The 144,179-nt window shown below is 44.2% G+C and overlaps 1 protein-coding gene across 1 annotated transcript; it reads right to left on the bottom strand.

The window, feature by feature from the left end:
• Positions 1–72,572: 72,572 nt before the first annotated feature.
• Positions 72,573–122,784, bottom strand: LOC130075655 (zinc finger protein basonuclin-2-like). The gene is made up of 3 exons (XM_056240398.1): positions 122,263–122,784; positions 88,159–90,467; positions 72,573–74,661 (listed from the first exon to the last, which is right to left on the bottom strand). Exons 1-3 carry the CDS (start codon positions 122,782–122,784, stop codon positions 73,896–73,898), a joined length of 3,597 nt encoding a protein of 1,198 aa, XP_056096373.1. The 3' UTR covers positions 72,573–73,895.
• Positions 122,785–144,179: the final 21,395 nt, after the last annotated feature.

The raw sequence follows: 144,179 nt of genomic DNA, 5'->3' as shown, positions 1-144,179 counted from the left end.
CTCTCCTCTGTCCACCTCCACCACCACCCACCTCCTCTTTAACTGCTGATGATTTTGCTAACTTCTTCACTAACATAACTACCACTATCAGCAGTCAGTTCTCAGCACAGGAACCCAGACTAACCTCTCCCACAGCCAATAACCTTCTCTCCTCCTTCACTCCACTAACCGAGGAAGAAGTATCTAAACTTCTCCTCTCCAGTCATCCTACCACCTGCCCTCTAGACCCCATCCCCTCACACCTTCTACAAGCCATCTCTCCCACACTTCTACCAGCTCTCACACACATTATCAACTCATCCCTCCACACTGGCATTTTCCCTACAGCATTTAAGCAGGCTCGGGTAACCCCTCTGCTTAAAAAATCAACATTAAACACATCACTTCTAGAGAACTACAGACCTGTCTCTCTCCTACCATTCATTGCGAAAACACTTGAACGAGTTACTTTTAACCAAGTATCATCCTTCCTGTCTCTGAACAACAAGCTGGATGTCAACCAATCTGGCTTCAAGAAAGGACATTCAACTGAGACTGCATTGCTGTCAGTCACGGAAGCCCTGCGGGTCGCAAAAGCTGCTTCCAAATCATCAGTTCTCATTCTACTGGACCTGTCTGCTGCCTTCGACACTGTGAATCATCAGATCCTCTTGTTCGCCCTCTTATCACTGGGCATCACTGGAACCTCCCTCAACTGGTTTAAGTCCTACCTCACAGGTAGGTCCTTCAAGGTCACATGGAGAGGTGAGGTATCAAAAGCACATCAACTGACCACAGGCGTTCCTCAGGGTTCAGTTCTCGGACCGCTCCTCTTCTCCATTTACACCACATCACTGGGACCTATCATACAGGCACATGGTTTCTCTTACCATTGCTATGCTGATGACACCCAGCTCTACCTCTCATTTCAACCAGATGATCCCACAGTAGCTGTACGGATCTCAAGCTGTCTGGCGGACATCTCTGCATGGATGAAGGAACATCACCTGCAGCTCAACCTGGCAAAGACTGAGCTTCTCGTCCTCCCTGCCAATCCGTCTCTACAGCACGACCTCACTATCCAGCTAGATTCATCCTCAATCACCCCATCAAGGTCGGTCAGAAATCTTGGAGTAATCTTTGATGATCAGCTGACCTTCACAGACCACATTACAAAGACAGCTCGATCATGCAGGTTTGCTATGCACAACATCAGGAAGATCAGGCCTTTCCTAACTGAGCATGCAACACAACTTCTCGTCCAGGCCCTGGTCATTTCTAGGCTTGATTACTGCAATGCTCTTCTGGCTGGACTTCCATCATGTGCAACTAAACCTCTACAAATGATCCAGAATGCTGCAGCTCGTCTGGTCTTCAACGAGCCCAAAAGGGCCCACGTCACTCCTCTGTTCATCTCTCTGCACTGGCTACCACTCGCTGCTCGCATCAAGTTCAAGGCTTTGACGCTTGCTTACAGATTGACCACAGGTTCAGCTCCCTCCTACTTCCACTCACTACTACAAGTCTACATCCCTACCAGAAGCCTACGAACGGTCTATGAGCGACGGCTCGTGGTACCATCACAGCGGGGCACAAAATCACTCTCCAGAACATTCTCATTCACAGTTCCATGCTGGTGGAATGATCTCCCCACCCTCATCCAGAATGCAGAATCCCTGACAACATTCAAAAGACAACTGAAAACCCATCTTTTCCGGGAGCACTTAACATAAAAAAAAAAAAAAAAAAAAAAATCCTTTCCTCTAAATCCTCGCTTGCCTGGCTTATGCTACTCCGAGCTATGTCTGAACTTTGTATTTTGAGCACTTCTTGCGTTGCTTTTGCCTCTTCACGATGACTCGCTTGGTTTAGTCCTCAGTTGTAAGTCGCTTTGGATAAAAGCGTCTGCTAAATGACTAAATGTAAATGTAAATGTAAAATAACAGCGATTTGAATCTATTGAGTATTCCTGCCCTAAGAGCAGCGCATACAACACTAAAATAACAGCAATTTGAATCTATTGACTACTCCTGCCCTGAGAGCAGCGCGCAATACACTAAAATAACAGCGATTTGAATCTATAGAGTACTCCTGCCCTGAGAGCAGCGCGTAATACACTAAAAACAACAGTGATTTAAATCTATTGAGCACTCCTGCCCTGAGAGCAGCGCTTAATTCACTAAAATAACAGTGATTTAAATATATTGAGTACTCCTGCCCTGAGAGCAGCGCGTAATACACTAAAATAACAGCGATTTTAATCTATTGAGCGCTCTTGCCCTGAGAGCAGTGCGTAATACACTAAAAACAACAGCGATTTTAATCTATTGAGCACTCCTGCCCTGAGAGCAGCGCTTAGTATACTAAAATAACCAACGCATTCTCATCCTTTGGCGTCATATAGGTGACGCCATATGACATTTCGTCGAAATCTTACGCACATGGCATCCTTTAGCGTCAATATAACACGCACTGTTATGGGTAGGTTTAGGTCTGGGGTAGGGTACGGTTATGACGCCTTGGGATCTGCGTCTCATATTCACGCTAAACGATGCCATGTGCGTTGGATTTAGACGAGCGTCACCTGTATGACGCCTTGGGTTCTGCGTCTCATATTGATGCTAAAGGATGCCATGTGCGTAAGATTTCAATGAAATGTCCAAAGCGTCACATGTATGACGCCAAAGGATGAGAACGGGCTGAAGTAACAGTGATTTAAATATATTGAGTGCTCCTGCCCTGAGAGGAGCGCGTAATCCACTAAAATAACAGCGATTTGAACCTCTTGAGTACTCCTGCCCTGAGAGCAGTGCGTAATACACTAAAATAACAGCGATTTGAATCTATTGAGCAATCCTGCCCTGAAGGCAGCACATGATACACTAAAATAACAGCGATTTGAATCTATTGAGTACTCCTGCCCTGAGAGCAGCGCGTAATACACTAAAATAACAGCGATTTGAATCTATTGAGCAATCCTGCCCTGAGGGCAGCACGTAGTACACTAAAATAACAGTGATTTAAATATATTGAGTGCTCCTTCCCTGAGAGCAGCGCGTAATCCACTAAAATAACAGCGATTTGAACATATTGAGTACTCCTGCCCTGAGAGCAGTGCGTAATACACTAAAATAACAGCGATTTGAATCTATTGAGCAATCCTGCCCTGAGGGCAGCACGTAGTACACTAAAATAACAGCGATTTGAACCTATTGAGTACTCCTGCCCTGAGAGAAGCGAGGAAAACAGTAAAATAACAGCGATTTAAATATATTGAGTGCTCCTACCCTGAGAGCAGCGCGTAATAGGGCTGCACGATTATGACAAAAATCCTAATTGTCGATTATTCCTTTGAAATTGTAATTGCGATTATTAATTACGATTATCATAATTTACATTGACTGATGTTTTAAATAGCTTTATACCATGTTTAAAGCAACTTCATGCCATATTTTTATATAAAAATAAAAAAACAAGCTAAAAATACTCTTCCTGAAAAACTTTTATTGCTTTTCTCATTGCCACAAATGTAAACGATACATTGGTTTGGTTTCTTTAAATAAAAAAAGTACAAATATGCAATAGTATGCATGGTATAATTGTTATACTAAAACTAAAATTAAAACAATGGAAAAACGTCTCAGGTTACGACTGTAACCATAGTTCCCTGAGAAAGGGAACGAGACGATTCGTCAACGAGTCTTTGGGAACGCCCCCAGCGTGAATGCGTCTGAAGCATCTATGTCAACTAGTCCAATGGAAAGAATGAGGGTCACGGGCGGGTGACGTCATGACCAGGAAGGGATAAAAGCACATTCGGTGCAAACCGGCATTAGCTTCGAAAAATTGCCGAAGCAAGCCGATCACAGGGATGCAGGAAGTATGGCAGGGTGACGCATCGTCTCGTTCCCTTTCTCAGGGAACTATGGTTATAGTCGTAACCTGAGACGTTACCTTTCGAGGGAACTCGCGATGCGTCAACGACGCTTTGGGAACGAGAATACCCAAAACGCCAGAATTCCAAGTACCTGAGTGTTAGTCTGTTGTAACTAAGCACTAAGCACCTGAGAACCTGGGGCAGCATCCAGGTCTAAGCTGTAAAACCTAATGAATGTGAGCGGTGAGGACCAGCCTGCCGCATCACAAACGTCTTGAAGAGAAACCCCAAATAGTAAGGCTTTAGAGGCCGCCATACTCCTCGTAGAGTGAGCTCTGACCGCCAAAGGACACGGCAGGTCAGAGTACTCGTATGCAAGTGCAATAGCCTCAACTATTCACTTACTAACCGTCTGTTTATTTTGTTTAGTTGTTTATTTGTTTATTTATTTGGATCCCCATTAGCTTCCACAATGTGGTTGCTAGTCTTCCTGGGGCCCATAAAAGTACTGAAACATATATGTACAATTAAAATGCACAAATATAACATGCATAAATATAACATTCATATAACATTAACACATGTATACATTTATCCACATACACACATTCATACTCATACAACATTTGACAATATCAGTACCCATAAACAGTCACAAATTAACTGATGTAATACTATTAATTGTAATCTGTTTTAAAGTCTTCTTAAAATTACATATGTTGGATATATGCCTTGTTTTTAAATCCAATTTATTCCAAGCAGATGACGATCTAACTAATACTGTTCTTGCCATACAATTGGACCTTGCAGATGGAACCACTAACACACCTGAGCTCACCTGACGCGTAACATGTCTGTGACAATACCCACTAAAAAACAATTTATCTACAAAAAATTTTGGATTGTTTTTAAATAGAGCATTGTGCATATAACAGAGAAGACTTATATTAAGTTTGTCCTCCACCTTTAGCCAGCCCAAACAGGTGTGCATTTTATCCACACTAGAGCGAAAAGAGCAACCAAGTGCTACTCTTGCGGCTCTATTCTGAACGATTTGTAATTTTTTCAGATGTCCCTGTGCAGCACTGGACCAAATTACTGGGCAATACCCCAGATGTGACAGAACTAAAGACTGGACAACTGTTTTCATAACTACTGGTGGACAATATACTGAACATCTCCTGGCAAAAGCAATGCCTTTAGCCATTTTAGACACAATGTGATCAATCTGATCAGCCCAGGAGAGCTGACTATCCAGCTTCACACCCAATAGTTTAGTCTGACTCACCTGCTCTACCACAGATGTGTCAACAATTAGATTTAAGTTGCAAGGCTTGCCAAGCATATTTTTAGTACCAAAGACTATACATTTGGTTTTAGATATATTAAGAGCTAATTTATTAAGTTTCACCCAATTTGTAATGGCATTAAGTTCATTCTGCAAGGTGCAACTTATGTCATTTATTGTAGATGCTGCATAAAACATTGTAGCATCGTCTGCATAAAGTACAACATCTGCTCTTGAAACAGCATGTGACATATCATTCACAAACACTGAAAATAACAATGGACCCAAACAACTGCCCTGAGGAACACCACATAACAACTGCTTACAATCAGAAAAGCTCCCATTGAAAAATACCCGCTGACTTCTACCAGAGAGATAGCTGCGTATCAAGGACACAGACTGATGTGAAAAACCATAGCACTTAAGCTTAGACAGTAAAATGTCATGGTCAATAACATCAAAAGCTGCTGTGAAATCCAGCAGCACAGCACCCACAAGCTTTTTGTCATCCATAAAAGCTAGCCACTGGTCTACCATTTGTACCAATGCAGTGTTAGTGGAGTGTCCTGGCTTATAAGCATGCTGTGAATTAGAGAGCAAATCATTTGATACAAAGTACTGCATCATTTGATTAAAAAGCAACTTTTCAAATATTTTGCTCAATATAGGTAGAATGTTAATTGGTCTACAATTTGATTCAGTGAGACCTAATCTATCATCTTTCACTAACGGTATAATTTTAGATTGCTTCCAGATTTCCGGAAACACCCCACTTATCACAGATCTATTAAAAATGTGACTGATAGGCTTGCTTAAGATATTAGCAACAGTTTTAAAAACTTTTCCATCCAAGTGATCTATACCTGCAGTTTTTTCCTCCGGGAGAGAGAGCAACATCCTTTCAACAACTTCCTCTCTAACTGTACCAAATGTCAATGAACAAGTTTTATTCCTCATAATGTTCTTCACATTACTACAAGGTGAATCTTTAGGGTATGATAACATACTAGATCTTAAATTTGCAGTTTTCTTTATAAAAAAGTTATTCAAATGATTTGCTATATCCAAAGGTTTAGTGATTATTTCTTCTACTGTTTCCAAATACATATTAGAACACTTTGGTTTTTTACACATTATTTCATTTATAACTTTCCACAATTGCTTGCTATTATTTGATGAGTTACTAATCTTTTGGCTAAAATATATTTTCTTTTTTAATCTATTTAACTTTGTCACTTTATTTCTCAACTTACAATAATACCTTTCATCCATATCACTTTTAGATTTTAGAGTTTCGGCTTTGGCATTATCCCTTGCCCTCATTATAGATTTTAGCTCGGCATCTAACCAAGGAGCATTATTGCCTTTTATCGACCTTTTTCTAATTGGTGCATGTTTGTCAACTATTTCCACAAACCTGTCCATAAAAATACGTAAAGAAGCATTAACATCCTCCTCTTCACAAACCGCCGACCAAGTGGACCTTTCAACATCTTCCACAAACGCATTGGGATCAAACGTTTTATAAGATCTTCGATAGACAATCCTTGCACCAAATTTAGGTAATTTAGTTTTCTTTGTTGTGATGATTAAATTATGATCACTGCATCCTACTCCAACTGAGATGACATGTAAACACAACTCATACACATTTGTAAAGATGTGGTCAATACATGTCGATTTAAATTTACCATTCAAAGAAATTCTTGTGGGTTGTGTAACAATCTGCTTAAGGTTAGAAGCCTTAGTTATAGTAATCATCTTTCTACGTAAATAACACTTCTTTGAAAACCAATCAATGTTGAAATCCCCCAAAAGAAAGATATCTTTGGTTTGAGCAGATGCCCTCTCAATGTTATCACACATCTTTTCCAAGTAATCTACATTTGAACTGGGAGGTCGGTAACAGCAGCCCACTAAAATGGGTTTGTTAAACTGAATATTTAACTGTAGCCATATCATTTCAATCTCGCTGCCCATCAAATCCTCCCTTGGAGTGACTGCAATATTCTCTCTAATATAGAATGCAACACCCCCACCATTTTGATTTCTATCTTTTCTAAACAGTCTATACCCCTCAACAGCTAGCTGTGAATTATCAAAACTGCAATCCAAGTGTGTTTCTGATAAGGCCAATACATGAATCCCATTAGAACAGATGTTTATAATTTCATGAACCTTATTTCTGAGACTACAAATGTTCAAATGAGCTAAAACTAAACCTTTCTTAGGCAAGTTTGAAAGTAAATTTGTCATATTAATAAGTTTAAAACATCAAAACAAATACATCAGGATAAAAATACAAATAAAGGTCATGAACAGTTATTCAGATGCTTGCCTTTGTCCATTTGCTGGCCAAATTATAAGCTTATCATACCTTAAGCTGGCTCTTTCACCTTTCTCTCTTGCCTCTTTCAGTTTTGGCAGCAGTTCACGTCTCCTCTGCTGCACCAAATCAGAAAAGTCTTCATTAATATAAATGTGTGTACCCTTTAATTTCTTGGCGGAGGAAAGGATGCGCTGACGATCTTTAAATCTAAGAAGCTTCACAACAATTTTTCTTGGCTTTCTTCCCTCATGGAATTGGCCAATCCGATGGACCTTTTTCATCTCAATTGTAGAACTATCCAGACCCAAATTATTTGACAGCATTTGTTGAATCTTCATTTCTAATCCACTGATTGTTTCGCCTTTTTCCTCTGCGATCCCATCAATCAGTAGATTAGATCTCCTTGACTGATTTTCAATGTGATCCAGCTTCTCAAACAGATCCTCCAATTCCTGCTTTGATTTTGAAATGCTGCTCTCAAATGATCTAATTTTTATGTCAATATCATTCTTCTTAGCTTTCATCTCATCCATGATGCCTTGTGTGAACTGCAAACTAGTTTTTAGTTCTTGTACATCTCTAATCACACCATCCAGCCTTTTCGCATTTCCATCCATAATGATTTGAACAAAGCTCTTGAAGTTGTCCTGTTGTTGTTTTAACATTTCCTTATAAAACTCTCTCTGCTGATCCATCATTTGGGTCAACACACCCATAGTTACAGCTGTATCATCCTCTGATAGTTGTTTACTACCTTTGGGAGGCATAGTTCCACAATCTTACCAAGATGTACTAAGATAGGAGTGGCAGGCCCACCAGGCCCAGAAGCCTCTCAAACAGTTGAAACGATGAAAACAGTCCAATTCACTCGCCGTACAAATCCAATATTCAAAATGTGAAGACTAAGTGCATATATTGAACAAATGTTGACCTTAAAGCAATAGTCCAATATGTGATTACAATGATTTGTATTAGATTGTAGAGAGCTGGAGAACTCAGAGACAGAGCATGGCAGCCATCTTAAAACCACAACAAGTGTTTAGAAGCAGGAAGACCTATCTTAGGTGATCCAAAGCAAATAAGTAACTGGTCGGACTTCCTCCATGAAGATGTCCGATGAACATAAGTGTCCAATGCTCGCACTGGACACAAGAGGTTGAGCCTTTCCTGGTCCGCAGATGTAAAAGGAGGAGGACAGAAAGCCTGCAGCACAATAGGCCTCGGAATCAAGGTCGGCACCTTAGGGACGTATCCCTGTTTTGGATATAAGAATGCCTTGACCATCCCCGGCGCAAACTCAAGGCAAGTGGGGGAAACCGAAAGGGCCTGAAGATCTCCAACTCTCTTAAGGGACGAAATAGCTAGCAGAAAGATAGTCTTTAGGGTAAGGAATTTCTCTGAAACCGAATCTAAGGGCTCGAATGGAGCCCTAGACAGGCCTTCTAGTACTATAGCAAGATCCCAAGCTGGCACCCTAGTGCGAGTTGCAGGCCTCAGCCTCAATGTGCCACGAAGGAAACGTGTAATCAGGGGGTCTCGACCCAACGATGTACCCCCCACCAGGGCGTGGTAAGCCGCAATGGCCGCCACGTAGACCTTGAGCGTGGAAGGACATAGACCTGACGTAAAGCGCTCCTGCAGGAACTCGAGTACTGTGTTCACAGAACAGTTAACCGGATCCTACTGATGTCGGTGACACCATACAGAAAAAACTCTCCATTTAAGCGCATATAATTTCCTAGTAGCTGGAGCTCTGGAGCTTAGAATGGTCTCAACAACCTCAGTTGAGAGACCACTCTCTATGAGTTGGGCCCCCTCAGAGGCCAAACCCACAGGTTCCAAATCTCTGGCCGGGGGTGAAATATTGTGCCCCCGGCCTGAGACAGAAGGTCTCTCCTGATCGGGATCTCCAAGGGAGGACCGTCTAAGAGATGGATCAGGTCCGCAAACCAGATCCGACTCGGCCAGCGTGGTGCTACTAGCAGTAGGCTTATTCCGTACTGGCGGACTCGCTCCAGAACTCCTGGGAGCAGAGCAACAGGGGGAAATGCGTACAGACGTAGCCTCGGCCACGTCTGCACCATAGCATCCAGCCCCAGGGGGGCTGGGTGAGTAAGGGAGAACCAAAGTGGACAGTGCGTCGTATGCTGAGACGCAAACAGATCCACCTCTGCTTGGCCGTAAAACTCCCAAATTTTCTCCACCGCCTCGGGGTGGAGTCTCCAATCCCCTGGCCTCAGCTCCTGCCTCGACAGGATGTCTGCTCCAATATTCTGGTCCCCAGGAATATACATTGCCCTCAGGGAGAGTACCTTCCCCAGAGACCACAGGAGGATCTGGTGCGCCAGCTTGCAAAGTGGAGCACATGATGGCCCCTCAGGTCTGGGAGGAATTGCCTCAACGCATTGAAGACAGCCATCATCTCCAGGCAATTTATGTGCCAAGAAAGATGATGACTCCTCCACAGACCCTGAACCGAGCGGCCTTCCATTACCGCTCCCCAGCCGGTGAGGGAAGCATCTGTCGAGATCGCAACTCGATGGCAAAGAGCTCCCAACACCGGACCCTGGGTTAAGAACCAGTGTTTCCTCCATATAACCAAGGCGCGGAGACACCGCCGCGTGATCTTGATTATACGAAGTGGGTTTCCCCTCGGGGAGAACCCTCTGGTCCTGAGCCACCACTGTAAAGGTCTCATGTACAGCAGGCCAAAAGGTATCACGTTGGACGCTGCTGCCAAAAGACCCAACAGTCTCTCGAACTGTTTTACAGTGCGTGACTGGCCTAGCCTCAGCTCTTTTGTGGCTGTCAGGATAGCAGCTACACGAACGGGCGATAGAGTTGCCCGCATCGTCACTGAATCCCATACCACACCAAGGAAAGTGGTTCTCTGTACTGGAGAAAGCACACTTTTCTTTGCATTGAGCCTCAACCCCAACATCTGCATATGAGCGAGAACGACACCTCGGTGCCGAACCGCCAACTGCTCTGATTCCGCTAGAATCAGCCAGTCGTCGATGTAGTTCAGAATACGTATGCCCTGCAGCCTGAGCGGGGCTAGAGCTGCATCTAAGCATTTCGTGAACGTGCGGGGTGATAAAGCTAGACCGAAAGGAAGTACCCGATACTGGTATTCTTTGCCCCCGAAAGAAAACCTTAGGAACTTCCTGTGCTGAGGGAGGATGGAGACATGGAAGTAAGCGTCCTTCAGATCTATCGTGACAAACCAGTCCTCGGATCTGATTTGAGTCACGATCTGTTTGAGTGTCAGCATCTTGAACTTGAGTTTCTGTACTGAACGATTTAACAGACGAAGATCTAAAATGGGACGCAACCCTCCATCCTTTTTCGGAAAAATAACGGCTGTAAAAACCCGACTCTCGGTCGAGTGAATACACCTGTTCTATAGCTTCCTTTGCTAACAGGGCCTTTACCTCTTGCTCCATTACCAGAGCCTGCTCGGGATGCACTACAGTGAGCAACACCCCGTTGTAGCGAGGAGGACGAGAACCAAACTGGATTCTGTATCCTTTCTCTACAATCCGCAGGACCCAACGAGAAATATTTGGCAGTAGCTTCCACGCTGCCAGAAAATCTACTAAGGGAACCAGCCTCTCTGGTATTAACTGGCTGCTCTAGAACCCCCCTCAGAGGCCGCGAAACCGATGCAGTGCCGCAGCATAGCATCAGCGACTCGCTGGAGACCGCTGCGCACCCGAAGCACCAAGGGTGACGGGGTTGGCAGAACGGTCCTGTGAGGACCCCGAAGTGGAACGGGCACCGTATTCTGAGGTGTACACCGCTCCACTTCGGTCGGGGCTGTCCTCACAGGTCTGACGCCAGTGACGTCAGGACCTCTTTTTTTGAGCCAAAGTCTTCTTCGCCTGAAGAACGGTCCTCAGATCCGGCTTCGACTTAGAAGACTTCGACTGAGAGTGTTGCGCCTGTTTCCAGTGTTTATGTGGAGGTGCACGAGACGAAACACTGTCTTTCTGTTGCGCACGATATGAGGAGCTCGACGGCTGGGGCTGCTCACGCCCAGCAGCCCCAGGGGGCTGGACACGGCGAGGGAGAAACTTTTTAAATGCCTCCGCTTGCTTCTTTGACTCTTGAAATCTCTCGACGACCGCATTGACTGCGTCGCCAAAGAGACCAGAAGGCTCAAGCGGAGCATCTAATAAAAAAGCCCGATCTTTCTCTTTTATTTCGGCCAGAAGGAGAAGCACAAAACAACGATTTCGTGATGGGTGTCTGTGTTGCAGTTCTCGCATCACTTGGTGCTTTTTTTTTACGCTGACACATTCATATTGCACTCTGTGGTTGAATTTTAAATGGTTGAATACATTTGTGGTGTTGCTTGATGGAGCAGAAACAGTTGTTCGACACAACTTACACAGTATAACACGCTGCTCGACGTCATCTCTAGTGAATCCGAAATAATTCCAGACCACTGATGTAGCTTTTCTTTTCGGTTCAAATGGTGGATTCTAAGCAACACTTTGCACGTTATCGGAATCAGATGTTTCTTTATCAGCAGACATTTTCATGAAATAAACATTACACGAGATACAGACGTGACAGTGGACAGTCAGATCGTTGATAAGGACATGCCTACAGACTATTATTAAAAGTGTTGATTTGCCTGTCTGTCACAACGTGACATGATCTAAACACGCCTCTTAAGCACGCAGATTTATTTATTTTATTTATTTTTTGTAATCGCGGCTTTGGACGATTACGTAATCGTGGCATCCATAATCGTGATCGCGATTAGAAATTTGATTAATTGTGCAGCCCTAGCGTGTATTACACTAAAATAACAGCGATTTGAACCTATTGAGTACTCCTGCCCTGAGAGCAGCACGCAATACACTAAAATAACAGCGATTTGAATCTATTGAGCAATCATGCCCTGAGGGCAGCACGTAGTAGTACACTAAAATAACAGCGATTTGAACCTATTGAGTACTCCTGCCCTGAGAGCAGCGAGTAAAACATTAAAATAACAGCGAATTGAATCTATTGAGTACTCCTGCCTGCCCTGAGAGTAGCGCGTAATACACTAAAAACAACAGCGATTTTAATCTATTGAGCAATCCTGCCCTGAGAGCAGTGCGTAATACACTTAAATAACAGCGATTTGAATCAGGGTTTCCGTTGTCCGGTAATTACCGGACATTGGCCGGGAAAAAAATGAAATGTCCGCCAAAATTAAATCTCTCAGGTCAAATTGTCCGATTAAAATTGCGTAATAATCCCGCCCCCCTAACACAATATGAATTTGAGAATAAGCCTAAAATGTATAAAGCAAAAATACACCGACCTTTGGCTATGTTATAGGAACAGGCTCTACCGTTAGAAAGTTATTAAACAACATCGCATGCTGCATTTCAAATAAAGCGCACGCCGCTGTAATATAGACCTAAACAACGAACGATTGAGTGAGACGTTTCAAATATGGCCAGGTCCATTGATATTATTGATAAAGTTGATAAATTGATAAAGTTGACGATGCAGACTCGCCATCTTCGCAGTAGTGAACGCGCCTATAGAGAGAAGAGTGCACGCGCCGACGCCTCCATGTCCTGATTAGCCTATTAGCCTATATTGTCCACTATATTTGCTTCTTATTTATTAATCCAGTCAAATTTGTTGATGAAACATTGATTAAAATTAATATACAATTTATACAAAACGAAATTTTCAAGCAAAAATAATATTCGAAGATCGCTGGGTTGATTATTATTCGAAAATCGTACCCCTCCACCACATGCACGCACACATGCATTAGGCTACACACCAGAGCATGTGAGCAAAGCAGAGCGGTGTGACGCTTATTATAAGTAAAAAAAAATATATATAAGTTTCATATTTATAAAAAATATGATGTTATTATTTTTTTATTTCATCTATGTTGATTAGGCTATATGAAAAGGGAACCGCATGAGATGAGTAAGATAGGATCATAAGATGACCAATAGGCCTATATATCGGAAAACATTTGGAATTGGTCAGACATGATTTTGACCAGTTATTTAGTTTTGTTTTGTAGAAAGCCTTTCTTTAAACTTTATTTCGTTTTGTATAAATTGTATCTTCATTTTAGTCAATGTTTCATCAACAAATTTGCCTGGATTAATAAATAAGAATTTATTCATATGAAGTGTGCATTTCTCTCTCTAGGCGCGTTCACTACTGCGAAGAAGATGGCGAGTCTGCATCGTCAACTTTATCAATTTATCAACAATTTAAATGTTTCATGCATAATCATTACTTTTGCCGGTTCTTTGTGGCAAGCTTTATTTCAGGTGTTGCGTGATATCTCTGCGCCCAAGTAGCAGTGCTTCGCCTGTGTAGAGTCTCCGCAACGGCGATAGATTGAAACGCGCGTCCGAGTGAAGATTGCGCAACTCGAGCAGCGCGTCGTCCATGCAACTGATAGCAGCGGACACGAGCGCTCAGCTTGATTTAAAAAAACAACTGATTTTAGTGCTAGATCTCTTATTTAATAGCGAACTAACTGAATGATCTACTAGCTAGTTAACTGGAGATTTTTTATTTATTTGTATTAGGTACATCCGTGCCTCAATGTTTCAAAAAGTGAATGTGAAACCATAGTAAAAAACAATTGGTGTTGATTGACGCCAATCGGACGTTCATGTTTTTTTCGTCTATTTGACAGTTAGGCTAATAATAACATGTTGCATTCTATAAGGCCTGATTATGTCATTTTTTAAGTTACATAGCCTGCCTCCAGTTTTCCTCAACTTGACTAATTAAGAGGCGATATTAGACCGGCATATCATCAACATGTCCGTTTAACGAAACCTCTGCCGGTCACTTTGACCGGCACCATTTTTTTCTAGCGGAAACTCTGATTTGAATCTATTTAGTACTCCTGCCCTAAGAGTAGCGCGTACAACACTAAAATAACAGCGATTTTAATCTATTGAGTACTCCTGCCCTGAGAGCAGTGCGTAGTACACTTAAAATAACAGCCATTTGAATCTATTGAGCACTCCTGCCCAGAGAGCAGCGCAACACACATAATACACTTAAATAAAAGTGATTTGAATCTATTGAGTACTCCTGCCCTGAGAGCAGCGCTAGGGCGGGAGATGTATCAGTTTGACCGTTGAAATGTCGCGGAGATTTGAACGAGTTCTGTTGTCGCATATCAATTTCACACACATCGAGGTATTGGAAAAGCATGTTTTACACCATTTACACCATAAGCAGCTTTGTTGCGGTTGATTGATGAAACAGTCGAATCAAAATGCATGTATACGATATTTAGACGATGATTATTAGTTCTGTGCATTTTAATGTTCGCTGATTATCTTAATAAATGTTAAAGGATGACGAATTTTAACAAAATATTAAATTCACATACCTGACATGATCTAAACACGCCTCTTAAGCACGCAGATTTTTGTTTTGTTTTTGTAATCGCGGCTTTGGACGATTACGTAATCCTGGCATCCATAATCGTGATGGCGATTAGAAATTCGATTGTGCAGCCCTAGCACGTAATACACTAAAATAACAGCGATTTGAACCTATTGAGTACTCCTGCCCTGAGAGCAGCGCGTAATACACTAAAATAACAGCAATTTGAATCTATTGAGTAATCCTGCCCTGAGGGCAGCACGTAGTAGTACACTAAAATAACAGTGATTTGAACCTATTGAGTACTCCTGCCTGCCCTGATAGAAGCGTGTAATACACTAAAATAACAGCGATTTGAATCTATTGAGTACTCCTGCCCTGAGAGCAGCGCGTAGTACACAAAAATAACAGCGATTTGAATCTTTAGAGCACTCCTGCCCTGAGAGCAGCGCGTAATACACTAAAATAACAGCGATTTGAATCTATTGAGCAATCCTGCCCTGAGGGCAGCACGTAGTAGTACACTAAAATAACAGTGATTTGAACCTATTGAGTACTCCTGCCTGCCCTGATAGAAGCGTGTAATACACTAAAATAACAGCGATTTGAATCTATTGAGTACTCCTGCCCTGAGAGCAGCGCGTAGTACACAAAAATAACAGCGATTTGAATCTTTAGAGCACTCCTGCCCTGAGAGCAGCGCGTAATACACTAAAATAACAGCGATTTGAATCTATTGAGCAATCCTGCCCTGAGAGCAGCGCATAATACACTAAAATAACAGCGATTTGAATCTATTGAGCAATCCTGCCCTAAGGCCAACATGTATGACACTAAAATAACAGCGATTTGAACCTATTGAGTACTCCTGCCCTGAGAGCAGCGCGTAATACACTAAAAACAACAGCGATTTGAATCTATTGAGCATTCCTGCCCTGAGAGCAGCGCGTAGTACACTAAAATAACAGTGATTTAAATATATTGAGTGCTCCTGCCCTGATGGCACCACGTAGTACACTAAAATAACAGCGATTTGAACCTATTGAGTACTCCTGCCCTGAGAGCATTGCGTAATACACTAAAATACTGTAACAACGATTTGAATCTATTGATCAATCCTGCCCTGAGGGCAGCACGTAGTAGTACACTAAAATAACAGCGATTTGAACCTATTGAGTACTCCTGCCCTGAGAGCAGCGAGTAAAACATTAAAATAACAGCGAATTGAATCTATTGAGTACTCCTGCCCTGAGAGTAGCGCGTAATACACTAAAAACAACAGCGATTTTAATCTATTGAACAATCCTGCCCTGAGGGCACCACGTAGTAGGCCTACACTAAAATAACAGCGATTTGAACCTATTGAGTACTCCTGCCCTGAGAGCAGCGAGTAAAACAGTAAAATAACAGCGATTTGAATCTATTGAGTAGTCCTGCCCTGAGAGCAGCGCGTAATACACTAAAAACAACAGCGATTTTAATCTATTGAGCACTCCTGCCCTGAGAGCAGCGCGTAATACACTAAAATAACAGGGTTTTGAATCTATTTGTAGCAGTATGCATCTGCGCTACCTATTAACACCCGGCTGGAGGGTGATCTAACGCTAGTTATGAGGACTTTAAATATGCTTAGTGTACAGAATACAGTACGTAGTACACTAAAATAAGTGATTTAAATATATTGAGTGCTCCTGCCCTGAGAGCAGCGCGTAATACACTAAAATAACAGCGATTTGAACCCATTGAGTACTCCTGCCCTGAGAGCAGCACGTAATACACTAAAATAACAGGGATTTGAATCTATTTGTAGCAGTATGCATCTGCGCTACCTATTAACACCCGGCTGGAGGGTGATCTAACGCTAGTTATGAGGACTTTAAATATGCTTAGTGCACGTCAGCTGTGAGGGCATTACACGTGACGTCATGTCATGGTTGTTGTTCCGGTGTGGTGTGCAAGAGCTAGAGAGTGGACGGGGGGACTAACCGGTATACACTCGGCTGCACTTCTTGCGCAAAACTTCCGGTAAAGTGGATGAGTTCTGTAGTGCGTTAAGACGGTGTTTCAGGTGTTTTCCACATGCCTGTTTAACGTTGTGGTGGGTTGTTTGTCGCTGTGGTCTGCTACGAGACGGTGGAAGATCCAGATCCAACATAAGCTGCCGTTTGACCCCAAATGTATTCTGTGACTGCTATTTCTGACTCGCGTTTATAGATACTGTGAGACTAACGTTACAACGCTGTTGTGCGATGCAAGTTAGCCTTAACGGCTCCCAGACGTCACCCGATCTCGATACCACTAACGGTAACTGGATGGGATATTTTCATCGTCTAGAGGTCGACATTGGTTACCTAGAATGTAACATTGTGCTTAGTGGGACCTTTTGATGCTCATTGCTCTGTCACCACTGTTTATTGTAGCCGTTGATTTAAGCTTTTCATCCTGGGTCGTATTGTTTATGTCCGTGCCATGTGAATGTTACTTTCTTTTTTTGACTCACGTGCGCTCTTTGTGGTCTCTTCGATGTACATAAGCACCTGGTCCGTATGTTTCTGACTTTGTATTTGATGTGCTTGTCCAATTGATTCCCTAGGAGTACCCTGAATATAGGGGGCGCTTGTACCTGTGAGAATGTTTGTCATCGTACTATCCTGAGATGAACACTGTGTATTTGGACCCAACAATTGTGGTTGTGTAACTTCTTTTTGTTTTTTTTCTTTATACATTATTGTGTAAATTGTGTATTGTGGTGCTTGAGTCTTATGTGTTTGTGTGTGTGTTCTTCATTGTAGGTCTGGGCGACAGGGAAGAGAAGGGGCGACAGCCCTCCTCATCTGGGTGGTGGTGTCTTTGGAGTGCTTGCTGTGCCACACGGAGGTGTTTGACTGAGTGCAGTGTGAGTGCACGTGTGTGTGTGTGGTCTTCTTTGTTTCTTTTCTCAGGAGAATAGAGAGGCCCCTATGAGTTGAGTGCTTTCGGCTGTCGACCCCCAATCTTCCGTCGTCCGGGCTGGTTAATGTCGAATATCTTTGTGATGTTGTTTTTTTGTGATTGCTTGAATCATTTTAGCTAATAAAAGTGATTTTACTGTTTGTACACCTCACCCATGTCTCATGCCTGACTCCAACCGAAACGAACCTGTGAGCCTTGTGCGCTCCCAAATATCTAGGGCAATTCCCTGGTAGTGAGCCCCCAGGGTGGCGTAGTTGGTCTATTTATTTAGTGTCCCTATACTCTGAAAGCCGAACGCCACATATTGAGCAATCCTGCCCTGAGGGCAACACGTAGTAGTACACTAAAATAACAGCGATTTGAACCTATTGAGCACTCCTGCCCTGAGAGCAGTGCGTAATACACTAAAATAACAGCGATTTGAATCTATTTAGTACTCCTGCCCTAAGAGCAGCGCGTACAACACTAAAATAACAGCGATTTGAATCTATTGAGTACTCCTGCCCTGAGAGAAGCGTGTAATACACTAAAATAACAGCGATTTGAATCTATTGAGCACTCCTGCCCTGAGAGCAGCGAGTAAAACACTAACAGCGTTTTGAATCTATTGAGTACTCCTGCCCTGAGAGCAGCGCGTAGTACACAAAATAACAGCGATTTGAATCTTTAGAGTACTCCTGCCCTGAGAGCAGTGAGTAAAACACTAAAATAACAGCGATTTGGATCTATTGAGTACTCCTGCCCTGAGAGCAGCGCGTAGTACACTAAAATAACAGCGATTTGAATCTATTAAGTACTCCTGCCCTGGGAGCAGCGGGTAGTAAACTTAAAATAACAGCCATTTGAATCTATTGAGCACTCCTGCCCAGAGAGCAGCGCAACGCGCATAATACACTTAAATAAAAGTGATTTGAATCTATTGAGTACTCCTGCCATGAGAGCAGCGCTAGGGCGGGAGATGTATCAGTTTGACCGTTGAAATGTTGCGGAGATTTTAACGAGTTCTGTTGTCGCATATCTATTTCACACACATCGAGGTATTGGAAAACCATGTTTTACACCATTTACACCATAAGCAGCTTTGTTGCGGTCGATTGATGAAACAGCCCAGATAGCACACGTACGTCTGCAAGATGTCTGTTAAAGATCACTTCATCTGGAAAGCATCTGCTGTTTACTAACATCTGATAGACATCTTTAAGATGTCAGTTTAACATACATTCTAAATCATTACATCTTAAAGACATCTTCTAAACGTCTATTTGACATCTGACAGGAAACGTCCTATAGACGTATTGCAGATGAGCAAACACTCTAAAAAATACGTCTTCCATTGTAAACACACACATCAAATAGACGTCTCTGTGATGTACGTGTGCTATCAGGGAGTCGAATCAAAATGCATGTATACGATATTTAGACGATGATTATTAGTTCTGTGCATTTTAATGTTCGCTGATTATCTTAATAAACGTTAAAGGATGACGAATTTTAACAAAATATTAAATTCACTTACCTTGCAATAGCAATAATGCTTTCTCCCACGAACAGCTGTTTGTCCGAGTCCGACTACTAATCCCTCTGCACGTTCAAACGTATTTACCCCGCCTTTGCTTCAGTTTCATTGGTTGAAGCTGTAAACCAATAATTTTCCTTTCTGCCATCAGAACATGTTTCAGTAAGTAAAATTCCCATCTGCCCAGCGCAACCTGTGGTAGACGTCATCGTCACCAGACTCATTATATGTCCAAGCGGAATGTAAATATCACATGATTCAGGTCAATGGGTGATATTGGTAATAGAAAAGAATGCAGAATTTTTTATTTTGTGGAATATCTATGCAAGTGATTTTACCACACAAAATAAAAGTATTTTTTCATTTTGAAGACCAGCTTGAAAAAATAGTGGAACAATATAGCAATGCAAAATTAATACTTGGAGGGGATTTCCATACAATATGTGATTCTGAATAGGTTTGATTTCCACCTCGTCCAGGTAACAGGTCTGTTCTTCTATAATTTAACCTCTGGGGACGGCAAATGCAAAGGTGCGTTTTGGCAGATTTTTTTCACATAGCAGAAAAATAGACTTAAACTACTCCATCATTTCTGGTCATACAGAGTTAAGACATATTCAAAAATAAACTGTTAAATGTCTACATTTTTATGTGCCCACCTACAATCAAAATAAAACATTGTGCTTTTGTAAAATAAAGAAAATAAACAGGGTGTGCGTTCTGCCTCTCCATGTCCGTGAACTTTTTTTCTGGAGCACGTCTCTAAACTTAAACAAAACTCAGCGAATACAATTCACCCAGACATGAGCAATATGTTTATGATCATTTAAGTTTGTACTTTTAAATTATCTAATTTAAAACTAAAATAAATATTCTCTGTTTATGTAATCTATATAAAAAGAGAGAGGTGTCAGCCGTTCTCATTATCGTTCTCGCATCTCATTATTCCGCTAATGTGACACGCCCACGGAGAGCGCGCGCTATTTAAACGCTGATGATCTGAAGCAACACATTGAGACGTGTAAACGCCCACATAAACTCGGTAAACACACTATATTTAGTCAGATTAATGTACTGTCTTCTTGCGCGGCTGTGAGGAATAATCCTGGGACATTTACCTACCTCAGAACAAGTGCTGGTTTATTTTCACTTCGAGCTGGGCTGTAAGTATTTTTATTCTTGTGCTTTGTTCTAATCGGGATATATAATAACGTTAGTGTCTGTAAACGCAAAAATAGCCTACTGTTTAAATTTGAATCATGTTTCTCTGTGTGTGTGTGTGTGTGTGTGTGACTAGTTTTGGATAGATTATAAAGTTTTAACTCTAAAATAGACATCAAATAAGCTTTTGGTGGCAGTTTCTGCTCATATGTTAAATATATAGTATGTTTTGTCAATAAACCAATCAACTAAGAATAGTGTTTGTTCCAATGCAAGCTATATCAAAATAATGAATCCTTAACTTTGAAATATGTATGATAAAATGTATCGGCCTACTAAGACATTTATGGAAAAAGACAATTTTCTTTTCAAGATGTTTCCAACTCTAACTTTGAACCAATTCTGTAGAATGGCCCATATAACCTATTTGAACAGGATTTGTTTCCAGGTATGACTAAAAATGTGCTTTTGACTTTCATTTATATTTTGATTTTATATATATATATATATATATATATATATATATATATATATATATATATATATATATTTATGTATGTATGTATGTGTGTGTGTGTGTGTGTGTGTGTGTGTGTGTTGTCTTTGCATTCTTTCTTGTGTGACACACCTGAATGAAAGGCTAATTAATATGCGGGTCTTTGTCTTCTCAACCACCTAATTATTCACAATGGGGTTGGGCCATTCACGCCCATTCGCATATTGCCTTGGCTAACAATTTTTTTTTTCTTCACATTTTTAAAAAATCTATTGTGTTATGTGAATGATTAGACAGGATGATTTTCAGATCATTGAAATTTTTCACTTTAATTTTTAGTTTTTTCAATAACCATGCATAAACAATATTCTCTCAAAAATACAAACTTGTACATACATGTTGCTCACATATTATGGTAGCCCTATTTGTGCTAAATAGAGTGTAATTTCACCTGTGCCATTAATATGTTTATAAGCAACTGAAAAAAATTATAATTAATGTTCTACTTTTGACTTGATTGATATATAGAGACATAAGTATCCAGAAAAAAATTCAGTATACATGGTGTAATAAAAATCTTTCCCAACAGTCACGTATAGAATATTGGTTAGTTTCAAGGAATTTAATGAATTATGTTAATGAGGTCTCTATAGAGCCATCTGTTCTGACAGACCACAAAGCTATTTGTCTCTCATTAAATACAAATAAATCCAAAGATGTAAAAACTTTTACGTACTGGAAAATGAACCAGAATATACTGACAGATGTGCAGTTTAAAGATGAAGCAAAAAAGGTTATCACAGTGTCATGAATCAGACCTCTGTGGCTCTCTCTGATGGCCACCGGAGGGCACCCTCACCTGAGTATTAACTTTCCCGGACTCCATTTCCCATGCACCCCGTACAGAGACTAATGACCTGCACAGGTGTTTTTCATTATCTGCTCTACTTAAGCAGCATTCACACTCATACTCATTGCGAAGTCTTGTTTTGCCCCGGCTGACATTTCTAAGCGTTTACCTTGATATTCTGTGACCCTTCTGTGTATGATCTTGGATTGTTAGACTACTGTTGATTCTCTGCTGCCTGCCCTTGTGATCTTGCTCCCTGGAACCTCGTCTGCTTTGCTGCCTGTCCTGACTCTTGCCCGGTATCGTTTCTGGTTCTGCTCTGCCTCTGATATTCCTGCCACTGTTGTTTGACTATTGCCTGTTTGACCCTGATCTTGATTATTAAAGAAAATCTGCAAATGGATCCACATGCTCCCGACGCCTCATTACAGAAGACTTCGCCAACTATGGATCCAGCAGCTATGTATCATCTCACCTCAGAGGTTTCAGCTCAGGCTAATGTGTTAGCATCACACCAATAACAACTCCAACGCCTTACGTCTGTCACGGAGGAGCTGGTTAAGACTCTGCAAGCACTTCAGTTAACCATACCACCGCCAACCACACCACCGCCAAACCCACCAGTACCCGAGTCTCAGCCCGTTAGTCCTAATGTGAACCCTCGACTATCTTTACCGGAAAAATTTGATGGCTCTCCGGACAAATGTAAGGGATTTCTGCTACAATGTTCTCTGTTTATGGATCAACAACCACTGTTATACACCGTTGACAAAAGCCGCGTTCATTTATCTGCTCTCTGTTAACTAACCGAGCTCTAGACTGGGCTACTGCAGTATGGGAGGGAGGAAGCATGGCATTCCCCTCATACGCCAACTTTCTTAAGCAATTTCGAGAAGTGTTCGAACACACTGCTGGTGGCAAGGAGGCAGGTGAACAACTGCTCACACTCCGTCAAGGGAAAGACACGGCAGCTGACTACTCTCTCACTTTCCGCACACTCGCAGCCCAGACTGGTTGGGGTAATGGTCCATTGAAGCTGCTATATCGTAAGGGCTTATCGACTGAGCTTCAAACTGAACTGGCTTGTCGCGATGAAGGAAGGACGCTGGAACAATTCATTGATCTAGCCATCCGCCTCGATAATCTACTGCGCTCACGACGTCCTTCACGACACTTTCCCATTCAAACGTCAGCCTTCACTTTCGCTCCAGAACCTGAACCCATGCAAGTAGGAGTCACTCATTTATCTACGGAGGAGAGGGAACGCAGAATGCGAAACCACCTCTGCCTATACTGCGGGTTATCTGGTCACCTACGAGCCAACTGTCCCACTCGACCACCCACCAAAGATACTACAGTGGTGAGTTGTTCTTCTAATAGTTTAAATGTACCCATCTCTCTAACTAACATGAATGTCACGGTTGAGACGATGGCTTTAATCGACTCTGGGGCAGTGGGAAACTTCATTGATATCAACTTTGCTAATTTTCACAAACTTCCTCTCCTTCCATGCGGACCTCGGTTGGCAGTGGCGGCGCTAGACGGGCGCCCTTTGGGCACAGGACTGGTCAAGTGCACTACCCAAGACCTCATTCTAAAGGTCGGATCCTTCCACACCGAACTCATTCGTCTTTTCGCCATTGATTCACCACAAAACCCGGTAATTCTCGGCTTACCCTGGCTGGAGAGACACAACCCTCGTATTTCTTGGACCACTAAACAGATTCAACAATGGTCAGAACCCTGTCAAAAAGAATGCCTGCAATTCCAACTTCATGTCACAACCCCTGAATCTCCTTGGTCACCAGAAACCTCAGTCATACCAGACCTTCCAGCAGAATATCAAGCTCTCTCTGAGGCGTTCAGCAAATCAAGGGCCTCTCAACTGCCACCACATCGATCCAGTGATTGCGCCATCGATTTGCTTCCTGGAGCTATGCCAACGAGAGGCAGAGTATTTCCCCTATCACAACCTGAGTCTGAGGCAATGAAAGCATACATCGAGGAGGAGCTGGCCAAGGGCTTCATTAGACCCTCCACCTCTCCTGCATCAGCCGGGTTCTTCTTTGTCAAGAAGGACGGTGGTCTACGACCATGCATTGATTACCGAAGTCTCAACGATATCACAGTTAAATTCCGTTACCCACTGCCTCTGGTCCCAGCCGCCCTGGAACAACTGCGTACTGCCAAGTACTTTACCAAACTCGACCTTCGCAGCGCCTATAATCTTATTCGCATCCGGGAGGGAGACGAATGGAAGACGGCTTTCTCAACGACCACTGGGCACTATGAATATCTCGTTATGCCGTTCGGCCTCTCCAATAGTCCATCCGTCTTTCAAGCCTACATCAATGATGTGTTCCGGGACATGCTCAATCGCTGGGTTATAGTCTACATCGATGACATACTAATTTACTCAGACTCTCTGGAAACACACATTCAACACGTCCGGTCAGTTTTAAATCATCTAATTGAACATCAACTGTATGCCAAGAAAGAGAAGTGTGAGTTCCATCAAACAAGAGTGTCATTCCTGGGTTACATCATCAGCGCTGACGGGGTCGCTATGGACAACAAGGTCCAATCAGTACTGAACTGGCCTCAACCTACAACTGTGAAGGAGCTGCAACGATTCCTGGGCTTTGCCAATTTCTACAGGCGGTTCATACGTAACTTCAGCACTATAGCGGCTCCGCTCACTTCGTTGCTCAAGGGAGGGAAACCACGCTTAAACTGGTCCCCGTCAGCTCAGAACGCTTTCGAACAACTCAAGGATCGCTTCACCACTGCTCCTATCCTTCATCACCCAGACCCAGAGCAAGAATTCATAGTCGAAGTTGACGCTTCCAACACTGGCATTGGAGCAATGCTATCTCAACGTCAGGGCAGTCCTCCCAAGCTACTCCCATGTGCTTATTATTCACGCAAATTGAATTCCGCCGAGAGCAACTATGACGTTGGAGACCGGGAGTTGCTGGCGATGAAGGCAGCCTTTGAGGAGTGGCGACATTGGCTAGAGGGTGCCAAAGCTCCCTTCACTGTTCTGACAGATCACCGTAATCTAGAATATATCCGCTCAGCCAGAAGACTCAATCCCCGGCAGGCAAGATGGTCATTGTTCTTCTCACGCTTCGATTTTAAAGTCGCCTATAGACCCGGTTCCAAGAACTGCAAAGCCGATGCACTGTCAAGGCTACATGACTCTTCATCTTCTCTAAGAAACATCGATGAGACCGTCATTCCATCAACACTAATCGTAGTTCCAGTCCAATGGGACATTTTCACTGAGATCACCGAGGCTCAAACTAATGATCCCACTCCACCGAATTGCCCCAATGATCGAACTTACGTTCCTCATGATCTTCGCCAACGGGTCTTACATCTGGTACACGACTCCCCCAGCTCTGGTCACCCCGGGATTACGGCATCACTTCAGCTGGTGTCTGAACGCTTCTGGTGGCCATCGCTACAGGCTGACACCATTGCATTCGTCCAACAATGTCCAACTTGCAATATTTCCAAATCATCTCACCAACGCCCCTCGGCTTCCAACCGCCTCTGTTTCCCTGGTCAGGAGAACCCTCTGAACTCCCTGCTGTCAACGACTGGCTAATCAGGAGTGAGAATACTTGGAATACTGCTCATGTACATCTACAACGAGCTGTACGACGAACTAGGGAACAAGCCGACCGTCGAAGAAGGGAGGGACCTGAATATACACCTGGACAATGGGTCTGGCTCTCCACTAGAGACTTACGACTCCGACTGCCAAGCAAGAAATTAAGTTCCAGGTACGTGGGTCCATTCGAAATACTCAGACAAATCACTCCAGTTTCATATCGTTTAGCTTTACCTGCCAATTATCGTATCTCACCCACCTTTCATGTCTCCCTGCTTAAGCCCGCCGGTGGTCCCAGAGGAGAGAGGGACCAGGAGGTCGCTGACGAGAGAACCCCTCCCATCATTGTGGACGGCGAGGAGGCTTACCAGGTCAGAGAGATTCTGGATTCTCGACGCCATGGACGAGTGTTGCAGTATCTGATCGATTGGGAAGGATATGGCCCAGAGGAAAGATCCTGGGTCAACGCCCATGACATCTTGGATCCCACACTTACCAATGAATTTCACCAATTCACTAATGACCTGCACAGGTGTTTTTCATTATCTGCTCTACTTAAGCAGCATTCACACTCATACTCATTGCGAAGTCTTGTTTTGCCTCGGCTGACATTTCTAAGCGTTTACCTTGATATTCTGTGACCCTTCCGTGTATGATCTTGGATTGTTAGACTACTGTTGATTCTCTGCTGCCTGCCCTTGTGATCTTGCTCCCTGGAACCTCGTCTGCTTTGCTGCCTGCCCTGACTCTTGCCCAGTATCGCTTCTGGTTCTGCTCTGCCTCTGATATTCCTGCCACTGTTGTTTGACTATTGCCTGTTTGACCCTGATCTTGATTATTAAAGATAATCTGCAAATGGATCCACATGCTCCCGACGCCTCATTACACACAGATTGCTGGAATGAGGCAAATTCAACAATTTTTTTGGTGTAAATTGGGAATTAATGAAGTATAAAATCAGAATTTTAGCCATAAGGAGAGGAAAGGAAATAGCAAAACATAGAAGAGAAAATGAAGAATAAATTATATGTGAGATTATAGATGGAACATTTCTGGAAATTGTAAAGATCAAGAAAAGAGAAATAAATTACTACAATTACAATTATATTTAGATAAAATATATGAATATAAAGCAAAGGGTGCCTTCATAAGATCAAGAAAGAAATGGTTAGAGGAAGGAGAATAAAAATATAAAATACTTTTTTAATATGGAAAAAAGGAATGTAGAACTTGCATCTATGGTCAAACTGAATATCATTGGACAGTTAACAGAAAATGCTAAATAAATATCAAGATATGTGGCAGAATTTTACGAGAAATTATATTCTTATGATAACAAATTGAGTAATGCACAGTCATTCTTAGAATCTATTAAAGATGACACTCAGAAGATAAGTGAGTCTTCTATTCAAATGTGTGACCAAGAGATTTCTTTAAATTAAGTATTAAATTGTATTAACAAACTCAAAGACAATAAGTCACTGGGGAATGATGGTTTAATTAGGGAATTTTATAAATATTTTCAAAAAGATGTATCACCTTTTTTGTTAGCTGTATTTAGAAGCTGTACAACATATTTACCTAATTCACTGAGACAAGGTTTGACAACTTTATTACCAAAGCCCAATAAGGATATATTATTTTTAGAAAATTGGCGTCTGATTAATAATTCTGCAAAAAAAATTTGCATGTATATTTGCAGAAAGATTGAAGAACTATCTTGATCCCATAACTGATGAATGTCAATCAGGATTTATGAAAGGTCAACACATTTGTAATAATATTAGACTAATTTTGGATTTAATTGACTACAACACATTTATTACAGATAATAGTTTTGTTTTATTTGTTGATTTTTTTTTTAAAAGCATTTGATACTATTGATCATAACTTTATGTTGGAGACCTTAGATTTTTTTGGTTTTGGAGAATATTTAAAAAAAGCTATTCAAACACTATACAATGAATGCAACAGCTCAATTGGTGAAGTAAACATCTAGATGCTTTGCCACAAGCTGCCACTGTAGGAACTACTAACTATGATGCAGACCTTCTTCCGAGATGGTATTCCCTGGAGCATTCACATTGTTGGAACTCTTCTGCATCATCAGCAGGGATCTCAGGGTCTCAGGTGTTTCGCCCCTTAACCTGAACACCTCACCTGAGTGGGGCCATGAAGACTGACTAGCCTTCACCTGCAGAAGGGTTCCAACTGTGGGCTCTCTTCAGCCATAGCCATCTTGAGCTAGACTCGGCTGCTGCAGCTATGTCCCTGGTGGCTTTCTTCAGCTGTTTAGGCTCCAGGCCCATCCTCTGGAGGAAGTAGCGCACCGATTTTGCTGGGAACCCGCGGCACCCGACTTCAATGGGGTAGCTGGTTGCATGCCACCCCTTTAAAATGGCTTCGTCGACCAGATCTTGGTATTTGGCTTTTTTTAGTTGGTGTGACGTGGCTAGCCTTTCTTCCCAGGGCACCGTGAGCTCAGCAACTATGATGGATTTCGTGCTCCTGGATAGCAGGACCATATCTGGTCGGAGGGATGTCGCTGCCACGTCCTGTGGGAAGACAAGCTTCTTCTTCAGGTCCACTCTCAACTCCCAGTCGGAGGCTCGTTGCAAGGTAGCGGGTGGGTTCTTGGCCACCATGCCGGTCTTATGAGCCTTGTCTCCTTCCCTCACAAAGGTTGTGGCTTGGGGCGGGTAGGCCTGCTTGTTGTTGGCTTTAACTCGCTGCTGTTCCACCCATTTGGCAATTTCCGTGAGGACCTTGTCATGCCTCCATCTGTACCGGCCTTCTGCCAATGCCCTTGGACAACCGGCCAGAATGTGGTTCAGCGTGCTCCACATTGTTTGCAAGATTGGTCTTCCTCTCCGCCCCAGATCTTTATATTTCTTGGTGTTGGCAGCAGGTCAGTCACTGAGCGCAAGAGAAAGCTTAACTTCCCCTGGTCGGTTTGCCACAGTTCCTTCCAAGACAATGGTCGCTCCTGTGCCTAGTCCCACTGCGTCCATCGACCCTGAGAAGCAAGTCCAATCGCCTTCACCTGACACTCCTCCTCTGCTGCCTCACAGACTCTTTGCACCACGAGACCTCTTCTAGCTCTGGTGTCGGCCCTGCTCCACCTCTTCTCACTATAATGTCCAAGGCCCAGGCGTCCCTGGCATACCACGCCTACGATTTCCTGGTGTTTCCAAAAGGATTCTGCTTCCATTACGGCTTGCTGAGGCTTCCACTTTCTGCCGCATTTGATGGTCTTACTCGCGTGTCTTACTTTCCCGTCTTTAGACGAGAGCAGTGTACTGACTGCCCTTGCTTTCGTGGCCTTAAACTCCTCGACCACCGATGAGACTGGCAGGGGAAGCTTACAGGTCTTGCTGTATAGGTTGACTGCGCTAAATGATGGGGGGACTCCCAACCATTTCCGCAAGTACTTGCTGCACAGACTTTCCATTCCTTCCACCTGGGACATGGGAAAGTCGTAGAGTAAGAAGGCCCATTTTAGCCGGGGTATGATGCCATACTGGAAGCACCAGACTTTAAATCTCCCGAGCAGTTGGCTGTGCTCGACTGCCCTGAGCCAGATGTTCAGCTGGGCCTTGGTATAAGTGAGATTGCCACTGTCCTTTAGGGAGCTGTCATACTGCTTTCCAAGGCATCGGATCCTTTGATCTTGGATTGTTGGGATCTCCGAGCCTTGTATGTTAAAAATGTTTCCTGTTAGCTTCCCCTTCAAGATACTGAGGCTCCTTGACTTTTCTGGTTTGAACTGCAGGCGTGACCATGTTGCCATCTTTCCCAATGCACTCAGGATCCATTGTGTCCCCTGAATAGATGGAGTTGTCACCGTCACATCATCCATGAAAGCTCGACAAGCAGGGTGTCTCGTGCCGTCGACTGCTTGAGGGCCTCTGCACTGCATTCCTCCTGCCTTTAACAACAGATTCATAGCCGCTATAAACAGGGCCACGGAAATCGTGCATCCTGCCATGATGCCCTTCTCAAGCCTTTGCCATTTGGTGGTGACGCTTCCTACGGTGAACCTCATCTGCAGCGCATCCATGTGTGCCATTACAAGCTCAACTACCTCTGAAGGAACTCGGTAGTGATCCATTGCCTTTCGGATCAGCTGGTGTGGGATGCTTGGGTAGGCTTTGGCGAGATCCAGCCACACAACGGAGAGGGTGTTGTTGTTACTCCTGGCTTCGTTGATCAGCTGGCAAATCACTGCCGTGTGCTCCAGGCAGCCTGAATATCCCGGTACTCCTCCTTTTTGGATGCTGGGGTCAATGAATTCGTTGGTGAGCAGGTATGTTGTTAGCCTTTTGGCGATGATGGACCAGAATATTTTCCCCTCTACGTCCAGTAGGGAAATCTCGCGGAACTGTTCAAGTCTAGTGGAATTTAGCTCTTTTGGCACAAAGCAGCCTTCAGCGAGAGTCCAGAGCCCGGGTTCCAGCTTCTTCTTCCACAGTGTCCATAGGAGCTTTGAGAGCCTTTTCAGCAGCTGTGGGCAGCATTTGTAGATTTTGTAGGTGGTTCCTGATGGTCCTGGGGCTGATCCCGCCCGTGCTTTTGTCACCACTGCTCTCACTTCATCCATGGTAAAATCTGCCATGTTAAAGGGGGTGTGTGGTGTTAGAATTGGCAGTTGGAAAGGGCATTCACCCAGAGGAATACTTCTGGAGGAGTCTCCATGTGCAGCCGCCACACTGTCTTCTATTTCCTCCTTTGCACATGACAGGGTCCCACCCTTCGGCCTTCCTAGTAGGTCCGCTGTGAATTGGAAAGGGTTGTTGAAAAAGGCTTTCCTCTTTCGGCTCTTCTCCCTCTGCTTCTCCCGTATGGTCTCAGCACTCCGAAGCTGGATTAGCCTTCCGCGTCTCTCTGCTGATCTCATCCAGGGCCACTCTTTCCTCATCACTTGCTTCCCGCCACCTTCTTTTAGTGTCCTTAACTCTTCTCTTAGTTCTTTGATCTGCCGCTGTCTCCTGCTAGGAAATGACATTCCATATGATAACTTAATTGAGCTGTTGCATTCATTGTATAGTGTTTGAATAGCTTTTTTTAAATATTCTAAAATATTCCCTAGGCATACGACAAGGATGCCCCATTTCACCGTTTCTTACTTGTAACAAAAACGTCTCGGGTTACGACTGTAACCCTTGTTCCCCGAGAAGGGAACGAGACACTGCGTCGTCGTCGTGACGACACTAAGGGGAATGCCCCCAGCGTAGCGTATCTGAAGCATGAATGAAATCTGTCCAATCCTGCGTCATGACGTAGTAGATGACGGCATAACCGGAAGATACAAAGGGACGCCGGCACACACACACATTAGCTCTTTTGCGATGAAGCAAGCGCTCTGACCGTGATAGATGTGGCGACGAGACGCAGTGTCTCGTTCCCTTCTCAGGGAACAAGGGTTACAGTCGTAACCCGAGACGTTCCCCTTCGAGGGAACTCGCACTGCGTCGTCGTCATGATGACACTAAGGGGAACGAAATGCCCACTATGCCACACCGTAATCACGCCCGCCCTAGTGTGAATCTGGAAGACCAGGCACACTTAGGACGCGAGCACTCTGGCACCAGGCGCCAAGGGGAGTTGCAGACTGTAGAAACGTATGAAGGTGTGCGGGGTGGCCCACCCGGCCGCCTCGCAGATCTCCTGAAGCGAGACGCCAGAAAGGAGGGCCACCGAGGAGGCCATGCTCCTGGTGGAATGTGCCCTCACGGCCATAGGTGAAGGCAAATTGCGCACCTGATAAGCCGTGGCTATAGCCTGGACAATCCAATTACTGATTGTCTGTTCAGATGCAGGCAGCCCTTTCTTGGGTGAACCAAAGCACACCAACAACTGGTCTGACTTCCTCCACTGAGAAGACTTCTCCAAGTAAACCCTTAGGGCTCTGACTGGGCAGAGCAGGTGAAGTCTCCCCTCTTCCGCTGTCCCATGAGGTGGAGGATGGAAGGCCTGAAGAACCACTGACCGTGCCGCACTAGACGGCACCTTGGGCACATAGCCCGGTCTAGGATGTAAGATGGCCTTAACTCCGCCAGGGGCAAACTCCAGGCAAGTTGGCGATATAGCCAAGGCCTGGAGATCCCCCACTCTCCTCAGAGAAGTGATGGCAAGGAGAAAGGCCACCTTGAAGGTCAGGTTCTTGCCTCAGCCGACTCCAGTGGTTCGAAGGGGGCCTCAGCCAACCCCTCAAGAACCACCGCCAGGTCCCAAGTTGGGACTCTGGAGTGAGCCGCAGGCCTTATCCTCCGAGCCCCACGGAGGAAACGTACAACCAGATGGTGCTTTCCCAAAGGCCCATCACCTAAAGGCGAGTGGAGAGCCGCAATGGCAGCCACATACACCTTAAGTGTGGACGGGATAAGACCGGCGGAGAAACGATCTTGGAGGAACTCCAGCACTGAAGCCACTGGGCAGTTAACTGGGTCCACCTCATGCTCTCTACACCAAGTGGAAAACACATTCCACTTTAGGCTTTACAGTCTCCTGGTGGAAGGAGCCCTGGAGCGGAGTAGGGTCTCGACAACACCTGCTGACAGGCCAGCCTCTAAGTACCGAGCCCCCTCAGGGGCCAGACCCAGAGGTTCCACAGCTCTGGCTGGGGGTGAAATATTGTACCCCCTGCCTGAGACAGCAAATCCCTCCTCAGAGGGACCTGCCACGGGAGGCCGTCTAGCAGTGCTACAATGTCCGAGAACCATATCCGGGTCGGCCAGCGGGGTGCTACTAAAAGTAGGCTGATCCCTTCCCGGCGGACCCGCTCCAAGACTCCCGGGACCAGAGCGATCGGGGGAAATGCGTACAGACGCAGCCTCGGCCACGTCTGCGTCATAGCGTCCAGCCCCAACGGAGCTGGATACCTGAGAGAGAACCACAGTGGACAGTGGGACGTCTCTAGAGACGCGAAAAGATCCACTTCCACTGGGCCGAATCTCACGCACATGGCCTCCACCATCTCGGGGTGGAGTCGCCACTCCCCGGGCCTCAGCCCCTGCCTCGACAGGACGTCTGCTCCCTGATTTTGATCCCCGGGGACATGTATCGCTCTGAGAGACGACAGTTTCCCCTGGGACCACAGAAGGATCTGGTGAGCCAGTCTGCATATAGGGTGCAACCTTAGACCCCCCTGGTGATTTAGATACGCGACCACGGACATGTTGTCCGAGCGTATCAGGACATGGTGGCCGCGGAGGTCCGGGAAAAAACTCCTCAGAGCTTTGTGGACCGCCAGCATTTCCAGGCAATTGATGTGCCAGGAAGAGTACCGGGTCTCCCACAGACCTCTCGCAAAGTGGCCGTCCATGACCGCGCCCCAGCCAGTGAGGGAGGCATCTGTTGAAATGGTTTTCCGGCAACATGATGCTCCCAGCACCGGTCCCTGGGACAGGAACCAAGGTTTCCTCCATATGACGAGAGAACAAAGGCATCTGCACGTTACCCTGATCATACAGAATGGATTTCCCCTCGGGGAAAACCCCTTGGCTCTCAACCACCACTGTAGGGGTCTCATGTGTAGCAGGCCAAAAGGTATGACACTAGACGCTGCTGCCATGAGCCCCAGCAGTCTCTGAAACTGCTTCACACTGAGGTTGTGGCCTAGCTTCGCTCTGGAGACCATCGCCCGTATGGACTCCACGCGTGCGGGAGACATTTGTGCCCTCATCGTCGTGGAGTCCCATTTAACCCCCAGGAACGTAGTCCTCTGGGAGGGCGTCAACACGCTCTTCTTTGTGTTGAGTCTCAGCCCCAAGCACCTGATGTGGGCCAGAACGACATCTCGATGCCGAACTGCCATCTCGCACGAACTGGCCAATATTAGCCAGTCGTCGATGTAATTGAGTACATGGATGCCCTGGAGTCTCAGCGGAACCAGCGCTGCATCCATGCACTTGGTGAAGGTGCGAGGGGAGAGAGCTAGGCCGAAGGGAAGAACCCGATATTGGTACGCTTCGCCTCTGAAAGCGAACCTCAGGAACCTCCTGTGACATCAAAGGATGGAAATATGGAAGTATGCGTCCTTCAGATCTATCGTGACGAACCAGTCCTCGAACTGGATCTGACTCACGATGGCTGGGATTGTGAGCATTTTGAACCTGAATCTCCTCAGAGACTGATTCAAGTGCCTGAGATCTATTATTGGACGCAACCCCCCATCCTTCTTGGGAACTATGAAGTACCGGCTGTAGAACCCGGACTCCCTGTCTGGCAGAGGAACACGTTCTATGGCCTCCTTGACCAACAGGGATTGAACTTCCTGTTCCATAACCCGAACCTGCTCTGGGCCGACCACAGTCCAGACCACCCCGTTGAACCTCGGGGGAGGGGAACTGAACTGCAGCCTGTAACCCAGCTCTACAGTACGCAGGGCCCACGCAGAAATATTCGGAAGGCATGACCATGCGCCGAGATAATCTACTAAGGGAACCAGCCTCTCGAGGCTGGCCTCGGGTGTTATTCGAGACTCGTTCCCGACCCCCTGAAGCGGCTGGCCGGCAGGGAGCGGTCGACAACGGTTTTCGGTGGGCGGACGCGTTCGCTGCCCAGCCGCAGGTCTTAGTAGAGGCGGCTGGAGCGGCCTGCGTACGCGGGAAATCAGTGTGGCCCGAAGCGCACTGGACGGCGGGAACACAGCACTGATTTCCCGAGAGCTCCGGGATGGAGGCGACCTCGATCTCTCCACCCCGGGGGGGACAGCTCTCAGCGGTCCAGCAACTAGGACCGCTTGGAGGAAGCCTTCTTTGCCTGAAGGACAGTCCTCAGATCGACCTTAGGCTCAGAAGGCTTACTCAGAAGGAATAAGCACTTCCTGCTCTGCTACTGTTCGGACGCTCTTGCTTACCGCTCTGCGCTTTGCTCTATCGCTTTTATATTTTTATATTTTATATTTTATCTCCTTGTATCACCTAATTTTAACTTCAGCTAATCAGCACAGTGCTCAAACGCTTGGATTACTGCAAAAAAGCAGAATACTTTTATTCAACCAGCCTCCCACTGCTTACATTCCGGGGAAGAAAACACAACTGCCTACATTCTAAAGGATAAGAGAAAATGCCTCTTCTGGAATCTACTTGCTGCACTAACTGCCAGAGACTTTTACAAAGGATTGTAGTTCTTGAAACAAAGTTACTTGTGGGACCACCAAACCAGACGGAACACACAACAGAGCTTCGTCATGGATGCCCTCAGCATACAGCCGGTGAGTCCCATGAATCTAGTCCTCCTCGACAGGCCATACTGAGTGTAGACAAACAAGCCGATCGACTTACAAATCGATGGCAAAAACAGGGAGCGAGACCCAAAGGCACTCGAGACATCAGATTTTCACGAGCATCAAATATTGCCGCAGTAGCCTCCTCTACCCCAGATACGGCTTTGACAAGGATTGCAAACACTGGTCTCCTACCACCGCCTATACATCTTGAGAACAGATTTGAAGTATTAATGAATGAGGAATCCCTGAATGTGATGAATGTGATCGAACACAGAATGAACCAGCTGCGCTCTGAGCTGAGTGCCGCTGTCTGCTCGACCTTGAGTGCCAGTTAGCAGTGTTAGCTACTGCTAACACTGCTAACTGGCACTCAAGGTCGAGCAGACAGCGGCACTCAGCTCAGAGCGCAGCCGAGCACAGCACTCTGATAGTGGGTGACTCCATAATCAGAAACATTAGTAGCAGGGATACAACTACGTGCTGCCTTCCACAAGCAACGACTTCTGATGTAAACAGGGAACTTGAGAACATTCTGACGAAACATAAGACTGCAAATCGACTCATCATTCATGTGGGGAAAAATGATATTCATAAAGAGCAATCAGAACTCCTTAAGAAGGATTTCAATGAACTTTTTGAAACACTTAAAAGACTGAAAGTACAAACATTCATCAGTGGACCACTCCCAGCAAGAGGAACAAACAGGTTTTCACGGTTGCTTGGGCTCAACACATGGCTGCAAAAAACCTGCAATATAAAAGGAGTAAACTTCATTGACAACTTCAATCTTTTCTGGAGTCAGAGGCAACTGTTTCAACAGGATGGCCACCACCCAAACAAACTTGGTTCAAGAGTGCTAAAGGACAATATCTACTTCTCCCTCAATCATCCTTCTGCAGTGTGTGCCAATCCACTCAACCTGAATGGCACACACACACCTGGACACAGTATGAATGACCACAGGACTTCACTTCAGCACGTGGATGGACATGCGGTTGACACGTCAACACAAGGACAATGATAACACCACTCAGCCAAAATAGCCACTGCTTACGGACACAATCTCAGCTGAGCCCTGCCCACAGAGCTCACCACAGACAGACTGTGACATACTAGAACTGCTCCAAGTTTCAGCTCCCAAGGACGACTTGCTGGAAAACCAGGACAGCATTTTACAGCCTCCAATAACACCAGAGAAACAGCCCCCTCCAGCCTCTACCCTCTCACCAGACACGTTATCCCTATCTCCAGCATCTCCACAGCATCTTCTGTGCTTCTCAGAGAAAATGGAAAAACTGGTGTTTGCTGGAACCAAACTATCTGCAAGCCCCCAGACATCAACCAAAAAACGGCAGGCCCCAAAACCACGAAAGCCTGCGGGCCCAGCTCGCTCTCCGCTTGTGAGAGCTCTTCGGCCTCTGCAAAAACGCCAGGGCTCACACCCTCCTCTATCGGCTCGAGGTGAACCAAAAACAACTGATACCAGCTCTCAGTGATATGTGCCGGGCGCCCGCTATGATAACAGTAACTTTCTCAAATGTTTACAGAACAAGCGGGAACCCAGTGTGCCTGTATCTTTCTCTATTGCTGTTCGATTACATGATAGAAAGTCTAAGGCCTTCAAAAGCCGTACAGCAAACCCATCTAATCTGGTGCCTATTACACGCCAAACTAAGACAAAAGTAACAAAAAGTAAGACTGTTAAGTTAGCACTTTTAAACATCCGCTCACTTAAAAATAAATCACTTCTAGTCAATGACTTAATAACCACATACAACCTGGATTTTATGCTTCTAAACGAAACCTGGCTAGAAGACAGCTGCAGTTCAACAGTCCTCAATGAAACAGCCCCTCCTAACTTTACTTTTATGAGTGTCTGCAGAGCGGGTAAGAGAGGTGGAGGAGTAGCTGCTCTTTTTAAAGATGTCTATCAATGTAAGCAAACATCATTTGGTAACTACCCCTCTTTTGAATATCTGGGTATTGTGTTAAAAGGTGCCCCACGCATTTTACTTATCATTATTTACAGGCCTCCAAAATACTCTCCAGCCTTTGCTGAGAACTTTACAGAACTGTTATCAACAATTTCCTCAGAGTTTGACTGTTTTGCTATTACTGGAGATTTTAACATTCACATAGATAATGATACAAATATGGCAAAAGAAATCAAAACTGTTTTAAAAACTTTTGATCTGACTCAGCATGTACATGGTCCCACACACAATCGTGGACACACTCTAGATTTACTTATCAGTAAGGGTCTAAACATCTCATCGATTGTTATTAAGGATGTAGCACTGTCTGATCATTTCTGTATTTTCTTTGATATATTAATCTCTCCTGCCATTGAAACTAGATCTGTGTCTGTCAAGAAGAGATGCTTAAAGGAGAACACTAGTGTGCTATTTATGAAGGCTATATCTTTAAAACCAAGCATATCTGCTGACTCTGTTGATTTTCTCCCTGATTCTTTTAACTCAAAGGTTAAAGGTGTAATAGATTATATTGCTCCTGTGAAAGTCAGGAAGAGTGGTAGACAAAAAGCACCTTGGAGAAACTCAACAGCAGTGCAAAATATGAAAAGACAATGCAGAAGAGCAGAGCGCATGTGGCGGAAGACAAAACTTGTAGTCCATTATAACATCTACAAAGACAGCATCCATGCTTTTAATATTGAACTAGGCAAAGCTAGACAGACTTTCTTCTCAAATATTATAAACAGCAACTTAAACAACACACGCACTCTTTTTGCTACTGTAGAGAGACTGACAAACCCCCCAAGCCAGATTCCCAGTGAAATGCTCTCAGACGGCAAGTGCAGTGAGTTTGCTTCTTTCTTCTCTGAGAAAATTAAGAATATCAGAAAGGTGATCAGCACATCATTGAGCCGCACTGGGGTCAGACAGATCAGACCACAACCTGAGAAAGTAGTTACTATGTCTGTTTTCGAAGAAATTGATGGCAAAATTTCGGAAGAAACCGTACAGCACCTTAAAACATCAACCTGCGCCCTTGACGCACTTCCCACATCTTTCTTCAAAAGTGTGTTAAACAGTTTAGAAGCAGATCTCCTAAAAGTGGTTAATGCCTCACTTCTCTCTGGTAGTTTTCCAAACTCCCTGAAAACTGCAGTTGTCAAGCCCCTCCTGAAAAAGAGCAATCTGGATAAGACTATATTAAGCAACTATAGACCGATCTCAAATCTTCCTTTCATAGGCAAGATCATTGAAAAAGTTGTCTTCAATCAGCTGAACAAATTCTTAATCTCGAATGGATACTTCGACAATTTTCAATCTGGTTTCCGATCGCATCACAGCACAGAGACAGCTCTCATAAAGATAATAAACGATATTCGCTTAAATACTGATACAGGCAAATTATCAGTGCTGGTACTACTCGACCTCAGTGCTGCATTTGACAATGTCGATCACAACATACTTCTTGACAGGCTGGAAAACTGGGTGGGGCTTTCTGGGATAGTCCTAAAATGGTTCAGGTCATACTTAGAAGGGAGAGGTTATTATGTGAGTATAGGAGACCATAAGTCTGAGTGGACATCCATGACATGCGGAGTCCCTCAAGGCTCAATTCTTGCACCACTCCTATTCAACCTGTATATGCTCCCAATGAGCCAAATAATGAGAGAGAACCGAATCTCTTACCACAGCTATGCAGACGACACACAGCTCTACTTAGCCCTATCGCCTAACGACCACAGCCCCATTGACTCCCTGTGCCAATGCATTGATGAAGTAAACGGTTGGATGTGCCAAAACTTTCTTCAGTTAAACAAAGACAAAACTGAAGTCATTGCGTTTGGAAACAAAGATGAAGTTCTCAAGGTGAATGCATACCTTGATGCTAGGGGTCTAACAACTAAAAATCAAGTCAGGAATCTTGGTGTGTCTCTAGAGTCAGACCTTAGTTTCAGTAGTCATGTCAAAGCAATAACTAAATCAGCATACTATCATCTGAAAAAATATTGCAAGAATTAGATGCTTTGTTTCCAATCAAGACTTAGAGAAACTTGTGCATGCTTTCATCACCAGCAGGGTGGATTATTGTAATGGACACTGGCCTTCCTAAAAAGACCATAAGACAGTTGCAGCTCATACAGAACGCTGCTGCCAGGATTCTGAGCAGTACCAGAAAATATGAACACATCACACCAGTCCTCAGGTCTCTACACTGGCTCCCAGTTACATTTAGGATTGACTTTAAAGTATTATTACTGGTATATAAATCTTTTAATGGGCTAGGACCTCAATATATTGCAGATATGCTCACTGAATATAAACCTAACCGATCACTCAGATCATTAGGATCACATCAGCTAGAAATACCAAGGGTTCACTCTAAGCATGGAGAGTCTGCTTTTAGCTATTATGCCAGCCGCAGCTGGAACCAGCTTCCAGAAGAGATCAGATGTGCTCCTACAGTAGTTACATTCAAATCCAGACTCAAAACACATCTGTTTAGCTATGCATTTACTGAATGAGCACTGTGCCACTGTTCGTCCGACTGTTTTTACTGTACTTTATTTTATTTTTTATTCTAAATATTCTTATTTGTTTTGATTATTTTAATTTCTTCTATGTAAAGCACTTTGAATTACCATTGTGTATGAAATGTGCTATATAAATAAACTTGCCTTGCCTTGCCTTGCTTACCTCGAGAGCGCCGCCTCCGTTGCCAGGCTCCCTCGGGAGGGGCGCAGGAGGCGACACTCTGTCTTTGCACCTGACGGTGAGAGGAGCTGGCAGGCGGCTGAGGCTGCCCTCTTGAGGCAGCCTTCCCCGAGGAGCCAGAGCGGCGAGGAAGATATTGATGGAAAGCCGCCGACTGCTTTTTCACCTCCTGAAACCTTTCGACTACTGAACCAACAGCACCGCCGAAGAGGCCAGAAGGTGCAATCGGGGAGTCGAGAAGAAAATGTTTCTCTTTCTCCCTCATCCCCGACAAATTCAACCAGAGGTGTCTCTCCACACACACCATACCAGGCATGGAGCGGCCGATGGCACGGGCCGTCTCCTTGGTGATGCGGAGAGACAGGTCGGTGGCTTTCCTCAGCTCCAAGATGTCACTAGGAGAGAGGGACCCTCACCCTCATCCAGCTCCTTAAGGAGGTCAGCTTGATAGGCTTGCAAGACCGCCATAGTGTGCAAGCAACTACCAGCCCTCCCAGCCGCCATATAAGCTCTGCCCACCAGCGAGGAAGTATCTCGGCATGGCTTGGTGGGCAGTACCGGGGCCTTAAGGGAAGATGCGGCCTCGGGGGAAAGATAGCTCGCGAGAGCCTCCTCCACCCGAGGTATTTTCCCATAGCCACGCTCAGCCGCCCCCAGCACATTAGAGAAATCGAGGAGAGCCTGGATGAAAATGTTTTTTCCCACGACTTGCACAACTCATTGTGCAAGTCAGGGAAAAACGGAAGGCCCCGGCGTGGAGGTTGAGACCGGCGCCTATAAAACCGTTCATCCAGCTTACTAGGCGGCTGAATTTCTCGTTCTTCTTGTGGCCAGTCTAATTTTAATTTGGCCACAGCGCGGGTCAAAACCTCCACCAGCTCCTCTTGAGCGGGTGCGTGAAGCGGTGAACTAAGCTCCACATCACCCGCCCCGATGCTTAACTCATCTGATTCCTCAGAACCAGATAAATGAAGCATCTGTTCATCCACCTCGCGGGAAGAAACCGCATCGCGGGCTTCCACACGGGGCGGGAGAACATCTGAATCTTCAGACGAGGATCGGGAAGATGCCGAAGCAGTCCTGTGTCCCGCTGAGAGATCCATCTGTGAGCCCCACGATCTGCGGCGTCGCGCTGCCTCAGCAACCGCGGGCCCAGAACCGTGAGGCTTGCGAGCCTGGCCGCTTGACTCATCAGACACGGCCAGCCGCGAGCGCAAAGCTCTGAGCGGCAGCTTCTCACACTCGCTACAAGCGGCTCCCTCGAGAGCCGCTCTAGCGTGCTGCACGCCCAGACAATGCACACACAGCTGGTGTGTGTCCGTGCCCGTAATATAGCGTGGACACGGATGCACACACCGTCTAAACTGCTCGCTAGACATGCTGATAATAATAAGGACAGACAACAGTAAATAGGACAAACAGTTCACACAGAGCGCTTTAGCTGAATCAGGATTGGACAGATTTCATTCATGCTTCAGATACGCTACGCTGGGGGCATTCCCCTTAGTGTCGTCACGACGACGACGCAGTGCGAGTTCCCTCGAAGGGGAACCATGGCCATACATATTAAAAGAGAGGCCATACATATTAAAAGAGATCAATTTTGTGGTATTAGACTTTTGGAGATAGAGTTAAAATGCTCCCAATTAGCGGACGACACTGCCCTTTTAAAAAAAAGAATTATTGAAAAAGCTATTGAGTGCTGAAATATTTTCTCATCTGTATCTGGTTTATGTATAGACATAAAAAAAATTGTGTTATTCCCTTTGAAAACATGTAATCATAATAACATGCTTGGTATTCCAGTAAAGGAGATGGTAGAATATTTAGGTATCTGTAAAAAGGAGAGAAATAATTAGAATTTTACACCTATCATTAGGAAAAGTAAACAAAAATTAAATTCATGGTTAATGAGAGATCTTTCATTAAAAGGAAGAATATTATTATCCAAAACTGAAGGGTTGTCACGCTTAGTGTATACAGCTCTTGCATTAGATGTTCCACAATCGGTCATAAAAGAGGTGGATACTATTTTGTTCAATTTCATTTGGAAGAATAGACCACATTATTTAAAAACAAAAAACAGTTCTATGCAATCCAACAATCCAATTGACAGGTTTTTTTTAATTATTATTATGGATGCTCATTTTCAAGCATAACTTTTCCCCACACAAATCTGTGATTTGGAACAACAAATATATTATGTTTAAAAATAAAACTTTATTTTACAGAAACTGGTACAATAACGGTATAATTTTGGTCAGACAATTATTTAAGAATAATGGACATCTCTTTAATTACTGTGAATTCCTTAATCAGAGCATCTAGACAGTATTTACTGGGTAAACTCCAGACCTATTTCTAATCAATTTTGTTATATATCGAGTTCCAAAAAGGTTTGCATTTAGGCAATAATGTAGTTCTAGCTGTGGGCGCTTGAGAGCGTTGAGACTCTCTGCTGAAAACGCCTAGCTGTAAAAAACGCAGAGCGCTCAGCACTTCAGCGTGAAAAAAACGCTCAGCGCCTTGTTACGGTGCGGATCCAATTGTCCGCGGCGCGACACTTCTGTCGCGCCGCGCTCCGCTTTATTCCTATGGGTGACGTCACGGAACTTTAACGCGCCCACAAAGCGGGAAGGCGGCGCTTCATTTGAAAAAATGCTGCGCGTCAAAAAAGCTGGCCGATGCCCATCTTTATGCAAATTAATCCGTTGAACGCGACGCGACTATCCAATGGAAGTAGAACACATGGAGACGGGGGGAAGTCTCTCGAGGGTCGATTGTCCTAGACTGGCCGCTGGCTCAAAACCACGCCCATAGCGGTAAACTTGAGGAACGCCCATCAATGTACAAATGTGGGGAGGCGTCGCGACACCACGCGACAGTCGTGTCGCAAAAGTGGATCCTTAGGGTTACGCTCATGCCGTTTTAAAAACGCGGCGCTCCCATTTAAAACAATTGAAAAAATACGGCAGCCACGTGAAAAAACGCTTTGGTGGACACACGGCCTTAGGCCCCGATAACACCAAACGCATTTTTTGCAGTGAGAGGCGCCTTTTTAAAATTGTTTTCCTATGGCAGTAAGCGTTCTGCGCCTCGCGTTTTACCGCCTGTTGCGCCTCACGTTTTTGCAGTTGAAAAAAAAGCAACTCCGAGCGGAAAAAGCACCTGACGTCATCGCGTATTTTTCCACTGTCCAATCGAATGAATGGAGAGGCGGGCCTTCCATTTTAGTGATGAAAGCTACAGTTGCTTTGAACGCCCAGAGAGTGGGATGATAGAGGAGAAACTTGTGGTGCTCTCGCGGGTTACCAGGAGCTTAACGACTTCACGAACCGTAACTACCAAAATGTTAACAGAAAGTAAATAAAGTTAATAAAAGGCTGATTTGACGTTTATTTGACTGACAGAACAGCTGTTTCGGTAGTTGCCAAGCAAAATAAAAAATGCAGTGCACTGCTCGTTCTGTGAGAACGGGGCAGTGCTGTGCGCCTCGCATTTTCGAACCTGAAAAACGCGTTTGGTGTGATCGGGGCCTTAAGGCCCTTTGCACACTGAGTCCGAAATTCGCGTCCGAAATTTTCGCAGGTTAAAAAATAAATACGACCTCACGTTATGTCAATCACGCTTGCACACTGCCTCCGAAACTTTCGTCCGTTATAAAAAAACGCATCCGTAGCAAGCAGTTTGAATGGTGTTTGAATGGTGTTTTGACAATTCAGAGCAACCGAATCACGAATACGAAAAACGCATACGAAAATTTCGGACTCAGTGTGCAAGTGCCTTTACTCTTGTCCATATTTGTGTTAATAAAATTCCTTTTATTACACTTGTGTCTTCCTTGTGTTGATAATAAAGCAAGAGGCTCTACAAGTTATCGATATCTCACAAATTCTTTAGATTGGTCAAACTCCTTCCAATGTATTCTTACTTATTAATTCTAGTATTTATTTATTTAGTCAGTTAGTCAGTTAGTCAGTCAGTCAGTCAGTCGCATTCTTGCCTGCTTCCCCGTAACTTCGGGGCACCAGTAAATCATCTGACACTCTCACTCACCTTAAGTAACATGACTAAGCTTAGTCCAGATGTAATTAAATTTGTTATTTGTATTACTTTGCGCATACTCTGATGAAACAGTCAAATGCAGAAATCTATGATACAATAAATCCCAGTAAATGCATTTAAATTAATTTTAATGTCTAGAGTAAATTGACTGATGACGCGAATGTGCCATGCCTTGACACTGTTAGAAATTATTTTTATCGTAGATGTAGGAGTTATAAATGTTGCTTCTAATCTAAATTGTGAATATTTTTTTATTTTTTATTATTGATGTAGAACACCCCCATAAGCATTAATTTAAGGTTATTTGTGGACATGGCCTGACCCTGTATCCAGGTGGCACCACTGTATAAAGAAAAAAAAACCTCCATATTTTTCATATTGGACAAGGACTGTATCTTTTGGCAGCCAATTTTGCCAGCATTTTTTTATGTTACACCCCTGTGTTCTGCGGCGCTTTGAAAGCTTTATGACTTTGGGTGACTTTCTGAGAGCAATTGATTCCAGATGCTCTCTGCGTGGGAATGAGGGGTAGACCGGGAAAAGAAGGGAGAAAAAAAAGAAGTTAGTGAAGAGGCATTATCAGGTGTGACCTATTATGTTGGCTAACAGCTTCTATTCTTAACAATAGTTCTTTAGATATACACATTGTTGTTGCTATGGGGTATATGGCTAGTATATGGATAGACTAGTATTTATTTTTACATCCAGAATCCAGTGCATTCAGCAATGCTCTGTATCAGCAGCTTTTTGCAAGAGTCTCATTGGTGATCTCACTCTAAACACTCACACCCCAAACAAGCTGTAGGCAGAGTTGCCAAGTCCGCTTATAATACGCGACTTTGGGCTTTTATTTTTGTAAGTCGCGTTAAAACAGCACGGGTTGCGTGTTGCGTTTTTTTGGGCTTATTAAAAAAAATATGGTTGCTTATTAGGAAAATCTGACAAGCAACTTTGTTTTCTTTACATCTATGGTAACGGTTGCCGTTTTCTCAATCTCCAATACATTGATTGACACTGTCTGCTCACAGCTATAGCCAATCTGTGCAATCATATAAGTGCTGTGGCGTAATTCGTCAAAACATTCCGCCGAATCCGCCCCCATAGTTCGCTGTTTTTTTTTTTGTTATCTTTTTTTTTTCCTAATCTGTTTATCCTTTTCTAATAAAGGAGTGGTTTCAGTTTAATATGTTGCAGGCTCATTTATTGGTAATAAATAATAAATGATAATGCTGAAACTAAATAATCTAATAATATTGGGCTTGTTTTGGGCTTGTTTTTGAAGCTCCAGTTGCTTATTTGTCTCGCGAGAGTTGGCAACTGTGGCTGTAGGGACACTCAAAATCTTCTATGCCAGATATTCTAGACTGCTACTTTTCCAAGACATGGTAGGTATGGTTCTCTTACGAGAGGTTCTCTCGTATTGCGTAAGTTTAGCTTACGCTACGGGAAAGATTAATCTTCTCGAGATATTGAAGCCAAAAAATTATCCTTAATTTTGTATTCATTGTCAACGCAGTGCAGCAGCTAGCAGACCTAGAGCAGGCCATCTCGCGTGCTCATTGGCTGCCCTGCGGCAACTGCTGCAGCCTACCAGTGAGCCCGGCGTGACGTCACGCCCAATGAAGGGCGCCCGCGCCTTCATAGCGTCACAGCCCGCCAGAATGGGCATGGCTTAGCGTATAAAAGTAGAGGCTGTAGGCTGACTTCCCTGATTTTTCGTCTCTTCAGCGAGCTCTTCGCATCGCTGGATCTGAGAGAAGCCACCGCCGCCGTCGAACAGCGAACAGCCAGCTTAGGACAGCGCTGAGGAAGCCGGCCGTCTTCGCCACCTTCAGCCATCCGTGCGAGCTACGCTATCCGGCGACGTATCCTTTTTACCTTGCAAACTATTCCTAAAAGAGCGCGAGTGTCTTTTTAAAGATGCCTCGCACTTCCTGCGGCTAGTGCAGGGCCCCGCTCAGCGTCGGAGACCGCCATGTGATCTGCGCTCTCTGCCTGGGCCTGGAACATGCAAAGCTCGCCCTCGCGTCCAGGGGCTGCGAGCTCTGTGAAGCGCTTCCGCTGTCGACCCTGTGGGCTCGACTCGAAGCCTTCAACCCCGAAGCAGCCACTCCGCCCTCTGTAGGAGCGCGCAGAAAGAAGCGCCGTTCCCTGAGACAGCCGGAGCCCGTGGCCACAGCGACGCGCTCGCCAGAGAACCTCCCTCGAGCCACGCTTTCGCCTTCCCCGCCTCCCCTCACCGACGCGCAGCTGCCGCTCACGAGCCTTACTGCCATCGCATCTAAAGGATGAGGCCGAGGGACACGCCATGAGAGACTGCTGCTCCATCCTGGCATCAGACAGCGAGGAATGGTCGCTTCACTCCGCCTCCTTGTCGATCCAGGAATCCAGCCGTTCCCGCGCTGGAGCTGACGCGGAACTGATGCGCCTGCTGACGCAGGCTGTCGACCGTCTCGGGCTCGAGTGGTCGCTGCCGAAGGAACCCGCGCCGAACAGGCTCGACGGCTGTTTCCTTCAGAGTCGCCGCCGTGCAGCTTCAGCGAGCAGGCCCGCTCCGTTCCTGCTGGAACTTCACACAGAGCTGACGAAATCATGGAATGCACCATTCTCCTCGAGACTTCAGTCCCAGGCCTCCGCGTCGCTCTCCCAAGTGGACGGCGCCGCCGAGAAAGGGTACACGGCTTTTCCCCTGTGGAAGAGGCGGTCGCAGCGCACCTTTGCCCGCCCTCCTCGAGATGGCGGTCACGGTCAGCCCTCCCGTCTAAAGCCTGCAGAGCCACGTCCGCCTTGGTCGGCCGCGCATATGCCGCCTCCTGCCAGGCCGCGTCTGCTCTCCACTCCATGGCTGTGCTACAGATCCTGCAAGCCGACCTCCTCCGTGAATGGGATGAGAAGGGCCGGGATCCAGCTGCGGTTACAGATCTGAGAAGCGCGACGGATCTCTCTCTCCGCGCCACCAAAACCGCAGCTCAAGCCATTGGACGAGCCATGGCTGCGTTGACTGTAACAGAGAGGCACCTCTGGTTGACGCTCGCGGATATAAGGGAAACTGAGCGAGCCACCTTCCTGAACGCGCCGCTCTCCCCCACTGGTCTCTTCGGCCCAGCAGTAAACGGGATCGTTGACCGTTTTTCTGAGGTACAGAAGACCACGCAGGCCATGAACCTCTTCCTGCCGCGACGCTCGAGCTCCGCTACATGCCGCTCTCGCGAGAAACAAAGCCAGCCTCCTGTGCGAGCTAGCGCCCAGCGTCCAGCACAGCCTCTGCCTTCGCAGCAACGTCAGGGCGGCCACCCTAGGTCGCGCTCAGACAGCCGTCACAGACCGCCGCCCCCCAGAGGGCCTCGGCAAAAGATCACGCTGAAGCCTGAGCACGCGAAGCCCTCCTAACAAAGAGAGAGAAAAGACGCGCGTGTCCCGCTGTGGCCGGACCGCCGTCAAAGCTTGTTTCCCTGTCAGTCCCCTTCAAACAGGCTACTGCAGTGGTTCATTTAGCAGCCAACGAGCCGGTTTGTTCACCCTCTCGCCTGCACACAAACGCCGTTTTCACGGTGACCCAGAGAAATCTCAAAAAGAGTATTATGTCTGGTCCGGCTCACGCCGTTGGTGTTTTAAGTGTAGTGAAAGTGCCCACGCCCCAGTGTTCACCCCTACACACAAGCACTTCAAATCTCGTGTCACCCACAGAGCACACTCTCATAAAGCGCAGAAAAGCCGCTCGAGTGTTGAATGTAAGAAATGTGTTCACAGGTCTGTGCCCACTATCTGCCCGCTCTGTTACACGGTCAAGAAAGCAGGTTATGAATGTAAGTCTCGTGCCCGCCAGAGAGCGTTCACGCTTACTAACACAAACCTCCCCCCGGGCACCGCCCGCGCGTTTAAGTGTCATCACAAAATGCAGGGCATTAATAAGACGCTCCCCATCCATTACGATCGGGGCGTCTAATACACTTGTAAGTCCCGTGCCCGCGCACACGCGCTCACGCTTACAGGAAGCTTTTCCGCCCAGAGCGCTGCTCGCGCGCCAAAAAGTGAGAAGAAAAGGTTCCCCATCCCTTATGATTGGGACATCTCACATAAATCAGCCGGTTTCGGCCTTCAGCGAGCTGCCATTCCCCAGAATCGAGAGCGCGCACGCCGCGCTTTCGGCTCCGGTTCAGTTTCACAAGCCCGCAAATGGCGGCGATCTGAACCCGGAGGCCATTCCCCCCTAGCGGCTCACATAGCTGCGTGGGAAGCTATCCCAGGGATTTCAGAATGGGTGCTGAGCACAATAAAGCAGGACTATACACTTCAATTCATTCGCCGTCCCCCGCGCTTTCGAGCCCAGAACAGTGCTTCTCAGTCACCTGGAAAGCTTGGGTCTCACGGTCAACTGGACCAAGAGCTCATTACTGCCCAGCCAGTCAATTTCCTTTTTAGGAATAGAACTGGACTCGGTGACCATGACGGCTCGTTTATCGACACAGCGCGTGCGCCGTGTTCGCCACCTAGCCGCATCTTTCCAGAAGGGCAGCTTTCTCCCTTTGAAATCATTTCAAAGGATGTTGGGCTGTATGGCATCAGCTGCAGCGGTGCTTGCACGCGCGTCCCGCCGAGCTTGGGTTTCTGGCGGCCCCAAAATCCTGTTATTGTAAACTACCATCATCATCTTTGCACTAAATACGTTACAGAATACCGAACCACAAAAATATTCGATTTTGGCATGTTTTTTTTATGTATTATTTTTTTGTGTGTTTTGTTTCCCCGTTTCACCATCGGCCCCGAGGAGGACACCACCAGCCCCAATCTCGACCCAGAGTTCAGCCTTACACCACCCCACTGTGTGGACATAATGCCTGAGCCCACCGCAGACAGAGAGCCAACGCCTGCAGCAATGGGAGAGCCGACGCAAGGAGCGTATGAGCCAACCATCGCCCTAGAGCCTGGATCTCAAGAAACGTCTGACCAGGTGTGTGAGCCAACAACATCGTGCGTTGCTGAGGGAGTTATTGTGGAGAATAAGGGGATGGAAAGGAGCCCCTCCTGCCACAGAGTGTGAATCAATGTTGGACTCTGTCAACTGTTTGCTGATATTTGAAGAGAATGAAACTCTACCCCCGCTAATCCCGCCCAGCCCTAAATCTCCGGTTTCTTCAGTGTTCCCGCCCAGCCTCCCTCTCTCAATGCCTCTTCAATATTCAGCCAGTTCTTCTGCCCAGTCATCGCTCTTCTCCATCAGCACCTCATTCCTCTGTTTACCCTCTGTGACGTGGATCCACCTCGGGCCTTTCGTCATCCAGGGGTGTATTCCAGAAAGCAAGGTTATCTTACCATCAAACATCCACTGAACTTTTGGTTGATTAACCCAAACCTTGCTTACGCGAGGTATGCTGGTTCCAAAAACGCATCCGGGAGTAAGTTCAGCTAAGTCAGAGTATGTTAACACACAAGACATTCTCAACATAGCGACAAATCAACGAGTCACCATAGAAACAGACTCTAAGGAAAAGTGCGCTGTAACGACTGAGACAAATCGGACTCAATTATTTGTTAATTTTAACAAATAATCTTTAAAACTCACTCTGGGATCTATGGTCCCATCCCCCCAACAAGGGCAAGAAGGGTCTTGGTTACCATGAGTACGATCAGATAAGTTGGTTTTATTGCTGTTAAAAATGTGGTCACATGGAAAAAGCAGAGGCCATAAGAATATCCCACAGCCCTGCATTAATTTATGGACGAACTGATCTGTAAATTAACATGCACCCCAGGACACTGTGTGAATGATTTACTGTCTTGTGTAGTGTCTTTTGATACTATTATGTCTTTGATACTATGTGTTTTATGATAGAACCAACAGTCAATGTAACCCCACCTGTATCGTGTCTCCTATCTAATTAATCCTCATTTAATGACTTACACTTTAGTCTACATCACCTTCTCATAGAATGCAGTGTGCAGGGGCGGACTGGCCATCTGGAGCACCGGGACTTTTCCCGGTGGGCCGTTGGCCAATGTGGGCCGGCCCGGTACACATATAAAAAAATATATATATAAAAAAAAATTACGGAAATCATAATATTACATTTCTTTTCTCCGCAAATGGATGAGGGAATCGATCACGCGGGCGCGGCCGACAAGGAGTGTGTTTCGTGTGCATGCACGTGAGTGTATTGCCCTCCCTCCCTGTTAAGTTTGGTCTACTCCATTGCGTATCTTGAAACACGCCCTCTTTTAACGTCTTGGAAACACACCAAGCCAACGCCGATGAACTAGCGCAGAATCAGATGAAAGCCGACTGTGTTGTCGCCTCACATCACCGTGTCGCGGGAAAAAAGCTGCACTTGAACACACCGAGTGAACTACAGCCGACTGTTAGCTAGAATGCGCGTTCTGCGCCTGCGTGTAAATGAGATAACTGTCTATTTCTGGAGATATATTCGTCTATATTCGTCATTCAAAAAGAGAAACCGACGCTGCCGGCTGCAGATACACACCGTAAACAAAGCAGTGTGTGCTTACCGTTCAGAATATCAATCCTGCTAAACACTTTCTTTATTCCACTCCTCTCATGTTAATATTTAAATATTCGCCAAGGAACACTCAGGTAATATGACGTAACATTGGAACAGCCTTCTATCTGTGCTGTTTTGACTTCTTTGCTCGCTGTTTTGCTATTATTCTCGTGCAGTGCACTGACTCGTTCACTAAGCTGAACAGCCAATCAGAGTTCCCTCTTTCACCGACATGTCGCCGAAAAAAAGCCGACGAGGACCAATTTCAGCCGACAGTTAAAAAAAGCATTAGAGATAGATGCTGTGAAATGCTTCAAATTAACAGATTATACATTTGGCGCGAAGAGCAGCAGTTCAACAGGCTCTGGCGGCTCTAGCTCCCCCTGACTAGCTATGATGTCTTGATAGTTTTATATGTTGTGTGTCTTAATGTTCTTCTGTTTTTTTCCCTTTGGTTTTACAAATATGACCTAATATATGTTGTGTTACTTAAAATAAATGTTTAAATAGCATTTATTTTTGTATTGTGTTATATTTTTATGCTATAAGTGGTGTTAAAAAATATTCTGCACATTAATGGGCCAATGTGTTATGATTTGGGATGTGGTGGGCTGCTGTGGGCCAGAAAGTCCAGGGCCACTTTTTGGTCCCAGTCCGCCCCTGGCAGTGTGTGTTTGTTATATCTATCTGAGTATAAATGAACACAAACAGCTAGGCCTATGTCTAACCACACCTGAGACAGAGCCATGAATCCCCCCATCAGAGGATTTTCCCGCTTGGAAATTCCCCCTTTCTTATTGGTTGAGCCAACCCTGAGAGCTGGGACCTTTCTCAGACTTTAAATGGCCTCTACACAAGCTCTACCCTCTCTTCGCCTTCTCGGTACGTTTGCATAGATGTCCTGCGTGGCCACACTAGGCCCCAGGGCAGCAGGCCTTGGCCCACAACTAGCCATGTGCTCATTCAGGAGAGAGAGGACTCTCTCAACCAGAACAGAATCAAAGGACAACATCAGGAGTGTGGCACAATGTCTTCATTCAATGCAGAAGAAGTCCATCGCAACCATCAACTCTTCTGACTTCCTCACTTCTCCTGCTTGCTCTGCGTGTCCTCTCCGGCCCAGGGCCGGCAGGCCACAATCGGCACTCCAGCCATGGGAACAGAGTCGAACCAACCACGCAAGTTCATCACCAATTCTTCAGTCAACGCCGAAGAAATCGATTGAGACTCAAGGGACCATCAAAATCCTTCTTCAGGAACTTCACGAAATGTTTCACTGCAAAGGCCATGCAAGTATACATTTAATGAGGTGCACTGAAAATGATAAGCTGATGGTTCTTTTCATAGTTAAATGGATCTTTTCCATAGGTCCATTTCCTGCTTCTGGTTTCATTCTGTCACTCACCATTTTACCTATGCATGTGTGTTTAGTTTAGTTATGTCAATGATTTAGTTAATAAAACTTGTGCACAATGCGTACTTGGTTCTGATTCTCGGCTTGCAACAAAGTTTATTTTACAATTTAGATTTTGACTACAGGCTCTTAGTAGTACTGTACAGTAAGAAAGACATTTTCCTCCCCCTGAAATGAACATTTCTTAGACAATTAACACTGAGTGTTCATGGGACTAACAGGTGGATTGATTGAAATATTAATTTTACTACATTAAGTTAATTATATTAACTGATCCAAATATTCATAATCAATTATAACAAGTTATGATTGATTATTAATATTTCTTTAGAGCTAATTTGCTACACAGGCCTTTCCCTTTTTAAAAGTAAACACAATAAAATAAATAATTAAAAGTAAATTACATCAATACAATGAAAATAAATAAAATAACAAATCACTGAGCAAATCACTGTCGGTTTCCCACTAGAAATACATTTACCATGTACCCAACAGTAGAATGACAAAAATCTGTTCAGACTCAACCACAATTTTGTAATATCACGCACGTGTCGCTGATAGTTTCAATTTCCAGTTATTCAATCATATCATGATATCAGTTCCTTCCATTAGTTATCTCAGTTCTCAGTCCCGTATGGAAAATCACAGTCTCTGTGCAGGAATAATTTTACCTTGAGCAGGGTAAAATTAAATCAAGATACTCTCTTGGGGCCTCATTTATAAAACTGTGCGTAGGATCCTTACTAAAAGTGTACGTGCGCCCGAAAGCCAAAAATGTCGTATGCAAAAAAAAATATTCAGACTTCAGACAAAACCGTTCGTACGCCAGAACCTGCGCAGAATTCACTTTATAAATCCCTGTCAGCGGAAGATTATGCGCACATGCGTCTCCTCCCCGAAATAACCATTTATGGAGCTTACAACGCCTAGTTTTACTATGCATATCCTCATCTGCATGTAATTTGCATATGATTATTCATCCACGTGTTTAGCGGTACAAGACGTTAGGAAAATATGAAATACGGATGTGCCGTCACATTACATTAATCTTTTTTTTTTGTAGCCTATATCCTTGCCTTGTTTTTGAATAAATAAATCAAATAGTGTAAAATACATTTCAGAGAAAGTTTTTCTCAATCTTTTCCACTGGCCAAATAGTATTTTTAATTGATTTATATTTTTAATGGAAACAGATAGACATTGTTGTGCATTATTTGCACGAAACAATTTTCTCAGACAATCTGCTATTATCATGATAGCTATCAGTTAAAACATTAAAACACAGCAGAGGAAAAGTGTTCAAAAGCATTGCATCCACAACAAATATTTCTATTTATTGAATATACAATTTTTTGTAACTTCTCAGTAATGATTTCATGCAGTTTAAGTGTTTAACTCCATTAATGAGAATGGCATATTTAATCTAAATGTTTATATCAGAAGTAAAACATAGTTTAAATCGTTCTTTTATTTATTTAAACTGTTATTGTGAACATGCACTGTATTTATGATTAGGATTCATAATGAAGATTTACGGTTTTCCTTCATCTGCCGTTAGATAGCCTATATGCACTAAACGGCCCAACGCGCTCGCTGGCGCGGACATTTAAGAAGGGATGGATATTTGCTTCAAGTGATAGGCTTGGTGAGTGAAATTATATTTGTAGGCTATTATCTTTCTGTATAGGCTATGTATCATTTTCTTAAGATTTTCGGTCTAAAAGTGACCAAAAAGACATTTAACTCCAGCTCACCATCGGTGTCGCCAAACTGCTCCGTCTCCAAAACGTTCGTACGCATGGGTCAGAGTTTGCGTGCAGGTGCGTAAATTTTCCCGTCAAGATTGATTTTATAAATGACAATTTATGCATCGGAAGTGGCGTTCGCCTCTTGCCTCTGGTTGCCATCAACGAAAATCAACTACTCTCAGGAAAAAAAACTTGACCACATCCAGATATTCACTTTCCAGCAATACAACGATGTCATTAACCCATCGATCATCACAGGAGTAAATGACTACAGAATCCACTCAATATCTTCCTCTTTTAACTAATTTGAAGAGATTTAAAGACTATTTTCAAAGTTTTACCCAGTTGATAACACTAGCTGTATTTATATGTATTTATAACGGCTTATTAATGTATATTAATGCTTTATAAATGATTAATTAACTGTTTGCTAATGCTTAACTAATGATTAATAGCGTACAGTTATTATAAAGTGTTACCTCAATCTTTTATTATTTACTTTTGTGAACCTCATTAATTTATATTAATATATTTTATAATCCTAAATTAGTCTGGGTTTCATCGGCTATGTGCGTTACTTATCTATTGTCATTGGCAACTGCTCGGGTTGCACATGCTGTGCTTTTAGCACTATGCAGCAAAGATTCAAGCAGCTTGCGGTGATAGTTAGGAAATAACAATTCATTGTGCAAACAGAATCATTTCTGCTGTGGCGCAGCTCTAAAAAGACATAGTAAACAGTCACTATTCAGTTGAGTCAGTTCAGCATTGATTCTGTCGGGTATCGGACACGCTTGGTCTATCTAGTTCTTGGAAACATGGTGTTCTTAAGCTATTGTCAGGTCACGAATCACAGGATCCAAAATGTGAATAAAGGTAAGGTCTATTTATAAACAGCAAGATAAACAAGACAGGAAGGCTGGTGAAGTCTCTGGTCGGCAGTAGGTCCTTGGCAGCGCAGGGTGACTGCAGTGGGCTGAACACAGTCCTGGAGAACAAGGATGACTGAAGTGATCAGAGAAACCCTCAGCAGGCAGAACCCAACAGCGCTGGCAGAGAGATGCAGGATAATCCGTGAGACAGAAGTACCGGGCGGAGAACTGCACTGAACACAAGACCAGACAGAGAACCAGCAACAACGATCTGACACTGAACATGACAAACACAGCACTACATATAGGACTCATAAACGAGGCACACCTGCGACTGATCTGATTGCTCGTCAGCACAGCTGACGCTGATAGGCAATCAGATCAGTACACACAGAATGAACAAGCAAACCCACGAACCATGATATTACCCCACCCCCTAGGAGCGTCACCTGACGCTCCCAGAGGGCCCTACCTGCCGATTGTATGCATCGATAAGGGAATGATCCAATATGTCCCGGGCAGGAACCCAACTCCTCTCCTCCGGACCGTAACCCTCCTAGTCCACCAAGTACTGGAATCCACGTCCCCTCCGCCTTGAGTCCAGAACACAATTAACCGAATAAGCTGGTTCCCCATCTACGATTCGCGGCGGTGGGGGAACCGGGGCAGGCGGATTAAGTGCATAACGAAAAAAGGGCTTGATCTTTGAAACATGGAAGACGGGATGAATTCTCCGGACCGTCACCAGACTAAGGATCTTGGTGATGGTTAACGGGCCAATGAATCTAGGAGCAAGTTTTCTACAAACGGAGCGGAGAGGAATATCAGCAGATGAAAGCCATACTTTTTGACCAGCGACGTAGACGGGAGGCCTCGACCGGTGGCGATCGGCCTGGACCTTGGTGCGCAAACCAACCTGGAGAAGAGTCTCCCTGGCCGTTCTCCAGAAGTGTCTGCACCTCTGGACGAATTTGTGAGCGGAGGGAACCGCAACTTCGGATTCCAGACTAGGAGAAATTGGTGGCTGGTACCCTAAGCTACACTCAAATGGAGACAGGCCCGTGGACGACACTGGTAATGAGTTATGCGCGTACTCAACTCATGAGATATGCTGACTCCAAGAGCGCCACTTCTGTGACGCTAAACATCGCAACCCTCGTTCTAATTGTTGGTTGGCCCTCTCCGTCTGACCGTTGCTCTGGGGATGAAACCCAGAGGAAAGACTGACATTCGCCCCCAGCAACCGACAAAACTCTCTTGAAATTTGGATATAAACTAAGGACCCCTGTCAGAGACCACGTCTGTCGGGAGGCCATGAATACGAAAAACGTGGTCTATGACAGCACCGCTGTCTCTCTGGCTGAAGGTAATTTGGGCAGAGGGATGAAATGAATAGTCTTCGAGAACCTGTCCACCACGGTTAAAACCACCGTGTTACCCTGTGAGGCAGAGAGGCCTGTGACGAAATCTAGTGCAATGTGTGACCAGGGTCTCGAAGGAACTGACAATGGTTGAAGGAACCCAGCAGGAGGACGAGTGGAAGTCTTACAACTGGCACAGACAGAGCAGGCCAATACAAAATGACGAGTGTCGCGAGCCATAGTTTACCACCAGAACCGTTGTTTAATGAGAAAAAAATTGTACGATTGACTCCTGGATGACAAGCCACCTTGGAACAATGACCCCACCGGATAACGTTGGACCGCAATCTCTCTGGCACGAACAACCAACCTGGTGGGCATCCGGGCAGAGGCACTACCCCATGTAAGGCCGTGCGGACCTTCGACTCGATCTCCCAGGTCAGCATTGAAACCACACAACTCTGTGGAACGATGGACTCGGGAGAAACTGGGCGTTCAGATTGGTCAAAAATGCGGGACAATGCGTCAGGTTTGATGTTCTTGGAACCTGGACGGTAGGAAATGGAAAAATCGAATCGACCAAAAAAAAGTGCCCACCGAACCTGCCTAGAGTTAAGTCGTTTAGCGGATCTGATGCATTTAAGGTTCTTGTGGTCGGTCCAAACAATGAAAGGTACCCACGAGCCCTTCAACCAAGGACGCCACTCCTCCAAGGCTAACTTGACTGCCAACAATTCTCTATTACCAATGTCGTAGTTACAAACGATGTGACGGGTGACAAACGATGAGAAAAATAAGCGCACGGATGAACCTTGTCGTCCACGGAGGAGCGCTGGGAGAAAACCGCACCTACCCCCACCTCTGACACGTCGACCTCCACCACAAACTGACGAGAGGGATCAGGGGCGACAAGAATGGGGGCTGAAACAAAGCAATGAAAAAAAGCAATTTCTCCAACTAGACATAAAGCCCATTCTCCAACAGCCTCTGAAGCACTCGTCTGACATGCTGAACGTGTTCCTGGAGAGACGAAGAAAAAATCAATATGGCATCCAGGTAAACATATATGAACTGATCGACCATGTCTCTCAACATGTCGTTGACGAGTGCCTGGAAAACCGCGGGGGAGTTGGAAAGACCGAAAGGCATAACCAAGTATTCAAAGTGTCCCCTGGGGGTGTTAAAAGCGGTTTTCCACTCATCCCCCCTCCTGATGCGGACCAAATGATAGGCGTTACGAAGATCCAACTTTGTAAATAAGGAAGCGCCCTGCAGTCTCTCGAAAGCTGAAGACATCAGCGGCAAAGGATAAGTTCTCTTTACCGTGATGCTGTTCAGTCCTCGATAATCAATACAAGGATGCAGGGAACCGTCTTTCTTACCCACAAAGAAGAATCCCGCCCCTGCAGGAGAAGAGGAAGGACGGATGAGTTTGGCTGCAAGAGAATCAGAAATATATTTCTCCATGGCCTCCCTCTCGGGAGCGGAAAGAGAGTATAATCTGCCCCTGCCATCAGACGTACCTGGCAATAAATCTATCGCACAGTCATAGGGACGATGCAGAGGAAGAGAAGCAGCCCGAGACTTACTGAACACCTCCTTCAGGTCGAGGTACTCCCCGGGCACGTTAGACAGGTCTGCCTGTTCATCCTGCAACACAGAATAAGACACAGAAGAACAAGCAGACACCAAACAAGACGCATGACAATTCTCACTCCAAGACATGACAGAGTTCTGACGCCAGTTTATGTGAGGGTTATGGAGGGTGAGCCAAGGGTGTCCCAACACCACAGGAACAAAAGCAGAGTCAATGAGGAGAAAATGGATTTAACAATTGTATGGGATCTATTAGCGGAAGCTAGTACGTTCGGGGAAGCATACACCCTGTGGCAATAGCTCTGAGTTAGATGCAGTGTGCAGCTAAGCAATGAAATACAGTGTGCTTCCTCAATCAACATGATTTCTGCTCCCGTCGGGATGATTCCATCGCTGTGGAGGTGAAGATGACAACTCCCATGATTCCTCACTCCTTCACGAGATCATCAAGCTACGATGTTGTCAGGCCCTGTCCCAAATGGCACCCTAAACTTTCGCGGTCTTCCTACGAGTACGCACTTTCTGCGGCAGTGTTGCAGTGTTGCTTAGAGCAACACTGCTTTGATTGTCGGGAAGAAGTCTGCTGCGGAGCTCGCATCAGTGCGGGGCTCGGCAAAAATGCGCATCGAGGGCGCATATCGACCGCAAAGGGGGTGCTCGCGAGCACCCTTCTGAAACCTTAAACGACAAATGGGACACCCTACCATCTCATGGACTTAACGGATGCGCGTACGTGGCAGCCATTGTAAGTCCACAAGACCGAAAGTGCATATGAAGTGTAAAATTTGGGACAGGGCATTAATGTTGAATAACAGACCTCTGCAGTGAAACCTACCTACTGTGTATTTAGCACAAGCATGTTACCGATAACCTGAAGCTTAAGCCACAAGCATATGCTAACTTTAACACAGCATGTTGCAAAATAATCAGATAGCATAAAGAAACAAGCATTTTTTACAATATAACCAGAAACCAGGTAGCCACTAGAACAAACGTGCTTCAATAACATCTAGGTTAGATAGCTTTTAGAACGAGCCTGTTTCCAATAGCAACCAGAAAGCCCCAAGAACAAGCGTGTTTCAATAACAACTCAGCCTTAGAACAAGCGTGTTTCAATAACATCTAAGTTAGATAGCCTTTAGAACAAGGTTTTTTCCAATAGCAACCATATAGCCTTAAGAACAAGTGTGTTTCCAATAGCAACCAGATAGCCTTAGAGCAAGCATGTTTCCAATAACAACCAGATAGTCTTAGAGCAAGCATATTTACGATACACTATAGCTTTAAGAACGGCATGTTTCCAATAGCAACCAGATATCCTTAAGAACAAGCGTGTTTCAATAACAACAAGATAGCCTTTAGGTCAAGCATATTCCAATACACTCTGGTGCTCTTCGGTCATTTTTGACTGAAAAATTTTACATTTGCTTTTTTTATTTTTATTTTTATTCATTGGAATGGTATGAAACTTGGTAAAGGTTTTGGCACTTTCTGTGTGAACACAAAGAAAAAATCATGGACATGATTCGAACAGGTTAAATGGTCCTGAAAAAAATAGTCACACTTGTACTCTTCGTGGCCAAAAATGACCGCATAGGAAATGAATGGGAGACAAATTTCACCTAGTGAAAACTTTTGGTACTGCGGCCAAATACATTCTTACTGAAAGCTTATTTTTTTAGATATCAGGCTCAAATTTTGAACACAACTTGTTTAGATTTATGGCTTTGATTTTCTCACAGTTTAAGAGTAAAACGTACTCGGTTACTAACGTAACCTCTGTTCTCTCTAGAGAGGGAACGAGTACTGCGTAATATCTTACGCTATGGGGAAAACCTCTTTTCCTCGAGATATTGAAGCCAAAAGTTATCCTTAATTTTTAATCAATGTAAAACGCTTTGCGGCAGCATGCAGACATAGGCGAGGCGGCTCGCGCGCCTATTGGCTGCCCTGCGGCAAAAGTAGCAGCCTATCGAGAGCGGCTCTGCGTGACGTCTTGACCAATGGGGGCACTTCGCGCCCATTTCGTCACGTCCCGCCAGAAAGGGCGTGGTCTCGCCCTATATAAGCAGGTCGATAGCTGATACAAACTGGTTTTCATCGCCGAAGCGAACCAGAGCGTATTGTAAGCACGGCAAGATACGCAATACTCGTTCCCTCTCTAGAGAGAACAGAGGTTACGTTAGTAACCGAGTACGTTCTCTTACGAGAGTATCTCTCGTACTGCGTAATATCTTACGCTATGGGGAACACAGTGTAACACGCCGTGCATACAGGGATCCAACACCAAAGTCCCAAGGGCAGAGGCCCGGGGCGCATGTAGTGCATAATCACCATAGACTCACAGAGAGTGAAGGAAGAGGGGCTAGAAGCGTCATTCCTTATAAAATAGCATCCAGAGGAGCTAATCATATAGATATTATACCACGCAGCCAGGGTGAAAACACTTTCAGCCTAAACTGGGTGGCCATACATGTGTCAACACTCGTGGAGCTGCTGTATCAGTCAGTGAGCGATACGCAGGCCAAACTCAGCATCTGGGCCGACACAGCGGGGCAGATCGCACTGAATTCTAGACCGCCAAAAGCTTACCTTGTAAGGCGGGGACCTCCAGGTTATAGTATTTTATAAATGTAGACGGCGAGGCCCAGCCCGCGGCCGTACAAATTATTTTGCAGGGTAATCCCGCTAGACCATGCCCATGAAGAGGCCACGCCTCTCGTGGAATGCACTCTGACACCCAAGGGACACTGCAGGCCCTTAGAGGTGTGAGCCAGCGCTATGGCATCGACTACCCATCTGGATAGGCTCTGTTTTGATGCGGCAAGTCCCTTAGAACGTCCGCCAAACAAAACGAAAAGCTGCTCAGTCTGTCTAAAACCAGACGAGCGGGACATATAAGCTCTTAGTGCCCTGACAGGGCAAAGGAGACTCGCGTCCTTCTCCTCATTGAGAACCGGAAGGGCGGACAGGGAAATCACCTGGGCCCTGAACGGTGTGTTGAGGGATTTCGGCACGTACCCGTGCCTAGGTTTGAGTATGACCTTTGAGTCATTAGGCCCAAACTCCATACATGACGCGCTTACCGAAAGCGCTTGTAAGTCCCCTATGCGCTTCACTGAAGCGAGAGCCATGAGAAACACCGTTTTGAAAGACAGATGTTTCATGTCTGACAAATGGATTGGCTCGAATGGGGCACCTTTCATGGCTTCCAACACCGTGGAAAGGTCCCACATCGGGACTGAAGGGGGCCTGGGAGGGTTCAATCTCCGAGCTCCCCTGAGGAAACGCACGACTAAGTCGTTCTTCCCCAGTGGCTGGCCAGACGCCGGTTTTGCAAACGTTGCTATGGCCGCCACGTATACTTTGAGCGTGGATGGGGTTCTGCCCTTATCCAGCAGCTCTTGAAGGAAGGAAAGCACTTCCGTAACCCCGCAGTCTACGGGTGAAAAGCCCTGAGCTTGACACCAAGCAGAGAACACAGACCATTTCGAGGAATAGAGCCGTCGAGTAGACGGAGCTCTAGCCTGCGTGATCGTGTTTAACACTCCCTCCGGGAGGTTAGCGGGTACCCGTTGATGGCCCATGCGTGCAGGGACCACAGATCCGGGCGAGGATGCCAAATCGAGCCCCCTGCCTGAGAGAGGAGGTCTCTGCTCAGTGGTACAAGCCACGGGGCAGTGCTGGCCAGCTGCATCAGGACTGGGAACCAGGTCTGGTTTGTCCAGAGCGGGGCCACGAGCAGCACTGGGCATCCGTTTTCCCTGATTCGTTCCAACACTTGAGGCAGGAGCGAGACAGGGGGAAAAGCATATAGGGGAACGCGGGGCCAGACGTGGGCCAGCGCATCCCTGCTCTTCGAGAAGAAGTTCGGACACTGAGCGTTTTTCATGGGACGCGAACAGGTCCACCTGCGCTCTGCCGAACGTTTCCCACAGCAGTTGGATCGTCTGCGGGTGCAGCGACCATTCCCCTGCTGGGACATTGTTTCTGGACAGTCTTTCTGGTCCCACATTCAGGTGACCAGGCACATGCGCTGCTCTCAGCGAGAGCAGGTTGTGCTGAGCCCAGACCAGAAGGCGTTCCGTCAACCTGTAAAGGTTTTGGGACCTGACGCCGCCCTGGCGATTTATGTGTGCCACCACTGACATGTTGTCCGACCGGACCAGGACGTGGTGACCTTTTATCTGGGGACAGAAGCACCGTAGCGCTTTGTCGACTGCTATCATTTCCAAGCAGTTTATGTGAAGGAGCTTTTCCCGTTCTGACCACAGGCCAGCGAACGGTCTGCCCTTGAGCAGCGCTCCCCATCCCGAGGTGGAGGCGTCCGTAGACACCACCTGCACACTCGAGGCGGTCCCCAAACTCACACCTGACTGATACCAGTCGGTTACTTTCCAAGGTTTCAGAGCTGAAACGCACTTTAGATCGACCCTGAGGCGAAACAGACCAGCGGTCCATGCCCGGGGCGGAACTCGCGCTTTCTGCCACATCTGCAGTGGGCGCATGCGAAGCAGGCCCAGCTGGAGTACAGAGGCTGCTGAGGCCATCAGGCCCAGCATTTTTCTGAAACCTTTTGAGCGGGACTATAGAGCCGTGGCGGAAGGAGTTCGCGACGCGCTGAATTTCTAGTCCGCGCTCCGGTGACAGGCGTGCTGTCATGGATAGCGAGTCCAGCACTGTTCCCAGAAAAGAAATTTTCTGACTGGGAGACAGCGAGCTTTTTGCCCAATTGACTGTGAGGCCCAGATGGCCCTGTGTTCTATGAGCTCTGAGTGTGATCGAGCTAGAATCAGCCAATCGTCCAAGTAGTTCAAAACTCGCATGCCCCGAAGTCTCAGGGGTGCGAGAGCCGCGTCCATGCACTTCGTGAATGTACGGGGTGCTAGGGACAGGCCGAACGGCAGGACTGTGTATTGATATGCCTGGTCCTCGAAGGCGAATCTCAAGAATCGCCTGTGATGGGACGCTATTTGTATTCGGAAATAGGCGTCTTTCAGATCTGTTGACATAAACCAGTCCTCTTGGCGATCTTGCGCGAGGATTTTCCTGGTTGTAAGCATTTTGAACTGGCGCTTCACAAGTGCTCTGTTCAGCTGTCGCAGATCTAAAATGGGTCTGAGACCTCCATCTTTTTTCGGTTCCAGAAAATATCTGCTGTATAGGCCCCCTTCGCTCTGAGCCTGAGATAAAGGTTCTATAGCACCTTTGCTCAGTAGTTTCGCTATCTCGGGTCGAAGTAGATGTGCTACTTCTGTTTTCACTGTGGATTTGACGCGCACCGTGTAACGGCGGGGGCGTCGAGCGAACTGTAGCGAATAGCCTCTTTTTATAGTGTTCAGCACCCATTCTGATACCCCAGGAAGCTGTGCCCACACTTTCGCGTGAATAGCTAGGGGTAGAATGAGATCTGGGCTCCGGCCATGACATAGTGACGGCAAGGGAGCTCCGGCGTGCTGTAACGCAGACACTGTGTTTATAGTGTTCAGCACCCATTCTGATACCCCAGGAAGCTGTGCCCACACTTTCGCGTGAATAGCTAGGGGTAGAATGAGATCTGGGCTCTGGCCGTGACATAGTGACGGCAAGGGAGCTCCGGCGTGCTGTAACGCAGACACTGTGTTTACAGTTTGTGAGGCGGGGGGCGCGCCGATCGCGGCGGGCAGCCTGGCCACGCTCAAATCCCTTATAGCAGTTTGCTGAGGGAGAGAGAGCAGGGCGAGCCCCGTGGGGCTCAACATGTCTGTGAGTGAATGTGGGCGTGGGACAGCGGGCACATTTACTGCACTGAAAACACCGTCGGCCTGAGCTGACTGAATGTGTGTTGGTTTTGTTTACAGAACCCGTGGGACATGTGGTGTGTAGTGTTTGTGGGCACTGAGACGTGGGCACATTCACTATGTTTAGTGCACAATCGACATGAGGCGATTTTGTTTGTGCGAGCCCTGCATTTTTGCGGGCTGTGTTTGTGTGTAGAAATGAGCACTGGGTTGTGGGCATTTTTATTACACTCATAACACCATCGGCTGTGGCCGGAACACCAGAAAATACACTGCTTATGTGATTTATCTGGGTTGCCGTGGAAACAGCATTTGTGTGCAGGCAAGCGGGCCGTGGTACTGGCTTGCATACTGCAAAATACACTGGAACAGTCGCATTTTCTGGAACTGAACGAGCGAAAAATTTCGGTGGAAGTCTGGCCGCGGCGAGACTGAAACACCGTCGATTTCCTAGGAGGCTAGGAAGACTTGTGTTGGTTTCGTTTTACAGAAACCGTGGTAGTGTTTGTGGGCACTGGGTTGTGGGCACATTCACTACATTTAATGCACAATTGACATGCGTCGATTTCATTTGTGCGAGCCCTGTACCGTGGCGGGCTGTGTTTGTGTGTAGAAATGTACACTGGGCTGTGGGCATTTTATTACACTCATAACACCATCGGCTGTGGCCGGAAAACCAGAAAATACAATGCTTATATGATTTTTCTGGGTCGCCGTGGAAACGGCATTTATGTGCAGGCAAGCGGGCCGTGGTACCGGCAAGTTTACTGCAAAATACACTGGAACAGTCGCATTTTCTGGAACTGAACGAGCGAAAAGTTTCGGTGGAAGTCTGGCCGCGGCGAGACTAAATTTCTATCTGATGCGAGAGCCGGGATCGAACACAGGTCTCTCGCGCGAAGGCTTTGGGTTCCGCCACTGAGCCACAGGGGAGAACTACATTAGCGCAAGCAGATAAGAGATTGTCATTACAGTTTTGTGTGTGTCGGCGTTTGTTTGCAGGTGTGCGTGTTATACAACAGGCTCATTGCTGCAATATTGACATTTTCAGCCGCTCAAACTAAGAAGAGCTAAAAAAAAAATGTTTGCGAAATGGAGATTAGTCCGGCCTCGGCAGGACTAAAACACACTCTTTCCTCATTTTGCCGGTGACGCACGCCCATGGGGGGCGGGGTAGATTTCTTATAACGTAAAGAAAGCTAGCCGCGGTTTTAGGGCTCGCGGTCTTGATGCTGGCCCGTTTCCCTGACGACTCGCGGACAGAAGGGGGGAGGTCCACAAAGCTCGCCCAGTCCTCACTGTCCGACGCCAGGATAGAGCAGCAGGTCTCCTCTACAGATGCAGCTATCTCGTCGTCATTAATGGCGGAAGCGGCGGCGGGCGGCGGCCGTTATCTGTCAGTGAGCGACTCGAGTGAAGCTGGTGAAGCTGGCGGGCGAACCGGTGAGCTTTCACGGGCTGGAGAAGGCTCGGGGACCCGCTGAGTACGGCGCTTTACGGCGCGGCACTGCAGCGGGTGGAAGTGCAGTCTCGCTGAAGGATGCCAGGCGAGTCCTCAGAGTCACCGTAGGCAATAGCTCGCAGTGAGGGCAGCCGCCGTCGGCGAGCGCGAGAGCTGCATGATCCTCTCACAGGCAGGAAACGCATCACATGGCGGTCCCCGTCGCTGAGTGTGGCTCGGCACGAGCCACAGGAGGATGGCATCTTTAAAAAGATGCGGCTCTTTTAGATGATAGACGTGTGAGTCACGGGGCGAGCACACACACACATACACACAGAGCAGAGTAAAGGATATATAGTACGCCGGAAAGCGCAGCAGGTATGGCGGCTGAAGGCGGCGAGGTGAAGGCCAGCGACTTCAGGCTCAAGGGCTCGTTCCGCTGAAGGCTTGCGTCGACGGCGCGGCTTCTCACTCCGGATCCAGCGATGCGTGTAGCTTCGCTGAAGAGATGAAAATCAGTTTGTATCAGCTTTCGACCTGCTTATATAGGGCGAGACCACGCCCTTTCTGGCGGGACGTGACGAAATGGGCGCGAAGTGCCCCCATTGGTCAAGACGTCACGCAGAGCCGCTCTCGATAGGCTGCTGCTTTTGCCGCAGGGCAGCCAATAGGCGCGCGAGCCGCCTCGCCTATGACTGCATGCTGCCGCAAAGCGTTTTACATTGATTAAAAATTAAGGATAATTTTTGGCTTCAATATCTCGAGGAAAAGAGGTTTTCCCCATAGCGTAAGATATTACGCAGTATGAGAGATACTCTCGTAAGAGAACATGTTTTTTAAAATATATATTTAATATTTACTATTTAATATAAAGATTTTTCATAACAATAAATGTAAAATTCTGTAATCTTTTTTACGTTCACTTTTTAAAACTTTTTTTCACTTCAGCAATAATCTGCCAAGTGTCATATTTGAAAAGAGATCAAACTTAAGTCTGTGCTCTAAAGCATTCAAGATTTACGTCAGTTTAAGTTGGAAATTTAATTTTCAGGTCTATGCTCAAAAAGTAAATAAATGGATTATAAATACAGCGAAAATATAATTTAGTACCATAAAATCCCCTACAAACACTAAATATTAAATAAAAACATTATCGAGCTAAAATATAATACAGTCATTTAATTGAAATAAAAAATTTCAAAAATCATTTTTGACCGACACACAAAGAGGACCAGAGGGTTAAGAACAACATGTTTCCAATAGCAACCAGATAGCCTTAAAAACAAGCATGTTTCCAATAGCAACGAGACGCTTTTAAAGCAAGCATGTTTTCAGTAACCACTCAGCCTTAGAACAAGTGTGTTTCAATAACATCTCGGTTAGATAGCCTTTAGAGAAAGTATATTTTTCTAATACACTATAGCTTTAAGAATGGAATGTTTCCGAGAACAACTAGATAGACCAAGCAGGTCCGATACCCGACAGAATCAACGCTGAACTGACTCAACTGAATAGCGACTATTAACGATGTCTTTTTAGAGCTGCGCCACAGCAGAAATTATTTGTTTGCACCACGAATCGTTATTTCCTATCGCTCACCGCAAGCTGCTTGAATCTGTGCTGCTTAGTGCTATAAAATAAAGGCGACTTGACTTGATAGGTTAAAGAACGGCATGTGTAACGACAAGCAGTTGCCAATGACACAGATGAGTAACACACATTGACAATATGATCGCATAAACCTAGCACAATGAAAATGACTACTGTAGATAGCCTAAGCAACACGGATAGCATTAGCAACAAGCATGTTGCCAATACCCTGATAGCTTTTAGCGAAGAGCATAAAAAGGAACTTAGCTTAAACTTCTCTTGATATCCTTCTTCATGCGTGGAGTGCAGATCTCATTGGCACTTTTTCTTGAGTCAGTCACGTCTGTATAACTTCAACGAGTCCAATGTCAATAATGCAGCGATGCTAGAAGCAATGCTAACTCAGGTCACTTCCAAATCAGGCAGCTTGATCAATGCGGCAAATTCGCGTGCTCAAGTCCACGAACTTGAATTAATCTGAGGTGAAATCCTTTTGGGGAACGAATTCCTCTCGCTAAATTCCGATTGCATGATTCCTAGTGATATGATGCGGTTTGCCTGCCGAATTTCGCAATTTAATTAGCTCCGGAGAAACGCGATAGCTGTTGATAATACTGAAGGAGCTTATATATGAATACAGTGATGGGTGTCGTATTCCTATAGGTAGGCGTGGATCAGCTGAGAGTCAGCTGATGCGAGCTTGACTAACGTGACCTGCAAAAACTAACACTAGGCTTGATTTTTTTAACCAAAATTTGAGGTTATCCGCTTACTTACACTTAAACATACCCGGGTATGTCACATAACCTGCTTTCTGGAATAGGCCCAGCTCCACCTGCGCATGTGGATCCCCTGGCTCTGCCTATGGCTGCTGATCTCAACTCTCCATCTCGGCTTGTCGCCCTGACTCCTCCGACTTGGGTCCTTCCTGTCTCGGCTCCACCAGGGACTATTGTGCTTACTGATTCCACCGGGCTCCCTCGGACCACCGGCTCCCCCTCGGTCGCACGTTGTCCATCCTTGTGCCACTTACCATTGGCTGTCTGTCTAGGCCTAAGGCTCCACCACCATCAGCTCTGTCATGGGTTTCCATCCTGGCTGGACTCTGGTGTGCCACCTGGCTCCTCCTGCTCCGTGCTTCTCCCTGGCTCCTCTCACCATCTGCACCACCCTGGTTCCTTTCTGACTTCCTCCTTCACCAGCCCTTCGTCCGCCCCCTGAACCCACTCTTCAGTCATTTTATGGCGCAAGGCTGTTCCTTCCTGGAGAGGGGCGTTCTGTCATGATTATGTTCAGTTAGTTTCATTTTCATGGACTTTTAGTTACACTTTTCAGTCACACGTTTCCTTTGTTCTAGTTTCCTGCCAGTCATTTGTCACCATGGACATTCATTAATTTTTCTGTTACAAACTTCCGCACCAGAACACAGAGGCCATCAGATGGATAGAGATTCTATTTATGTCAGTCTGACATATGTATATGTGAACATAAGCAGACCAGTCTTAGCCAAATCTAAGTTAATTTACAAAGATACCAAATGTCTCCTTATCTCTAGCTTTAAAGGTTCCAAGGTTGATTAACACCCTTTCCTGTTTATCAGTTTGTGCTGGGTACAGAAAATAGGAGTGATAAGTGCACAGACCATTACATTGTCTATTTCCCCTAATATTTGTCGACAACCATCTGCTTAACTGATCTCCCTCCACTTTAATTAAAAGGAATTCCCGTCTGGTTGAGGTCATTACAGCAAAGGCAGTGGATCTGGGAGAAGGGTTTGTTATGATTTCAGCTTTTCTTCTGCCCCCACCCCCTTAATTCTCACCTCTGCTACAGAATCCTTTTCACCACCCAGGATTCTTTATTACAGTACCTGTTCTTGTGTCTTGAAAAGAATATCCATTCATCTGAATTTCCAGTAATGCTTTAGAGTTTGTGTAAATAAGCACCCTGTGGTCATGCATGTTAGTTTGATTGGCTGAAGGATCAATACAGTGGTTTACAGTCTCTCTCTCTCTCTCTCTCTCTCTCTCTCTCTCTCTCTCTCTCTCTCTCTCTCTCTCTCTCTCTCTCTCTCTCTCTCTCTCTCTCTCTCTCTCTCTCTCTCTCTCTCTCTCTCTCTCTCTCTCTCTCTCTCTCTCTCTCTCTCTCTCTCTCTCTCTCTCTCTCTCCCTCCCTCCTTACCTTTATCTTTTCTCTAATTTAGGGTTCCCAAACCATAGATACGGTCCTTAGTGGGTCTGCTGTGCTTGCATCTTGGCCCTGGTCTCTGCTCTCCATCACTGTCCATTGATGTTTTTTTTTCTTACTCTCTTTCCTCCTGTCTCTTCTTTCTGTTTGTTAGAAGAAGCCGCATACCTCCACAGTTTTATACAAGACCGATGGCTTGTCAATAGCTTTAGCCAGCATTGCAGGCCTCACTGGTGTAGAACAGAATCAATACCATTCACTTAAAAGTCTAATACGTTGACATGCCCATCTTTGGCAAAGCTTGTGTAACCAAAAATTTGTTTGTACAAAGAATGAGAGGTAAAAGGCTACCTTAGTACAGTTCTGAAGAGTTTAATTCTTGGTTCAGATCTATTATGCCTCTTTCTGAAACTGATATTAATTTGTTTCTATAGGTTTTGAAATGAGATAATCAGCTCACTAATGCTCCTTAAACGTATGGTACAGATGACTTCTGCAGCTGTATCACTTTATTTGGCCTATTTTCTCACCAATTACTGCATTCATTTTAAATCAGTTAGTATTCAAATGATATGATTTATGCTATGTGGGCTGAGTGTGTAAGTATGTTGGTGTAAGAAAAAGGAATAGAATGAAACTCTTTATGGCACAATTGCTTTCCTTTGTAACAAACATGACTAACAGTTTTCTAGCCAATAATTTGTTAAATGCTATCACAATTATTTCATTTCTATTCTAAAATCTATCACAGATCATGGTTCAGGGTCTTCACAATGCCTACATATAAGTCTAACTTTATCACTAGGCAGTGGTGGTGGCATAATATGGCAGATCTATCCCCCCTGTGGCTGTCAGCCTTGATGAAGTGCTTCATAGAGTAATTATTTGGAGAGGGTTGCTAATTATGATGATCTTGCTGAACAGACAGCTTCTATCAAGCTTTCAGATCATCTCTCTCTCCCTCTCTCTCCCTCTCTCTCTCTCATGCCAATATTTTTCTGTCTTCAACTCAACATCTTAGCCAATTCATTGTGAAATATAATGACACTAATATATATTATTAGTCCCTTTAAAAGACATAAGAAATTAGTAATAAACAATATTGTAAGCAATTACTCACAAACAAATTGCATTTCATGTATTTTCCTGTCAGCTTTTCAGTATATCTGTTGAATTAAACAATAGCCATAATCAGCCCCTCATACTAAACTGATTTTCACTACTAAATTGTAATCCTACATAGTCTTAACAGCAGTCTGACATAAGCATAATTACTGAGGCTCTATTGAATCACTTGTTACACAAACCTTGACCTCCTTGCTGACTGTTCACAACACACTCTGTTCTATAGTGAAAGAGTCAGGCTAGGTCTTGATGTATTGGTTGTGCTTAATCGATGCTGTCTCATTGGGAACACAGTAAGTTATGTTGCAGGTCTGCTGGATGCCAGCAGTTCTGTGTCCCTTGTGTGGACCTGTCATCCTTGTGGCAGTGGGTGGAATGGTGAAAAAAAATCTTTAACAACCCTTGGATAATCAATAGCCTCAGTTCTATTATTCAACCATGTATTGACAGACACTGAATGAGAATGCAACGAGTGACAAAGAGCAAATGGGGCTGGACTCAAGCACACTCTCTCACGACATGCATTATGTTCCTGTTTGCATTGTTACTCATAAAAGTGATCCAATACTATTGAAATTGCATTATTTGGTATAGCACTTTGATATGATCAGTAAGTCAACATATGTTTTCACATTACTTTAACTCATGAAAATAAGTTAAGCAGTTTTCAACTTTTGTTTACAAGCTTTACAAGATACAACTCATTTTTTTTAAAGTCAGATTAAAATAATTAAAGTTTAAATGACTTATACAGTCAAGTTGATTGTACTTAAAAATTTAAGGCAGCACGTTTTTTACAATGTTTGAGGGACATCCTCATTTGTAAAAATGGTATGAAAAAATAAAGTATACTGAAATAAGCCATACATCCACTCTCCTTCCTTACAATGACTCATTCTGCTATTAAAGCAAGCAGATGTACATATAAACATAATTCATGTTTTTAAATAATTTCACATATTATTTGAGTAATATATTTGACATATCTAATGTGTTTGTAACCTAACTAACTAATCTGATTACAATTAGCATGTTCCTTACATGTTATTATTATTAAAGTCTAAAAAAACACTTATATAAAAACACCAATAATAATGACAGCAACCAAAATTTAAGCAGAATAATATTAATCCAACCAAACACAATGCTAACAGCATATACACAAGCTTGCATCTGTCATTTATTTTAAGTTTAGCTTTTGCCAGCTGTCTCTGTCTACTGAACAATGGCACAAAAACGCATTAAAGCAGATGTTGATTGCACATAATATGTCATACATGCCAGAAAATATTGTTGTATTCCACATAAAAGTTTGTTGTTTCCAAAATACTCAAGAAATCTATGCTTATTTTAAATCGAACTTTTAAGTTAAAACGGCAAAAATAGCAATATCTGATGTGACTTTCATAAATTTCTGACTTGCAAGAGTGCAAATATATATATTTGTCTGTTCCAAAAGAATAAAGTACTTCAACGTGCCAGTGACTCATAAATCTTTAATATAAAATTGTACAAGAGTTCTGATTTGTACAAAAAATCCATTTATACGCCAAAACCATATGCATTTTATGTCAAAAAAAGAGGTTATGGTACAAAAGATTCCAAAAATTATTTTTATTCAAGGAGGACATCATACGGTCTCAGTGGGTAAAAATAAACAATTTATACCTAGCGTAGCATTGTTAAGCTATCAATATCACCCTTTGTAAATCAAAATGTGAACTTCCTCTGATGTGAATGTACTTTTCTTCAGTGGCCAATAAGGACAATCAAACAAGACATCTACGCCAAACATCACATTAGATCAACAGAAAAGTTCAACAAAATATTTCAGGCTTATTTCTCATTGTTTGTGGTTGCACAACACAGTATAAATTGTACTAGTATTAAATTATGGATTTTTTTCATTGATACTTCATATAACTGATCACACTGATCAGAATGTTCCTCAGTATTTGAAATTTCAATGTTTGTTGATATCTTCTATTCTACAGTTTCAATTCAATTTTTTCTGTCTCGAAGAAACAGTATTAACACAACAAACTTAGAGATCACCTTTGCAAGATATTGCATTCAATGTTAATGGTCTGTGATGGCCCTGTCCTCAGAGCTGCAATGAAATATTTAAGACTCACTCAGACTCTTTTAGCCAATGGCTTCATGGTAAAAGCCTAACTCTGTGGGGACAATGCAGGACAGTAATGACTGTCCAATCCTGCTGTGCACTGGAGATCTTCTCTCATACCTCTCTCCTGTTAAATGATTGACCGTTTCCATTTCTTATTACTTGGCCATTTAATGTACTGCCTGATTTTTCAATGTACACATTTTTACAACCATCAGATAAATCTAATTCTATCAGAACCACAATGTGCAAGTATTCAGGGGATCAGATTTGGAAGTAATTTTCTTTCTCTTCAGTAGTTTAAAATTATGAGTTTCCCCCCCCTTTGTGTCCGTGCTGTGTCTCTCTAGAAGTCTTTGGTTCAACAGTCTAGAAAGTATGGGGCCATGAGGTTGATAACTTTCTTCACTTTGTGATATCACATTACCCATCTACCCATCTATTTATTATTATAATTATAATTATTATTATTATCATTATTTGGGTTTAAAATAAAGCACCAACCTTTGTCAGTCCTAAAAATGCTTTCTGTTTTGAGGTTAACAGGCCATAATGTTTCTGTCATTTTATTGACCAGTTATTGGTGCAAGAGTTACAAAGTAACTCAGAAACATTGTTTTTGAGGCAGTCAAATGCCTTTGAGGTGGTATTCTTTCATAGCCCTTTCAGATAGCAGATAGAAAGGAAAACATTGCTGTGACTCGCGGGAGAAACTTGGCTGTATGTGCTCAATGTTCCCCTCATATGGAATAAACAGCCAATAACAATTCCTTTTCTGTCTTGTGTGCCATCCAGTGAAGTTAAGCGTACACTATTAGCCAGTGTCCTAAAGGACCATCCACTGTGGCAGCAGTTGTGATGGGGGTAGGAGGTAGCAGGTAGAGTGGTGGCAGAGCAGGAGAAAACAGAGGAGAAGAAGAAAAGATAAAACCAGTAAAAGAGCTTTGGGTCTCTCCATGATGCAGTATTGTCAGCAACATTCACTGAATCACTGAATTTATTGAATTTCCACAGGTCAGAGGTGGAAATACCTCCAGGTTCTGTGTATCAGTACATTTTAATTATACACACTGCTGATATCACTGCTGATATAGTTCATATGTTCATATCTGCTCTTTTTCTCAGAAAATAACAGCAAGACTACTATCATCATAGCACATAAAGTAGGGAGCAAATTCGTCTTTGTCCAACATTAATGACCTTTTGGACTGCATGGAGTTCCAGTATTGTAAATTACATGTCATTCATTCATAATTATCTTTCATTTCATTTATTCCAATTGAAACCAACAGACATCAAAGGGCTAATTTGCATTCAATTAATTATTATAAACAGATACCTAGAAATAAATACTCATATCTACATAGCCTCTAACTGGTTCAAATTTAATAGTCCTTTGTCTTGTTATTGTGTGGCCAATAGACAATGCATGCCATGAACAAGATAATGATAAAAAATTTAAACAGTCAATGAATGTCTGGAAGTAATGCATTGGAGGAGATAGCAAACTACTGTAACTTCTTCTCAATGTAATTTCTTTTCATTGGGTGTTGGAACGTTGTCTTTGATTTTGGTCACAGTTTAGAGCCTCTCTTTTGTGGCACACTGAAAAGTCAATGGCATTTCTATATGTTAAAATTGCTCAAATTTATAGAGACAAAATAAATTACAGGACACATACTAACACTTTTAAAGTAATACTACATGCAGTAGAAAGATTATCTACCTAACCTCTGGGCTAGTTCAGCCTTTAACCATACACTTATACTCTTCAAATGTTTACTCGTCAAATGTTATGATCAGAGTCAGTAATACTTATTTACTGCATTCAAATGAATATACCTGAAACACTTATTAAATGGTATGAATATTGGGTTTAATCATGTCAAATGAGATTACTCTCATATAAAGATCTGGCACGTTTTCTTATAAAAGGTACAGTAATTACCATTTGGCACTGTATCCTTAAAAATGTCCTTTCCATGTTGGACAACCATCATTGTAAAGTGTTATCCTTGTAATATTATTACAAGTCCCACTAGTATAGTTGCAAAGTGCATTTTTTTTCTTTTCATTTTTTTTTACTAAAGCTATAAACATGAGAAAATAAAAAAGTACTTTGTTAGAGCTAAAGCATGCCAGCTCCATCTGTATATCTAACAGGTAGATAAAACAATTCACAAGTCACATATTTAACTTTTTTCTTTTCTAAAACTTTTTTTAAAGCCAATATAAATGAATCAAGCTAGGCAGATGCTACTTTGTCTTGATTACCTTACCTAATTAAAATGAAAGTATTACAGTAAAAGAAAATGAAAAACAAATGAACAAAATATCAACCATCAATACAACTGTTTCACACCAAAGCCCCTAACAACATTATTTACATATTTAAGCCAGTCATGCACTTGTATGGGATTCTTTTAAAAGCTATTATTACACAAATGCAGGATTTTTTTCCAAGATCATTTCTGCAGGCAAGAGTCACAAATAAGAGATTGAGAAGAAGTTTGTGTCAGGGATTGAGGGATCTATGGTGTTGTATTGTATGTTAAGTCCTTTGCTTCCAAAAACGGAAATGTCAAAAGGGCAAAATTCTGCTCTAACTTTTCATACTTGAAAAGACGTTTAAGAGGAATAATGCTATTTTCGTAGCAATATGGGACTGTTGTGGGGGGATGGAGAGGGGGTTGTTGTGTGGATGTTGTGAGGATTGATCTAATCAACCATTGTGGTATAAGGGGAATTTTTGTGTAGGTTGGGGTTCTGGCTATGCCTGTTTCTGCTTCTCACAGAAGAAAACATCATGTTACAGCCAGGTATTTTGCATTTGTGCATTTCACGCAGGTGGACAGTCTTGTAGTGCACCCGAAGAGTCCCTTTGTTACTGTACAGTTTGTGGCAGATGGTGCAAAGGATGCCTCCTGTACCATTACCTCCACTGGATGCCAAGATGGATGGTGAGAAGGAAGGGTCACAGCGCAGAATCCCCTCCTCTGTGCCTCCTTCTTTTCCTTCCTTCCTGGCCTCTTCCCCATCCTTTCCCTCCCTTGCCAGTCTCTGAGCCCCAGAACTAGGGTTGCAGTCCTCAGTTTCACTAGCACCCTCCAGGTCATCCAGCAGGATGCCATCATCGCTGCCCTCGTCAGACTCCTGTGAGGATTGCACACTGCCACTTGACTGTACGCTAGAGGCAGTGCTCAGGTCCAGCACCATGTAGTCATCATTGGGGCCATGGCAATAGCCATTGCTGTGTGAATATACTCTAGTGACTGGGGATCTCATTCCCTCGTGTCTTCTGCCTCGTGGTGGTCCACTGGCAGCAATTCCCACCCCCTCCAGTCCCAGGTGGTGGTCAGCATAGATCTTTGATAGGAACTCAGCACGCATATCTTTAGGCAAGGTTGTAAGCTGGGGGTCCAGGACAATGTCATCCAGCTCTTTGGTCAGTAGTTTGCGGTGCAGGTTGATGTTGGAGCTATGTCTGCAAGGAAGAGAGAACAGGGTTCCTATAGCAATTTATTTGAACTGAAAACATATATATATATCAAAAAACAAACAAACAAAAAACTACAGTGATTAACTGAACATGTTTTCACATTAATGTTGACAGACTCTCCTGTTTGTTTATTTTCTTTTCAGTAAATTTATACTAAATATACTTCTGAATATTCTGTACGACACTGATTGTGCTAATATCTTGCAGTAAAATTCTGTTGCTGCAAGATCTCCTATTACTAGGGCTGGAATGACGTATCAAAGTAATCACACTGTTTATCTTCATCCCTAATCCCTTGTCATGTTTCACACAAAACAACATTTTAGAGCAGATGCTAATGCTAGTATGGCAGCACCACTTAATACAAGCCTGCACATTATTAAGACTCACGACCACATTTAGTGACAGTATCAAAAATGGTAATGTCCATAACATTGGGAAGTTTTATCATAATTGAAATTGTTATTAAATTAACGAGTCCAATCAAGGCGTGAGTTCGTCCATCAGATATCTTAAACAACTAACAAGGACATTAAATGGTTAGTAACCCAGTGCAGAGAGTTTGTTTGAGTTGCGTGCCTCACAGCTCGCACCAATTGCAGCTCCGTTGGATCTGCGGTTGAATGCAATTATATGGAAGTAAAATAATGACAAATGTTTTTGAAACAAAAAAGCTTATGGGCTGAAATTCAACATGGTTGTATATTTAAGCTATGAATATTTCAATTCAAAACATTTCACACACTTTTTCATTTTTAAAAATTCAATAATCCATATTCACCTTTTAGATTTCATTTCCAAAATATTATTTATGACTGCAAGTCATTCTCTTCAAATGTTATTGAAGTTAGAAACGTGTGTACCAATGTCGTATGTAACTTTAGAGACGCTCCCTAAATGTGCGAATACCGAATATCTATGCAGTGTCAAGCCAACTTTATGCCAGTATTTCACTGGTAATCGCTTAGCGTGAAACTTTGCACGTTACGTTCATATTCTGAATTCCCTTGTCTAGTATAGTCTACATCCCCAATAAGGTGCAAGTTTGGTCTTTTATATCACTGTATTAGTCCATTAAGCGTTAAGTGTCCTGACCGCAGGGGAATCCTGGAGAATGACTTATTGAGGGAATCCCCAGTTCTGCAGCTGGTGATATGAAGTTAAGTAAACTAAACAACCGAAGAGAAATATATGTCTACTACCTCAGATTTAACGTTTTATCTGTACATCAGCATTGGGGAATAACATTATAATCTTGTTCACGGTAGAGAAAGCTGCTTACATGTGCAAAACTAAATGTGAAGACTTAAATGTAAACACAGCTTTTATGTCTTTATCAGCTTTTACATAGCTTTACTGGCCCTGATCATCATCACAAACTTACAGCTTGCTCCATTTCTGTAAATACGTTTTTATGAATGAATGAGTCTCTCACCCGTTGCTCTATAGTTCCCTTTCGAGGGAACTCGCGATGCGTCACTTGACGCTTTGGGAACGCCCCCAGCGTGAATGCGTCTGAGCATCAATGTCAACTAGTCCAATGGAAAGAATGAGCGTCACGGGCGGGTGACGTCATGACCAGGAAGGCATAAGAGCACATCCGGTGAAACGCGGCATTAGCTTCTGTGTCTCAGCAAGCGATCTGTGTTACTCTGTCTCTGTCTATTTATTGTTGTCTGTTCGATATTATTGGGAAGAGTTATGGCGAAACAACTTTACAAACTCTGTGCTTCTCCCTGCCCGCGTTATTTAACGGGTGGGGACACACACGAGCTTTGTGTAGTTTGTTTGGGAGTGGAGCATGCGGTATCAGCCTCCGAGGGCAACATTGTGAGAAGCTTTCGCTTCGCATGCTCCACTCCCGCCTGTCACTTTTCGAGGAAAGTGGCCAGGCTCGCGATCCTCGGGGTGCAGGACACGTGTCTGCCGAGGCAGCGCGGAGAATGCATTCCTGTGGATCGCGAATAGGATCTCGTTACGGGGTTGGAGACGGGTCCGCGGATCTTATCTCCTCCCTTTCCACGAGGGATCCAGTGCTCTCTCTCCGGTCTCGGAAGCCCGCGCTGCGGTCTCTTCCGCCCGGGGAGAGAAATCAATGCTTCAGTGCTCTACCTCCGAGGAGGTAGATGTGCTGGGCATTGAAAGTGTACACAATCATGGGGGAAGTGGATTTGCCATCTCTTCCCCAGCGTATGAGAATTATATATAGCCTATATATATATATATATATATATGATAGTTTATATATTGTATATAAAATAAAGTGTATATATATAAAGAATGTATATAAAAAAATATATATATAATAATAAGCTGGTGGAGGTGTTTACTAAGGCTGTAGATAAATTAAATATTTAATGGCCAGCAGAAATAAGGGGGCACTCGTCCTTAAAATAAATTGAACGAGTTTCCTTCCCTCTATTTTTCCACCTCCATCACGGGGCCTTCCATTTTTTCCGATCTGCACAGCGAGCTGTCTATATCATGGAAAAAGCCTTACTCATTTTTTAGCCCCACATTCATGTATATTCAGATATTTGGGGGTTAAGAGAGTATGGCTATGGGGCAATACCCCGGGTAGAACAGACACTTGCGAGCTATGTCTCCCGGTTCAGTATCGTCCCTGAAGGCGTCGGCTTCTCTCACTAAACCATTAAAGAAAACTATTTTTTAATCTAGTGGGAAAAGCATATATGGCAGTGGGTCTAGCACGAGCCTGCTTGCACACTATAGCAGTGCTGCAAGCATATCAGGCTGACCTGCTGTGGTATTTGGACAGAAGTGAGGGAGTTTGGCCCGATGTGGTTTGAGAACTTCGTCGGGCCTCAGATTTATCTCTCAGGGATGGCAGCCAAAGAAATGTGGTCACTGAGAGACACCTCTGGCTCAATTTGATGGGAATCATGGAGAAAGATACAAGATAATCTCTCCCTCGCTATGTCCAACCCACTGGGGCTGCTGGGCGTGAGCAGCTCCAGCCGGCTAGTTTCTCATACACAACACAGCAGCCAAAGCCTTCAAAGCAGAAGCCGGATCCGAGGACCGTTCTTCATGCTGAGAAGGCTGCGGCTCAAAAGAAAAGGTCTGGCGCCACGGCGTCAGACCGGTGAGGGCAGCCCCAACCGGGGTGGAATGGTGTACACCTCATTATACGGTGCCCTTTCCATCTCTGTGCCCTCAGGGGACCGTTCTGCCAACCCCGCCACCCTTGGTGCTTCGGGGCGCAGCGTTCTCCAGCGAGCTTCTGGCGCAGCGTCAACTCGACATTGCGTCGGACTCGCGCCCTCTGAGGGGGGTTCGAAAACATTCACGAAGTGTATAGACGCAGCTCTGGCCCCGCCAGGCTGCAGTGTATACGCATTCTGAATTGCATAGTTGACTGGCTGATTCTAGCGGAATCAGAACAGTTAGCGGTTCGGCACCGAGGTGTCGTTCTCGCTCATATGCAGATGTTGGGGTTGAGGCTCAATGCCAAGAAGAGTGTGCTTTCTCCAGTACAGAGAACCACTTTCCTTGGTGTGGTATGGGATTCAGTGACGATGCGGGCCACTCTGTCGCCCGTTCGTGTAGCTGCTATCCTAACAGCCACAAAAGAGCTGAGGCTAGGCCAGTCACGCACTGTAAAACAGTTCGAGAGACTGTTGGGTCTTGTGGCAGTAGCGTCCAACGGGATACCTTTTGGCCTGCTGTACATGAGACCTTTGCAGTGGTGGCGCAGGACCAGAGGGTTCTCCCCGAGGGGAAACCCACTTCGTATGATCAAGATCACGCGGCCGTGCCTTCGTGCCTTGGTTATATGGAGGAAACACTGGTTCTTAACCCAGGGTTCGGTGTTGGGAGCTCTTTGCCATCGAGTTGCTATCTCGACAGATGCTTCCCTCACCGGCTGGGGAGCGGTATTGGAAGGCCGCTCAGCTCAGGGCTTGGGAGGAGTCATCATCTCGCTTGGCACATGAATTGCCTAGAGATGATGGTCGTCTTCAATGCGTTGAGACATCTCCTCCCAGACCTGAGGGGCCATCATGTGTTGTTCTGAAACAGTGACTGTTAGGCCTCAGGGCAGCAGCGTTCAATGTGATACCCTTTGACCTGCTGTACGTGAGACCTTTACAGTGGTGGCTCAGGACCAGAGGGTTCTCCCTGAGGGGAAACCCACTCCGTACGATCAAGATCACGCGGCAGTATCCCCGCGCCTTGGTTATATGGAGGAAACTCTGGTTCTTGACCCACAGACAACACGTTGGTGGCCTATTATTTTGGTCCCTCAGGAAATTACGCTGTCTGAGGGCAGTGTATATTCCAGGGGGGCCAGAATATTGGAGCAGACACCCTGTCGAGGCAGGGGCTGAGGCCAGGGGACTCCACCCCGAGGCGGTGGAGCAAATATGGGAGTTTTATGGCCAGGCAGAAGTGGATTTGTTCTCGTCTCAGCATACGACGCACTGTCCACTCTGGTTATCCCTCACTCAACCAGTCCCCTCGGGGCTGGTTGCTATGGTGCAGACGTGGCTGAGGCTACGTCTGTACGCATTTCCCCCTGTTGCTCTGCTCCCAGGAGTTCTGGAGTGATTCCGCGAGGATGGAATAAGCCTATTTAGTAGCACCACCCTGGCCGAGCTGAATTTGGTTTGCGGACCTAATTTTTCTCCTCGACGGACCTCCCTTGGAGGTCCCGATCAGGAGAGACCTTCCGTCTCAGGCAGGGGATGCAATATTGCACCCCCGGCAGGGGATTTGGAAACTGTGGGTTTTGCCTCTGAGGGGGCCCAACTCATAGAGAGTGGTCTCTCAACCGAGGTTGTTGAGACCATTCTAAGCTCCAGAGCTCCCGCTACGAGGAAACTATATTCACTATTTCGAGAGTTTTTCACTTCTTGGTGTTACCAGCGTCAGTGGGATCCGGTTAACTGTTCAGTAAACACAGTATTCGAGTTTCTGCAAGAACGCTTTGTATCAGGTCTATGTCCTTCCACACTTAAGGTATACGTGGCGGCCATTGCGGCTTTCCACGCCCTGGTGGGTAGTACATTTTTGGGTCGAGACCCCCTGATCACTCGTTTCCTTCGTGGCACTTTGAGGCTGAGGCCTGCAACTTGCACTAGGGTGCTGGCTTGGGACCTTGCAATAGTTCTAGAAGGCCTATCTGGGGCTCCCTTCGAGCCCTTAGATTTGGTCTCAGAGAAGTTCCTTTCTTTTAAGACTATTTTCTGCTAGCTATTTCGTCCCTGTTAGAGTCAGACCTTCAGGCCCTTTCGGTCCCCACCTGCCTTGAGTGCACCGGGGATGGCCAAGGCATTCTTACCCGAAACATGGATATGTTCCAAAGGTGCCTACCATTATTCCGAGGCCTATTGTGCTGCAGGTTTCTGTCCAACTTTTACATCTGCGGACCAGGAAAGGCTGAACCTCTTGTGTCCAGTGCGAGCACTGGATACTTATGTTCATCGGACATCTTCAAGAGGAAGTCCGACCAGTTATTTATTTGCTTTGGATCACCTAAGAAGGGTCTTCCTGCTTCTAAACAGACGGTTAGTAAGTGGATAGTCGAGGCTATTTCACTTGCATACGAGTACTGTGACCATCCGTGTCCCTTGGTGGTCAGAGCTCACTCAACGAGGGGTATGGCGGCCTCTAAAGCCTTGTTATTTGGGGTTTCTCTCCAAGACGTTTGTGATGCGGCAGGCTGGTCTTCACCGCTCACATTCGTCAGGTTTTACAGTTTGGACCTGGATGCTGCCCCAGGTTCTCAGGTGCTTAGTGCTTAGTTCCAACAGACTGACACTCAGGTACTTGGAATTCTGGCGTTTTGGGTATTCTCGTTCCCAAAGCGTCAAGTGACGCATCGCGAGTTCCCTCGAAAGGGAACGTCTCAGGTTACTACTGTAACCATAGTTCCCTGAGAAAGGGAACGAGACGATGCGTCACCCTGCCATACTTCCTGCATCCCTGTGATCGGCTTGCTTCGACTTTTTGAAGCTAATGCCGCGTTTCACCGGATGTGCTCTTATGCCTTCCTGGTCATGACGTCACCCGCCCGTGACACTCATTCTTTCCATTGGACTAGTTGACATTGATGCTCAGACGCATTCACGCTGGGGGCGTTCCCAAAGCGTCAAGTGACGCATCGTCTCGTTCCCTTTCTCAGGGAACTATGGTTACAGTAGTAACCTGAGACGTTTTCTTCGTCAATAGCCACTTGCACCCCCTGCTGGTGAGGTCGACTAACAGCTATGGAGATTATCAATCGGGAATCCACTGATATTCCTGCCGTTCCCGGATGTCAAATGTTGAATTTTCTGTCGAATTTGAACCACTGAATTTGTGGAAGCGAATTTGTAAAGTGATATAAAATGGACCGAAAATTGCCTGTTGAATATTATAGGTTGTATTTTTAAACAGAATGAATATTTTGGAAGTGAAATCTGAAAGGTGAATATGGATTATTGAATTTTTAAAAATTGAATTGAAATATTCACAGCTAAATATTTAGCCCATAAAAATGCAAGCCCTAAAAATACAATGCATTAAAATGCAAGCAGACTTAATGCAATGCATATTTTTTCAAGTAGTGCAATTCAACAAGCTTTTTGTTTCAAAAACATTTGTCATTATTTTACTTCCATAAAATTAATATTTCTCCGTCTACGTGAGTAAACTAAACCTGTCAGGATTATACAGTTCAATGTGGCTCTCACATTATATGACATGGCAGACAACTGTCCAGTCCGGTTCAGTTCATTTGGTGCAGGTTTGTCGAGAATGTGGTTGTGAGTACTGAAAATGTGCAGGTGTCAGTTTGATTAGAGAATGGGGTTGTCACGCTCGTAAAAAAACAAACAAAAAAAAACGCTGTATAATTGCAACAGTATTAAGCGGTGCTGCCATACTAGCCATTAGCATATGCTCTAGAGTTGTTTGCTCTAAAATGTGTTTTGTGTGAAAGATGACACATGACACAAGAGGATAAGGGATAAAAATAAACAATGCGTAAATCGATTACGTCGAAAAGTCGTTCCAGCCCTACGAAATACTTAATTATGTTAATTGTATAGCACCAATTTATCACATTTCCTGCATTGCCATGCTTTTATTTGAGTGACTGCATGAATGTGTGTTAAAGCACACTACTTTCTGACACAGCAGAGAGTTCAATAACTCTAACACCGCTTAGACAGTAGTATTCTGCTAAAGTGTTTACTCCTGTCAGCATGTCTGCAGGCATGCACAAATGCAATTGACTCTGACTCAATTAAATACTCCACCTCATTGAATGGGAGTTTATCAATTGATTCGAGCTGTGGTAATGCAATAATAGAGGGAAACTTGATAACATATTAACTCAGACTTGGATAGCATTAGCACATTTACTCACTCCAGAAGGTAGTTTAATCGAGACCCATAAGGATATTGTTCATTCAGGCTTCACTTTAATAAAGATGGACTTTCTCTCACCCCAATCCAGGATCACATAACACATAACAAGAGAAAGTGACTTTGCAGCAATTAATCTAAAACTTGATTTATTTACAACTTGATCTGCCTCTAGACAACTGTTCAAATGTCCCTCAAATATGAGACTATGTAAAATGTCAATCCTCATTAAGTTCAACTAACAACTAAACAAATATTCTAGTGTAATGAAAAACACTGCAATTTTGGCTAGTACATGTAGTAACCAAACCAAAATAAAACCACCAAGATTTGTGTGTGCACTGAGCCTCTGTGGGTGCCATACTACAATTGCTCACTACATTTTCTGTCTAAAATTAAAAGTAATATATACAAGAAATTAAAATAAAAAAGACCACAGGAATTCCAGGTCATGCGAAAGGGTTAAAAGTAATTTAAATAGTCACGTAAACCTGACTCTGACTGACAAATAGATTGTACAATGTATTGTAGAGCTTACCAGCAGTGCCATGGTTGATGCAGTCAAAAAGGGTCCCTTTTCTTTAATTATTTAGTTCCCTATCCGACATTCTCCTGCAAGAAGTAAAAATAAATTCAATAGAGGGACCCTTTCTGTTGATATTAGGTATATAGGAGTGGACCACCAAAGCATCATCAGCATTAAAGAGAACAGCATACTGATTAACTGTGGTGGTCAACAGATAAGCACGTGAGAATATGCATGTGTACACATGACCATTACTGTATTTTGTTTGTATTTATAAAATATCAGACCAGTTTAGTTCTGATAGGAAACAATTAACTATTTTAGATGATATCTTAAAATTAAGGGGACAACAAATTTTATTTTGAATAACTCACAGCAATCATGTAGAGCTTGTTCATTGTGACTGATTTTTTTATGCAGTTGATGATGCTTAAAGGGATAGTTCACCCAAAAATGAAAATTACCCCATGATTTACTCACTCTCAAGCCATCCTAGGTGTATATGACATTCTTCTTTCAGATGAATACAATCAGAGTTATATTAAAAAATGTCCTGGCTCTTCCAAGCTTTATAATGCCAGTGAAAGGCCGTTTATGTTTTGAAGTCCATCAAAGTGCATCCATTCATGATAAAAGTGCTCCACGCAGCTCTGGGGGGTTAATAGAAGCCTTCTGAAGCGAAGCGATGTGTTTGTGTAAGAAAAATATACATATTTAAGACTTTATCGACTAAAATATCTAGTGGCCGTATCTAATGGCCGTACGCATCGATTGATGGCGAAAGAGTAACACTTAACGATGTATGACGTAGGTCCTACGTCATACATCGTTAAGTGTTACTCTTTCGCCATAAACGTCATAGGATGTGGGAGTAGCGTAAGCTTTGACGCCTCCAATGGATATTTTTCTTACACGAACGCATCGTTTCGCTTCAGAAAGCCTTTATTAACCCCCCAGGGCCGCGTGGAGTACTTTTATCATGAATGGATGCACTTTTATGGACTTCAAAACATAAATGGCCATTCACTGCCATTATAAAGCTTGGAAAAGCCAGGACATTTTTTAATATAACTCCGATTGTATTTTGTCTGAAAGAAGAATGTCATATACACTAAGGATGGCTTGAGGGTGAGCAAATCATGGGCTAATATTCATTTTTGGGTGAACTATACCTTTAAGTTGGCAGCTCCTTTTGCAGCATGTGACCGTACTTCAAATTTGCACCCTCACACTGCTCATAAGCTCTAAGCTGCCATAACTAATTGGCAACACAAACACACACACACACACGTAGGGGATAGAATATATAGTTTATGCCATTTAAAAATCATTATGTCTATGGAATGCCCCCATAAAACATGGAAAGCTTTGATGGGGACATTCCATAGACAAAATTATTTTTAAATGGCATTAACTATATATGCTATACCCTAATCCTTAATCTATCCCTGAACCTACCCATCACAGAAAACTCAGGATTTTTACATTCAAAAAAACAAACAAACATCATTTAGTATGATTTATAAGCTGTTTTCCACATGGGGACCAAAAAATATCCCTGCAAGAACAAGGATTTTGGATATTGCGATCTTTGTGGGGACACAAGTCCCCATAACGTAGGGTTTACCAGGACAACACGCAAGCACGGACGCACGCACACTTGCTGTATTCATGCTTCAAGAATATGATATTTATTGTCTTAACTATAAGTTACTGTTATAGTCTATCTATAGGCAACCTTTTGATTGGATCCCGCCCCCTGTTTACATCCAAATAATATTAAGCACACCGCTTAGTTACAGTTGTGTTGCTTTTGCTTGAATGAATAAACTCCAGCCACTTCCTTTGCAAATAAATTAAATAAGATACAGCTAAATAAACACAGATGACCCAGGATTTGATACTTGCTAATTGCTATTAGTCAGAGACAGGTGGAATTGAGTCCTTGTTCGAGAAAGCATTTTTTAAAGTATTTCTAAACAATTAAATGTTTAGAAATATGTGACCATATGTTATTTCAAAGCTAACAGACATTGGCAATAGGCTACACACACAGAGCATTGAATTATTTCATAATGATTTAACTTTACAGAGTTAACTGAATTGAATCAACACTGAACTGAATTAAGCTGAAAAATGACACTATCAACTTACTACTGCTGCATTACAGCAGAATTTGAATCTGTCTCATATTGTCCGGTTCTTGTCTTGTTCTGCTCTATCTAGTCTTAGTTTTTATTGTCATTTTATTGGTTTAGTCCTAGTTACTCATCTGTTGTCAACGTTTTTTGGGCAAGTAGCCTATACGTTTTATTTTTTATGTTTTGAACATAACCCTCAAAAAAAAAAAAAGTTCAGCATTTTACCTTTTTATTAAAAAATTGTTTAGGTTTATTTAGCGATTTTAATTATGAGGACATTGACGTGTCCTCATAATGTAGGGGGCGTGGCCTAAAACCTGAATACATACCACAATGGGTGTAACTTTGGGTCCACTGTCCTATAGAGTTTGGCTCCAACCCTGAACAAACCCTCACCTGCCTGTAGCCTTAGTAATCCTGAAGACATTGATTAGCTTGTTCAGGCGTGTTTGATTAGTTTTGGAGCTGAACTCTGCAGGACAGCGAACTTGTCTACCCCTGATATAGGTCAAACCACAACACACACACACAGAGAGAGAGAGGGAGAGAGATAGAGAGAGAGAGAGAGAGAGAGAGAGAGAGAGAGAGAGAGAGAGAGAGAGAGAGAGAGAGAGAGAGAGAGAGAGAGAGAGAGAGAGAGAGAGAGAGAGAGAGAGAGAGAGAGAGAGAGAGAGAGAGAGAGAGAGAGAGAGAGAGAGAGAGAGAGAGAGAGAGAGAGAGAGAGAGAGAGATTTAATGTATTTTGTTTATTTTGACTAAGAACAGTTAAACACAAAGCCCAAGCCCTAACACTCCATGATTGAGTCTAACCTTTCATTTATCAGCTTAAGCCTTTCTGCCTCATTTCCTTCTCCCCTGCAACCTCATTTCAGGGCACAACTAAGTTATGCCTCTCAGTCCCCTCCTCCATCCCCCAACAACCTCCTCAGCTCTCTATCCCTCCCTTCCGACCTTAAATGTAGCAGCCAAACCAATTTGCCCAAAGCTTGAAGCAGCCTCTCCTGAGAATCCTTTTTTTTTCTGCAGAGGAGGAGAGAGGTATGGCTCTTAATGTGTCTTTTCCTAAGAATGTTAATCATCTTTAGGATTTGATGGCCCTTTCAGTTCCTGCTAAGTGTGCACATTTGTGAAATGAGTTGTAATACTCAATTTCAAAGTGAAAGAGAGTCACATTAGATGATGAGTTACTTTGTTTTTGTCTTTATCTTTTCCTCTAATGTGCAGTGGGCAGCTAAAGATCAGATCACTCTCTCTATGTCAAGGCCATCATCACAGTAGCTAAGAATGTTTAAACGCAAATGACAAAGTTTAGTCATAGTTTGGAGTGCTGAATTCTCTAAGCCTGACATCATGTCTCAACGCCACAGGAAGAGAGGAGAGGAATGGGAAAGATAGAATTAACCTTCACTCTCCCTAACCACAGTTGGCTTGTGTGAGACTGTAGACCGAATATTAGCACACCATGGGAATCTGGAGCCAGGCAAACACTCAGGGTCATCACCAATCAGCAAGTGAAGAAAACATAAGAAAATTAATGAATTAATTAATTAATTAATTAATACATACATACATACATACATTCAAACAGAAATAAATAATGATTGAGAGATGTGTGTGTGTTTCCAGCAATCAATCACACTGCTTCTCTTGCAAAAAATATGCAACCATTTACATTCATGTAACTCATGCTGAAGAAAAAAAATATGATGTAACATGCAATGCTATTCAATTACAGACTTATTTTCTCCCTATTTGTCACAAACAACAACATCAAATGTTGTGTACCTGCTGTAGTAATATTCGGCCACATCCCTTATACACTCTTTTTTTTATCATAATTGAATGATCAAGCCAATGTTTATTCATTTTAAAGGGGAGATGGATACTTGTTTGAGATAACTGAATTGGATGCAATTTATCAAACTGACTTCCTACTCAGGGATGTCAAGAGCTCATTTAAAAGTCAGTGTGGAGAAGTCTTTTAACACTGAATTTAGATGCCACATTAGCATTTGTTATTTGAATTTTAAAGCCATCTATGTTCAGACTGATATTCTTCATTTTTTAAATTCATTCAAGTTTGTGATACATACATTTTACATATGTTGATAGATAAGATGTTTAATGTGAGTTTATAAAGTAGTATTCTAGTAAATTACTAAAACTATTATTTGTAAATTATTGTAAAACATTAAAATATTGAATAATGTTTTTAATGATACAGAGGGTATGGTATTATTAGTATGTCAGCTTATTTGCAGGACTGCTCTGCCTGGAGAAGTAGGGAATACCTGAACCACACACACACACACACACACACACACACACACATTAACATGCCTTCAATCATTTGTTATCTAAATAAAACTGTCACTTGTGACCAGAGAGGGTGAGAAGAGACAGACTCTTATCTGTCCTTCCTCTGGAGTGAATGAGATGGATGAGGTCTATTTTGTCTCTCTTTAGAGTGCTTGACTGTCTAGAGGGCTCTTTCTGACATGCACTGCTCCTCTGGCAACAAAATAAGGATAGATGCTTTTGTCTCACAGCACAACGGTGAATGTTGGTCTGGAGATGGATTAATAATTGAATGTGCATGTCTATCAAGCTTTTTTCATATTTCCGTATTTTGATACAGATGTATATTCTTACTCTTTATGTACTTCCTTGAAGTAGAGCAGTTTTAAAAGACTGCATGCATTGACCTACGGTATGAGTATGTAAGAGGGCCACTAAATGAAACCAATTTGTGTAACTTTCTGCTGAATAATATTAGTAGTGAGTTTTATGTCACTAATGATATGGCTGACTTTAATAGCATCCCAGAATGCACTTTACTTGTAGAGCCAAAACAATTTGCTTTGGAAAGTCTACATTTGACTGAAGAACCTTTTTTTTTTTCTTGTCCTTTAACATAATGTATTCTGGGACTGTTTATGGTAAATGTGTTAACTAGCAGTTGGAGAAACCTGCACCTCCTGATGCGATAATGAATGCAGTGGTTTGACAATCTGCAGCCTCTGCTAATGTATGCATGTCTACCTGTGTGTGACAGGTGAGCAAGTACAGGTAAACAGCACATTAATGCATTAAATAACTGTCTGCAGAAATGTACAATCAACACATTCTTCCTGTTAAAGCATAATTTGTTAACATCTTTTTTCAACTATTTGTCCCCATCAAACTTGCACTAATGAAGATTAAACAGGTTCCCCACATATAATAACTTTATGAAATGTAAAAATTAAAGATTGAGGTCATGATAATAACTTTTTAGAATAAAAAAATGTATAGTAGAGTGAATTATAAATGTATTGTTTCATTATTGTTTTAAAAAATATATACATGTATCAAAACCACCTGTTTTAAGTTTGCCAGTTATCATATTTATATCAGCATACATCAGTTTGATTTTAGTGGAAAATAAAAAGTGATTTGTCTCACCTATCTCTGCTCCGTCGGGAGGGGAAAGCAGCGTTGCATCCAGCCACAGTACACACATGCATCTCTTTTAGGTGCACATTCTTGTAGTGCAATTTAACACTGTATGAACTTTTAAAGCTCTTTTTGCAGACGTAGCAGATCTTGGGATCAGGACTAGCGCAGAGATCACCCTCAGGGGACTGGGAGGGGAACTTCGGTGGGCTTGTTCCATAGCTCATTGATGAGATGAAACTTTCATGTAAGGCAGCCATGCTGGCAGCAGCGGCAGCAGCAGCTGCCATACCCCCATTGTAAAGGCTATATTGACCCATGCAAAACATGTCATAAGTAGGATCATTGATCTCTTCTTTGATTTTGATAACAGGCTGGTGTTGTGAAGGTGGGGAATGTCTTTGTTCCTCCAAATCTTTCTGGAGGTGTCCCTCCTCTTCTACCCCCTGGTATTCCTTATCGAGATTTCTCTCTAGGGCAGGCTGATGTCCGTCAGTGTCCATCAGCTCATCCCGGTAGAACATTTTGGATTCAGATGTCTCTGACTCATTTTCAAAGTCACGCTCATGATCTTGGTCCTCAGAGGTAAAACTGTCAATACAACGCAGGTCGCCATGACTTCTACCACCATGACTCCCACCACACTCTTCTTGGTCAGGATGGAGCATGCCTCTAAGGGCTAGACTGGGACTCATTTCATTCTGTGATGGAGACTGATGTCTGCTACCCCCACAATGATGACTGCTGCTGCTGCTGCTGTTATTGTTGTTGTTGCAGTTGCCATTGACATTATTATGGATGTTGGATGGCTGATGGTGGTGATGGTGACAACTATCTTCATCATCATCATCTTTGTCATCATAATCATCTGCCACATCTATCACTTCTTTCTCTATCTTTACTGGCATACTGGATTTACGAGGCTTCTTTTTAGGCATTGGGTCGAGAGTCATGGAATCTTGGGTACTGGGAGTTGTGGGTAGGTGATGAGAAAATTTTGATGTTTCAGATACATCCATGTTGTGGGAACTAGCAGCTAACATCTGTTGCTGGTCCGTCAAAGATGTGCTGTTGATTGTGGTAGGCAAAATTGGACTGGTAGGCAGAGAGACTGGGGGACTAACTAGGTCAGCAGGTGAGAGCAATGTGCGATAAAAGGGTGGCACAGGTTGCACTGGCTGCACAGACTTCAGGGAAGGGAAGACAAGAGGGCTCTGCAGAGGTGAATGTATCATGGGGTCAAGAGGAGGGGTGGCAAAGCTTAGTGGTGGCCGCCCTGGGCTAGTTATATTGAAGCCACTTTTGGCACTTGATATGACAGGTGTGGCAGTCCCAGAACTGGAGCGAATGAGGTCCTTGTCCCGGTTGTTCCTCAGCATAGGCATATGTAGGCGAGGATTGGGATTAGCACTATGGCGGTTACGACTTCGCAAAGAGCTGAAGACCATATTGCAGCCTTCAATAGTACAACGGTGCTTAATCTTCAGATGCACAGCATTGTAATGGATCTTTAGAGTGCCCTTATCATAGAAAGTCTTGCCACAGGAGTTGCAGCAAACACGACCCTTACGTGAGGTTGCACCCATTCGACGCATGCGATGCATTTTGGAAGAGAAAGAAGAGTGTGTAATGGTTTTCGATTGTTCATTCTTTTCAAAATGGTGATGGATCTGGTGGTTGTTCAGAGTGCTTGACTGCTGCTGTTGCTGCCCCTGTTGCTGTGTTGGTGTATGTGGTTGCTGGGACTGCTGTGTAGATGGTGTTGGAGAAATGGGTGAAGCTCTGTTGGGTTCTATTTTAGGTTCAATGGCGTTGGGTAAGGTCCCCATTGCTCCACGACTTGGGCTCTGACCACTACGAAACGGTGAGAGGGACACTTCAGATTCACTGGTCTCCACCTGCTCACTCTGATTAGGCAGATTTGGCTCTCGCATTCTGAGACCTGATTGCTCAATGTTCAGTCCATTTGGTGGCAGACCTAACATGGGGGCTGACACTGGGTTGATGTACTGAAAGGGCAGCAAGAAGGCCAGACTGTTTGGAATGTTCTCAAAATGGTGAATACTAGAGGGGCTGTTGTTCTCTAGGTGCGACAGAAGGCCAGGGCTACGTGTGCGATTGTTGCTTTCAATAAAAGTTCTGATGCCAGAGTCAGTCTTTGATGAGGGCACTGTAATTGCCTGACCCTCCTTTTCCTGGATGGCCATCAATTCCACAATAGACTTGGTTTCACCAAAGCGCAGAAACTGTTGTAGAGTGATGATCTCCTCTTCCCGGGACATTATTGTCCATCTGTCCAGAACCTTGCCTGCAGCATCCTAGAGGCCATATCAGAGACAAGATTAAAAAACTAAACAAATACTTTTTTTTTTTTTTTTGAATATTATCTGAGAAGATAGAGGTGATGGCGAGGGTAAGGATAAAGGAATGTCACCCAAAAGAGCACATGAAGCAATATATGAAGACTTCAGATGCAAAAGCCTCTAAGTGCCATCTGAAATTTTCTTTTAAAATGAGCATTTTTATCAAGCTCCTCTTCAGTAATTTCACTTTAATGACAATTAATAGGTAATTGTCATTGCCATTAAAGTGAAATAACTGAATATAAACATACGAGCTTGATAAAAATTATCATTCTAGAAGAAATTTTCAGATGGCACTTAGAGGCTTTTGCATCAGAAGTCTTCATATAAAGACAGATGATTTGTTTCTCAACTGACAATATCTAGGCCTCTCTACACTTTGTCCTTTCTTTCTTAAAACAACCATGCAAATTTAGTCATTAGGTGCACACTAAAGGTAACCCATGCTAAGCTTAACAGTCTTCAGCCAACAAATAGAAGCCACCAGTGTTCATTAATTAGGGAGTCCCTGTGAAACTGCAGAGATGACATCAATTTATTTGATGTAAGACAATGAACAAAACTTCTCAGAAAGATACAACTCTTGCAGCCTCTCTCACAATTACCCACTGATTATTGCTGTTGACAGACAGTAAAGAACATAAGAGATTCAATTTAGGCAGTAATAATACAAGATTATTAGTATTAGTATTAGTATTAGTAGTAGTAGTAGTAGACGTAGTAGTAGTAGTAGTAGTAGTAGTAGTAGTAGTAGTAGTAGTAGTAGTATTTCAATTTATTTGGTATATCTCTGCTTTTAATATTGTGTCAAATATAGTTTTAAAATATGTCAGTTTTTCAAAAAGAAGGTTCATAACTTTACAAAAATAAATAAATCATTTTTTTTAAATAATAATTTCTGTGGCTGCAATGTTGGACATAAAAAATAAACAGCTCATGTTTATTTAACCATGTCTTTGAAGAAGCCTTGGAGGTGACAGCAATCTTGCATTAAATTTATTAAGCAGGATGCAGATTCAGTATTAACTGAGCTTTATGTTAATTGGAGTTTAGAGGATGCATGTCTCAAACTAGATTAAATATTAATGAAGTCATACTTTCTCAAGAAGATTTAGTCAACTAAAGAATATGTTTAACTTACATATGGTTTGCCTTCAGGCACACACGTATGAAATTATGTGAATCTCAACATATCCTAAACTGACCTTTATTTTATTTTATATTTATAATTTATTTATTTATGTATTTAAAAAAATAAAAAAATTGCAGAGCCGGACCATGGGATGTGGGAAGTTTCCATCTTGAGAGAGCAGTATTGTTCTAGGAGGAGAAATAAGCACCACTTCCAAGGAGCTTGTTCTTCGGCCAGTGTTCTAAGTAATGGTATTATTAACCACTGAAAAATAAAACAGTTTGAGCTTTGCACAATTGCCCACTGCCAGACGCTGAGACATGGCAAGAGATTCTGGGAATGGAATCTTGGCAGGATCTTTTAGCGTTGTGGTCAGACTTGTAACTTTGATACATAAAATATGTGACTTTGTTTTATGTTCCCTCTTTCTCATACCTGCATTATTTGACTCTCAAGTATGTATCCTTACATTATATTACTGTGGTTCCTAAACCCCACTGAAGTTCAAAAACTGAACATCAACTGTTATATATTGCTTTATTACTGGTATTATCGTCATGTGAATAAGCAGGCTTTTTAAGTCATGTAAATTAACAGGCATATACTTTCATGTTCTATCTATAAACTGTCTATAAATGTTCATTGGCATTTGCCACAGAATGTGATGCCAAAAGTGTGGCGCTCTGCCCTTGCTACCATGCAAGTTTATAAGGCAACATCAAGGAAGCAATGGCTGTTCTGATGACAATTAGAGATGACACAAGGCAAGGCTTTGTCTGCCCCAGCCTGCTAGGATCTATGAATGATAAATGGTTACTCTGGATTTTAAGAGGAAAATCTGGAAACTCTGGAAATCAACAGCACAAAGCACAAAGGGCCTTTAAGGCACAGACAGAGAATAAATGTTTAAAGAGACTAAGAGAGTTAGAGAATGAGAGAAAGTGAGGAAAAAAGAAGATAGTAAGAGAAAGTGAGAGGTGGGAATACAGAATGGTTTCACAACAGCATGGCCTCAGAAATTTAAGCAAGATAAATTCTTTAGAGACAGCACATCAATAGTCACTGGGGTATTTGTTGTTAAATATACATTAAAAACATTTTACTCTTTCATTCCGTGTTTGAGTATGAGTTTAGCCTGGAGGTAAGACTTTAAATTTCAGCCTCAACAATATTATTTTATATGGCACAGTGGTTTGAACTCCTGTATTTCAATTTGATGTAAGTAAAGGGAAAAAAGTAAATTACAAAGTGAATTTTTAAATAGTAACTAAAATATGTACTAAAAATGCTTTTAAAAAAATACTGTGGAATGTTTGAGCAATTCTCTCATTCTGTTCTTTCTGTCTATATGGTCTTACTTCTGAACATTTATAACCTTCCTTCAGTCTTTAACACACACACACACACACACACACACAGACGCACACACTCATGCACGCACGCACACACACACACACACACACACACACACACACACACACACACACACACACACACACACACACACACACACAAGTATATAAGTTAACATCATACTTACAGTTTACTATTTATAAATTATTTTATATAAAGTATAAAGTATAGTATACTACTATGTTCCTATTTAGGTATTCCTTTTTTATTATACTTGAAATATACCTTTAACTGTATTTTAACTCTTTCCAGTTTAAAAACATTTTATTCTAGCGTCATGCTTATTTTTTTTATCAACACATCCTTTTTTATCAACATTTTAAACAAAAAGATGAGAAAGTCACATTTGTGTCAAAGACTACGTCCAGATGAGGTTCAGACCTATGATCAAAACACAGACGGAGTAGACCGAGTCCATCAACCCCCCCAAAGCTTCACAGTCGTTTCATGGGTTCGACATTTCATTCTGTAACGTTAGGCAGTTGAACAGTTTTGAATTTTACATTTGCGTTAACCAATCTTCTATTACTTGTTTCTGCTTCTTCACCTGTGTTTTGATTAGAGATTATGTACTCTTTCAGAAGATGTGTAATAGTGCCCCCTACCGTATAAAAGTGAAAACACGGATAGATGGAAAATTCAGTCATTGGCGGAGAAAGAGTAAAGTCAATTCCTACAGTATGTACACTACCAATGGACTAGCCTACACAAAAATTCAGATACTCAGAATTAGGAACATATCTGTTTTCTTTATAAATTAATATTTTCAAACAATTTAAGTTTGTAAGACAGTATGTAAAACTATGTGAAAAAAGTATGTAATAGGCTACTCAATCAAAAGAATAAACATAAAATAAACATAACTACTAGACAAGTATACTAAGAATATTTAATTACACTTTTAAGTATATCTCGTTTAAAAGATTGAGTACAGCCATCCAATATAGGCCAAATATACTCAGACTTTTCAGTCAGTACAAGTCAGGTATACTTAAGTGCAATTTTAAAGTATATTTCTGAGAAGTACATACAAATTAGATTTAAAGTATACTCTCTTATGTTTAGTTTAAAAGAAGTATACTAATAGCATACTTGAATAAACTTCTTTTTCGTAATGGAAGAGCAGCCAGGATACAGTTATTTTCAAATAGTGCCATTTGCATTTGTAAGTTGAGCAAGGAATGACCTTTGACTGTTTGGACCACTGCCACTCTTTACACTGTGCTTTTCAAACAAATCTGACGTGCCCAAGTATCACTTATGAGTTTATCTTTTTTTTTTTTTCTCATTTTTCAATCAGAGTATAAAGCAAGACATTGGACTGACATGTTTACCAAATGGAGTTGTTTAGAAATGCTGGGGCCAATCAGCTGTCACGATACAGGTTGCAGGCTGCACGCTTTGGAGGGCCACTAAGACGGACTATGCAAACACTAACACACCCAACAACATTTCCAACAACATTTCCAGAGATGCCTAGATCTAAACTAGCCAAATCTATGGCCACTCTCAAACACACAGAAAAAACTCAAGATTGGGCGATAAGGGGGCTGTTGATTAGAGTTCTGCTTGGAGAAGAAAACTGTGCTTTTGGTTATATTTACAGTATGAAACTTTCATTATTATGACAGGTTTTTCCCATACCTGTATCCTTTTGCGTATTAAATTCTTGATTCATGAAATATTATCCTAGATTGAAACTAAAACTAAAGGCAGTGAAGAGGAGGCTACATTTAGATGGTACGATAAAATATTAGTATGTCTGCCCACAAATCAGCCTTAGGTCCTTAGACAACTCCCCTGCATTAGTCAGGTAACAAACCTGCCATTAGAAGCAATTTTACACCAAGGCACTCATCTCCCAATTAGCTTAATGTGGCTTCTATCTATGCATTCTGCAGATTTGCCATACTCAAATGAAATCTCATTAGAACCGTCCCCCACGCCCCCCAACGCTGTGATGAATTACACTGTCATTACACATCCCTGACTCCTTTACATAATGTGGCTGAACACTGTTTGTGAGGTTAAAGACAATTAGTTAATAATTATAGCGTTAAGTCACAGGTCTCATCTATCCATGGTGCAGTCTGCAAATGCTGCAAATGTGTCAACTGTGACGGCTGTATTTATCTCACTGCTTCTGGTGTCACTTACTGCAGCCCAATAATGATGCTGGAGGCTTGAGCTTTGTAAATGGTCTCTGAGGACAGGCAACATATGGCCAAATATCCATGCCAATGTTATCAACATAAAAAAAGTCAGTTATGCAGTTATCATATTAACATTCCCCCAGTCTTGTGTTAAAGGCTGAAAATAAAGCCACTGAGTACAGTCCTTTTAGCAGTCATCACTTATCATAGTCAAGGGATCATTAAGCTCTAAGAAAATATATACTACAGTGGGCACAGAGTAAGAAAAGGTAATAATGCATTTTTATTATTACATAGACATTATTACATTTACATGGGTAAATACATAGACTGGGCCCATGCACAGCACACTAGTTTTTCTTTGATACTAGTAGACATATTTCAATTTGTTAAATAAAATATTAATAAAAAAAATGTTTTGATCAAATATTCCAATATCACATTTTAAACATTTGCTTCGTTCTACCTAATATAGAACTGAATTTCTAAAACATCTAATTCACCATGGACAATTGGTCTGGGAACCACATTGATCCAGTGACTCCCAGTGGACACAACAAGAATTCACTATTGATCAAGGGGTAGCTATCATATCCCAGAAAAAAAAAAAAACTTCCATCCCCTGTGTTCACTACTTCAAGGGAGGTTAAGCAGAGGTTTCCCTGTGATCTTAGAAGGTCTTGAACCCATGAATTGCTCAGTATTCTACTTTCTGACCTTTTTATTTTAAGCAATGAATAATTGAGTAGGGAAGTGGCATAAAGGGGGGAAAGGCTCAGTCAAAGCCCAGTGCCTGGAGCCATGACATCAGAGGGAGAGCTCATAAGAGTATTGTGTAACTCTCATTGGTCAAATAGTGCCTAATGATTATCATAGAGCTCTCTATTCTTAGATGGCCAAATGTGGACATGCAATGTTATGTTTTTTTTGTTTTTTTTTAAATATCAAACCACATTTTAATTGTGCTGATATGTCTAAAAATGCATGGTATTAGGGAGGTGTGTGGCTCAACCATCCAATAATACATATAGTTTATCTGACATTGTGCTGGATGACACATGAAATAAATGCAGAAGAAAAATACATCCAGATTTCCTGGCTAAACGATAATCCTAAATGACTGCTCGTGATCTCTGGGGAAAGTTGGTATACACTGACCAAGCTGGAGAAAACCTTAATGTCCAAATAAGGTGTTGCCTATACACGTACACACATGGCCCACTGTGAACCACTTTTTCTATAATTTGGAACAGAGCTACTCTAATTGCATTGCCTAGCATTTTCTCAATGCAGAACACAGACTAAAATACATCCAATGTAGACCAAAATCATGATGATTTTGCATGTCCAGACATTTTGATAAATGTTATTTAAACAGTCGACCTCATACAAGTGTGACAGAAACTGTTATTATTCTCTTTGGTACTATATTTCATGTGTAGCAAAAAAAAAAAAAAAAAAAGCCTGTGAAAAAAAATGAACCTGTTACAATTCAAGTGATCTGTATCATTGTCATTTTGACTGTAACACATGTCACTGTGATGTGGGGCAACACTCAAGTGTAGAGGGACTGAGGGAAAATAATGTAGGATTTATGTGATCTCCTTCTGTCAGGGAATAGAATGGATTTTCTGATATGGGAAGCAGATGTTAGGTGGACATGGAGTTCTGTAAGGGGAACAGTGGGAGTGCATGAGAAATGTCCCGTCTGTGGGTCTTTGGTTCAACTGTGTCTTTTTTTTTTTTTTGTTCTTTATGATATCACATCTTCTTTCTATCACTCCAGTGATTGCTTGCTAATGCTTGAAAAAGGTGTGAAATATGCTCACAATTTGCTTCTTGGCTGTCGTGTCTTGTATCAGTGTGATACTGGGAGGTGTTTTACATTACTGTTATCATTTAGAGTAATGCTTACACCTCTTACTCAAAAGCTATTATATTGTTGTTATTAAAAAGAAGTCAAAGAGTAACCTTCAAAAGATTAGCTCAGCTGGAAGGAGATCAGATGAAAACATGGAGAGAAGATATGTATGTGTTCACCTTACTTCTTGCTTTAAACAAAATCTACGCCTCTTTCGTTGCAAGTCAAAAAAAAATTTTTTATATGTCCTCTCTGATCCTAATTTGACCGTGAAGTAAGCCACATGTTTTACATTTGGTGGTTTAATAATCTATCCCTCTCTCTCTCTCTCTCTCTCTCTCTCTCTCTCTCTCTCTAGAGAGGTTATGCACAAACTGGCGCTGCCACAGCACATGCAGGCGAAGAGAATAAGCTAATGGACTCTTTGCCTAATGTGATAAGAGCCATTATTGACATGCTGCCAGGAAGATGCAAGGCCATTAGCTTAGAGGTGGCTTTTTCCTTCTCTTGTCTGCTTCAGCAGCATCTCTTGAGCTATTCCTGTCCTCAGGCCTCTGGAGATAGAGCTCACAGACCCAGCAAACATAGCTGTGACTGTCACCAACAGCATTATTTACTGCTGACACACATACAAACTCAAAAGCATTTAAGAATGAATGGAAGTAATGTGGATGGGCCAGCGGTTCAGCTAAACAGACCCATTAAACATCCCATCTAGGTATATGTCAGTAATTTACCTAAGTAGATCTCTGGAAGGATGGATATCACCACCAGTGCTGTGTGGGTAGGCATCACAAGAATAACAAGAAGTTATATTAGGGTTTTGGGAAGACATAGGTCTAGAATCAGGCTAATCTATTGTTGCTGACATTATTACACTGTAATTACTTCCAGTGAAAATAAACATCATTAACATCATCCATTGCTTCATCTGCCTGTCTTCACTACATGCCAGCCAGCACAGAAACCCAGTTGTTCAAACCCTGTACATCTCAACCACCAAACAATAAAGGCCCGTTCACACCAATATTGACAACTATAGCTGTAAGATATACAGTAATATAGCTGTAAGCAGCAATTTGGGGCCAAGCAGTGAAGGCACAGCAAACACAGCAAATACAGCAAGCATGTCATTTGTCACAGGGAACAATAAGAGGGACTGCAATATGCATCTCTAAATCACAAAAATGCATACGGTTTTGTATAGAAAAGCAACACAGACCTGTTATTTTATGCTCAGAATACTGAGTGCCCAGAACCTCTTGCGGTCTGAGGTCGTGACACACGGTTATCAAACTTGTACGCAATATAGAGGACACACATAATGTAGAGGACACACATCTGCAGTGATCCTGATGAGAACTTTCAGTGTGAGAATGAGCACACAATAATCTACTTTTGGGTACACATTAACTTCACATTATCATAACTTTTAAATAAAAAGGTGTATCAAAATTCTGTTCTGAATTAATAATTTCTGTGCAGCTCAGTCCAGTGATCATCTGAGCCAATTTTGGTAATTGGGCAAAATCGTCTCAGGTTACGACTGTAACCGTAGTTCCCTGAGAAAGGGAACGAGACGATGCGTCACTTGACGCTTTGGGAACGCCCCCAGCGTGCATGCGTCTGAGCATCAATGTCAACTAGTCCAATGGAAAGAATGAGCGTCACGGGCGGGTGACGTCATGACCAGGAAGGGATAAAGGCTAACCCGGTGAAACGCGGCATTAGCTTCAAAAAGTCGAAGCAAGCCGATCACAGGGAAGCAGGAAGTATGGCAGGGTGACGCATCGTCTCGTTCCCTTTCTCAGGGAACTACGGTTACAGTCGTAACCTGAGACGTTCCCTTTCGAGGGAACTCTCGATGCGTCACTTGACGCTTTGGGAACGAGAATACCCAAAACGCCAGAATTCCAAGTACCTGAGTGTCAGTCTGTTGAAACTAAGCACTAAGCACCTGAGAACCTGGGGCAGCATCCAGGTCTAAGCTGTAAAACCTAACGAATGTGAGAGGAGAGGACCAGCCTGCCGCATCACAAACGTCTTGAAGAGAAACTCCAAATAGTAAGGCTTTAGAGGCCGCCATACCCCTCGTAGAATGAGCTCTGACCGCCAAGGGACACGGCAGGTCAGAGTACTCGTATGCAAGTGAAATAGCCTCAACTATCCACTTACTAACCGTCTGTTTAGAAGCAGGAAGACCCTTCTTAGGTGATCCAAAGCAAATAAATAACTGGTCGGACTTCCTCATTGACGATGTCCGATGAACATAAGTATCCAGTGCTCGCACTGGACACAAGAGGTTCAGCCTTTCCTGGTCCGCAGATGTAAAAGGAGGAGGACAGAAAGCCTGCAGCACAATAGGCCTCGGAGTCAAGGTCGGCACCTTAGGGACGTATCCCTGTTTTGGATATAAGAATGCCTTGACCATCCCCGGTGCAAACTCAAGGCAAGTGGGGGAAACCGAAAGGGCCTGAAGGTCTCCAACTCTCTTAAGGGACGAAATAGCTAGCAGAAAGATAGTCTTAAAGGTAAGAAACTTCTCTGAAACCGAATCTAAGGGCTCGAATGGAGCCCTAGACAGGCCTTCTAGTACTAAAGCAAGATCCCAAGCTGGCACCCTAGTGCGAGTTGCAGGCCTTAGCCTCAAAGTGCCACGAAGGAAACGTGTAATCAGGGGGTCTCGACCCAACGATGTACCCCCCACCAGGGCGTGGTAAGCCGCAATGGCCGCCACGTAGACCTTGAGCGTGGAAGGACATAGACCTGACGTAAAGCGCTCCTGCAGGAACTCGAGTACTGTGTTCACAGAACAGTTAACTGGATCCCACTGATGTCGGTGACACCATACAGAAAAAACTCTCCATTTAAGCGCATATAGTTTCCTAGTAGCTGGAGCTCTGGAGCTTAGAATGGTCTCAGCAGCCTCAGCTGAGAGACCACTCTCTATGAGTTGGGCCCCTTCAGAGGCCAAACCCACAGGTTCCAAATTTCTGGTCGAGGGTGAAATATTGTGCCCCCGGCCTGAGACAGAAGGTCTCTCCTGATCGGGATCTCCAAGGGAGGACCGTCTAAGAGATGGATCAGGTCCGCAAACCAGATCCGACTCGGCCAGCGTGGTGCTACTAGCAGTAGGCTAATTCCGTACTGGCGGACTCGTTCCAGAACTCCTGGGAGCAGAGCAACAGGGGGAAATGCGTACAGACGTAGCCTCGGCCACGTCTGCACCATAGCATCCAGCCCCAGGGGGGCTGGGTGAGTAAGGGAGAACCAAAGTGGACAGTGCGTCGTATGCTGAGACGCAAACAGATCCACCTCTGCTTGGCCGTAAAACTCCCAAATTTTCTCCACCGCCTCGGGGTGGAGTCTCCAGTCCCCTGGCCTCAGCTCCTGCCTCGACAGGATGTCTGCCCCAATATTCTGGTCCCCAGGAATATACACTGCCCTCAGGGAGAGTACCTTCCCCAGAGACCACAGGAGGATCTGGTGCGCCAGCTTGCAAAGCGGACGCGACCGCAGACCCCCCTGACGGTTCAGATAAGAGACCACCGATGTGTTGTCTGTACGGACGAGCACATGATGGCCCCTCAGGTCTGGGAGGAAATGCTTCAACGCATTGAAGACGGCCATCATCTCCAGGCAATTTATGTGCCAAGAAAGATGATGACTCCTTCACCGACCCTGAACCGAGCGGCCTTCCATTACCGCTCCCCAGCCGGTGAGGGAAGCATCTGTCGAGATCGTAACTCGATGGCAGAGAGCTCCCAACACCGGACCCTGGGTTAAGAACCAGTGTTTTCTCCATATAACCAAGGCACGAAGGCATCGCCGCGTGATCTTGATCATACGAAGTGGGTTTCCCCTCGGGGAGAACCCTCTGGTCCTGAGCCACCACTGCAAAGGTCTCATGTACAGCAGGCCAAAAGGAATCACGTTGGACGCTGCCGCCAAAAGACCCAACAGTCTCTCGAACTGTTTTACAGTGCGTGACTGGCCTAGCTTTAGCTCTTTGGTGGCTGTCAGGATAGCAGCTACACGAACGGGCGATAGAGTGGCCCGCATCGTCACTGAATCCCATACCACACCAAGGAAAGTGTTTCTCTGTACTGGAGAAAGCACACTTTTCTTGGCATTGAGCCTCAACCCCAACATCTGCATATGAGCGAGAACGACACCTCGGTGCCGAACCGCCAACTGCTCTGATTCCGCTAGAATCAGCCAGTCGTCGATGTAGTTCAGAATACGTATGCCCTGAAGCCTGAGAGGGGCTAGAGCTGCATCCACGCATTTCGTGAACGTGCGGGGTGATAAAGCTAGACCGAAAGGAAGAACCCGATATTGGTATTCTTTGCCCCCGAAAGAAAACCTTAGGAACTTCCTGTGCTAAGGGAGGATGGAGACATGGAAGTAAGCGTCCTTCAGATCTATCGTGACAAACCAGTCCTCGGATCTGATTTGAGTCACGATCAGCTTGAGTGTCAGCATCTTGAACTTGAGTTTCTGTACTGAACGATTTAACAGACGAAGATCTAAAATGGGACGCAACCCTCCATCCTTTTTTGGAACAATGAAATAACGGCTGTAAAAACCCGACTCTCTGTCGGGTGAGTACACCTGTTCTATAGCTTCCTTTGCTAACAGGGCCTTTACCTCTTGCTCCATTACCAGAGCCTGCTCGGGATGCACCACTGTGGGCAGCACCCCGTTGTAACGAGGAGGACGAGAACCAAACTGGATTCTGTATCCTTTCTCTACAATCTGCAGGACCCAACGAGAAATATTCGGCAGAAGCTTCCACGCTGCCAGAAAATTTACTAAGGGAACCAGCCTCTCGAGGCTGGTCTCTGGTGTTATCGAGACGGCTAATTCCGGAGCCTGAAACATAATGGCAGGAACTACCTGAACTGGCCGCTCTAAGGCCCCCCGCAGAGGGCGCGAAACCGATGCTGTGCCGCAGCATAGCATCAGCGACTCGCTGGAGACCGCTGCGCCCTGAAGCACCGAGGGTGGCAGGGTTGGCAGAACGGTCTCGTGAGGACCCCGAAATGGAACGGGCACCGTATAATGAGGTGTACACCGCTCCACTTCGGTCGGGGCTGTCCTCACAGGCCTGATGCATGAACATCAGGACCTTTTTTTTTTTTTTTTAACCGAAGTCTTCTTCACCTGAAGAACGGTCCTCAGATCCGGCTTCGACTTAGAAGACTTCGGTTGAGAGGGTTGCGTCCGTCTCCAGTCTCTACGTGGAGGTGCACGAGACGCAACACTCTCTTTCTGATGCACACGATATGATGAGCTCGACGGCTGGGGCTGCTCACGCCCAGCAGCCCCAGGGGGCTGGACCCGGCGAGGGATAAACTTTTTAAAAACGTCAGCTTGTTTCTTTGACTCCTGAAATCTCTCGACGACCGCGTGGACTGCGTCGCCGAAGAGACCAAAAGGTTCAAGCGGAGCATCTAATAAAAAAGCTCGATCTTTTTCTTTAATTTCAGACAGATTTAACCATAAATGTCTCTCAGTAGCTACCAAGGCTGCCATAGACCGCCCAATTGCTCTGGCGGTCTCCTTAGTAGCCCTGAGAGAAAGATCGGTAGCCCGACGAAGTTCACGAATATCGTCATGACTGACTCCCTCACTACTATCCAGATCCCCCAGCAGGTCAGCTTGATAAGCCTGGAGCACTGCCATAGTATGCAGACATGCTCCAGCTTGACCTGCTGCCGTATAAGCTTTGCCCACTAACACCGAAGTGGCTTTGAGCGGTCTAGTGGGCAAAGCCGAGGCTTTCAGAGACGATGCGGGACCAGGGGAAAGATAACTGGCTAAATTCTCTTCCGCCTGGGGCATCGCCTCATAACCATACTCTTTCAGCCCTCTTATTCTCGAATAAGTGTTAACTTGAGGGCTGAAAAGACGTGATGAGTAAGGTTTATTCCACGATTTAGATATTTCATTGTGCAAATCGGGAAAAAATGGAAGCCCTCGTGGTGGAGATAATGTGGTGGAAGATAAAAAGCGCTCATCTAATTTGCTTTTAGGACGAGCGCCCTTCTTCTCAGATGGCCATTCAATATTTAATTTCTCTACAGCCCGCGACATAACATCCACCAGCTCATCATATGCTGGGGAAATAAATTGTGAATCTCTTTCCCCCATGTGTGTGCTTTCACTCTCCAAACTCATCGCATCAACCTCCTCGGAGGAAGAGCAATGAAGCAATGGAGGGCTCTCTCCCCGGGCGGAAGAAACCGCAGAGCGTGCTTCCGACACCGGGGGGAGAGCGCTGGATCTCTCGGGTAAGGAAGGAGAAAGAGCCCTCGGACCCGTCTCCAACCCCTCCGAAAGTTCCTTTTGCGATCCCCAGGAATGCAATCTCCGCGCTGCCTCAGCAGACGCGGGTCCTGATCCCTGCGGATCGCGAGCCTGCCCACTCTCTTTATCAAAGAGTGACAGGCGAGAGCGGAGCATGCGAAGCGGTAACATCTCACAATGCTGGCACTCAGCCCCCTCGAAGGCTGAGACCGCATGCTCCACTCCCAAACAAACGACACAAAGCTCGTGTGTGTCCCCACCCGTTAAATAACGCGGGCAGGGAGAAGCACACTGTTTGTACACTTGTTTAGTTTCCATCCTTTTCCGCAACAGACAACAGTAAATAGACAGAGACAAAATGACACAGATCGCTTGCTGAGACACAGAAGCTAATGCCGCGTTTCACCGGGTGAGCCTTTATCCCTTCCTGGTCATGACGTCACCCGCCCGTGACGCTCATTCTTTCCATTGGACTAGTTGACATTGATGCTCAGACACATGCACGCTGGGGGCGTTCCCAAAGCGTCAAGTGACGCATCGAGAGTTCCCTCGAAAGGGAACTGAAGGAGGAGTAGAACAAAAATAGAATATAGTACATTTCAAAATAGTAACTAACTAACTACTGTAATAGACGGATTCTTACACCGTGTCTACACGGACGCGAAAGGCGTGATGCGACAAAAGACAATAGAACCCATTATAATCAGTGATGTTGTCTTCACTGGATGCAGCGTGACAAATCCCAGACAGTAAACTGATGCCTTATTCTATTCATGATGTACTCCAAGCACCCACGATACTTCTCATAGGAAGGAACAGTTGCTTTGTCGTGTCCACTGTCTAGTGCAGACAGCTTCTAGCTGTTGTGGCACGGCGCGATGCGAGTAGATGCAAAGTGGTACTTATTAGCGCTTATCCTGGATTCCACAACCTATATAAAAAAAATACGATTATGTTCGCTTGCGCAATCTCAATCGGGAAGATTGACTTTTCAAAGATTCCCAATACTGCAATGGTGCAGTATTTTATTTTATTTTTTGTTATTTAAAGGGCACATTAGTAATATGCGCCTATAGGCGGGTGCATATAGACGCGCCGACCATTTTTTCCCGTTTTTAGCAAAAGTGGATTCGGACTAAGTGCACTTGTGAGGTGTGCTTTAGACCATTCGCTTAGATCGTTAAAAAATAGCCTATTATGTTGGTTTATATTATGCAATAGCTGTAATAATGCCAGTGAAATAACAAGTAATTTCCTTTAGGTGCACATAAATAAATGTGAAACTTCTAAAAGGTCTTTTCCATTTACTCAAAATCACAGATTTGAATATATTGAATTCTATTCTATATAATTGAGCTGATATAACTAAAAAACATTGACTGAGTTCAACTAAAAAATGTTTAAAATTATAAATTAATTTTGTGAAACCACTTGCATACCAATAAAGTAAAATCAATTTGTCAGTGTACTCTGGTTAACTCATATAACTCCTGCTTTGTGCATTTCTGTGATCACAAATAAATGGAAGCTTAAGTATGCTTGTTTTTTTTTTTTTATGTGAAACAATGATAAACACAGTTGACAGTATGACTGATGTGGACTCTGACACAATTACTGACATAAATTAACAAATTCCTGTCACTGTGACATGTTTAATTGTAAATCATTGGTCAAATATCGATGCTGGAATTTTAAGTCTTTATGTGAAGACCAAACGTCCGCTTCTGTCATTTTCTGTTTGCAATCTAGCTACTTTTCATTCAGCTAGCTCCATGCTGGTGAAATGGTGGAGTTGTGTGAAAGAATGTAATGTTACACTTTGCACCAGACACTCTGGATGACGCAGTTTAGGTTATTATTTCTTTCAAAAGATAATTTTTTTGTTGTTGCAATAAATATAATAAGTGGATGGTCTTTTTTGCAATAAATATCTTAAGGCGTGTAATGGCCAAACTGCATTTTATTAAAGTAATAAAAACACAAGATTTGTCTTTATTAAATTATGTTTGACAATCAAAATATGTTTCCTTAATTGCAAGTAAAAATAAAGTAAAAAAGTAACTAAAAGCTAGGCTAATTTTTGTTGTGAAAATACAGCATGTGACCAGTTTTACCATTACAAAATAATATGTGGATTTTTTTACAGTACGAAGTGTCAAGCATCTAAAAGGTATAAATGCAAATTAGCATGCAACAGTACAAAGTTACTGCACTCTAAAGGAATTTGTATATATATATATATATATATATATATATATATATATATATATATTGGGTTTTTGAGATGAAAATGTAATACCATGCAAATATAAATATACAGTGTTATGTATTGGCCTAAGCTACTGAGGCACCCTCTATAATCATTTGCACAGCACTCAGCTACCACATATTCAGTTTCTGTTGTCCCAGGGGTTTCTGGGATATGGAGTCACTGAAGCACACAGTCTTGCCTGACAATCAAAGTGAAAAGTCATGCCAAGGTGCATAAAGGGGAGTGCCCATATCCGGAGGGAGTTGACACACTACATCACTGAGCTGCAGCCACTGTACTCAAGAGCTATTAAGCACGAGTCATTCTCTCTACACCCCTCCCTTGTTTCCCTTTCAAGAGTCCCTCTGGTCAAAGGCAGATACAAATGGCTGTTTGCTGTACAACTCCCATAACATGTTTGTATCAGCTCCTGCCTTCGCTAACAGCATGTAAAACAAAAAGAGACAGGCCACTCTTATTCACAAATGGTTCCAACTGAGATGGAAGGTTGCAAAGTAAAGGAGTGCCATTAGAACATCCTCCTCCCTCTATATGTGCCCCTTACTTCCCCTCCATATGTGTCCCTTTCTTGACACTTTTCACAATTGTTTATGTGTTTTTTTCAATACCTAGAAGGACTATACATTTTCAAAACTCTTCACAGCAAAGTCTGTGGACTAAACGGTGTATTATTCTCATTACCTTTCAATTGCATAATGCATTCATAATGCATTTCATTAATTCAATAATTACATTTATGTCCAAAACATAACAGTAAATAAATAATTAGAAACATGTGATTAGTTTGTATAGTTATTCCTCTATATTCCCTCATGAAAGTGCAAAGTGTATGGCCACAGTACAAATAATGATGCATCCCTCCTCAATGCAATGGATGCTGAATGTCTGCACATATCTGCTAAAGATGGTAAGAGATGGACAAATGGTGTGATACATTTAAATTCACTATAATATCAAAATTGTCCATTTAAAAAAATTGTATGGAATATTGCTGTGTTTATTTTTTAATGATTAATCAGTGTATCTCTTTTTTATTATTCATATGCCCTCATAATATTTAATCAAAATAACTTCCCCTCACTCTTGCTGCGACATCTCTTCTCTGATGATGTGTTTATCGGTGCAAGGACAGGACAACCTGTCACTAACATGAGATCACCGCAATAGCAAACCACAGTGATCCAATGATCCAATCAATTCCCAATGGACAAAATCAAATCCGACTCTATATTTTTTCTTGTTCAAGAAGCCGTTTCACACATATACATCACAATAGGGATGAAAAGACTATCACAATTTCTGTTTCATGCCGACTTTATTAAGGACGTATCCAAATAAAGGCCTTGCTTGACTAGCATTGCTGTTTCCATATCTATGTTCATCTCTATGTTTACAGTTGACATATAGCACGAACATATGTTTAATTTTTTGCATGTTGAATCTCTGTAATAAAACAAAAACAGTATATTGAAAATAGTATATTGACGTTAATCTAAATAAAAACTGCAAAAAGGTGTTAGAGGCCATTCACACAGAGCACGTCTTTGCGTCTAGAAATGTGAGATGAAGCCCTTAGGAATGTTTTTTTTTTTTTTAAAGCGCAGCACAGAACACAAGGGTCTCAAGATGCACTTTTGAGACATGATGCAATGAAGCTTCATTTACCAAGAAAAATTCCTTGTCCGTGCAAGCACACTTGGCAATAAAGCTCTTTCTGATTCTAAATAAGGGAGATAGCCAACAGAAATAGCCAAACAGAAAAATAGAAAGATACTGATTTGGCCATATTTTTTTTTTTAAAATAAATAAATCATTGTGGCGAGCAGGACTAGACCGGTGCATCGCGCAGGTGTTACTCATCAGCAATCACGCTACCGGCCTCGCGCTGTTCTCCCACGGCCCTCGGCCTCGTCCTGCTCACCACAATCATCATCATCATCATCATCATCATATTGGCTATATTTGCTATAAAAAGGGAGACATGTATGTAATGTCTTGGGGATTTTAGTGCATTTTGGTGTCAAGCTGCGTTATCTGCTGTGTCAAGCTGCATGTTGAAAAATACTGTGTGAGGAATGTGAAGGAAAAAAAAGTGTACTCCTTGTTGACAAAAGAATGTAACTAATTGTATAACTGTGATACCTTAATGCAAGAAAACAGTATTTTGTTCTGATCGTACACTCTCTGAAACCACAGAAACACACTTTCTTTCTCCTTGTCTCCCTCTCTCACAGGCTCATCATTTTTTAAAGAATAAATTCAAAGGGAATAGACAATCAGCAAGGGTAGAATAGGCATGCTGGAAGTCTTTTTTTTAAACATATGACATTTCAGAGAGAAATACAAGGAATACAGGAAAAAGCAAACTTGCAGCAATCTTGGAACTTTGATTTATTCTGGCCATGACAAAATTATTAGAGTCAAAATGAATGGCTATCAGGGGTTTTACTGTAAAGTACTGTTAGCCATGCACTCATCTGATAAGGATGTCATCCATATGGCTGGAAGAGAGAAAGACAGTGTGATCATCAGGATGTCAGAGCTGCTAACTGTCACCAGCTGGGTTGAAGACCGAATGCTCCCAGTCACAATAGAGGAGGTCTCTCTCACACCTTGGCTTGTCTGTTAGGATAACAGTGCCTGTATGTCTCTATGGCATTTTGAATCAGAGACATATTTCTCACCTCTAATTAGTGTGCAAAGCTCCTTGGGGCAATCAGCGCAAGGTTAATTGGAGCCAGCCGGAAACACCCTGGCGAGAAGCAGTGTAGTGCTGTCTCTCATCATAGACTGTCACCCAAAGGGAGCTCCCCTGAGCACTGCACACGCACCAAAGCCCTTCCTTTATCTCTCATAATAAAAGATCAGAGAGAAACAGTCACTGCAACGTACAACAGCACAGCTCTCGCTCTCTCTTTATCTCACTCATCGTCCCTCCCTCTCTCATTTCCAGCTTCTCATCCTGTCACATGTGTGCAATATATGAATGTGATGTATATTGTACATCCCCCATTTCCCCCCTGTAGAAATGCTGCCCAAGTCTGACATGCTTAAAACAGCTCCGTGTTTTTTTTTTTTTTTTTGGGCTTAGATACTCTGTCATTTGCCCACTTTCACTAAGAAATAATTGACACATCGACAAACTTATGTATATTTTGGGAGATAAAGAAAAGTGTATCCACCTGGCAGCGCAGTACTGTATGTGTCATCCTGCCATCATATGAGGGACAAAGGCTGAACACTCTTTTCCCTTTATTCATTTACTTTGTCTTTTTGTTGTTGTTGTTGTTAATTGTGATAACATATATATCTATAATATGAAGAAAGAAAGAAAGAAAGAAAGAAAGAAAGAAAGAAAGAAAGAAAGAAAGAAAGAAAGAAAGAAAGAAAGAAAGAAAGAAAGAAAGAAAGAAAGAAAGAAAGAAAGAAAGAAAGTGTTGCATTAGTAAATTCATAATTGATTGTCTGTTAATACACTATTAATAATTATATGCAAACAGTGTGATCACGGTTACGCAATACTTTATAGACTTTTGTACTCTCTAAAACTTGGTCATGGCAAAATGTATATTCTTATACATTTATTAATAATGTAAAAGAAGAGTACTTATATATGTTAACTATTTACTAATATACAGAAGAAAAAAAAGAAATGAGTCTTAGGACAACTCGAATCTGTTTCCCATGACACACACTTCTGTGTGTTTCTCTGACCTAAGAGATGCATCTTGAGGTAGCTAATTTTGCTGTCACATGCTGCCGGAGTTTGCAGTAGTTGAAATATGTATATTTTTACAGCCCCAATCAGTTGGCTTGTTAACCCTTTCACATGTAAGTTTAAAATATTCTAGCTGACCCCTCCAGAGTGAATTTTATTACGGCGACCTTTATTTTAGAACGTATCACCTTATTACTGTATAAACCGTTATAATGATCATGGTAGATCTATAACGCGCGATGGGCTCAGTATTAGCTTGCACCGCAATTCAGAGAATCATATCTGATTTACAACATGTACATTCATCGACTTCTCCCGAAATACATGAAAGTAAGTGGCTGGAGAAGTGGGAGAAGAATGCAGTAAATTTTTACTCTATTATAATGCTCTATTAGAATAGAGTAAATTTGCCTAATAACACGATGTGTATCTGAAATGAATAAAACACGTTGTCAATTTATTATTATTATTATTTATTTATCTGTATGATATGTATTGTGCTAACTATAAGTAACTTTAGTAACCAAGTATATATGTCAACTTATTCTACTAACTCTAACCCTAATCCTGACCTAACACTCTACTAATACTCTAATGCGAGTCAGTTGACATAAAGTTGCAAATTAATGAGAGTTAGCTGCCATGTAGTTGTAAAATTACTTATAGTTAGTAGAATGTCTAATGTGGACTATCGAAATAAAGTAACCATTTGAGGGTTTGTTTGTTTAACCAATTAGTAATTAGTAATTGGTTAAACAATTAGCAAATATACTATAATACATGACCCTTCTGAACTGACAACTGAAGTCCAGTCTCTGTGCAAAACAAATTAGGGATTTACATGGGTATAAAACACTTTGTGTATCATCTGAATCAGCTGATTATCTTGTTTAATTGAAAAAAAAAAAAAATATATATATATATATATATATTCAAAGATTCATGGTTGACCCAGGACTGCTTTCCGATTTAATTCTACTGGTTTCACAAAGATTGCACAAAATGGCACAGTGTGTAGACCTTGTGAGAATTACACTCTTATAAACACTAAGTCTGCTATGATTTTTCTCCTTCTTTAATTTGTTACCTTACAAACATTAAAGCAAAAGATGAGCAAATTAGTGAGGTCATGTACTTTGATTTATCCTTCATTAGATATCTGAAGGATGAGCTTTCTTACTATGTGCTAAACTGACTGTGTACACTGGGCCTAGATGAGGCACTGAGCCCTTATATCAGACCAGACTTGTGTATTTATTTAGTCTCTGTCTATTTACACCAAGTCTAAGTCAATAGAGGTGAGATAAACACATCTCTATATCTCATATCTCCAAAGAGGTCTTCTCTCTGTGATAGGATATGTGAAGTTCTGTTATCCTGATGATAGAAGGTTTCTATGGTTTCATAATGTAGCTATACGTATGAGTTCAAATGACTGCATCGGGGGTCTTGGCTTAAAGAGAAGTGCTTCTGGAGAGGAGAAAAAACTGTGTGATTAAATAAGATCTAGGAAAAGAGAGACTGCAACATCTCAGCCACTGCTTTAATCTCCAGGTTGTCAGATATGGAAACAGCGAGCTGGGCAGGACAGTAAATCCCTCCTTATATCACTATTACAGCTGAGCAGAATGTTCTCACACACAATCTCAGAAACTCACTTCCAAAAATCAAGTTTAGTCACACGCACACAGACACGAGAGGCCCTCTACAGGCTGAACACAGCATCCACACACTTTCTTTCACTGTAAATCCACCCCCTTCACGTGTTTGCATTGTTACTCAACTAGCTGAGTAAACTTAAGATAAAAGTTAAGTTTACACTGTCTGCTCTTGACTGTAACAGTCCTGACACACAGCACTGCTGACAAGACATGGAAAACAATGATATAACACCTGCTTAGAGAAAAGCAGTAATATTAACACTATTAGCTAAAAGAAAACCTTGTGGAATCATAGTTTAGCCACTTGCATCTTATAATATATCAGTAGTTTGTTCTTATTTAAATTCATATGCCTGTTTCATGATTTAATTCGCATGTTTTTCTTGGAATGTTGGCAGTAAGTTAAAATCCTTAATACTGCTTTCACATCTCAAGTCCTCTTGTTGACGCTCTGTTAACAGAAAACGTCTCGGTTACGGATGTAACCCTCGTTCCCTGAGTAGGGAACGGAGACGTTACGTCGGATGACGGAGAATGGGGGTTTCGCCAGAAAGCCTATCATCTTCGAGTATTAAAAAACGAGCCAATGGCAAGAAATGCCATGGGTCTGCGGAATTAGCATAATGTATCTCCGCCTCACCACGTGAGTATTTAAGGAGAGACAGCAGCAGATCATGTCTTCGCTGAGGAGCCGAGACTGAACTCAGGGGTCTACCCAGCGGTACAGCGGAAGTGGCAGGGAGACGTAACGTCCCTTTCGTAGTCACTCCGAGTTACGTCGGATGACGGAGAATGGGGGTCCCCGTGTAATCACGCCACCTTCACAGCTGTCTTCCAGTGCCCTGCGAAGTCTGACCTCCCTGTCGTGATAAGGCACGGACGAAGGAGTCCTACTTAACACAGGAATACCAAGGTACACTGGGAAGCATATCTCAGGGAGATATGCCGCAGCATGCCTACCCGTAGGGAGGACTTAAGAATACACATATGGCCCGAGGGTGCTACATATGGAGGAACACTGGAGTGACCAGCCCGTGGGGTGGCATCTACTTTCAACTCCAGGAGTGGCAAGGTGGCTTGCCGAGGGAAAGACACATGCTCAAAGAGGCTTACAGTGGAAATACACATGTGGGGGTTACTCAGAGGAGGAACCATGCACACGGAGGCACCTAGCCGACGCACAGGCAATAGACACTGGCGCCAGCGTCAACAGTGCTGGAGGAGCTCAGGGCTTCAGAGGGGAAGGCTCACCTGAGGAAATATCGCACGTATCCAGTCCGTGGAGTGGAATGGCGAGCAAGCGAGACACCTAACAGCTCCCATGTTAGCTTGAAAAAGACAGTACATGGGCGGAGACTGGCTCCACTCGGAGATTGTAGAATCTGGCGAATGTGTTAGGTGTCGCCCAGCATGCAGCTCTGCAGATGTCTGTTAGCGAGGCGACACACACTAAAGCCCAAGAGGACGCCACACTCCGGGTGGAGTGGGCGGTCACACCAAGGGGGCATGGTCGACCTAGCTGCTGGTATGCCAAAGCAATGGCGTCCACTAACCAGTGAGACGACCTTTGCTTGGAGAGAGCCTTTCCCTTCAGCTTCCCACCATAACAGACAAAGAGCTGGTCTGAGGTCCTGAAACACTGCGTCCTGTCTACGTAAGCACGGAGGGCGCGTACTGGACAGAGCAGTGCCAAGGCTGGGTCTGCCTCCTCCCGGGGCAGCGCTTGCAGGTTCACCACCTGGTCCCGGAAGGGAGTGGTAGGAACCTTGGGCACATATCCAGGCCGGGGTCTCAGAATCACGTGAGAGTATGCCGGCCCGAATTCCAGGCACGCTTCGTCAACGGAGAATGCGTGCAGGTCCACTACCCTCTTGATGGAGGCCAGTGCAACCAGGAGCGCTGTCTTCATTGACAGGAACTTAAGCTCAGCTGATTGCAGAGGCTCAAAGGGAGCCCTCTGCAGGGCATTTAAGACCACTGAGAGGTCCCAAGAGGGAACGAGAGGAGGGCGAGGAGGATTCAGTCTCCTCGCTCCTCTCAGGAACCTGATGATCAGGTCGTGCTTTCCAAGAGACTTACCTTCAACTGCTTCATGATAAGCGGCGATAACGGCCACATACACCTTCAGGGTGGAGGGAGACAGCCTTCACTCCAACCCATCTTGCAGGAAGGAAAGCACAACACTGATCGAGCATCTCCTGGGGTCTTCTCGGCGAGAAGAGCACCAGTTGACGAAGAGGTTCCACTTCAACGCATAGACATGTCTCGTGGACGATGCTCTAGCGGAAGTGATGGTAGCCGCCACCGCTGGTGGCAGGGTACTCAAACCTGCCTCGTCCCGTCTAGGAGCCACACGTGGAGTCTCCAAAGATCGGGACGAGGGTGCCATAGGGTGCCCCGTCTCTGAGAAAGGAGGTCCTTCCTCAGAGGAATTGGCCAAGGAGGTGCTGTCGCGAGGAGTATCAGTTCGGAGAACCAGGTCTTGGTGGGCCAGTATGGGGCGACCAAAATGACCTTCTCCTCGTCCTCCTTGATCTTGCACAGAGTCCGTGCGAGAAGGCTCACTGGGGGAACGCATACTTGCGTAGGCCCTTCGGCCAGCTGTGCGCCAGTGCATCCGTGCCGCGCAATGGGATGAGTCGTGGGAGGCAAACAGATCTATCTGTGCGTCCCCGAACTGGTACCATATCAGCTGGACCGACTGGGGATGGAGTCACCATTCGCCAGAGGTTGGCCGGAGCCGTGACAGCTCGTCGGCTGCAAGGTTCCGCTCTCCTGGAATGTAATTAGCACGAAGGGACCTCAGGTGCTTCTGACTCCATAAGAGGAGGTGGCGTGTGAGTTGCGACATACGGCGAGAGCGTAGACCAGCCTGACGGTTGATGTACGCTACTGTCGCAGTATTGTCCGAACGGACAAGTACGTGTTGACCCAGGAGCAGCGCGTGGAAGCGGTGCAGGGCAAGGCGTACTGCCAGCAACTCGAGGCAATTGACATGCATGAGGCGCTGGGGTCCTGTCCAGGAGCCCGCGGCTGCATGTCCATTGCACATGGCGCCCCAGCCCGTGGCAGAGGCATCTGTGGAGACGACAACATGCCTGGAAACTCGTTCTAGGGGAACTCCGGCCCGTAGAAAGCTGAGGTTCCGCCACGGGGTGAAGGTCTGACGGCAGGTCGGAGTTATTGGAACTCTGAGCGTACCGCGATGCCATGCCCACCTCGGGACCCGATCGCGAAGCCACAGCTGAAGCGGTCTCATATGAAGCAATCCGAGTGGCGTTGCCGCGGCTGCGGATGCCATATGCCCCAGGAGCCTCTGAAAAAGTTTCAGTGGGACCGCACTCTTGCCCTCGAACTGTCGAAGACAAGTCAGCAGTGAGTGTGCGCGCTCGCTCGTAAGCTGCGCGGACATGGCGACCGAGTCTATCTCCATACCGAGAAAAGAGATCCTCTGCACGGGGCAAAGTTTGCTCTTCTCCCAGTTGACCCGAAGGCCCAGACGGGCTAGGTGCCGGAGCAAAAGGTCTGTGTGTTCGCAAACCTGATCTCGAGAGTGAGCTAATATTAGCCAGTCGTCGAGATAATTCAGGATGCGAACCCCGTGTTCGCGTAGGGGAACAAGGGCTGCCTCGACGACCTTCGTAAAGACGCGAGGAGACAGAGCCAACCCGAATGGGAGAACCGCGTACTGGTATGCCTGCCCCTCAAAAGCAAACCGAAGAAACGGTCTGTGTCGAGGTAAAATGGAGACATGAAAGTAGGCGTCCTTCAGGTCTATCGCTGCAAACCAATCCTGTGGCCGCACGAATTCGAAAATGCGTTTGGCCGTGAGCATCTTGAACGGCAGCCTGTGAAGGGAGTGGCTCAGACGCGCAGATCCAGGATTGGCCGTAACCCACCGGTCTTCTTGGGGACAATGAAGTACGGGCTGTGAAACCCTGACCTCATTTCGGCTGGAGGGACAGTCTCGATTGCACCCTTCCCCAGCAAGGTGGCGACCTCCGCTCTCATGATAGGGGCATTGCCACCGACCATAGTAAACGGACTCCCCTGAAGCGGGGAGGAGACCGTGCGAATTGGATCGCATAGCCGAGCCTGATAGTTCGGGCGACCCAGCGGGACAGGTTGGGAAGCTCTAACCAAGCTCCCAAGAACTGAACCAGCGGAATCATCCGAACCACAGACGTCCCCCCGGAGGGGCAGCGAAGCGGAGTGACTGGCCCAGGCGTGGGTGGCATAGCGGCCCGGTGCGGGGGCACGGTCATACTCCGCGTCCTGACAGAGGAGACCAGGGAAGGACCAGCGTTCCACGGGGGTCTGCTCTGCCAGGGGTCTGGCGACAGAGGGGGACGAGAGTGGTGTGGTCCGGAGACGGCACACACTGTCATCCGCGCCCTCAGAGACAGAGGGGGACGAGAGCGGCGAGGCCCGGGAGCGTCGCGCACTGTCGTCCGGCCCTCTGAGGGCTCAGAGATGGGATGCAGCTCTTTGGTTTAGAAAAGATTCTCCCCCAGCCCTCCACCGGGGGAAGGAGTGGCCCTGCAACCACTCCCTGAAGAACTGCAACCCACATCTGAGCTGCCCGTAACGGGAGCGCCGCAAGCCTGGCGTTAGCGGGGCTGCGGGGCTGGTACGGGCAGGGGCGCCTTCCTGCGACCACCTCCACGGCACGGCCCGGTGCTGCTGGGGGCCGGGCGGGAGGGGGCGGAAGTCGCAGGAGGGCGCATTCGGCAGCAAGCGGACTGAGGCGTCTGAGCCGGCGGCTGGAGGCAGCAGAGCCACGGGGTCAGACAAATAGCCACAGTCCACTTCTGGGCGGCCGAGAACTGTTGGGCAGAGTCCTCGACCGCGCCGCCGAAGAGGCCAGCCTGGGATATGGGGGAGTTGAGGAAACGTATTCACTCAGCCTCGCGCACATCAACCAGGTTAGCCAGAGATGTCTGACCACCTATGTGGACATCACCTGACTCAGGGAGCGTGCGGTCACCTACGTCGCTCGTAGAGCAAGGTCGGTGACGGCAGGCAGCTCAAGGATGAGCCCTGAATCAGCCCTACCCTCGTGCATGTCATTGAACACCCAGAAGGATGGCAATAACACGCAGTGAGGTGGCAGCCTGCCCCGCAGCTCTATAGGTCCCCGCCACCGGAGTAGACAAGAACCTACAGGCATTAGAGGGGTGCTTAGGGTCGCCACGCCAGGTGGAGGCGCTGTGGGGACACATAAGTGTTGCCACAGAACACTCCACAGGGGGAACCCCAGTGTACCCTAGGCCGCGGCCTCTACAAGGGCAGAGAAGGCGGAAGAGGCCACTGAGCAGTCGCGAAAAGTCAAAAGAGAATTCCACGATCTCATGATCTCTTCATGCACGTCCGGGTAGAAAGGATTTGGGTTCGCCACCCCCAAAAACCAATCATCAGCCTTAAGTGCTCGGGACATGGCAGAAGGTTCCACACAAGCCCGATACTCGCGGCAGCCCGGGAAGCATAGCTGTGCACTCTGGATCAAACTCGTTATGCTAGCACATCCGAGGACGGCAGCACAGACGAGCCATCATCTCTAGAGGACTCCAGCTCACCTTGTGATGCGGTGATATACATGATTTCATCAGCCGGGGGACCGAATGAGACCGCGGGCCCGCGGGCGGGCCGGCGAACTCACCCGGGACCACGCGGGTTGCAATGTGAAAGACGGGGTGTGGGCCGAGGAATTTTCGTCGGTTTAGTTCCAAACCTGCCGTCTTAGGTCACCCTGGCCACCAGCCGAAGTATTATCTCACGTGGAGAAGAATAGATCGGGGTGTGGATGAGGGGACTCTCACTCTAAAGAGCTCATCGAGTCTCGACCGTTACATTGCGATGGTCACGTTCCCAGTGAGAGAACGTGACACACCCACGAGCGCTGTCTGAGCGCGCCCAAACACTCAAACAGCGCTCGCGCCCATCAGCTGAATCTATCAGAATACCACACTCAGAAATACACGGGCAGATCGTCTTTAGAAAGACGCGTCTTTAAAAAGACGTGCCTCGTGCAGCTCTTTAGTGAGAGGAAAAAACTCCGCGGATGTTGAAGCGACCAGGGAGAACACACAGACTGGCAGACCACTGCTCAGATCGCAGGCAATGTGAAACTCGCTGGATACCGCCGTCACACCAACACCGGAGAGCTCACTCGTCTCGAAGAGATGAAGTCACTGAAGAAACTCAGGATTTGGCTTGTGGAGTGAAGAGATGCTCTTGGCTCCGAAGCGAAAACATGATCTGCTGTTGCAGGTGTCTCTCCTTAAATACTCACGTGGTGAGGCGGAGATACATTATGCAAATTCCGCAGACCCATGGCATTTCTTGCCATTGGCTCGTTTTTTAATACTCGAAGATGATAGGCTTTCTGGCGAAACCCCCATTCTCCGTCATCCGACGTAACTCGGAGTGACTACGAAAGGGAACATTAGCATTTTCACACATTGACACTTTGTTAAGGCACACATCATGTTCTCACGGCTCAGTCCCTGTGCAGCCTGACCCATGCCCCTGTCCTGACACGCGACTATGGTTTACCACTAATGAGCAAAGTGCCACTAGGGGCCAGGCAGTGGACATTTTTGCTTTAATCTCTAAATCATGTGAGGGGAAGTGCGTTCCTCAGAGGAGATGGAGCGCAGCCTGGCATAATGTCTCGAAGATCTTCTTGATAAGAGCAGCACATGCAGTTTCTAAAAGAAACAATCAAATGTGCAAATATTTTTAGTGACTTTTTCTTTTCATTCTGCTCGCACTGCACTCTTGCAATTTGCACATTCAACTCAATCAACGATATCTGACTATTTAGTTAAATATTTTACTGGATTACACTTTGCACTTTTACACTACGCAATCTTGTTTTTCTCACCCTAGAGAGTGCTTTAGAGCTGTTGGTCCCCTTTTCACTTATTTCAGCCTATTTAACATCCTTTACTGAGGACTTTGTAAAAAATCTAAGCAGCAGAGCAGCAAGGCATCAGAATTTTTTTTTTTTTTTTTTTGCTCTCAATTTTATTTCACTCGTGTCTAGGTGAATCAACAGAGCTAGAAGTAGTAATGATTTGTGATTTTCTTTTCGTATGAGGTGTCCTTCATGAAATACATTTCCTGAATTCACACTGTCACATCATTCATTCAGTTATATTACGTAAATTGGCTTGCTTTTAATTGCAGTGTCCCCCTTTTCTTTTTTTTTCTTTTTTTTATCAATTTACAATTAGCACAACAATAAAAACAATGGAAATATTCTACATTAAGCAGCATCAGAGTATACATACATAAAACCATATACATCAACAAATCCAGTTTGTGATAGCAAATTAAAACTGAGATAAAATAACAGGAGATAGATGGTCAGTATGAATAGTAAATTACAAAGACATGGGTCAAAGGGTTTATATTAGGTCCGTAAAAATATTCCAGGTCTCTAAGAAGATGTGGGTTTTGTTTTTTAAACTGTATGTTAAATATTCGATGTTTAGTGTGTCGTTTATGATATGCTTAAATAATTCAAATGTTGGAGGGTATTCTTTTTTCCAGTTTGGTAGAATACATTTCAGCATAAGAAATCAGACCTACTCTTTTGATAAATACAGGGTCTGATATCTCATTTAAGTCCACACCAAAAAGATACATTAAAGGAGTCTTGTAATATTTTTTTTTTCCTCAGGGCCATCACAGAGAACGTCTCGGTTACGTATGTAACCCTCGTTCCCTGAGTACAGGGAACGGAGACGTGTCGTCGGGGAGTTCCCTGACGAATTGGGATCACGCTAGGGAGACCAATTGCCTTCGAGTGAATTAAAACGAGCCAATGAAAATTGGCATGCAAGGTTTGCATTCCGCGACCCGCCTACCAACGCGGGTATAAAGGGCGGAAGTAAACATTGCGCAATGCTTTTCGCTGAGGAGCCGAACGGTGTCCAGTCCTCCGCGAAGGTACAGCAACATGGCGAAGGGACGACACGTCTCCGTTCCCTGTACTCAGGGAACGAGGGTTACATACGCAACCGAGACGTTCCCTTTCGTCCTGGGAACTCCAACGTGTCGTCGGGGAGTTCCCTGACGAATTGGGATCCCTAACAAAACGCCATGGTGCTGGCCCCTTCCAGCGCCCAGCTAAGCTACCCTAAGCAGTTTCACAAATTACGGGAGCTAGCAAGGGAGTCATACTGCTGTTCCGCAAGACCCACACAGTGGATTGGATAACACTGGGAAAGCGTGCCCAACCCCAAAAAGGGGGAAGGGAACGCTGCGGAAGCCAGATGCCTGAAGAAGGCCTGGAATACACATATGTACTAGCCCAGGGGGATAGTGAAACATATGGCAGTCCCTGAGGTAGTCCCCTCCAAGGGGAGTGGGAGCGTACTCAACAGGGACGACAGAACGAGTCTGTCAAGGGGAAGACACGGCTGGACTGCACGTGGCATAATGGGTCACCGAAGAGACCACTGGACATAACACCCAGTCTACACAACAACTCCCCTAGAGGTAGTAGACCTAGAGCCGGCGGTCCGCCACGCCTGGCACCGAAGGGGTGATGGAGGAACTCACGAGGCTAACCACGTAGGGCGCCAACGGAGCGAAAGACGCACGTATCCGGCTGAGGCACGGAGTGGCGTAGCAAGCCGACACAACCTATTCCCTCGCACCACTGGCCGTAGCGAGTACTCGGGAGGAAACAGGTTCCACACGTAGGCTATAGAACCTAGCGTACGTGTTCGGTGTCGCCCAGCCCGCAGCTCTACAATGTCTGTCAGCGAGGCGCCTTGAGCCAATGCCCAGGAGGCGGCAACACCTCTCGTAGAGTGAGCACGCAACCTGGGAGGACAAGGCTCACCCGTAGCTTCATACGCTTGGGTGATAGCATCCACTAACCAGTGAGCTAACCTCTGCTTGGAGATGGCCTTCCCCTTCTGCTGGCCACCGTAACAGACAAAGAGCTGATCTGAGGTCCTGAAGCTCTGGACAGAGAAAAGCTAGGGCTGGGTCTGCCTCCTCCTGGGGCAGCGCTTGCAGGTTCACTACCTGATCCACGAAGGGAGTGGTAGGAACCTTGGGCACATATCCGGGCCGGGGTCTCAATATCACGCGAGAAAGGCCCGGCCCGAACTCTAGGCACGATTCGTCGACCGAAAAAGCCTGCAGATCCCCGACCCTCTTAAAAGAGGCCAATGCCAACAGGAGCGCTGTCTTAATGGACAGGATATTCCGCTCCACTGTCAGCAAGGGCTCCAAGAGGGTACAGAGCGCAAAACACGAGGTGGATTTAACCTCCTAGCACCCTTGAGGAATCTGATGATCAGGTCGTGCTTCCCCACGGACTTACCTTCTACTACATCGTGATGTGCGGCTATTGCGGCAACATACACTTTGAGGGTGGAGGGAGACAGCCTTCGCTTCAACCCATCTTGTAGGAAGGAAAGCACGACTCTGACCGGGCAAGTTCGGGGGTCCTCCTGGTGGGAGGAACACCACACGACGAATAGGTTCCACTTCAACGCATAGAGGCGCCTCGTAGAGGGGGCTCTAGCAGAAGTGATGGTGTTTACCACTGCCTGTGGTAGATCACCTAGAACCTCCGCGTCCCGTCCAGGGACCAGACATGGAGTTTCCAGAGGTCTGGACGCGGGTGCCACAGAGTGCCCCGTCTCTGAGAAAGAAGGTCCTTCCTCAGAGGAATCGGCCAAGGAGGGGCTGACGTGAGGAGCATGAGTCCCGTGAACCAAGTCCTGGTGGGCCAATACGGCGCCACTAACAGGACCTGCTCCTCGTCCTCCCTGACCTTGCACAGAGTCTGTGCAAGAAGGCTCACTGGGGGAACGCATACTTGCGCAGGCCCCGGGGCCAGCTGTGAGCCAGGGCGTCCATGCCGAGGGTCCCCTCGGACAGGGAGTAAAACCACTGGCAATGGGTCGTGTCCGGAGAGGCAAACAGGTCTACCTGTGCGACTCCGAAAACACTCCAGATCAGCTGAACCGCCTGGGGATGGAGTCGCCATTCTCCTGGCAGGGGAGGCAACCGTGAAAGCTCGTCTGCCACACGGTTGAGCTCCCCTGGAACATGAGTGGCGCGAAGCGACCTCAGATGCTTCTGACTCCATAGGAGGAGGTGGGAGGCGAGTCGCGACATGCGACGGGAGCATAGACCACCTTGTCGGTTGGTGTACACAACGGTCGCAGTGCTGTCCGTACGGACCAGTACGTGCTTGTCTTTGAGAAGCCCCTTGAGGCGGCACAAAGCCAAGCGTACTGCTTGCAACTCTAGGCAGTTGATATGCCAATGCAGCTGGGGCCCCGTCCACAGACCCGAGACTGCATGCCCTTTGTACGTGGCCCCCCACCCCATGGCAGAGGCATCTGTGAAAACCACAGCATGCCTGAAAACCTGGACTAGGGGCACTCCGGCCCGTAGAAACGCAGGATCCGACCACGGGGAGAAGGTTTGGCGACAGTGCGGGGTTACTTTGACCCGGAACGTGCTGCTCTGCCACGCCCACCTCGGGACTCGATCGTGAAGCCAGTGCTGGAGCGGTCTCATATGTAACAGGCCGAGCATCATTACTGCGGCTGCCATATGCCCCAGGAGCCTCTGAAATTGTTTCAGTGGAACCGCTGTCCTGCCTCGAAAAGACCTGAGGCAGGTGAGCACTGACTGGACACGCTCCTCCGTGAGGCGCGCAGTCTGGGCGACCGAGTCCAACTCCATACCGAGATAAGAGATCCTCTGCATGAGGCAGAGTTTGCTCTTGTCCCAGTTGACCTGAAGCCCCAACCGGCTGAGGTGCCGTAGCACCATGTCCCTGTGATCGCACAACACATGGGAACACATTCTCTCATGGGAACAATGGCCGCCTCCGCGACTTTCGTGAAGACACGGGGCGACAGGGCCAGCCCGAAGAGTAGGACCTCGTACTGATACGCTCGACCCTCGAAAGCAAACCGTAGAAACGGTCTGTGACGAGGAAAAATCGAGACGTGAAAGTACGCGTCCTTCAGGTCGATCGCTGCAGACCAATCCTGGGGACGGATGCATTCGAAAATGCGCTTCTGCATGAGCATTTTGAACGGGAGTTTGTGCAGGGCCCGATTCAAAACTCGCAGGTCCAGGATTGGTCGTAACCCACCGCCTTTCTTGGGTACAATGAAGTAGGGGCTGTAAAACCCGGACCTCATCTCGGCAGGAGGGACCGGCTCGATCGCGTCCTTCGCCAGCAGGACATCGATCTCTTTCCGCAGGACAGGGGCATCCACTGACCGCACACGGGTGAAGTGGATGCCCCTGAACCTGGGAGGCCGGCGTGCAAACTGAATTGCATAGCCGAACCGAATGGTGCGGACGAGCCATCGGGACAGACCCGGAAGTGCTAGCCAGGCTTCCAGGTACCGACCCAATAAGCCCACCCGAACCACCGGCGTACCCGCGGAGGGGCAGCGAGGTGGAAGGCCGGGACCTGGCTCCAGTGGCAATGTAGCCACTGGAAGCGGGGTCTGAGCGGTCCACCGTGGGGCAGACGGCAGAGAGAGCTCGTAGGCTTTCTGCTGCGGGCTGCCCTGTGGCGAAGGGAGGGGGAGAGACGAAGAACGAGGCCCTGACTCCTCGTGTCCTGGTCTCTGCGCCTCCGGGCCCAGCTGCAGACCGGAGCGACGCAGCCGAGGCTGCGTCACTGCTATCTGCAAGCTGGGGAGAGGGGAACGGGAGTGGTGCAGCTCTGGGGCGGCACGCACTGCCATTCTGACCCTCTCGGACGGAGGAAACTGGTCTTATTATACTGCCAGTCTCGACCGTGAGGGGAAACGAGGAACGAGGCCCGGGGGCATCGAGTCCTGGTTTCCCCTCACCCAGCGAGAGACGAGAGTGACAAGGCCGCGGCCCTCACTGCCATCTGAGCGCTGGGGCCCGTGAACGACTCAGAGGAAGTGGACTGCTCATGGGTACCGCTGATTACAGGATAACCAGCGGCGGAACAGAAATGAAATTCTCCACCCGGCCCTCCCCCGGGGGAAGGAGTGGTGATGACACGCACTCCCAAAGAGCAGAACGTCACATACTCTGGGTCGCTCCTCTCAGGGTTGTTTCCCTTCCCTTTGCTGGGGGAAAACAAACTCCGAGCGGGCTGACTTTGAGGTGCTTCTGGACCACAGTGTGGACATCGTCTAACCGAGGGCCAGCGCTGTGACTAATCACGGTCAGTCACTAAGCACAGCTCAACCCCGAGTTAGAACTACGCACGTGCAGTGGTAGTGAGAGAGGAAAAACTTCTGCAGATTTAGGCATGTTTGGCTTGCCATATTGGCACCAAAATGCTTCCATACTGCCAAAATTCTTCACACACATCCAGGCGCTTTAGAACAGCCCAGGAAAGTGTGGCCGTTAAGTCTGAATCTTCAGCATGAGAACACACCATTATGATAGGAACTCAGCATCATTTTCAGAGTATAACCGCCCTCTCTCCGATGTAGCGATCGACATCTGTCCTCCCTGGGGCCCCGAATGAAATGCCTGGTCCCTCATGAGAAGGACCAGAAACCCATTCGAAAGCCTCGACGGCACACGGCACGCTGAGCTGCTCCAACCTTTACGAGAAAGGGGAGGCGCACAACGTGCCGTCCGGCACTTACACTCCTAAGAGAACATGAACCACCCACGAACACAATCTCAGCATGTTTGCGATGCGCTAGAGGAGTGAGTGGTTCGTGCTCACTGAACCCTCAGATCACCAATGTTATTCGCCAAAGCAGCCCTCCTCTGGTGCACCAGAAGAGAAACTGGATCGGGAAATAAGCAAAGGGACTCACCTCAGAGGCACGCGAGTCTTGATCTTGACCACGCATCTTGAGCGCCGAATGACGCGCGCTGGGTTGCCGTGACAACCCGCGCTGTCAGCCGGCGCTCGACGGCACACGGCACGCTGAGCTGCTCCAACCTTTACGAGAAAGGGGAGGCGAACAACGTGCCGACGTGGTCATGCACTCCTAAGAGAACATGAACCACCCACGAACATAGTCTCACACACTGATTAGGCATGTGAAACAATGAACGTGGCCGTCAAATAAGGACAGGAAACGATCGCATCCAGAAATACACAAGTGAAACGTCATCGTGAAAAGGACGCGATCTTCACTCGTGTTGCTCTTTCAGGAAGAAAGTACTCTCTCTATCGTGCTGAAGCACACAGGGACCCAACGCGGCAACACAGCGGGGAAACTGCAAGCCCGCTGTGCGCACTCAACCGTTTACCAGCTGTGAAAACAGCTTTTTGAATTAACAGCATATAGACGCAGCCGGCAGACAGGAAACCGCGCGGTCGCTGAAACGCCATCTCACCAACACAGAGAGATCCCCTCCCGAAACAGCAGACTCGTAGTTGTAAGAAAGATACATTTCTTAAAGCTCACTCACTCAGAGAGGACACAATCGGACGGCTCCGAAGCTAAAAGCATTGCGCAATGTTTACTTCCGCCCTTTATACCCGCGTTGGTAGGCGGGTCGCGGAATGCAAACCTTGCATGCCAATTTTCATTGGCTCGTTTTAATTCACTCGAAGGCAATTGGTCTCCCTAGCGTGATCCCAATTCGTCAGGGAACTCCCCGACGACACGTTGGAGTTCCCAGGACGAAAGGGAACTCATGTACAGAATCCCAAAACGTATTAAATTTTTTGCAGTTCCAAAAAATATGCATAATGGTACCCCTATGTGTCTTGAATCTATTGCACAAAGGATATGCACCAGAATAAATCTTGCTAAGGCGAACAGGGATCAAATATATTATTTGTATACATTTTTAATTTTGTTCAATTATTTTGTTACTAGAGACTGCAAAAAACAAAACAAAAAAAACAAAAAAAAACTTTTGTATATAATATCCCACTGATCATCATCAAAATTACAATCAAGATCTTTTTGACATACGCTTTTTAATTAAGTTAAAGGTGAGTCAGCTTGATCTCTTAAAATTGTATATATCTCAGACATTTTCCCCTTCAATATTGACATGGTCTCTAGAATGTTTTCTAATTTAGATAGTTCCGGTGAGATATGACCCTTTGCTAGGAGATCGTTTATCAAATGTCTAAGTTGTAAGTATTTGTAGAAATCTTTATTGTCAATGTCAAATTCATTTTTTAATTCAGAAAAAGATTTAAGGGTACCCTCTTTAAGAACTTGCTTAAAAGAAACAATGCCCTGATCTTTCCACTTTGTGAATAATGTCCTTCCCATAGAAGGTGGTAGATCTGGGTTAAAAGACAAAGGTGACAAAAAAATTTAATTTTCTGCCAGGCTTTCATTATATTATAAATCACATGTGTCTTTACACAGCCATTTACCTGTTTTATGTTATTAATATAGGATAGTGATGTTAATGATATGGGTAAATGGCCTGTTTCTCAATATTAGTCCACCGTGCATTCTCTCGAAAGTGTACCCAACTTATAATACATTTTTTTGTGCTGCCCAATAATATAATTGAAAGTCTAGAAGCCCTGGGCCCCCATTTTCTTTTGATTTGCATAAGGTTTTGATTTGCTTATTTAAAGTTTTGAACAATTATTTATTTAAATTGCATGGTAGAGATTATTTGCGCTGAATCCCACCTCTATCGTAAGAGCACTGAATCCCACCTCTATCGTAAGGCAGATATAAAAGAGATAGTCTAAGTCTAGATTGTCTATATTATTCCATATGCATTAACAAGCCTATTCAGTCTAGAAAGGCGCTCTGAGGTGTTAGAGGGATATTCTGAGAAAGATATAAAAATGTAAGCAATATATTCATTTTTAATATATTCATCCTCCCTATTACAAAGATTGGTAATGAGGTCCATTGTTCAGTTGACTTTGCTGCATTATCAAAAACAGAATCCTAATTTATTATAACAACATCTTCCACCTTTGGGGGTATTTTAGTACCCAGATATGTGAAGACTGTAAAAGTTTTAAACATGTTAGCATTACTGCTAGGATTATTCCCAGAAAATACAGAAAAACCCTATACAGAAAATCCCATTCGACCCTGTCGAATGCTTTCTCTTTGTCTAATGAAAGCGAAACAGTGTATATTCTTCCCCTCTGGTCATGCAAAATATTCAGTACCCTTCTAACGTTATGGCATCCTTGTCTGTTCAACATAAACCCATTTTGGTCATTCCCTACTAAGTATGGTAATACATTTTCTAATCTTCTTGCCAACATTTTACACAGGATTTTCTTATCCGAACTTAGGAATATAATTGAACTCATAGGGTGCATAATATTTTCCATTTATTATTAGGCGTTTAGGCAACAAAATAATTAAAGCCTTACTCATAGAGACAGGCAGCACATTCTTTTCAAAGGCTTCCAATAACATATAAAATGTTTAAAGATAAACTAATAAGACCTATTTTAGATATGTCTATGGGGATGAGGTCTGGTCCACGGCCTTCCCTGCTTTCATCAGATCGATAGCATCTACTACTTCTTGCAAACTTGTATCTTTTTTTCCCCTTCGATATGCATGGTAAATCCAAATCATCTAAGAAGTATTTTTTGTACTTCAGAGCCTAGTAAACATTCCGAACTATATAATTTCACATAGACCTGAATGATTCGTTAATTTGCTGTGGGTAGACTATACTTATATAGCATTAGTATTTTCGAAGCAATAGTATTATTGTTTTAATTAGAAGATATTTAAATAATTATTTTGCGGGGTTGAGAAAGGTCCCAGAGCCTTGATTCGAACTCGGGTCGCCCGAAGCACAACCGAACTACATCTTGAAGCACTGCCTACGAGGCTATCGGCTCTGACAGTTAGAAGACATTTAAATAAATGATATAATCATAATAAAAAAATATTATTTTATGAGTTATACAAGGCATTTTTTCAATAATACCTACAAAGGAAACAGACATAAATTTAAAACCATAGCCATCAGGGGTGGACTAGAAATCTGGAGCACTGGGAGTTTTCCCTGTGGGCAGTACAATGTGGAATGGCCAGTTGTTACTACAGTACATTCATGGTAAAAGATGGTGATTTGTAGATTGAAATGCCTGCATCGTTCATGGCACAATGTTTCTCGTGTTTGTAAGTGCATGCTGTTGAGAAAGTCAGCGCTGTTTCATCTGGTTTTAAACTAGCTTAAATTACAGAAACATTCATGTTCTTTGCTGAATTCAAGCACTTCTCACTGGATCTCACAGCGCTGTTTAGTGGTCACGTGATTGAGACCAATTCAAATGAGTAGCGCTGTTTTTTAACATTTATCAAACTTTTGTTATAATTGTATTGAGGAAAATTATATTGCGCTAATTATCATTATTGTTTTATCGCCCAGCCATTATTGGAAAACATGAATTCGGATGTCGAGCATGTTTAAGTAAAGTGTAAAGGATATGATAATGAAAGACTACAACTTATAGGCACTTAGAATTATAAGAGTTAATCAGTTTTCATTGAAGAATTTGTTAAACAAAGATGCAAGAGTGTTCAACATACTATTTAAATCTAATAAAGTTAATAAACAGGATTCAAGACTGAATATGAACATGTAAAGGTTTTGTTTTGTTGTTATTATTATTTAATTTCCCTTCAAGATCAATGCTCCACACTCCATCCCAGTTGGTGGCGGAATATGCAACAAAAGCTGGTTTGCCAACCACCATAAAACGTCAAAGAAGGAGGAATTTTTACAGGTGTGAGGTAAGCATCCATTTATAGTACCATCAGGTTTTGATAAACAAGATTACAACCATGCTCCTCACAATCATTTGTGTAAAACTACATTTTGTATAAGTATCATAAGTATTTCCTTTCTGGGTCAGTATTTGCCAGCCTTAATACCACAGTAACCTTTCATTCTTGAGCAATGAGGCAATTTTTTTTTTTTTTTTTTTTTTTGCATCAGGCCTATAGCCCTCATGAGCAGCAGAGCATTACACTGCCTGTAGCCTTCCAAATGATATTCTAACAATCAACCAAGCACCGTGCTGAGGCGGCCCATAATGGAGGCATAATTATCTACTACAAACAGTGAGGTAGAGAAACAGGAAAAAAAGAGAGAGAAATAATCATTGAGTATTGTGCTTCACAGCTCATTTTGCACATTCATCCTGCAAATCTGAATTGATTCCAATTTGCCTCCTCACTTAATAGTAACTGATTAACTGTTGGCGTAACTAAGCTTCTTAAGTTAACTCTTACACTTTTATCACCAGGGCATTGAGCTCAATAAAGCTCAATAGAGTAATATTACATAAATGAATCTTAACGGTCAGCTTTCATACCCCAGAGGCTTCTTTATAGAGATTGTATTGTTTAAATGACCACTGAAATAAGCAGAAATGCATAATTCGCATATAAGGCAAGATTTACTGCAGGAGTAGGCCTATTGAAGTTAGAGTCATGCAAGTGATGATGACTCTAGAACTGGGGCCTGATGTATAAACGTTGCATACGCACATAAAAGGCATTGAAATGTGCGTTTCCACGCCATATCGGGATTTATAAAAAATAAACTAGCCGTTAATATGTGCGCACGCAGCGCACTGTATGGACACTATGCGTACGCACTCTTTCACTGGAGTGAGCGTACTGAAGTAAACAGAATGATTTAAATTATTTTACATCTGATATACACATTTAGATTAAATATGCCACTCTCATTACTGTAAAGCACTTAAATTTAATTAAATCACTATCCAGAAGTTACAATATTTTTATATTAATGTAAATATAAATATTTAATGGATAGTGTATATGCGCTGATTTTGGACACTTTTCCTGTGGAATGATGTGTTTTAATATTTTAAATACAGCGAGGATTGCTTGGCGCATGATAGCCTACTTCCACTTTGAATTGTGTTCTAAATAGCAGAATAGCATATTTTCACGCGAAAAATGATCAATGATTACTGCACTTACTCCGTAAGCAGATAACAAGACAGTATGACAGACACTGAAGTACTCGCTCGGTGATCGAACGGTCCATTGGCCGGTTTGAATAAGTCCGATGACAGTAGGTTGTAAACCTCTGCTGCACGCAGGTGCTGTTGGTGTCATGCACAGACAGACAGTAGCCTAAAATAACCATTTTCAGAGTCTTCCCAATACAATACTGTTGTGGTGCAGCTCTGGGGCGGCACGCACTGCCATTCTGACCCTCTCGGACGGAGGAAACTGGTCTTATTATACTGCCAGTCTCGACCGTGAGGGGAAACGAGGAACGAGGCCCGGGGGCATCGAGTCCTGGTTTCCCCTCACCCAGCGAGAGACGAGAGTGACAAGGCCGCGGCCCTCACTGCCATCTGAGCGCTGGGGCCCGTGAACGACTCAGAGGAAGTGGACTGCTCATGGGTACCGCTGATTACAGGATAACCAGCGGCGGAACAGAAATGAAATTCTCCACCCGGCCCTCCCCCGGGGGAAGGAGTGGTGATGACACGCACTCCCAAAGAGCAGAACGTCACATACTCTGGGTCGCTCCTCTCAGGGTTGTTTCCCTTCCCTTTGCTGGGGGAAAACAAACTCCGAGCGGGCTGACTTTGAGGTGCTTCTGGACCACAGTGTGGACATCGTCTAACCGAGGGCCAGCGCTGTGACTAATCACGGTCAGTCACTAAGCACAGCTCAACCCCGAGTTAGAACTACGCACGTGCAGTGGTAGTGAGAGAGGAAAAACTTCTGCAGATTTAGGCATGTTTGGCTTGCCATATTGGCACCAAAATGCTTCCATACTGCCAAAATTCTTCACACACATCCAGGCGCTTTAGAACAGCCCAGGAAAGTGTGGCCGTTAAGTCTGAATCTTCAGCATGAGAACACACCATTATGATAGGAACTCAGCATCATTTTCAGAGTATAACCGCCCTCTCTCCGATGTAGCGATCGACATCTGTCCTCCCTGGGGCCCCGAATGAAATGCCTGGTCCCTCATGAGAAGGACCAGAAACCCATTCGAAAGCCTCGACGGCACACGGCACGCTGAGCTGCTCCAACCTTTACGAGAAAGGGGAGGCGCACAACGTGCCGTCCGGCACTTACACTCCTAAGAGAACATGAACCACCCACGAACACAATCTCAGCATGTTTGCGATGCGCTAGAGGAGTGAGTGGTTCGTGCTCACTGAACCCTCAGATCACCAATGTTATTCGCCAAAGCAGCCCTCCTCTGGTGCACCAGAAGAGAAACTGGATCGGGAAATAAGCAAAGGGACTCACCTCAGAGGCACGCGAGTCTTGATCTTGACCACGCATCTTGAGCGCCGAATGACGCGCGCTGGGTTGCCGTGACAACCCGCGCTGTCAGCCGGCGCTCGACGGCACACGGCACGCTGAGCTGCTCCAACCTTTACGAGAAAGGGGAGGCGAACAACGTGCCGACGTGGTCATGCACTCCTAAGAGAACATGAACCACCCACGAACATAGTCTCACACACTGATTAGGCATGTGAAACAATGAACGTGGCCGTCAAATAAGGACAGGAAACGATCGCATCCAGAAATACACAAGTGAAACGTCATCGTGAAAAGGACGCGATCTTCACTCGTGTTGCTCTTTCAGGAAGAAAGTACTCTCTCTATCGTGCTGAAGCACACAGGGACCCAACGCGGCAACACAGCGGGGAAACTGCAAGCCCGCTGTGCGCACTCAACCGTTTACCAGCTGTGAAAACAGCTTTTTGAATTAACAGCATATAGACGCAGCCGGCAGACAGGAAACCGCGCGGTCGCTGAAACGCCATCTCACCAACACAGAGAGATCCCCTCCCGAAACAGCAGACTCGTAGTTGTAAGAAAGATACATTTCTTAAAGCTCACTCACTCAGAGAGGACACAATCGGACGGCTCCGAAGCTAAAAGCATTGCGCAATGTTTACTTCCGCCCTTTATACCCGCGTTGGTAGGCGGGTCGCGGAATGCAAACCTTGCATGCCAATTTTCATTGGCTCGTTTTAATTCACTCGAAGGCAATTGGTCTCCCTAGCGTGATCCCAATTCGTCAGGGAACTCCCCGACGACACGTTGGAGTTCCCAGGACGAAAGGGAACTCATGTACAGAATCCCAAAACGTATTAAATTTTTTGCAGTTCCAAAAAATATGCATAATGGTACCCCTATGTGTCTTGAATCTATTGCACAAAGGATATGCACCAGAATAAATCTTGCTAAGGCGAACAGGGATCAAATATATTATTTGTATACATTTTTAATTTTGTTCAATTATTTTGTTACTAGAGACTGCAAAAAACAAAACAAAAAAAACAAAAAAAAACTTTTGTATATAATATCCCACTGATCATCATCAAAATTACAATCAAGATCTTTTTGACATACGCTTTTTAATTAAGTTAAAGGTGAGTCAGCTTGATCTCTTAAAATTGTATATATCTCAGACATTTTCCCCTTCAATATTGACATGGTCTCTAGAATGTTTTCTAATTTAGATAGTTCCGGTGAGATATGACCCTTTGCTAGGAGATCGTTTATCAAATGTCTAAGTTGTAAGTATTTGTAGAAATCTTTATTGTCAATGTCAAATTCATTTTTTAATTCAGAAAAAGATTTAAGGGTACCCTCTTTAAGAACTTGCTTAAAAGAAACAATGCCCTGATCTTTCCACTTTGTGAATAATGTCCTTCCCATAGAAGGTGGTAGATCTGGGTTAAAAGACAAAGGTGACAAAAAAATTTAATTTTCTGCCAGGCTTTCATTATATTATAAATCACATGTGTCTTTACACAGCCATTTACCTGTTTTATGTTATTAATATAGGATAGTGATGTTAATGATATGGGTAAATGGCCTGTTTCTCAATATTAGTCCACCGTGCATTCTCTCGAAAGTGTACCCAACTTATAATACATTTTTTTGTGCTGCCCAATAATATAATTGAAAGTCTAGAAGCCCTGGGCCCCCATTTTCTTTTGATTTGCATAAGGTTTTGATTTGCTTATTTAAAGTTTTGAACAATTATTTATTTAAATTGCATGGTAGAGATTATTTGCGCTGAATCCCACCTCTATCGTAAGAGCACTGAATCCCACCTCTATCGTAAGGCAGATATAAAAGAGATAGTCTAAGTCTAGATTGTCTATATTATTCCATATGCATTAACAAGCCTATTCAGTCTAGAAAGGCGCTCTGAGGTGTTAGAGGGATATTCTGAGAAAGATATAAAAATGTAAGCAATATATTCATTTTTAATATATTCATCCTCCCTATTACAAAGATTGGTAATGAGGTCCATTGTTCAGTTGACTTTGCTGCATTATCAAAAACAGAATCCTAATTTATTATAACAACATCTTCCACCTTTGGGGGTATTTTAGTACCCAGATATGTGAAGACTGTAAAAGTTTTAAACATGTTAGCATTACTGCTAGGATTATTCCCAGAAAATACAGAAAAACCCTATACAGAAAATCCCATTCGACCCTGTCGAATGCTTTCTCTTTGTCTAATGAAAGCGAAACAGTGTATATTCTTCCCCTCTGGTCATGCAAAATATTCAGTACCCTTCTAACGTTATGGCATCCTTGTCTGTTCAACATAAACCCATTTTGGTCATTCCCTACTAAGTATGGTAATACATTTTCTAATCTTCTTGCCAACATTTTACACAGGATTTTCTTATCCGAACTTAGGAATATAATTGAACTCATAGGGTGCATAATATTTTCCATTTATTATTAGGCGTTTAGGCAACAAAATAATTAAAGCCTTACTCATAGAGACAGGCAGCACATTCTTTTCAAAGGCTTCCAATAACATATAAAATGTTTAAAGATAAACTAATAAGACCTATTTTAGATATGTCTATGGGGATGAGGTCTGGTCCACGGCCTTCCCTGCTTTCATCAGATCGATAGCATCTACTACTTCTTGCAAACTTGTATCTTTTTTTCCCCTTCGATATGCATGGTAAATCCAAATCATCTAAGAAGTATTTTTTGTACTTCAGAGCCTAGTAAACATTCCGAACTATATAATTTCACATAGACCTGAATGATTCGTTAATTTGCTGTGGGTAGACTATACTTATATAGCATTAGTATTTTCGAAGCAATAGTATTATTGTTTTAATTAGAAGATATTTAAATAATTATTTTGCGGGGTTGAGAAAGGTCCCAGAGCCTTGATTCGAACTCGGGTCGCCCGAAGCACAACCGAACTACATCTTGAAGCACTGCCTACGAGGCTATCGGCTCTGACAGTTAGAAGACATTTAAATAAATGATATAATCATAATAAAAAAATATTATTTTATGAGTTATACAAGGCATTTTTTCAATAATACCTACAAAGGAAACAGACATAAATTTAAAACCATAGCCATCAGGGGTGGACTAGAAATCTGGAGCACTGGGAGTTTTCCCTGTGGGCAGTACAATGTGGAATGGCCAGTTGTTACTACAGTACATTCATGGTAAAAGATGGTGATTTGTAGATTGAAATGCCTGCATCGTTCATGGCACAATGTTTCTCGTGTTTGTAAGTGCATGCTGTTGAGAAAGTCAGCGCTGTTTCATCTGGTTTTAAACTAGCTTAAATTACAGAAACATTCATGTTCTTTGCTGAATTCAAGCACTTCTCACTGGATCTCACAGCGCTGTTTAGTGGTCACGTGATTGAGACCAATTCAAATGAGTAGCGCTGTTTTTTAACATTTATCAAACTTTTGTTATAATTGTATTGAGGAAAATTATATTGCGCTAATTATCATTATTGTTTTATCGCCCAGCCATTATTGGAAAACATGAATTCGGATGTCGAGCATGTTTAAGTAAAGTGTAAAGGATATGATAATGAAAGACTACAACTTATAGGCACTTAGAATTATAAGAGTTAATCAGTTTTCATTGAAGAATTTGTTAAACAAAGATGCAAGAGTGTTCAACATACTATTTAAATCTAATAAAGTTAATAAACAGGATTCAAGACTGAATATGAACATGTAAAGGTTTTGTTTTGTTGTTATTATTATTTAATTTCCCTTCAAGATCAATGCTCCACACTCCATCCCAGTTGGTGGCGGAATATGCAACAAAAGCTGGTTTGCCAACCACCATAAAACGTCAAAGAAGGAGGAATTTTTACAGGTGTGAGGTAAGCATCCATTTATAGTACCATCAGGTTTTGATAAACAAGATTACAACCATGCTCCTCACAATCATTTGTGTAAAACTACATTTTGTATAAGTATCATAAGTATTTCCTTTCTGGGTCAGTATTTGCCAGCCTTAATACCACAGTAACCTTTCATTCTTGAGCAATGAGGCAATTTTTTTTTTTTTTTTTTTTTTTGCATCAGGCCTATAGCCCTCATGAGCAGCAGAGCATTACACTGCCTGTAGCCTTCCAAATGATATTCTAACAATCAACCAAGCACCGTGCTGAGGCGGCCCATAATGGAGGCATAATTATCTACTACAAACAGTGAGGTAGAGAAACAGGAAAAAAAGAGAGAGAAATAATCATTGAGTATTGTGCTTCACAGCTCATTTTGCACATTCATCCTGCAAATCTGAATTGATTCCAATTTGCCTCCTCACTTAATAGTAACTGATTAACTGTTGGCGTAACTAAGCTTCTTAAGTTAACTCTTACACTTTTATCACCAGGGCATTGAGCTCAATAAAGCTCAATAGAGTAATATTACATAAATGAATCTTAACGGTCAGCTTTCATACCCCAGAGGCTTCTTTATAGAGATTGTATTGTTTAAATGACCACTGAAATAAGCAGAAATGCATAATTCGCATATAAGGCAAGATTTACTGCAGGAGTAGGCCTATTGAAGTTAGAGTCATGCAAGTGATGATGACTCTAGAACTGGGGCCTGATGTATAAACGTTGCATACGCACATAAAAGGCATTGAAATGTGCGTTTCCACGCCATATCGGGATTTATAAAAAATAAACTAGCCGTTAATATGTGCGCACGCAGCGCACTGTATGGACACTATGCGTACGCACTCTTTCACTGGAGTGAGCGTACTGAAGTAAACAGAATGATTTAAATTATTTTACATCTGATATACACATTTAGATTAAATATGCCACTCTCATTACTGTAAAGCACTTAAATTTAATTAAATCACTATCCAGAAGTTACAATATTTTTATATTAATGTAAATATAAATATTTAATGGATAGTGTATATGCGCTGATTTTGGACACTTTTCCTGTGGAATGATGTGTTTTAATATTTTAAATACAGCGAGGATTGCTTGGCGCATGATAGCCTACTTCCACTTTGAATTGTGTTCTAAATAGCAGAATAGCATATTTTCACGCGAAAAATGATCAATGATTACTGCACTTACTCCGTAAGCAGATAACAAGACAGTATGACAGACACTGAAGTACTCGCTCGGTGATCGAACGGTCCATTGGCCGGTTTGAATAAGTCCGATGACAGTAGGTTGTAAACCTCTGCTGCACGCAGGTGCTGTTGGTGTCATGCACAGACAGACAGTAGCCTAAAATAACCATTTTCAGAGTCTTCCCAATACAATACTGTTGTATTTGTGAGATGTGTACGAGTGTTACCTTTTTGGTAACACTTTACAATAATAGTACATGAATAATCATGTACTAATACCTGAATTAATAATTACTTTACTAACTAATGATGAGTTAAGACCTGTACTAATGAAGAACTAACCTTAACTACGACATGAGTCATATGAATTCCTCCATGAATATACCATCTTAACTACACATTAGTACATGCTTGTTAATTAATGCATTAATTAACATTTCGGGGTAAACTAAATCCAACATGTTCTAGATCAGAAGAAAGATGTACTAAAAGGGCACAATGTAAAATTGTTCATAAATGTGCCACCAGCAACTGTCACAAACATCAGTGAATGACACTAGATGTCTTGCAATGTTTACATTTAACCTTACTCATTGAACACACAATGATGCATTCATCATTAAAAACAATTTAATCTCATTCTGTTTTAAGTGATTCCACTGCTGCCATCAAGAGTGAAATACCTACACTAACATATTCATTAACAGATGCAATTTTCAAAATTAAAATCAGTGTTAGCACAGATGATGGTTATTTATGTGGTTATTTTATGGATTGGTTTACTGTCTTTATATCATAATGTAGTCGGATGTTAGTCAGTTAGGGTTCTTGCTCTTCTTTTGGGCCACAAAATGTGTCCATTTTCTAGAGCAAGTTTGATTGAGTTTACCCCGAAATGTTAATTAATACATTAATTAACAAGCATGTACTAACGTGTAGTTAAGATGGTATATTCATGCAGGAAATCATATGACTCATGTCGTAGTTAAGGTTAGTTCCTCATTAGTACATGTCTTAACTCATCATTAGTTCATAGTAAAGTAATTATTAATTCAGGTATTAGTACATGATTATTAATTCAGGTATTAGTACATGATTATTCATGTACTATTCCGAATTTTTTTATGTTTTGTCAGTGACAACTAGCTATTTACACGGCAAAAAATAAGGCCTGTTTCCATTAAAAATATATAAACCATCCTAAAATATAATCAGCCTGATCTCATGAACATGCGTCTCGATAGCACGCATTGTGTTTATCGTGCAATTTATACGCGAAAATGAGTTTTTACATGCATAGGATATGCACTTTATTGCGTGTAATCCACACCACTAATCCTAACCAAAAGTATAATACATACGTACCCCACACCACTACTAAACCTACCCTAAACCTACCCATGCGTATCATATGCACGTAAAAACTCACTTTCGCGTATTGGACAATAAACACAATGCGTGCTATAGAGATGCATTTAGTTTGACTTACCTGCTTCTAGACCTTCTAAATGGCATAAATTCGATTTGCAAGCAATTAAAAATAGCCTTTTTGGCCAGTGGAAAAGATTGAGAATAGCTCTTCTCTGAAAACTTTCTCTGAAATGTATTTTATACAATATTGATTTATTTATTCTAAAACAAGGCAAGGATACTGAATGATTTTTAGTAATGTAATGTGACGGCACATAGTCATTATCTCATAGTTTCCTAATCTCTTGTGTTAAACCTTGTATCACGTGGATAAAGCGGTTGTTAAAGTAACATTTAGAATAATTATGAACTTTAACGAAACAATATTGGAACATTTTGAAAAAAGGAAACATTTGTAAGACAATTGTCTTAAATTACAAACAAAAATTTGTTGCAAAAGCATAATGTGTATACATGTGCGTCAGTTTGGTCACTAACTGAAACAAAAATGCTTGTTGTATTCTGCTAGTCTGCTAGACCTTTCAACTATATATGATAAGTCTATCTGTCCAATGTACAATGATTTTACAGATCACATTTTCATGTAAAGCAGTTATTTTTTCACACTATGAAAATAGAGCACTTCTAATATGTCAGCAAATTTAAAAGCACTTGTTAAGTGATGGTCATATTACCTATATACACTTTAAATCCAAGCTTCTAAGCTTTAACACAACACCTACTTTGTGCTGGTTAAGCAAGTGGTTGTTAAGTAGTGTGTTAAGTAGTGTGATAACTTAGTAGCGTCCCACACTTCGAATTTAAGAGGTTCCACCTCAATCTATTTGGAAGGGGATGTGTGTCTATATTGGCCCCACATGCTTGAGTTGCCAAACAAACTGTAAGGATCAAAGTTGGAGAAGTGCTGATGCTAGTTGGGTCTTGGGGTCTGAAAGTTTCAAAAACTATGATCAGACCTATAACCACACCTTGTTGTGGAAGGTTGCAATAAAAAAAGCCTTTGGTCACATCAAACAGCAATCTCATGCACCAACAGTTTGTCAGGCGTTACTGAAATTTTCAGTGGGACTGGGTTTTATAGTCAGATGTGACCAAAATAAAACTTTTGGAAAAACACCAGAGATGGATTTGGCATAGAAAGAAACCATGTAGAAAAGTACCTCATCCCAACTGTGAAATATGGTGATGGATCTTTAAAGGGGTGATGAACTGAGAAATCAAATTTTCCTTGAGCTTTTGACATCTAAGAGGTCATCAAATTATAAGAATATCCTGTAAGTTTCAGAACTGAAAACGTCCTTGTTAGTCCAATTAAAGCTTTTATTGACACCAGGCTCAGCAAACGATTCGTTTTTCAAAGTGGGGAACTATGACGACAAAGAGGATAAAACACCACCCCCGCAGAAGAAGATCAACGCCTACTTCAACACGGCCGCTGTAGCCCCGCCCACCGATTCGCGCATTACACGAAACTCATTATAATATGCAAAACTGTTATCCACTCACAGCAGTGGGCGTTTACTTCCAAGTCTTCAATGCAAGATGCCCATAAAAACCGAGCGTTTTTGAGCTAGGCTCAAAACTAGGGTAGAAAATAGCCTATTACTTATTCATTTTGATGTTTTTGAATGTAAAAACCAAGCGAACGTCATAAGTTGACCTCAGACAACAATATAAAACAATTTTAAAAGCCAGTTCATGACCCCTTTAATGCTGTGGGGCTAATTTTATTTCAAAGAACCTGGATTAGTTGTTAGAATACACAGTATCATAAACTCCATCAAGTACCAGCAGATATTAAATCAACACCCGACTAACCCTGTCAGGAACCTTAAACTGGGCCATGTACATAGCAAAACCTGTTGGATGAGCTAAAGAAAAGAGTGCATGAGCATCGACCTCTGAAACTGAACGATCTGGAGAGATTCTGTATGGAGGAATGGTTTTAGATCTCATGCCATATGTTCATAAACCTTATTACGCATGATATGAGATGATCCAGAGCTGTTATCTTGGAAAAGGGAGGTTGCACAAACTATTAAATTAAGTGGTGCCAATAATTGTGGAATACATATGTTTCAGAAAAAAAAGTTTTATGAGAGTTTTTTCTTCTTTTAACTATTTGACTTCAATTAAAGGTTTGATTTTTGTGAATATTTTGAATGAAAAACTAGGAGGAGAAATTGCAAAAAAAAAAAATTCACAGTCAGTTCCCTTTCGAGGGAACTCGAACTGCGTCGACTACGACACTTTGGGGAACGCCCTTAGCATAACGCATCTAAAGTATGAATGAAACTAATCCAATCCTGATTGGTGCTGCGTCATGGCGTAACATGTGACGGCATACACGGAAGTTACAAAGGGACGCCGCCGCACAACAGAGTTAGCTTTTTGCTCATCAGCAAGCGCTCTGTGTCAAACTGTCTGTCCTATTTGGTGGTGTTTGTCCCATAAGAATTGTCCCAAATAAAGGTCTGCATTACAATATAGAATCTAGTGGCTCGGATCTCGCGTTTGCCGAGGCAGCGTGTAGATTACGGGTCTACTCTGCAATAAAGATTCTGTGGCTGGGATCTCGCGTTTGCCGAGGCAGCGCGTAGATTACGGGTCTACTCTGCAATAAAGATTATGTGTGGGTGTGAGGCATGCACAGTCAGCTCCTGAGGGTGCTGGCTGTGTTCATTGAGAAATATCTCGACACACACAGCCGTGCGTTTTTGGGTGTTTCAGCCTTGCGCCCGTTGACTTTCTTCTCGAGGGATGAAAGCCAAATATATTGTAACGGCTCGAATCTCGCGTTTGCCGAGGCAGCGTAGATTGGGAGATCGTATAAATAAATATTAAAACAGTATTGTCTGGTGATTATGGCTGCATTTAATTCTAAGAAATTAAAATGATGGAATATTATCTGACTTTAAGAAGTTAAATATTTTAATTCAGCCTACCATTCAGACCGTGTTTCACTTATCCAGTGTTTATGGCTACATTTTAATTCTGAGGAATTAAAATGACGAGCAGCGAACGCACACTGCTCTGTCTGCCCCACAGGCTTGCAGCCATGCAGTGTTCCGTCCGCACATCGAGAATCGTTTCGACCAAAGCTGGAGAGAACGAATCTCGAATAATACCCGAAATCAGTTTCGAGAGGCTGGTTTCATTAGTAGAATATTTCAAAACATGGCAAGACCTGGCAAATATTTATCCTTGGGTTCTGCGCACAATAGAGAAGGGTTACAGGCTGCAGTTCGATTCCGCCCACCGAAATTCAACGGGTTGGTGTGGACTGCAGTCGACCCAGTGCGGGGTTGGGTATTGGAACATGAAGTAAACTCCCTAGTGGTAAAGGAGGCCATAGAGCGTGTTCCTCCGTCGGACAGGGAGTCCGGTTTCTACAGCCGCTACTTTATAGTTCCCAAGAAGGATTGATGGTTGCGCCAATTTTAGATCTAAGGCATTTGAATCGGTCTCTGAGGAGATTCAGGTTCAAGATGCTTACTATTCCCATCATTGTGAGTCAGATCAAATCTGAGGATTGGTTTGTCACGATAGATCTAAGGGACATCATGGCCCAGTCACAAGATCTGGCAGCTCGGCATCGAGATGTCATCCTTGCCCACATCCAGAGCCTGGGGTTGAGACTCAACACGAAAAAAAAAAAAAAAGCGTGTTGGCACCAGCGCAGAGAACCATGTTCCTGGGAGTGGTGTGGGACTCGGTCACGATGCAGGCACAATTGTCTCCTGCACAGATCGAGTCCATCCTGGCCACGGTGACCAGGATAAAGCTAGGCCAAGCCATCACTGTAAAACATTTTTAGAGAGTGTTAGGGCTCATGGCAGCAGCATCCAACATCATTTCATTCGGCCTGCTGCACATGAGGGCCCTGCAGTGGTGGTTAAAAACCAAGGGGTTTTCCCTGAGGGGGAACCCATTCCGCATGATCAGGGTTACGCGCAGATGCCTTCGTTCCCTATCTATGTGGAAAAAAGCTTGGTTTCTGTCCCAAGGCCCTGTGCTGGGAGCGTCATTTCGCCGGAAAGCCGCTTCGACAGACGCCTCCCTCACAGGCTGGGGCGCGGTCATGGATGGCAGGGATCTGAGGAGCTTCCTCCCAGACCTCAGGGGTCAACACACAGACAATGTGTCGGTGGTCACCTACTTGATTCATCAGGGGGTTCTGAGATTGTGCCCTCTACCCAGATTGGCTCATCAGATCCCCCTGTGGTCTCAGGGGAAACTGTTATCTCTCACAGCAATGCACGTCCCAGGGGACCAGAATCAGAGAGCAGACATCCTGTCGAGGCAGGAGCTGAGGCCCGGGGAATGGAGACTTCACACCGAGGTGGTGAAGTCGATATGCGAGAGGTTCGGCCCAGTGGAAGTGGATTTGTTCGCGTCTCAAGGGACGTCCACTGTCCACTGTGGTTTTCTCTCACCCATCCAGCCCCATTGGGTTTGGATACCATGGTACAGACGTGGCCGAGGCTATGCCTGTACGCTTTTCCCCTGATCGCTCTGCTCCCGGGAGTTCTGGAGAGGGTCCATCGAGACAGGATCAGCCTACTTCTAGCCCGGGTATGGTATTCAGACATCATAGCACTCCTGGCAGGCCAGCCTTAACATATTCCTCTGAGGAGGGGGCTCAATATTCACCCTCGACCAGACCTGGAGTGGTTGAGACCATACTAAATTCCAGAGCTCCTTCCACGAGGAGATTGTATGGCCTAAAGTGGAATGTGTTTCCACTTGGTGTAGAGAGCATGAGGTGGACCCAGCTAACTGCCCGGTTGGCTTCAGTGCTGGAGCTCCTCCAAGATCGCCTCTCGGCTGGTCTTACCCCGTCCACACTCAAGGTGTACGTGGCTGCCATTGCGGCTTTCCACGCTCCTCTGGGTGATGGGCCTCTGGGGAGACATCAGCTGGTCATACGTTTCCTCCGTGGGGCTCGGAGGATGAGACCAGCGGCTCGTACCAGAGTTCCCTCATGGGACCTGGCAGTGGTTCTCGAAGGGCTGGTCGAGGCCCCCTTCGAACCTCTGGAGTCGGCTGAGGCCAAGACCCTTCCCTCAAGGTAGCTTTTTTTATAAGCCATTACTTCTCTGAGGAGAGTAGGAGATCTTCAGGTGCTCTCTATATCTCATGGGTGCCTGGAGTTTGCTCCAGGCGACATTAAGTCTATCTTGCATTCCAGGCCGGGCTATGTGCCTAAAGTGCCATCTAATGTGGCACGGTCTACGGTTCTGCAGGCTTTTCATCCTCCACCTAACGTGACGGCGGATGAAGAAAGACTTAATTTGCTCTGCCCTGTCAGAGCTCTCATGATTTATGTCTAGAGGTCTTCTTCATGGTGGAAGTCAGACCAGTTGCTGGTGTGCTTCGGGTTGCCCAAGATGGGGCTTCCCGCATCCAAACAGACCATCAGTAACTGGGTCGTTCAGGCTCTCTCTATGGCCTATCAGGTGCGCAGCTTGCCTTCACCTTTGGCCGTGAGGGCTCATTCAACCAGAGGCATGGCGTCCTCTAGAGCCCTCCTTTCAGGGGCCCCGATCCAAGAAGTGTGCGATGCAGCAGGATGGGCCACCCCTCACACTTTTATCAGATTATATAGCCTGGACATTCCTTCTACGCCAGGCACTCTAGTGCTCTCGTCCTAAGTGTGTCTGTGCGCAGCTTTACACTGGGACAGGCAGGGCTTGTTGTGGCATAGTCGTTACTCGTTCCCCAAAGTGTCGTAGTCGACGCAGTTCGAGTTCCCTCGAAAGGGAACGTCTCGGGTTACGACCGTAACCCTTGTTCCCTGAGAAGGGAACGAGAGACTGCGTCCCTCCGCCATTAATTCAGCCTACCATTCAGACCGTGTTTCACTTATCCAGTGTTTATGGCTACATTTAATTCTGAGGAATTAAAATGATGAGCAGCGAAGGCAAACTGCTCTGTCTGCCCCACAGGCTTGCAGCCATGCAGTGTTCCGTCCGCACATCGAAAATCGTTTTCGATCATTCCCTGCCGGTCCTCTGCTTCAGGGTGTCGAGAACGAAACCGAAAGAGTTTCGTTCTCTGTTGTGTCCCGGCGTCCCTTTGTAGCTTCCGTGTATGCCGTTACATGTTACGTAATGGCGCAGCATCAATCAGGATTGGATTAGTTTCATTCATACTTCAGATGCGTTACGCTAAGGGCGTTCCCCAAAGAGTTCTCTTCTCAGGGAACAAGGGTTACAGTTGTAACCCGAGACGTTTTGCTGAAATGTATATTTACCAAGGTTGCCAATATTTGTGGAGCCCAATGTACATTACATACAAAAATGCTTTAATTAACCCTATGCAGTGAACAGTGAAGAGGTCCTTTGTCTCCTTCTGGCTGATGAGCCTGTGACAGACCCCAACCATGCTGCTGACCAATCAATAACTAGTCCTACCCAGCAACGTTAAGAAAATATCTCTGAATTCCCACTATCCTTAATGTTGCTGACCCTGAAGAAAATTCAATTTTCCTTCCCATCAACAATGACAGTCATTTCTGCCCCGCCAGCCATTTCCTCCCTTGCTGAATACAAGCACAAAGTTTGTGCAAAGGAGGGGGAGGGGGGAGAGAAAAAAAAAAGAAAAATGAGGATTAAACAAAATCTGAAATACTAATTAATCATCTTTTACTCTCCTTTAAACAGTAGAATATCACCTTCAGACTCAGATCCCACTGACATAAGCTAGGAGATGATGAGGAAGCTGCCTATTCACAGCAAGACCGAATATTCAGATACAGATACACATATACATTCATATCTTTAAAATGCATCAACATGTAAATCAAGCCTGGACACAGTGCAAGTCCACAAAAATGTTATTATATATCAATTTTTCCCACAATTTAATCTTACAAAAATAAAAGTAAATCTACAACGGAAAATTTTACTTGTGGTTCATACAAAAATCACTTTACATTTAATTCTCATCTTGGTTTTATTTAATAGACAATTTATCCTAAAAAGATCTTCATCATTTACAGATAAAAGAAAGCACAGCAGCAGCTGCTCTTATGGGTTTGGCAAGTTCTGACCAGTCTTTCATAGAGTTTAATTGAAACCGTTAAATTTGGTAAAGGCTTTTAAAAACAAAGTTCACCCAAAAAGGAAAATTCTGTTACACGATTTGAGAGTGAGTAAATGATGACAAGATTAGTGAACAAAGCAAATGCTCATATATTACAGGTAGGTGGCACGATTTCCATTTATCTTTGAAGAAATAAAGAGAAACAAAAAAGAAAGGTACTCTAATACTCGGTGCAGCTTAACAGACCAATGACTATGACAAACCTGTTTTATTAGTTTCAAGGCTTTGAAACTGTTAAGCAAAAATACATGGAAATGTCCTACTTTCCTGTTGCTAATG

This window comes from Rhinichthys klamathensis, unplaced genomic scaffold (genome assembly GCF_029890125.1).
Source record: "Rhinichthys klamathensis goyatoka isolate OS25496 unplaced genomic scaffold, OSU_Roscu_1.1 h1tg000595l_1, whole genome shotgun sequence".
In the NCBI taxonomy this organism is placed as follows: domain Eukaryota; kingdom Metazoa; phylum Chordata; class Actinopteri; order Cypriniformes; family Leuciscidae; genus Rhinichthys; species Rhinichthys klamathensis.
This window is presented reverse-complemented; position numbering and strand designations above follow the sequence as displayed.

Coding starts and splice junctions, on each gene's coding strand:
- LOC130075655 (XM_056240398.1), bottom strand. CDS start 122,784: ATGGCAGTGCGTGCCGCCCCAGAGCTGCACCACTCCCGTTCCCCTCTC. Junction 90,468..122,262: donor AAGAGATCGATGTCCTGCTG/GCGAAGGACGCG, acceptor TATGGCCTCTAG/GATGCTGCAGGCAAGGTTCT. Junction 74,662..88,158: donor TCCCGACGGAGCAGAGATAG/GTGAGACAAATC, acceptor TCTTCCTTGCAG/ACATAGCTCCAACATCAACC.